General features: G+C 42.8%; 2 protein-coding genes across 4 annotated transcripts in view; both read right to left on the reverse strand.

Annotated features, from left to right (window-relative positions):
• Positions 1–33,465: 33,465 nt before the first annotated feature.
• Positions 33,466–114,692, reverse strand: tbk1 (TANK-binding kinase 1). Its single transcript, XM_063058412.1, has 21 exons — positions 114,581–114,692; positions 111,760–111,881; positions 86,423–86,563; positions 82,936–83,065; positions 80,748–80,929; positions 77,233–77,393; positions 74,597–74,707; positions 74,086–74,265; positions 69,482–69,678; positions 66,586–66,644; positions 66,387–66,478; positions 60,943–61,044; positions 58,418–58,496; positions 53,521–53,642; positions 52,902–52,978; positions 51,645–51,684; positions 49,029–49,130; positions 46,922–47,018; positions 45,677–45,786; positions 38,489–38,560; positions 33,466–35,642 (listed from the first exon to the last, which is right to left on the reverse strand). The coding sequence occupies exons 2-21, from the start codon at positions 111,844–111,846 to the stop codon at positions 35,591–35,593; spliced, it is 2,193 nt and encodes a 730-aa protein (XP_062914482.1). The 5' UTR covers positions 111,847–111,881; positions 114,581–114,692; the 3' UTR covers positions 33,466–35,590.
• Positions 114,693–135,074: 20,382 nt separating this feature from the next.
• Positions 135,075–144,179, reverse strand: part of xpot (exportin, tRNA (nuclear export receptor for tRNAs)) — an 87,658-nt gene continuing 78,553 nt past the window's right edge. For all 3 annotated transcript variants that reach the window (XM_063058414.1, XM_063058415.1, XM_063058413.1), the window contains exons 22-25: positions 142,879–142,926; positions 141,941–142,012; positions 139,178–139,234; positions 135,075–135,630 (exon numbers count right to left, since the gene is read on the reverse strand). In XM_063058414.1, coding sequence (XP_062914484.1) covers positions 135,604–135,630; positions 139,178–139,234; positions 141,941–142,012; positions 142,879–142,926 — 204 coding nt within the window. In that variant the 3' untranslated portion in view covers positions 135,075–135,603. The remainder of the gene's footprint in view (positions 135,631–139,177; positions 139,235–141,940; positions 142,013–142,878; positions 142,927–144,179) is intronic.

A 144,179-nucleotide genomic window follows, 5' to 3' on the forward strand; every position in this document is an offset into this window, starting at 1 on the left:
GGCATTGATCGTGTGGATAACCAGAGGCTTTTTCCCAGGGCTGAAATGGCTAACATGAGGGGCATAGTTTTAAGGTGCTTGGAAATTGGTACCGAGGGGACGTCAGGGGTAAGTTTTTCACACGGGGAGTGGTGGGTGCGTGGAATACACTGCCAGTGGTGGTGGTGGAAGTGGATACAATAGGGTCTTTTAAGAGTCTCTTAGATGGGTACATGGAGCTTAGGAAAATAGAGGGCTGTGTGCTAGGGAAATTCTTGGCAGTTTCTAGAGTAGGTTACATGGTTGACACAACATTGTGGGCCAAAGGGCCTGTAATGTGCCGTAGATTTCTATGTTCTATGAATAAGAAAGGGTACGGTATAAATTGGAGAAATTCTGCAGATGCTAGAAATCCAGAGCAATACACACAAAACACTGGAGGAACTCAGCAGGTCAGGCAGCATCTGTGGAAATGAAGAACCAGTTGATATTTCAGGCCAAGACCCTTCTGCAGGACTGGAAAGGAAGGGGTGAGATGCCAGAATAAAAAAGGTGGGGGAGGGGAAGGAGGCTATTTGGAAGGTGATAGGTGAAGTCAGCTGGGTGGGGAAGGTAAAGGGCTGGAGAAGAAGGAATCTGATAGGAGAGGAGAGTGGACCATAGGAGAAATGGAAGGAGGAGAGGCACCGGGGGAGGTGATAGGCGAGTGAGAAGAGGTAAGAAGCTAGAGTGGGGAATAGAAGAAGAGTGGGAGAGGGAATTTTTTTTTACCAATATGAGAAATTGATATTCATGCCATCAGGTTGGAGGCTGCCCAGACGAAATATATGGTTTTGTTCCTCCAATCTGAGTGTGGCTTCATCTTGGCACAGAAGGAGGCCATGGACTGACATGTCAGAACGGGAACGGGAATTGGAATCAAAATGTTTGGCCACTGGGAAGTTCCACTTTTGGCAGATGGAGCGGAGGTACCCAACGAAGTGGCCCCTCAGTTTACGACAGGTGTCACCAACGTAGAGGAGGCCACATTGGGAGCACCGGACACAATAGGTAACCCCAGTAGATTTGCGGGTGAAGTGTCACCTCAGCTGGAAGGACTGTTTGGGGCGTGCTGAGCTCATCAACCTTACCTCCAGCTTCCATCCTCATCCGAAATTCATTTGGTCCAGTTCTGACACCTCCATCCCCTTTCTTAATCTCTCTGTTTCCTGGAGACAAACTGTTGATTGACACCTTTCATAAACCTACCGATTCCCACGGCTATCTTGACTATACCTCTCCCCACCCTGTCTCCCGTAAAAATGCTATTCCCTTTTCTCAGTTCCTTTGTCTCCACTTCATCTGATCCCAGGATAAGGCTTTCCTTTCCAGGAGATCAGAGATGTCCTCCTTCAAAGAATGGGGTTTCCTTTCCTCCTCCATTGATGCTGCCCTCACCCGCATCTTCTCCAATTCCCGAACATCCACACTCACTTCATCTTCCCGCCACCTTAACAGAGATGAGTTCTTCATCTCCTCACCTACCACCCCATGAGCCTCTGCATCCAACACGTCATTCTCTACAACTTCCACCATCTCCGAAGGGATCCTACCACCAAACGCATCTTTAGCTCTCCCCTCTCTCCGCTTTCTGCAGGGATCGCTCCTTCCGTGACTCATCCCACCCCACCAACCCCAGTCCCGGCACTTATCCCTGCAAGCAGCCAAAGTTCTACACCTGCCATCCACCCCCTCCCTCACCTCCATTCGAGGCCCCAAACTCTCCTAGGGGGTAGATTACATGAGAGGAACTGAGAGTAATGTAGACTCCACACAGAAAGCTAAGGACACAGGAACTACATTTCTTCCTGCTTTACCACAGTATGTAATTATTTTTCTATCTTTTAATGTATCTAAGTTTCAGTTTGTTCCGTTACCAAGTCTTGTTTCTTTTTTAAAGATGAGATCTATTTTTTACCGTGCCATGGTCTGTTCTTTATTAAATTACGGTATTGCTTTGCACTGTTGTAACTATATGTTATAGTTATGTGGTTTTTGTCAGTTTTTCAGTCTTGGTCTGTCTTGTGTTTCTGTGATATCACACCGAAGGAATGTTGTATCATTTCTTAATGCATGCATTACTAAATGACAATAAAAGAGGACTGTGTGTCCTCATAATCTAATCTAATCTAATCTATTTGTGACATGTACATCAAAACAGTGAAATACATTGTTTGTGTCAACGAGCAACAGTCTGAGGATGTGCTGGGGGCAGCCCACAAGTGTCACTTTGCTACTGGCACCAACGTAGCATGCCCACAATTTACTAATCCAAACCCGTACGTCTTTGGAATGTGGGAGAAAACCAGAGCACCTGGAGCAAATCCATGTGGCCACAGAGAAAACATGCAGACTATTTATTGACAGTGATAAGAATTGAACCCCGATCAATGATCGCAGGCAGGGTAAGGGGATTACATTAACCACTATGCTACTGTATTTTCAATATTGTGCTTCATTTTGAGACCGTAAATTTTTTCATTGTTGGTTCAGTTCATCGAGATTTTGTCATTTTGTATTAATTCAACACAGAGCAGTCCAGCACAGGAACACAAGAGATTCTGCAGATGCTGGAAATCCACAGCAAGACACACAAAGTACTGGAGAAACTCAGCAGGTCAGGCAACATCTATGGAAGGGAATAAACAGTTGACATTACAAACCGAGAGACTTTTCATCAGGTCTGTCCAGATGAAGAGTCTCGGCCTGAAATGTTGACTATCCACTTCCCTCCACAGTTCTATTTTAACATCAGTCCACAGGACTTGTTTCCAAAATGCATCAGGCTTGTTTAGATGTTCCTTTGAACCTTTTGAATAGAACTTTTTGGCCGCAATGAGCAAAGTTATGTTTGGAGAAAAAAGGGTGCAGAATTTCATGAAAAGAACCCCTCTCCAACTGTTAAGCACGGGGGTGGATCGATCATGCTTTGGGCTTGTGTTGTAGCCAGTGGCATGGGGAACACTGACTGGTAGAGGGAAGAATGAATTCAATTAAATACCTGCAAATTCTGGAATTGACTCTGTTACTAAGTACTGACCATGCAGGGTGCCCAAACTTTTGCTTCAGACCCTTTTCCTTTTTTGTTATTTTGGAAGTGTAAAAGATGGAAATAAAAAAGTTTTCTTGCTTAAAATATTAAAGAAATGTCATCTTTAACTTTATGCTTTTTGGAAATCAGTTCATCTTTTACTCGTTTAGCTATTCACAGTAACAGAAATTTTGACCAGGGTGCCCAAACTTCTGCATGCCACTGTATATAGCTAGGGTGTCAAAGACTTTTGCACAGTACTGTATTTGTTAATGTGGAGCACAGAGCGGATTTGTAAATCTAGCAGGAGTAAAGGATGTTGGGAATGGTGAGGCTGGAGCACCATGGGAAGGTGTGGCACAGTGTCAGAGAAGGAGGGCCAGGGGCAGGGGTGGGGAATGGTGCAAGTGCAGACACACCCAGCCCTGAGATTCCAGGCAAGGTCATTTGATTCCAAATAATTGGTTTACTAATCATTACAGGATATCTCTGGTGCTTCCCACTCCCTCCCCTCTCCCTTCCCCTTTTCCCCACCAAGATTTCCCTCTCCCTGCCCCCTTCTCACTCTCAGTCCACAAAAGAAACCCACATCAAAATCAGGGTTATTATCATTCACATATGACATTAAATTTGGTTTTTTTGTGGCAGCAGTACAGTGTAACACATAAAATTACTACAGTACTATGCAAAAGTATTAGGCACACACATATATATAGCTAGGTTGCCTAAACCCTAAGACTTCTGCGCAGTGCTGTATATCTGCTAAAATTGGCAAATGATTTCTGGGTGGCCAGTTTCTGACACGGAGCATAAGCATTGTGGTAACATTATAACACACCAAAAGGCTGGAGGAACTCAGCAGGTCAGGCAGCATCTATGGAGAGGAAGAAAGAGCTGATGTTTCAGCCTGAGACCCTTCATCAGTAATAGCAGTGCGATCACTCTCGTCAAATAAGATGTCTATTAGTGGGTCCTCAGGTGACTGCAGGGGCCAATCTGGGATCCACATACTCTGGTGCAGTGTGGGGCAAGCGTAGGTAGTGACTGTGGTTAGTTGTTGGGTCTTTTGGTTGTTCAGTCTCTCCTTTCACAGCTGCCGCTTGTTCTCTGTGACATAGTGGAGGTCGTTCCCCTGTAACGCAGCTCCCTCTCGAACAGGGTACCTCCAGGTGTATCTTGTGCAATGTCTTCCCAGTTTGTAGATGTAATGTTCAATTTCTTCAGGCTGATTTTGATGTTATCTTTGAAGTGTTTGCTTTGTCCACCAGGCACTCGTTGACCTTTCTTCAACTGGGAGAAAAGGATCTGTTTGGGGAGACCCGGGTTGGGCACCCAGTTGACATGACCTATCTCCATCGGAGTTGATGTCACTTTATCGTGGTGGAGATGCTGGTCATGTTGGCCTCCTCCAGTGTGTTGGTGTTAGTGTGTCTGTCTGCCCAAGATCTTCCATAATAATCTTTGGTGGTATTGTTCCAGGGCTTTCAAGTGCCTGCTGTAGGTGGTCCATGATTCAGCTCCATACAGTAATGTAGGAAGGACGACAGTTACCACTAACCCTACTAATCCTTTGTTTATGACTGCTGTAACATAGTTGACTTGTATTCTGGTAAGATTAAGGAACTATAATGTCAGGGTAAAAACACTACAGTGTGATTGTACTGTACTATATTCGATCCACCCAGTGAACATGGTCCCAGTTTGTGAGGATTTGCCCTGAAGCTGTTATAGTAAACACTCCGCTAAACCACAAACATGAAACTGAATTCTAATTGACCAAGAGTGCCCCAGACAACGGGAAGCATCATTAAAAAATATAGCAAAATAACGGTGCCAGTGACACAGGAATGCTTCACTGCCTCACCTTCGCTGATGCACTTTGAGTCCTCGCAATAGCTTCACCCGTTAGCACTTCCCACACAAAAACGCTCACCACACAGTTAGTGACCCTTTGAATGGTTAGTGGGTCAACAGCCATTCAACCCCATCAAAAACCACGCCAATAACCTACTGAAAATCTGAACTCAACCAGGCTTTATAAGGCATTGGTCAGACTGCACTTGGAATATCGTGAGCAGTTTTGGGCCTGTAATCTAAGAGAAGGTGTGATGGCACGGGAGAGGGTCCAGGGGCAGGGCGGGGGGGGGGGGGTGCTCACGAGAATGATTCCAGCAATGAAAGAGTTAATGTATGAGAAGCATCTGATGGCTCTGTGTCTGTATTCACTTGGGGTTTAAAAGAATAAGTAGGGGAAACCTATTGAATATCTAAAGGCCTAGATAGCACGGACACAGCTGGAGGGGTTGGGAACCGAACTGAAGAGACTGGGGAAGAGGTGGTTGGCTCACAAACAGAGAAAGCTTGGAGACAGTGTGAGAGGGAGGATAGGCAGGTGATAGAGAAGGGACGCACTCAGTCCAATGGTTTGAGATGTGTCTATTTTAACGCAAGGAGTGTTGTGAACAAAGCGGACGAGCTTAGAGCGTGGATCAGTACCTGAAGATATGATGTGGTGGCCATTACAGAGACTTGGATGGTTCAAGTGCCGGGCTTTAGATGTTTCAGAAAGGACAGGGAGGGAGGTAAAAGAGGTGGGGGCGTGGCACTGTTGACCAGAGATAGTGTCACGGCTGCAGAAAAGGAGGAAGTCATGGAGGGATTGTCTATGGAGTCTCTGTGGTTGGAGGTTAGGAAGAGGAAGAGGTCAATAACTCCACTGGGTGCTTTTTTCATAGATCACCCAATAGTAACAGGGACATCGAGGAGCAGATAGGGAGAGAGATTCTGAAAAAATGTAATAATAACAGGGTTGTCATGGTGGGAGATTTTAATTTCCCAAATATCGATTGGCATGTCCCTAGAGCAAGGGGTTTAGATGGGGTGGAGTTTGTTAGGAAGGTTTCTTGACACAATATGTATATTGAATTGAACTGAATGATCTTTATTGTTGTTATACATAGGTACAATGAACCTCTGTTTGGCCTCCTCTCAGGCAATTAAATAAAGCGGTAGATAAAAACAAGACAGTAATAGAAAAACAGTATTAAATAGATAAGTAGCAGAAAATAAGTTGCAGCAGCACCAGAAAGAGGAGAGGCTGTACTTGATCTGGTATTGGGAAATGAACCTAGTCAGGTGTCAGGTCTCTCAGTCAGAGAGCATTTTGCAGCTAGTGATCACAATTCTATCTCCTTTACCATAGCATTGGAGAGGGATAGGAACAGACAAGTTAGGAAAGCATCTAATTGGAGTAAGGGGAGATATGAGGCTATCAAGAAGGGAACTTAGAAGCATAAATTGGGAACAGATGTTCTCAGGGAAATGTATGGAAGAAATGTGGCAAATGTTCAGGGGATATTTGCGTGGAGTTCTGCATAGGTACATTCCAATGAGACATGGAAAGGATGGTAGGGCACAGGAACCATGGTGTACAAAAGTTGTAAATCTAGTCAAGAAGAAAAGAAGAGCTTATGAAAGGTTCAAAAAACTAGGTAATGATAGAGATCTAGAAGATTAGAAGGCAAACAGGAAGGAGCTTAAGAATGAAATTAGGAGAGCCAGAAGGGGCCATGAGAAGGCCTTGACGGACGGGATTAAGGAAAACCCCAAGGCATTCTACAAGTATGTGAAGAGCAAGAGGAGAAGACGTGAGAGAATAGGAACAATCAAATGTGACAGTGAAAAAGTGTGTATGGAACAGGAGGAGATAGCAGAGGTCCTTAATGAATACTTTGCTTCAGTATTCACTACAGAAAAGGATCTTGGTGATTGTAGGGATGACCTACAGCGGACTGAAAAGCTTGAGCATGTAAATATTATGGAAGAGGATGTGCTGGAGCTTTTGGAAAGCATCAAGTTGGATAAGTCACCAGGACCAGACAAGATGTACCCCAGTCTACCGTGGGAGGCCAGGGAGGAGATTGCTGAGCCTCTGGCGATGATCTTTGCATCATCAATGGGGATGGGAGAGGTTCCAGAGGATTGGAGGGTTGCAGGTGTTATTCCTTATTCAAGGAAGGGAGTAGATATAGCCCAGGAAATTACAGATCAGTGAATCATACTTCAGTGGTTGGTAAGTTGATGGAGAAGATCCTGAGAGGCAGGATTTATGAACAGTTGGGGAGGCATATTATGATTAGGAACAGTCATCATGGCTTTGTCAAAGGTAGGTCGTGCCTTACAAGCCTGATTGAAATTTTTGAGGACATGACTAAACTCATTGATGAAGGTAGAGCAGTAGATGTTGTGTATATGGATTTTCACAGGGCATTTGATAAGGTACCCCATGCAAGGCTTATTGAGAAAGTAAGGCAGCATGGGATCCAAGGAAACATTGCTTTGTGGATCCAGAGCTGGCTTGCCTACAGAAGGCAAAGAGTGGTTGTAGATGGGTCATATTCTGCATGGAGGCCGGTGACCAGTGGTGTACATCCGGGATCTGTTTTGGGACCCCTACTCTTTGCGATTTTTATAAATGACCTGGATGAGGAAGTGGAGGGATAGGTTAGTAAATTTGCTGATAACACAAAGGTTCGGGGTGTTGTGGATAGTGTGGAGGGCTGTCAGAGGTTACAGTGGGACATTGATAGGATGCAAAACTGGGCTGAGAAGTGGCAGATGGAGTTCAACCCAGATAAGTGTGAGGTGGTTCATTTTGGTAGGTCAAATATGATGGTAGAATATAGTATTAATGGTAAGACTCTTGGCAGTGTGGAGGATCAGGGGGATCTTGGGGTCTGAGTCCATAGGACACTCAAAGCTGCTGTACAGGTTGACTCTGTGGTTAAGAAGGCATATGGTGCATTGGCCTTCATCAATCGTGGGATTGAGTTTAGGAGCTGAGAGGTAATGTTGCAGCTATATAGGACCCTGGTCAGACCACACTTGGAGTACTGTGCTCAGATCTGCTGGCCTCACTACAGGAAGGATGTGGAAGCCATAGAAAGGGTGCAGAGGAGATTTACAAGAATGTTGCCTGGATTGGGAGCATGCCTTATGAGAATAGGTTGAGTGAACTTGGCCTTTTCTCCTTGGAGCGACGGAGGATGAAAGGTGACCTGATAGAGGAGTATAAGATGATGAGAGGCATTGATCGTGTGGATAGTCAGAGGTTTTTTCCCAGGGCTGAAATGGCTAGCACGAGAGGGTACAGTTTTAAGGTGCTCGGAAGTAGGTACAGAGGAGATGTCAGGGGTAAGTTTTTTACGCAGAGAATGGTGAGTGCATGGAATGGGCTGCTGGCGACGGTGGTGGAGGCAGATACGGTAGGGTCTTTTAAGAGAGTCCTGGATAGGTACACAGAGCTTAGAAAAATAGAGGGCTATAGGTAACCCTAGGTAATTTCTAAGGTAAGGACATGTTCAGTGCAGCTTTGTGGGCCAAAGGGCCTGTATTGTGCTGTAGGTTTCCTATGTTTCTAACTTCCAGGAAATACTAGGAGGAAACCTTCATGAAGGGCCAGGGCTTTGACAGTTGGTTAAACTGCACCCCAAACCTAATAGGGTTTGGGGTGAGGGAGAAGGAGGGAGGGAGGCTGGAGCAACGGCCAGAGGAGGGGTGGGGGGAGAGAGAAGTGGATTGGAGGGAGGCTGGAGCAACGGTCGGAGGAGGAGGGACAAAGAAGCGGATTGCCTTCTACACAAGAGAAACCTTTCCCTCACCACTTCTCTCTCTAACAAGCACACCCACTTCCTCTGCCTCTACTGCATTCCACCCACTTATTAGGGGGATCATTGGGACGTGCAAGGAAACCAGGAAGAATCTTGCACAATTAAAAATATTTATCTTAAAGATTATCTTCATTTGTCACATCTACATCGAGACATACTGTGAAATGCGTCGTTTGCGTCAACGGCCAACACAGTCCGAGGATTGTGTTGGGGCGGCCCACGAGTGGCAGCAGCATAGTATGCCTACAACGCATTAACCCTAACCCAAAGGTCTTTGAAATGTGGGAGGAAACCAGAGCACCTGGAGGAAACCCACATAGTCACAGGGAGAAGGTACAATCTCTTTACAGAGTGCGCGGGATTGGAACACCAATCGCTGATTACTGGCACTGTCAAGCATTACACTAACTGCTTCACAGATGTACCTCCCTTATGCAGGGTTATAGGGGGAATGTGGAGACACCAGAGCTCATGATCAAACAAGGATGCAGCAACTTTATCAACTGCATCAATGTTTTGCCCCCTTAACTTGCTACTGATAGATCAAAGTTCAAAGTAAATGTATTATCAAAGTACGTACAATATACTTTACCATATACTACCCTGAGATTCATTTTCTTGCAGGCATTTGTAGTAAAACAAAGAAATACAATAGAATCAATGAAAAACTACACACACAAAGACTAACAATGTGAAAAGAAGACAAACCGTGCAAATTTAAAACAAATTATCATAATAAAAATAGTTAGACAGTTAGATAATACTGAGAACAAGAGTTGTCGAGTCCGTGAAAGTGAGTCTATAGGTTGTGGAATCAGTTCGGAGTTGTGGTGAGTGAAATGATCCACAATGGTTCAGAAACCTGATGGTTGAAGGGTAGTAACTGTCTCCAAACCTGGTGGGATGGGACCCAAGGGTCATGTACGTCCTCTTTGACTGCAGCAGTGGGAAGGGAGCATGGTGTGGTTGGTGGTTTTTATGGTAGTTGGTTTGAAACCACAACTTTTTAAGTAGCAAGCACAATAGCCACTGAAAATTACTCCACATTATAGAGAGCAGAAGTGAACATTCTCTACGACACAATGCACACTGCTGTGAAATTTAACCATATTGCCCCAGAGTCAATTCCACTTTAAAACGTCATTCGTGTCTTCAGCTTGCTGAGTTTGTTCCAATGATACTTCAGGCAAAAAAGAAAACTGAGTTCAAAATACTTGCATCAGTAGATGTATGTACACAACAGTAACACAAACGGAACAAGTAGGTTCATTTTGGACATGGACCTTTATACAATTTAAAAATTTAACAGGACAAACAACAGGGGAAGACACAAAAGGAGTTCCCATTTGTGATGTGCGATGTCGATGACTAAATCAAAACTAGGTTTACTATCACTGTCATATGTCATGAAATTTGTTGTTTTGTGGCAGGAGGACAGTGCAAAACATAAAACAGACTATGAATTACAATAATGTATAGATATATAGATACACACAGTTTTAAAACAAACCTGAGATGATTACCTACCTGTTGAAGCACAAGAAGTTTTTCTTCAGAAAGGGAGAGAGACATTCAAGTTTTTTTAAAAAGGCAGAAAACGAATGAAATTAACAAGCAACATGTATGGCCATGGGTTCATAAACAGTGCATACTGGGTGATAATAAAAATAATAAATAAATAAGCAGAAATGGCTAGCTACATTAGAAACATAGATGTGTTTGATTCCATAGCAGATAACTGGATGATGCATACTGAATTAAAAGAGCAGTATTTTGAAGCAAATGAAGTAGCTAATGAAAAGTGCCAGTGTTACTGAGTATCATCATCATCATAATGTGCATTGTCAAGGGTGATCATGGTCTTCCATCTGTTTTTAATCTGCCTTTCCATCTTTTGTTTTTATTCTTTTCTCTACCATGACTATGATTGCTCTTGGCTATTTTTTCTGTAGAAGTGGTTTGCAATTGCCTTCTTCTGGGCGGTGTCTTTACAAGACAGGTGACCACAGCCATTATCAATATCTTCAGAGATTGTCTGCCTGGTGTCAATGATCACATAACCAGGACTTATAATATGCACCAACTGCTTATATAACTATCCACCACCTGCTCCCATGGCTCCACATACCCTGATCGGGGGGCTAAGCAGGTGCTACACCTTGACCAAGGGTGATCTGCAGGCTAGCAGAGGGAAGGAGCATCTCATACCTCCATTGGTAAAGACGTATCTCCACCCCGTCACTAAGTGTAATAGGTGGAAAATCATATAGTTTGCTTAGAAGTTCGACTGCACCAAGCAAACTAGCTGAAATGAGCTTTGCTGATATCATGAACATAATGCAGGAACATTTAGAACCGAAACAATTATTGATTGCAGAACACTAGGTTTCATAAGTGGAATCAAAAGGAAAGGGAGTCCATTTCAGCTTACATGGCTAAACTGAGGAAATTGTCAGTTCAGTGAGGGGCTTAATAATGTACTGGGAGATTGTTCAGTTTGTGGAATCTTACAAGAAAGCATTTGAAAATACCTCCTAACTGAAACACAACTCGCATATAAATTGAAATTTCTGCATCAATGGAAACAGCAGTCAGGGTCACAATTCAGCTGCATCCAGGGAAGAAACTGAACATGAACAAATTCACAACATCTAAACTGAAACCAGCCTGGCCGAACAAACTGTGATACCATTGTGTCAGAGGCTCATGTATACCAGACCAATGCAGGATTAAAGGCAAAATCTGCAGAAAATACAACAAAGTAGGACAAAGAGCATGTCAGCAGACAAAAATAAATGGACTGCACAGGGAAGAGAAAAAAGACAAAAAGTTACATTGCAGTTTCAAAAAGAGCACTAATCTGCATGCTGTTGATGAAAAATCTGATAATGATGAGTTTAGCCTTGAGATCTACAATGTGAAAACTAACAGGAGAAAAGCAATAATGCTTACAGCAGGAGTGAATGGCAAATTAATTAAAATGGAATTGGACACTGGCTTGGCTGTTTCAGTCATTCTAAAAATTGAGTTTGAATGGCGTCTCAAGATACTGAACTGATGCCTGCAGATACCCAACTAAGGACTTATACTGGAGAAAAGATAACTCCTATGGGAATGACACTCATAACAGTGAAATACAATGATCGACAAGCCACATTGGATTGTATGTGGTAAAACTGGAGGGCCAGTGTTGTGGAGTTGTGAGTGGCTGAGACAACTACAACTTGATTGGAGATCCATCCACCACTTGCATGCCATATCCCCTTCAACAGAGTCGACTGAGAGTGAATTAAGAAAGGTACTAGATGATGCCACAGCATTGTTCAGGAATGGTATTGGAAAACTCCAACATATCAAGGGTAAAATAGAATTAAAGAAAATGCCACACCTAAGTTTTACAAAGCCCATCCAGTTCCTTATAAAGTAGCCAGTGAGTTGGATCACATGGAGACTGAAGGAATTCTTTCCAAGGTTGAATGAAGCCCATGGACAATGCCAGTGGTCTCACTAGCCGAGAGGAATGGGTCTGTCAGGGACTGTGGTCATTTTAATGTCACCATCAACCTAGTACTGAAAGTAGATTACTGTAATATCATCTGCCCAGGATAGATATCTTTGCAAACCTTTCTAGAGGGGAACAGTTCTGTAAAGTGGACTCAGCTGAGAACTACATACAGATGGAGATAGAAGAAGAGTCCAAAGTGTTTCCCACTACAAACACTCAGAAAGAACTTTATCACTTTAAAAAGCTTATTTTCGGAATAGCATCTGTACCTGCACTCTTGGCAGAAAGCTAAGGACCAGGTACTGCAACACAGTCCAGACACTCAGTGTTACCTGGATGGCATCATAGTTGCTGGTGAAGATGACAAGGAACATCTCCAACATTTCAAGACAGTGTTAGAAAGATTATTAGATTACAGGCTCAGAGCGTGATACAAGTGTGAACTCTTTAAACCAAGCATCACTTACTGTGTTCGCAACAAAACTAAACAACAGTAAACCAAGTCCTTTTCCCATCCTCCCACCCACCCATCCACACCTCCAGCTCCAGGATAGGCTGCCTGTGGGCGTCCAGTCCTTGGCCCTTGACCTAGGCTAAAGAAATTCCTCCTCATCTCTATTCTAAATGGACATCTCTCTATTCTGAGGCTGTGCCCTCTGATCCTGGAGTCCCCCACAGTAGGAAACATTCTCTCCACGTCTACTCTATCTAGGCCTTTCAATATTCAGTAGGTTTCATTGAGTTCTTCTGAACTCCAGTGAGTACAGGCCGAGAGCCAACAAATACAACTCATAAATTAACCCTTTCATTGCCGAGACCATTCTCATAAACCTCCTTTGGACCCTCTCCAATGCCAGCATATCCTTTTTTAGATAAATGACCCAAAACTGCTCACACTACTCCAGATGCGCAGACAGAGCTCAAAGCTCTCAGTGGTGCTCTCGTGCAGTCCTGAGGGGTGCATTACTGTTGGGGATACTGGCAATGGATCAGTTATCCAACTTGTGGTTCTGTCCACCAGGAGCATGTAAAGATCCCACAGAGCTATTTTAAAGTAGGGGTCTTCCTTGGTGTTCTGACTTATACTTCAAAGTTCAAAGTAAATTTATTTTCTAAGTACATACTGTATACCAAATGTCCCCATACAGTTTTCTTGAAGATAATCACAATAGATACAAAGAAACACAATGGTTCAATGTAAACCTACACATAAAGACTGACAAACAACTAGTGTGCAAAAGAAGACAAACTGAGCAAATACAAAAAAAAGTAATAAATAATATTGAGAACATGAGTTCCAGAGTCCTTGAAAATGGGTCCATTGTTTATTCGTTAAGCCCATCATCCCTAGTGGGACACAGGCCGTCGACAGCAGCTCGCCAGAGTCGTCTGTCCCGGTCCACTCTTCCTTGTCCCCAGGGAAAGCCCATCTTTGAAGATCCTTGCTCTCCCAGGAACCAGGTCTTCGGAGCTTCTGTGAGTGTGTTTGTAGCTCTGCATTTTTGTAGGATGGGGTGTCTGGTCCCATGCTGAACCCTCCTCCTTTTGCAGCTGAGTTTGGGGTCATCCACAGTGGAGTTAGAGTCCATAGGTTGTGGAATCAGTTTAGAGTTGAGGTGAGTGAGGTTAGCCTGATAGTTGAAGGGTAATAACTGTTCCTGAACCTGGTGGTGTGGGACCTAAGCCTCCTGTACCTGTTTCCTGATGGTAGCAGTGAGAAGAGGGCATGTCCTGGGTGGTGGGGTCTCTGACAATGGATGTTGCTCTCACTTCCTGTAGATGTGCTCAATGGTGGAGAGGGCTTATCCCGTGGTGGACTGGACCATATCCACTTCTTTCCTGTAGGATTTTCCATACCAGGCTGTGATGCAGCCAGTCAATATACTCTCCACTGCACATCTGTAGAAGTTTGACAAAGTTTCAGAAGTCATGCCAAATCTTTGCAAACTCCTGAGGAGTGGAGGCACTGAAGTGATAACACCAAGGAATTTAAAGTGGCTGGTTCTCGCCACCTCTGAGCCCCCAGTGACTGGCTCATGAACCTCCGATTTCCTCCTCCTGAAGTCAATAATCAGCTCCTTGGTCGTGCCGACATTGAGTAAGAAGAGGTTGTTGTTGTGACACCACTCGGCCAGATTTTCACTCTCCCTCCTATATGCTGATCCGTCACCACCTTTGATTTGGCCCATGACACTGGTGTCATCAGCAAACTTGAATATTGCTTTGGAGTTGTGCTTTGCCTCACGGTCATGAGTGTGAAATAAGGGGCTAAGCACACAGCCTTGTGGTACACCTGTGCTGATGGAGATTGTGGAGGAGATGTTGTCAATCTGAACTGACTGGGGTCTGCAAGTGAGGAAATTATTTGTCTACAAACACTGTACTTTTTCTGTAACCGTAACACTAGATTCTGCATTTTGTTCTTTTTTCTTTTGTACTTCCTCAGTTTGAAATGATCTATTAGGATGGCATGTAAACAAAAGTTTTTCACTGTATCCTGGTCTATGTGACAATAATAAATCAATCACCAGTAATCATACGCTCTGTGCCTGCACAATATTGTACTTCATGTAGACACATATTGTGCACAAGTACAAATGGAATGCACTACGCCACCCAGTAAATAACACCATAGACTTCATAGTCTTCTCTCCTGAACAGAAAAAAATGCATCAATTCATGAGTCACAGCCAAAGGTCACCACCAGTGACAAGATGAAACATTTCCTCTATTATTTAACTGAAGGCATGCTTCTCCTTATTAGCCAAAGCACTGAGTTACCAAAACTTTTGACAAACTTTTATAAATGCACAGTGGAGAGTGTCCCTACTGGTTGCATCACAGTCAGGTACGGAAACACCAATGCCCTTAAATGGAAAATCCTACAAGAAGTAGTGGATGTGGCCCAGTCCGTCACAGGCAAAGTCCTCCCCACCATTGAGCACATCTACAGGGAGCGCTGCCAGAAGAAAACAGGATCCATCGTAGAGGACCCCTCCGTCCAGGCCACGCTCTCCTCTCGCTGCTATCATCAGGTATGAGGTACAGAAGCCTAAACCACCAGGTTCAGGAACAGTTACTACCATACAATCATCAGGTTCCTGAACCAGTGTGGATAACATTCACTCACCACAACTTCAAACTGATTCTACAACCTACAGACTCACTCTCTACAACTCAGGTTCTCAGTATTATTTGTATAATTCCAGTTCATCTTCTTTTGCACAACAGCTGTATATCAGTCCTTGTTTATGTACAGCTTCTTGTAAATTCTGCTGTGTTCCTTTATTTTTCTGTGAATGCGTGCAAGAAGATGAATCTCAAGGTAACATACAGTAACAAATACGTACTTTGATAATAAATTTTATTCTGACCTTGAGTGCAAGAGTCAGGAAGTTATACTGCAGCTTTATAGAACTCTGGTCAGGCCACATCTGGAGTATTGCATCCAATTCCAGTTGCCCTGTTATTGGAAGGATGTGGAGGGTTTGGAGAGGTGCAAAGACTTACTAGGACCAACGCATACGATATGTTGGAGGAACTCAGCGGTCAGGCCAAGAAAAGCAGCTAGCATAATCAAGGACCCCTCCCACGTTGGTCATTCTCTTTTCCTCCCTCTACTCCCATTGGGCAGAAGTTTGGAAACATGACCAGCAGTTTCATGGACAGCTGTGATCCCATTGTTATAAGACTCTAGAACGTACGATGAAGGTGAACTCTGGAGCTCCCAGTCGACCTCACCATGGCCCACGCGGCTGACTGCACTGTCTCAGCAAATGGAACAATATATTCTGCACTCTGTTTTTCTGGTACCTCCTTGGCGTACTTATGCGTGGAACGATCTGGATGGCAAGCAAACAAAAGCTTTTCTCCGTATCTCAGTACATGTTCCCCCTGCTCAGGAAAGCAGCCAACATAATCAAGACTCCTTTCCACCTCACTCATTCTCTCTTCTCACTCAAGCCACTGGGCAGAAGATGCCAAAGTTTAAAAATATGACCACAAGGTTCAAGGATAGCTTCTATCCTGTTCTAATTTGGCCATTCTCTCTTCTTACTCATGCCACTGGGCAGAAGATACAAAAGCTTGAAAGCACATCCAACCAGGCTCAGGGACAGCTCCTATCCTGTTGTAATTAGACTCCTGAATAAGACCTTAAGACCAGAAGTCAAAGGAGCAGCATTAAGCCATTTGGTCCATCGAATCTGCTCTGCCATTGACCGTGGCTGGTTGATACTTCCTCTCAACCCCATTCTCCTGCTTTCCCTCCGTAACATTTGACGCCCTGACTAATCAAGACCTCTTGCTCAAAAAAGATGAATTGTTGATCTCTCAATCTACCTTGTCATGGATGGTGCACTTTAATGTTTAAAAGTTCAAAGTATATTTATTATCAAAGTGCCTATACGTCACATATACAACCCTGGGATTTATTTTCTTGCAGGGATACTCAATAAATCCAATGAAAGATCAATAAATACTCAATAAATCCAATAATAGAATCAATGAAAGATCGCACCCAACAGGCCAAGTCAACCAGTGTGCAAATACAAAAAGAAAGAAAAAAAGTGATGATGATAATAAATGAGCAATATATGTCAAGAACACGAGATGAAGAGTCCTTGAAAGTGAGTCCATAGTTTGTGGGAACACTTCAGTATGGGGCAAGTGAAGGTGAGTAAAATTATCCCTTCTGGTTCAGGAGCCTGATTGTTAATAACTGTTGCTGAACCTGGTGGTGTGAATCCTGAGGCCCCTTGACACTGGATGCTGCTTTCCTGCAACAGTGTTTCATGTAGCTGTGCTCAGTGCTGGGTGGGCTTTACCCGTGACGAACTGGACCATATCTAATGTTCCTTCTTTTGCTACTAGCGCACGAGGGAACTTAAACTGTGCGGAAAAGGCTGTCACCTTCTACTTCATTGGCATGTTGAGTATATTTCACAACTGTACATAATCACATTTCCTTTTCCAGTTTCTGATGCAGACGGTGTTGACAATGTTGAAACAGAAACATAGAAAATAGGTGCAGGAGTAGGCCATTCGGCCCTTCGAGCCTGCACCGCCATTTATTATGATCATGGCTGATCATCCAACTCAGAACCCCACCCCAGCCTTCCCTCCATACCCCCTGACCCCCGTAGCCACAAGGGCCATATCTAACTCCCTCTTAAACATAGCCAATGAACTGGCCTCAACAGTTTCCTGTGGCAGAGAATTCCACAGATTCACCACTCTCTGTGTGAAGAAGTTTTTCCTAATCTCGGTCCTAAAAGGCTTCCCCTCTATCCTCAAACTGTGACCCCTTGTTCTGGACTTCCCCAACATCGGGAACAATCTTCCTGCATCTAGCCTGTCCAATCCCTTTAGGATCTTATACGTTTCAATCAGATCCCCCCTCAATCTTCTAAATTCCAACGAGTACAAGCCCAGTTCATCCAATCTTTCTTCATATGAAAGTTCTGCCATCCCAGGAATCAATCTGGTGAACCTTCTTTGTACTCCCTCTATGGCAAGGATGTCTTTCCTCAGATTAGGGGACCAAAACTGCACACAATACTCCAGGTGTGGTCTCACCTGCATGCCCACTTTCAATGACTGGTGTATAACGACACCCAGGTCTCGTTGCACCTCCCCTTTTCCTAATCGGCCACCATTCAGATAATAATCTGTTTTCCTATTTTTGCCACCAAAGTGGATAACTTCACATTTATCCACATTAAATTGCATCTGCCATGAATTTGCCCACTCACCCAACCTATCCAAGTCACCCTGCATCCTCTTAGCATCCTCCTCACAGCTAACACTGCCACCCAGCTTCGTGTCATCCGCAAACTTGGAGATGCTGCATTTAATTCCCTCATCCAAGTCATTAATATATATTGTAAACAACTGGGGTCCCAGCACTGAGCCTTGCGGTACCCCACTAGTCACCGCCTGCCATTCTGAAAAGGTCCCGTTTATTCCCACTCTTTGCTTCCTGTCTGCTAACCAATTCTCCACCCACACCAATACCTTACCCCCAATACCGTGTGCTTTAAGTTTGCACACTAATCTCCTGTGTGGGACCTTGTTGAGTTTGTGATGATTTGTTGCAGATTTTAAAACTGGTTTATTTATACTGTTTTTATTGAAGAACTTGCTGATTCACTGTCAAATGCCAAACAGTGTGAAGCACAAAAGAACTGCTACTTCATTTAAAGTGGAATGGCTTAACGAAACAGTAGAAACCGCTACACCGAGAGCTCATGAGGTCAGGAATGTGAAGCTGTGAGGAATATTTAAGTACAATACAGAAACCGCTGTTATCTTCGTATATTGTCGCGATGCAAAAGTTGCTGGAGAACTTGCAAGTGGGAAGAAGGATGCTGTTCATCGACTATAGCTCAGCATTTAATACCACCATTCCCACAATCCTGATCGAGAAGTTGCAGAACCTGGGCCTCTGTAACTCCCTCTGCAATTGGATTCTTGATTTATAACTGGAAGACCACAGTCTGTGCGGATTGGTGATAACATATCCTCCTCGCTGACGATCAACACTGGTGCACCTCAGGGGTGTGTGCTTAGCCCACTGCTCTACTCTCTGTATACACATGACAGTGTGGCTAGGCATAGCTCAAATACCATCTATAAATTTGCTGACGATACAACCACTGTTGGTAGAATCTCAGGTGGTGACAAGAGGGGGTACAGGAGTGAGATATGCCAACTAGTGGAGTGGTGCTGCAGCAACAACCTGGCACTCAACGTCAGTAAGATGAAAGAGCTGATTGTGGACTTCAGGAAGGATAAGACAAAGGAACACATACCAATCCTCATAGAAGGATCAGAAGTGGAAAGAGTGAGCAATTTCCAGTTCCTGGGTGTCAAGATCTCTGAGAACCTAACCAGGTCCCAGCATATCGATGTTATAAAGAAGGCAAGACAGAGGCTATACTTTATTAGGAGTTTGAAGAGATTTGGCATGTCAACAAATACATTCAAAAACTTCTATAGTTGTACTGTGGAGAGCATTCTGACAGGCTGCATCGCTGTCTGGTATGGGGGGGCTACTGCACAGGACCGAAAGAAGCTGCAGAAGGTTGTAAATCTAGTCAGTTCCATCTTGGATACTAGCCTACAAAGTACCCAGGACACCTTTAGAGAGCGGTATCTCAGAAAGGCAGCGTCCATTATTAAGGACCTCCAGCACCCAGGGCATGCCCTTTTCTCACTGTTACCATCAGGTAGGAGGTACAGAAGCCTGAAGGCACACACTCAGCGATTCAGGAACAGCTTCTTCCCCTCTGCCATCTGATTCCTAAATGGACATTGAAGCTTTGGACACTACCTCACTTTTTTTAATATACAGTATTTTTGTTTTTTGCACATTTAAAAAAATCTATTCAATATATGTAATTGATTTACTTGTTTATTTATTATTAGTATGTTTTATTTTATTCATCTATTTTTTCTTTCTGCAAGATTATGTATTGCATTGAACTGCTGCTGCTAAGTTAACAAATTTCACATCACATTCTGATGATAATAAACCTGATTCTGATTCTGATTCTGAGTGATATTTGGAAACTTGACTTTTTAAAGCGCCATTTAGCAAGCAAATCACATATGAATGGTGTGCAAAAGCTCCAGCAAGAATATCCTTCATTACCTGCTACAGGCCTGCTATGTATGTTTTTTGAGAGTGCAGACGAACAAGAGTGAAAATTATCAAACCCAGAGGTGATCAAAGTTCTTATTGTCAGTGTTTTGCCAACTGTTAAAATGAATATCTCTATATATAAAATTCAGTGCGCACATGTTGTTGTCACCGAGCAAATAAATTGCACAGCACAAGATTTTTGCACACACTGGTCATTACAAATTAGAGGGTACACTGACCGTATCCACTACTTTTTGTAGGATTTTCCATTCAACAGCATTGGTTTTTGCAAACCATGCGGTGATGCAGCCAGTCAAAATACTCTCCATCACACATCTACAGCGGTTTGACAAAGTTTCAGATGTCATGCGGAATCTTTGCAAACTCCTAAGGAAGTACAGTGCTGAAATGACAACACCGAGGAATTTAACTTGCTGACCCTCTCCACCTCTGATCCCCTGATGAGGACTGGCTCATGGACATCTGGTTTCATCCACCCGAAGTCAGTAATCAGCTCCTTGGTTCTGCTAACATTGAGTAAAAAGCTGTTGTTGCTGTGACACCACGCAGGAAGATATTCAGTCTGCCTCCTATATGCTGATCTGTCACCACCTTTGATTCAGCCTACGATAGTGGTGTCATCAGCAAACTTGAATACTGCATTGGAGTTGTGCTTAGTCGCGCAATCTTAAGTGTAAAGTGAGTGGAACAGGGGGTTAAGCACCCAGCCTTGTGGTGCACCTGTGCTAACGCAGATTGCGGAGGAGGTGTTGCCAATCTGAACTGACTGGGGTCTGCAAGTGAGGAAGTTATAGAACATAGAACAGTACAGCACAGTACAGGCCCTTCGGCCCACAATGTTGTGCCGACCCTTAAATTATTTGTCTGCATATACTGCACTTTCCCTTTAACTGTAACACTAGATTCTGCGTTTTGTTCTTTTTTTCTTTTGTACTTCCTCAGTGAAGCTAAGTTTGAAGTGACCTGTCAGGATGGCATGTAAACAGAAGTTTTTCACTGTATCTTGGTCCACGTGACAATAATAAACCAAACACTAGTAACCGTACGCTCTGTGCCTGCACAATATTGTACTTCATGTAGACACACTTCGTGCAGAATCAGAATCCAGTTTAATATCACTGGCATTGGGTGTGAAAGGTGTTAACCCTCTGTCAGCAGTACAAGGCAATACATGATAAATATAGAAAAAAACTGAATTGCAGTAAGTATATAGATGTATATTAAATAGTTAAATTAAAATAAGTACTGCAAAAACAGAAATTTAAAAGTAGTGCTGAGGTAGTGTTCATGGGTTTAATGTTTAGAAATTGATTGCAGAGGGGAAGAAGCTGTTTCTGAATTGCAGAGTGTGTGCCTCCAGGCTTCTGTACCTCCTTCCTGATGGTAGCAATGAGAAGAGGTAATGTCCTGAGTGGTGAGGGCCCTTAATGATGGACGCGCCTTCCAGAGGCACCACTCCTTGAAGATGTCTTGGATACAATGTACACTCATACCCATGATGGAGCTGACTGATTTTGTCCAGCACCACAAAAGGAATGCATGATGTCGCTGAGTGATTAACACCATAGATTTCATAATTTCCTCTCCTGAATGGAAAACATGCATCAATTCACGAGTCACAGCCTAAGGTCACCAGTCACTGTTATATACCAGCATCTACCACCAGGGACTCGGACAAGATGCGACATTTCTTCCCTGTTGTTCACTGAAGGCGTGCTTGCCTTCATTTGTCGAGGCACTGAACTACCAAAAACTTTGACAAACTTTTATAAATTCACTGTGGAGAGTATTCTAACTGGTTGTACCACAGCCTGGTATGGAAACACCAATGCCCAGGAACAGACAAGACAACAGTATGTAGTCCAGTCTATCACAGGCAAAGCCCTCCACAATGCAGCCACAACAAAGCAGCATCCATCATCCAGGCCATGCTCTCTTCTCGCTGCTGTCGTCAGGTACGAGCTTTCAGAAGCCTGAACCACCAGGTTCAGGAACAATTACTACCCTACAATCACCAGGTTCCTGACATTTACTCACCACAACTTCGAACTGATTCTACAGCCTACAGACTCACTCTTTACAACTCAAGTTCTCAGTATTATTTGTATATTTCCAGTTTGTCTTCTTTTGCACAATAGCTGTATATCAGTCTTTGTTTATATACAGCTCTTTTGTAAATTCCATTGTATTTCTTTATTTTTCTGTGAATGCCTGCAAGAAGATGAATCTCAAGGTAACATATACATACTGTGATAATAAATTTTATTCTGGCTTTGAGTGCAAGAGTCAAGAACTACTCTGTACCTTAACAGACCTCTGGTCCAGCATCTATGGAGGGTAATGAATATCAGCATTTTGGGCCGAGACGCAATGAAGGGTCCTGACGGAGGGTCTCGGGCTGAAACATGGACTGTTCATTTCTGTCCATGGATGGTACCCAACCTGTTGAACTCCACATTTTGTGTGTGTTGAACAGGGTGAGGGTCAGTTTTGCAAATGTGGCTAAACATCACCCCTATAACGGACAGCACTCCAAAATGACCCAAATTTGAGGAAGTGGCCATCAGGTAGTTGGCAGTGATATCAGGAACAGATTCTTTTATATATCAAAATAATCTTTATTCATAATAAAGTTATTTACAAGAAACCAGTCCATACCTTTTCATTGTTTACACTCAAAGTTAGAGCTTTTACTTTTCTACACATCCACGACTCTGCTGCCACCCTTGTTCAGTGCTACACTACTACCATAATTGAGGGGCTCCCCCCCCACCCAGATCCTCCCTCTCCAGTAGCAGAAGAACCCCACACTGAAGCTTGGTGCGGCCAACACAAGGGCCCAGAGGGGAAGGTCTGAGCCCTTGTGGTGGCCCACCAGGCTTTTGTGCTTCCCTCAGCACATAATTCAACCGGCTGGAATGAGCCAGTGGGCAGTGTTCCTCCCGGACACCTTGGCGTGCTGGGCTGACCAAGGGAATCTCTCACCAAGCTGATGATCTGCCAGCAGCATCGGATGTTTGTCTCCATGAGCGTCCCTGGGAACAGCCTGGAGATCAGAGCGTATGGGATGAAATGTGACAGAGGCCCTTTCATCTTTCTCCACACCCTCTCCTCAAGACAACAGTCCACAAAGAGATGAGCTACTCTCTCTTCCCCGCTACAGTTGTCCCACAGTGGGAGTGATGCTATGGGCACGCAGGAGGGGCCCCTCACGTCGTCAGCCAGACAAGGTCTTGGTCCCTGTTGGTGAGGCCTGGCAATGAGGTGGTCTGGATTGTCTACCCCGGGAACCACCCACTGTCTCAGTTGAGCCCTTCTCCTGCAGTGTCTGCAGGTCATTCCAAGCCGTTCACTGCCCGATGGACTTGTGGTCAAAGCTGTTGGTCTGGGACGTTGCGCAGCAATGGGGCCAGACCCACCCTTCGCCACGCCGGGGACAGAGAGCAGCTTGGCACGTGGTAGATGCTGTTGCAATCACTGTGCCCAGGAGCTCGCGGGTAAAGCAATACAAACAAGTAAGTGCAAAGACCAGGAGTGGAGGAGCACCTCATTGTTCATATGGGGCTCTTTTGACATCTTCTAAAGGCAATCCTCAGAAAGGCAGCATCCATCATGAAGGGCCCCATCACCGAGGACATGCCTTTCTCATTGCTGTCACCAAGGAGGAGGTACAGGAGCCTGAAGACACACACTCAACATCTTGGGAACAGCTACTTCCCCACCACAATCAGACTTCTGAACAGACAATAAACCCACAAATACCACCTCTCTATCTTTTTCTTTTACTGGTCTCTTTTTGCACACTGGTTTAATTTAATTTTTTGAAGTATATTTCTTATTGTAATTTATAGTTTTAAAAAAAATTATTATACGTTGCAAGGTACTGTTAAAACAAAACACGTTTCATGACATAAGGGCAGTAATATTAAACCTGATTCTGGAAGATGTAATAATCCAGGGAGAAATGTCACCATGTCACTTACATTCCAGAAATTCCAGTTGTCATAACGCAAACCTACCATCAACTTGTTGGAGATGATGGTATACTCAGCCATTCACCTGCGGGTGGAAACTCCCAACACGGGTAGTTTGACATTTATTGAAGAGAATACAATGCTCAACATCGGCCATTTCTCCAGAAGGATAGCATTGACGCCACTATTGATAGAAGAGTCTCTGTGACTTTAAAAGCAGAGATTGTTGTCGCAAAGGACTAATTGTAATGGATTATACAGAAAAATATCTTGAGTGAATATCACTCTCAAAAGGCCAGTTAACGGCTGTGTCACGAAAGGGTTGCTTGTTTGGTCATTTCCTTTACTATTGTCTTCAAAAGGTGGCATCCATCATTAAGGGCACTTGGCACCTGGGACGTTCTTCCTTCTCATCACTATCATCGGGGGGAGGTACAGGAGCCTGAAGACACAATGTTTTAGAAACAGCTTCTTCCCTTCTGCCATCAGACTTCTGAATGGACAATGAACCCATGAACACTACCTTGTTATTTTTGCACTAGTTAATTTAATTTTTATACATAAGGTTGGGGTGGGAATAAGCTGCCACTACCTATTAGATTTTCCCAGTGGCATACGTCTCAAATAGCCGCTGACACCCAAGTCCAGCTCCTGGCCTTCATGTGTGCCTTAGTTACTAAACCCAGCGGAAACGTTTCTACTGACAGGAGAAGGGGCAAAGGAGGGTTACTGCCCTAAAGCCAGTCAGTTACAATATATTTCTTACTGTAATTTATTACATATTGTACCGTACTGCTGCTGCAGAACAATACAGTTCACAAGGTCTGTCGATGGTATTAAACCTGATTTTGTCACATGTGCCAAGGTACAGTGAAAAGTCTGTCTTGCGACTGTTCATACAGATCAGACATGGAGACCCAGTGCATGGAGACAGAGCAATAACAAAGCAGAACGAAGTGTAACAGCCACTGAAAGAGTTCCTTGCAGGTAAATGATAAAGTGCAAGATCATAATGAAGTAGATTGTGAGGGCAAGAGTCATAGCAGCAAAATCAGGCCATTCAGCCCATCAAGTCTGCTCTGCCACTCCACCCAGGCTGATTTATCATCCTGTCTTCTCCCCGTAACTTTTGACACCTCGATTAATCAAGAACTTGTGGAAGTAAGTGGGGGGAGTTGGGACTGATGAGAGGTGACAGTGACTGGATGGGCCAAATGGCCTCATTCTGTGTTGTAAGATTAGAGAGGGCGTGAATGCTGAACACCAGTCACTGCAACCCCCATCTGCGCAGAACCACACCAGACAGCAGCAGCAAATACGCCACTTATTGTCCCTCTGTACCTGTCCCAAAACAGAGCAGAGAGTTAAGAGATGACCACAGGTGAAATGGTTTGCGCTGTGGCAAAATATTTTGCTCCAGGGCACTGCTGGGACCGTCCACGTTCTTCAGGAAGGCAGAGGGAGGAGATTCCACCAACGATCTTTAAAGGAAGTTGGTTGGGAAAGAACCTAATGCAACTCCAGACTAGAACGTGCAGGTGATAAACCGATAAACACAGCAGACATTGCAGATGATGGAAATCCAGAGCAGCGCACACAATGTGGTGAGTGACACGATACGATAGCGGTCAGTGTAATGCTTTACAGTGACTGTGATCAGGGCTCAATTCCCGCCAGGTTTCCCCGTGGTAGTGATGCTCCCACATTCCAAAGACGTTAGTGGGTTGTGGGCGTGCTATGTTGGTGCCAGAAGCTGGGGGACACCTGCACATCCTCAGACTGTGTTGGCTGTTGACACAAAATGATGCATTTCACTGGATGTGTCAACGTTTCAATGTACATGTGACAAACAAAATTACCTTAAATGTTGGCGGAAATCAGCAGATCAGGCAACATCTATGGAGGAGACTTCTGGGGCTGGAAAGGTAGGGGGCAGAAACAGCTGCCATCTTATTCTCCTTCCCCTCGTCCCACCTTCTTTTCTGGCTTCTGCCCCCTTCCTTTCCAGTCCAAGATGAAGGGCCTCAACCCGGAACAAATACTGTTTATTCCTCTCCATAGATGCTGCCTGACCTGCTGAATTCCTCTGGCACTTTTTGTGTGTTGTCATGAAAGAACAAACATGGCCTGCATAGGTGTGATGGGCTGAATGGCCTCCTCCCCGAGTGCAAGCTCCTGTGATTGGATGAACTGCACAGACATCTGAGGAGGCCAAGTCATTGGGCATGTTTAAAGCAGAGGTCGATAGGTTCTTGATTGATAAATGCGTCAAAGGTTACAGACAAAAGGCAGGAGAATGGGGTTGAGAGAGTAAATAGATCAGCCGTGGTGGAACGACAGAGCAGACTTCTCCTATGTCTTATGGTTTTATGGTCTAAGGTTCCCAGTGTCATAGAGTAATAGAGTTATACAACATGGAAACAAGCCCTTCGGCCTAACTTCTCCATGGTAACCAAGATGGCCGGTCCCATTTGTCTGCGATAGAGTCACAGCACAGAAGCAGTGGGCATTATCTGAAATGTACTAATTACACCATTACTAATGGACAATTGTGGAATCACAGATGGACCACAGGGAGGATTAACGATCGACTGCCAGCAACTACAAAGTAAGTACTCCTGAACCGTGGTGGTGTGGGATTAGACGGATATTGTCTCAAACCATAAGACACACTGGTACCACTTATGATCAGTAATCTTCTGTACATTGAAAGGCCTAGACACAGTGGACATGGAGAGGATGTTCCCAACAGTGGGAGACTCTAGGACCAGAGGGATCAGTCTCAAAATCGAAGGATATCATAGAAACATAGAAACATAGAAAATAGGTGCAGGAGTAGGCCATTCGGCCCTTCGAGCCTGCACCGCCATTTATTATGATCATGGCTGATCATCCAACTCAGAACCCAGCCTTCCCTCCATACCCCCTGACCCCTGTAGCCACAAGGGCCATATCTAACTTCCTTTTAAACATAGCTAATGAACTGGCCTCAACAGTTTGCTGTGGCAGAGAATTCCACAGATTCACCACTCTCTGTGTGAAGAAGTTTTTCCTTAACCTCGGTCCTAAAAGGCTTCCCCTCTATCCTCAAACTGTGACCCCTCGTTCTAGACCTCCCCAACATCGGGAACAATCTTCACTCCCTCTATGGCAAAGATTTCTTTCCTCAGATTAGGGGACCAAAACTGCACACAATACTCCAGGTGTGGTCTCACCAAGGCCTTGTACAACTGCAGTAGTACCTCCCTGCTCCTGTACTCGAATCCTCTCGGCATCCTCTTAGCATCCTCCTCACTGCTAACACTGCCACCCAGCTTCGTGTCATCCGCAAACTTGGAGATGCTGCATTTAATTCCCTCATCCAAGTCATTAATATATATTGTAAACAACTGGGGTCCCAGCACTGAGCCTTGCAGTACCCCACTAGTCACCGCCTGCCATTCTGAAAAGGTCCCGTTTATTCCCACTCTTTGCTTCCTGTCTGCTAACCAATTCTCCACCCACACCAATACCTTACCCCCAATACCGTGTGCTTTAAGTTTGCACACTAATCTCCTATGTGGGACCTTGTCAAAAGCCTTTTGAAAATCCAAATATACCACATCCACTGGTTCTCCCCTATCCACTCTACTAGTTACATCCTCAAAAAATTCTATGAGATATCCTTCAGAACAGATAGGAGGAGGATTTTTTTTTAGCCAGAGGGTGGTGAATCTGTGGAATTCATTGCCACGAACAGCTGTGGGGGACAAGTCACTGGGTATATTTCAAACAAAGGTTGTCAGGCTCTTGATTAGTCAAGGCAGGAGAATGGAGTTGAGAAGGATAACAAATCAGCCATGATGGAATGGCAGTGCAGACTAGACAGGCCAAATAGCCTAATTCTGCTCCTATGATCTTAGAAGATCCTGAGGATGTTGCTCAGACCTGAACTTAGCTCATCAGGTTTCTGAATGGTCCATGAACCCATGACCTCTATCCGAATATTCCTTTTCACACTTTTTTTTTGTAACTTGAAGTATTTTTTTATGTCTTGGACTGTATTGCTGCCGTAAAACAACAAATTTCACGACGTATGTCAGTGGTAATAAATCTGATTCTTATTCATGACCCACAAATGGGACAAGGATATCTGACTGACTTCCCACTAATGATTTACTGTATTGCTATAACAACATATTCAAACCCGGCCAAGGACGAGAGCTTTAGATACACGGGACACTCCCAGTCCCGCTCTGTGTTGACTTGGAAATCTATCACCGGCCCTTCCTCAGTGCAAAACATATCCAAGAGCTCCATCCCCAGTAACACTGTGTGGTGCTCATCCGCACCAAAAGGACGTCAGTGATTCAAGAAGACAGCTCACCACCGGCGTTCGAGTGGCAAAGCTGGTAGAGCCACTGATAGATCCGGTAGATCCAGATTTTAAAATCCGTACCAGAAACCCAGGTTTAAAATCCATACCAGAAACCTAGGTTTAAAATCTGTACCAGAGACCCAGGTTTAAAATCCGTACCAGAGACCCAGGTTTAAAATCCGTACCAGAGACCCAGGTTTAAAATCCGTACCAGAAACCCAGGTTTAAAAACCGTACCGGAGACCCAGGTTTAAAATCCGTACCAGAGACCCAGGTTTAAAATCCGTACCAGAAACCCAGGTTTAAAAACCGTACCGGAGACCCAGGTTTAAAAATCTGTAGCAGAGACCCGGGTTTAAAATCCGTACCGGAGACCCAGGTTTAAAATCCGTACCGGAGACCCAGGTTTAAAAATCTGTAGCAGAGACCCGGGTTTAAAAATCTGTTCCAGACACCCAGATTTAAAAAAAATAAAAAGAGAAACAGAATTTTAAAATTTAAAAAAATAGACTGGGGTTCAATCATGATTTTTGAGAGCACTCTGCATGGAATTCGCACATCTGCACAAGTACATGCGGGCACAGGTGGAATGAAAAACTTTTCTGAAGACGGCGTCACATAACACTCACAAGAGAAACATTAACAGCAAAAATTATCCAAGAAAAGACACAAGGAAGAGGCCCGATTTCCTGCTGTAGCTCTCTCTGAAATAATAACTCACCCTCCTGCGGGCAGTAAGGGATAGGCAATTGATGACAAACCCTCCCATACTTACGATTCCTTTCCGTTTTGGGGTGGAAATTTGCCTCACCACAATTTATAAATCTTCTTAAGGAATACAGGAGATCTGGCTGATTCTAACCGGGCTGTTGCTGGGGGTGGTGATGTCGCTACAGAGACTGCGGGGCAGGCATGTAAAGACATGGAACTGACCTGTGCATTGGAGGGATAGATGCCAGATGAAGAGACAGCAGAGGTCACACCAGGCGTTTGCAGCCCGCGACAGCTCGAAGTGGTGTCTTTCCCCTCGCTTCCCTTCGTCCTCGGTGAAGATTGTCCTCACGTCTGGAGGTCGGTGCCTCCTGCGCCCCTTGCCCAGAGCACCGACATCGTCCGCCGCCTTCCAGGGTCTCGCCTCCCTCTGCTCTCCCCCGACGTTGGCGAGAGGCAGTGGAGCCGCGGAAGGCGCACCTTCCTTGGACACCTTCCCCCCTTTCATGTCCCCTCCTGCCGGCCCGTGCTTCGCCCCCCTGAAGCCTCTTCCTACTTCGGAGGACAGGGCAGAGATGGGCGGTGGATCGGTGAGGCAGTCCGGGATCAGATTTCAGAGCACCTCGCTGAGTGATACAACCCCAGCCAGGAACACACCTGACTCACACACCGCCCGCACACGCTTTAAGGAAGTCTCTCTGCGCGGGATTTATTTGCATTCTTTTCCCAAAATATTTTGTTCTGCAAGCGCCTGACGATAGGATCTTTGAACGGCACGCTGAGGTTGTGGGTTCAAGCCTCGCTCCGCCGTTTGGTTCCCCTCTCCCTGTCGTCAACTCCCTCTCCCTCAAATCCTCCTACCATCCACCTGCATGAGGGGCAACCTCACAAGAAGAAAATGCTGCAAACACTCAGCAGGTCAGGCAGCATCTGTGGAGAGAGAAACAGTTAAAGCTTCTGGATAAATAGCCGTTTGACACAACCTCTGTCTGAAACACTTCATAGATGCTGCCTGACACACTTAAGTGTTCCCAATGCTTTCTGCTTTTATCTCAGGTTTTCAGAATCTGCAATTGAGTTTCATTAACCTTCCTGTGACGCTCTGTGCTGCATCTCAGTGGAATGAGTCTCTGGCTGAATGTACTCCTGTGCCCACCCAGTACATTATGTAGTGGATGGGAGACATTGACCAAGATGGCATGCAACTTAGACAGCAAATCTAAGAATCTAAGAATAGATCTGCTAACACTGGAGAGGCTCTAGAAGAGGTTTACGAGAATTATCCCAGGAATGGAAGGGTTAATATGTGAGGAGTGTTTGATGGCTCTGGGCCTCTACTCATTGGAGATTCCAAGAAAGGGAAGAATCTTCTTGAAACCTATCGAGTATTGAAAGGCCTAGATAGTGAACATGGTGAGGATGTTTCCTATAGTGGGAGGGTCTTTGAACAGAGGGCACAGCCTCAGGAGAGATAAGGAGGCATTTCTTTAGCCAGAGGGTGCCGAATCTATAGAATTCATCGCTACAGACAGATGTGAAGGCCAAGTCATTGGGTATGTTTAAAGAAGAGGCTGATAATTTTTTGACTAGTCAAGAGAGAAGGCAGGAGAATGATCTTGAGAGGGAGAATAAATCAGCCGTGATCGAATAGCAGAGCAGATCCAAAGGACTGAAAGGCCTAATTCTGCTCCTATGTCTTAAGATCTTATGGAAATCTTGGGCAAAACATACAAAATGCTGGAGGAACTTAGTGGGTCAGGCAGCATCTACGGAGGGTAATGGACAAACTCCAATGGGAGATACACTGGCAGGGTAGAGGCCAAGAGATGGTTCCATTGGGCCAGTCCTGATGAACAGTCTTGGCCCAAATGTTCCTTCATGATGGAGTCTTGAAGAAGGTACACCTGTGGTTATACTTCATTAGGAGTTCGAGATTTAGCATGTCACCAAAATTTCTACAGATGTACGGTGGAGAGTATTCTGACTGGTTACATCATTGCCTGGTATAGAGGCTCCAATGCACAGAATCGCAAGAGGCTGCAGAGGGTTGTCTTCTCAGACACCCCACCATCGAGAACATGAAGGTTCAAGAAGGTGGCATGCATCATTAAGGACCCTCGCCATCCAGGACATGCCCTCTACTCATTACTGACAGTCTGTAAACCCATGAGCTTCACCTCACTGAGTTTGCTCTATTTATTTTTTATATTTCTTTTTGTATCTTCGCAGCTTTTTAATGTATTGTACTGCTGCCACAAAACAACAAATTTCATGACACCATATCAGTGATAATAGACCTGATTCCTTCCAGTTCGTAACCATACACACCATCAAGGCTGTTTTTCAAATGGTGGGGCCTTAAGGAGTTGGAATCCAAGGTCAAGGTACATATTCGTCACCACATGCAACCTTGAGATTTGTTTTCTGGTGGGCATTCTCAATAAGTCCAATAACTATAATAGAATCAATGAAAGACTGCACCCAACAGGGCAGACAACCAGAGTGCAAGACCGTAACTAGTGCAAATATAAAGAAAAAAAATAAATAAACAAGCAATAAATATTGAGAACGTAAGATGAAGTGTGTCCATAGGTTGCGCCAACAGTTCAGTGAATGTGAATGAATTGTCCCCACTGGTTCAAGAGCCTGATGATTGAGAGGTAATAACTGTTGCCAAACGTGGTGATGTAAGTCCTGAAGCTCCTGTACCTTCTACCTGATGGCAGCAGCGAGAAGAGAGCATGACCCGGGTGGCGGGGGTCCCTGATGATGGATGCTGCTTTCCTGCGACAGCGTTCCGTGTAGATGTGCTCAATGGTGGGGAGGGCTTTACCTGTGATTGACTGGATAGTATCCACTACTTTTTGTAGGATTTTCCACTCAAAGGCATTGGTGTCTCCATACCAGGTCCTGATGCAACCAGTCAATATATTCTCCACCACACATCTATAGAAGTGTGTCAGTTTTAGGTGTTATGCCGAATCTTCGCAAACTTTTAAGGAAGAGAGGCACTGCTATGCTTTCTTTGCAATTGCACTTATGTGCCAGGCCCAGGACAGACCCTCTGAAATGAATTCACTGAGAAATTTAAAGTTACCTCACCACCAAGCCAAGTGCTCTTCTCATTATCACCGGGGAGGAACAGGAGCCTGAAGATGCACATTCAACAGCTTAGGGGCAGCTTCTTCCTCTCCACCGTCAAATTTCTGAACGGTCTATGAACCTCTTGCTAATCCTCTTCAGCAATGTTTGTTTATTTTTGCAACTTATAGTAACTTTATACCTGCACTGTACTGCTGCCACACAACAGAATTCGTGACATACATCAGTGATAATAAACCCGATTCTAATTCATCAGCATTTTGTCTTAGAGCCACAGTGGTGTGTCTTCTGTTTAGGAGCCTTCCTTTTTATGTAAAAGACCCCTGACATAACAAGGAACAGGGGATTTACCGCTGCTCTCGATGATGCAGGGAGCTGTAACCGTGGTGGAACTGGCTTGAAGCCTCTCATGATCCTGTGCATTGGAGCCTCCAAACCAGGCTGTGTTGACACCATACAACGATGACAAAAGTGATCAGAAATGGGATTAGCCCCTTGAACAAAGGGGATGCAATGCCTCAAGGATACCCGAGACCTGCTTCCATAACAGGATGGAGTATCGTCCAAAAGTAATTCAAGTAACCCTGAATGTGTCAGAGAATGTTACAGACCCACAAACTGATTCTTTAATTACATAACAACCAGTTAAAAATCTATTGAAAAGTTCCCAGTTTGGGTCTTTAATGTGAAATAGCTCGTTGACATATATTAGCAGAGTTTTGTTTCATTCATTCGTGGTGTCTGGGAGTACACAGTGGCCACTTTATTAGGAACAGGAGAGGAATGCAGTGTGGTCTTCTACTGCTGTAGCACATCCACTTCAAGGTTTGACGTCACCACTACTGTAACGTGTGGTTATTTGAGTTACTGTCCCCTTCATATCAGCTTGAACCAGTCTCCTCTGACCTCTCTCATTAACAAGGAGTTTTCAACCTTAGAACTGCCACTCACTGGACATCTTTTGTTTATCGCACCATTCTCTGTAAACTCCGGAGACTGTTGTGTGTAAAAATCCCAGGAGATTAGCAGTTTCTGAGATACTCAAACCACCCCATCTGGCACCAACAATCATTCCACAGTCAAAGTCACTTAGATCATATTTCTTCCCCATTCTGATGTTTGGTCTGAACAATTGAACCTCTTGACCATGTCTGCATGCTTTTATGTATTGAGTTATAGCCACATGATTGGCTGACTGGATATTTGCATTAATGAGCAGGTGCACAGGTGTACCTGGTAAAGTAGCTACTGGGTGTATATTGCCTTTGGCCACGAATTTACTCTGTTATACCAGGATTCTTAGTCCTTATGCAGGGTCTCAACCCACAACATGGACTATCACTTTGCCGCCAGGCTGACTTCCTCCAACAGTTTGCTTTGCAGCTGGAGAACTGTAAATCTACCAAAAGAATTGCACACAGAAGTACATGCTCACGTGATATTTTTAATACTTATACACGATTTCTCATCATACATTGTATACAACAAATAGACATTACAGATTGCAAAATACACTCTTTGCATTATCTTGTTGCAAAATGTAACTACCATCACTATGTGGTTCTTTTGTAAGTCAGAAGGAGACATTTCAAGATCAAAATCCAGACAGTATTAGAAGACGTACCAGTTTGGCACAGCTTTATTTCAAAACCAACACAATCCCAGAAACAAAACTACTGAATGTGTTCTTGGTCATTAGGATTTAAATATAATTGCTTAATTTCACGGAAAAGGGAAAAGTGCTTTTCTACTTTCACTTATAAGTATGACTTGATTTTAAGGAAGAGACAAGACAGCTTTTGGAATTGAGGAATTCATTCTCATTTCTATAAATCTGCTAATAGCATCAGGTTTTCCTATTTCAAAATAAACTCTGCTTTTTTCACCCAGACAGCCGAATCTGCTCAATAGTAGATAGAAACATAACATTACGCATACATGTATTTACAATATATACACAGGCACATATACAGGAAAGAGGACTGTATTTACACTGTTTACAAAGATACAGTCAGCCTTCAAATTCCAGTCATTTAATGTCATTTAGATATTGTGTTTAATGTAACTTTTTGTCAGCTGCAGCAAATAACTTATCTAAAGTGAATATTTGCAAAGAGAGTCCCAAGGAAGTTCAGAAAGCATCCTATATAAATGATCCTGAAAATCCAACGTGGTCACTTCCAGTGGCACCAAGCGAATACTTGGAAAGAGGCAGAGTCAGGTGCGTGCCCTGGTCACTGCTCTCTACCTCCTGCCACCTTCCCCTCATTTTCCACCATTTCCATCTACCATTCCAAGTCCTGGGATCCAGTCAGGCAACACCCATAGTTTAATCTCCTCATCCTTGTTTTCATCTCCCTCTGAGGTCATCTTACTCATTCTGCCTCACGTCAAATCAGTCTCTGTGTTCCTACAATTCTGCCCTCTCAGACGCTTCATCAACACAAGAGATTCTGCAAAAGGTGGAAATCCAGAGCAACGTACATAAAATGCTAGAGGAACTCAGCAGCCAGGCAGCGCCAGTGGAGGGGAATAAGCAGTCGATGTTTCAGGCCAAAGCTCCTTCAGAGTCCTACCCTATCCAATGTCCCGATGAAGGGTCTTGGCCCGAAACGTCAACTGTACTTCTTTTTTCCATAGACGCTGCCTGACCTACCGAGTTCCTCCAGCATTTTGTGAGTTACCCTGAAGTATTAGCTTAAAATGACCAAGTCCTAAGCTCAGAAATTCCTTCTCTAAACCTCTCAACCATGATACTTCATTATGCTTCATGAAACTTATCTCTAACATGTAGAGGCAGTATCTCCTCAGCTGGGTCAGGGTTAAATTTTATTTAACAGCACACCCCAGGGTGATTCCCATTCTCAAGTACGAGATGTTACTCTTTGGCTTCAGTACTTCACAGACTGGGCAACTCAGCTTCTGCAGACTCTGAATAAACGTAAGCAGGTGTCACAAACTGGGGGAAACAAGACATCGTACTGAACAAGAGTGCCTCTGAAGTGACAATAAGATAGTACATCCCGCACAACATCAGGGGGGCAAGTAGTCACAGTGGAAACTTTCACCTCTGTCCAAATGACAGGGTATAGGGAATAATGAGAATTAAAATGTCACAAATAAAAACAAAAAGAAAAAAAAGTCAGAGCACAAGAGATTCTGCAGATGATGGAACTCCAGACCAAGACGCACAAAGTGTTGAACTCAGCAAGTGAAGCAGTATCTGTGGAAAGGAGTAAACAGTCAATGTTACCAGGACAAAATTTGGAGATTCTAATGCAGGGTTTCCAACTGAAATGTTGACAAATCCTTTCCCTCCCAAAGATGCTGCTCAACTCTATGAGTTGTTCCAGATTTCAGCATCTCTGGTCTCTTGTGTCTCTTTCTGAGATTCACATTTTTGCCTCCATGCGGAGTATTTGATCTTGTGTTCATTTGTGGAATTTAATTTCTCATTAGACAGCCTTACAGAGTGGAATTGAGGACAGCAGGGAGTGCTTTTGAACACTGCATCAACTGGTGGACCCAGTTGGATTATACACAGTCAGGCGATTCACCTAGAGTCGATCGGGACTCTGAATTCCCCCGTCCACGGTCAGTGCTCCAAACCTGTTAAAGACCAAACATGAGAACAGCTTCAACCACTTGAGTTAAGAACAAATTTTCAGGATCATAGAAAGTACGATGGAACCTAAAGCTTTAATACTTTGGTCATACCATTAGCTTTTTTAAAACATGTTTTCACAATTATGAGAAGTTTCATTTGCTGAAAGAGTTCATTTTCAGAAAATAAAATTTAGATCAGCTGTTCTGAATATCCAATTTGACAGCTGTGGGAGCAATTATACACTTTCTTCAATCTAACTACTTTGTCATATTGTGGGATGTAGTTAACACCCTACCTCGATGATGCCCTGGTACTTATTCAGATTTATTTATCAGTTGTAACCTACAGTGAAATATCTCATTTGCATTAACAGCCAACACAACCCAAGGATGTGCTGGGGGCAGCCCGCACGTGGGCCACACACTCTGGCACCAAAATAACATGCCCACTATGCTCAGCAGAAACAACACAAATGACAACAAATCAAACTCCACACCTCCCCCCCACCCACCCACTCACACAGCGAGCCACTTCAATCCTAGGAAAGGCTGTTTCCTGCTTCCAGCAGACATTACGACTAGGACTTTCCCAGTAGACTCAAACTCGTAGACCTAGACGTCCCGCCATTGGGCCTAGACTTCTGGACTTCCAGTTAAATTTTGTGTTTTGATCTTCGGTATTGACCCAGGATTCACCGGCCACGACAAGTGAAAAACCTGGATGAGGATCCCAAACTCTCAAAGACCAGGAAACCCAAACATTAGGCCTCAAATTCCAGTCTTGCATACCTAGGGGTTTACAAGCCCTCGTGCCTCCTGTCCTGTGATCTGCGTATTCAGGTCACAGCGTTTAACTGTTCCCTGGATTGTCTGTACTTTGCTCACTGTGATTTACCTGTTATTTCCAACCTCCTAAAACAAATAACTCTTCCCTAACCCCAAGAAACCCAGGATTTACTTCCTTGTATTGCAGAGGGTACAGTCCACGTATAACCCAATCAAAAGTGTACGCAAATCCTACTGTCCAGTTACAGGGGCTGGGGAGCAAAGCACAAGTGTCACATTTCTAACCAGAACCTGGTAGAGATATACATTTATCTTTCAACCCTGGGTCAGTGAATAATCCACTACCTTCTCAAATATGGAAGAGTTGCTGTTGGCAATTATTGTAAATTGGTAATTAGAGATGTGGCTGGGTGAATTGTGTATATTCTGCTCACCCCTATTACAAGGAGGATGGGTTGGCTTTACTAGAGTGCAGAAGAGGTTCAGCAGGATGTTACCTGGATTAGAGAGCATCAGCTATAAGGAGGTTGGACCATCTGGACTAGTTTTCTCTGGGGCATCAGAGGCTGGTGAGAGACCTGGTAGAAGTTTATAAAGACTAGAAGACCGGATGTGCAGGGTTTGGAGGACTATGCACGTGGATGGGTAGGTGGGAGGAATGGAGCCTGTTTTGTTCCTTGCTGTGCTGTGTTCTGCTGAAACGTGTGGGATTTCAATATCGACACCGGAATGTGTGGCAACACTTGCGGGCTGCCCCCAGCACATCCAATGGTGTGATGGTTGTTAACACAAACAACACATTTCACTGTATGCTTTGATGTACATGTGATAAATTAATTTTCTATCTTGAATCTTGAATAAAATGATGAGAGGCATTCCCCAAGGGGGAAATATCAAACCCTAGAGGGCATTCCTTCATGGTGAGAGGGGGAACGTTTAAAGGAGATTTGCAAGGCAATTTTATAAAAAAATAGTAGTAGTTGCCTGGAACACATTCCCAGAAGTGTTGGAAACAGATAAGAGAGCAATGTTTAAGAAGCACATGAACAGGCAGGGATATAGACCTTATGCAGTCAGATGGGCTTAGTTTGGATTGGCATTATGCTCAGTGCAGACACTGTAGGCTGAAGGGCCGAGTATAATGTTCTTCTACGGGGTGATTCCCTCAGATGGGCAATGCCTGTGTGTGACGCTGTTTAACGTGGGGCAGCTGATGCACGGGCAGCCATAAAACGGGCCTTGGCAAATTGGGGTCAAGGTGCAGTGGCCTGGAATGAAAGGTGATTGGGGACCCTTTACTGCTGTTGTGATACGTCATCATCTTGCTCCAGATATTGTCTAGATTCTCTTTGTCTGGAACTCTCCCCCCTTGACTTTCCTGCCCATGGGTGACCCCACCGGGAGCTAATCCCGGAATCTCGGAAACTCACAGGCCTCTCCACCACAATGAGGCGACAATCCTCGGAGAAGACCTGTGCTGTACTGTCCCGTCCTGTGTTATAAGGCGTCTCAGTGAATCACAGTGAAGGAGGGAAGTGGAAGCAGATTTAATGGCAGATTTTAAAAAGGAATTGGATCAGTACTTAAGGAAGGCAAAGACTGGGACGCAAGCTCAGGAAGTAGGAGAGATGGCACTCCATTTGCAGAGAGTCAGCACAAACCCAAAGGGCCAAGTGGCCTCTAGTTAGGCAGCATGGTAGTATGGCAGTTTGCGTACTGCTATTACAGTGCCAGCGATCTGCGATTTGGGTTCAATTCCCACTGCTGCCTGTAAGGAGTTTATGCGTTCTCCCTGTGACTGCGTGGGTTTCTTCCGATTCCCTCCCCACCAACCACGGCTACACTTGTGGGCTGCCCCAGCACATCACGAGTGTGTTAGTCATTGACACGAGTGTGTTAGTCACTGTATGTTTCAATGTACAAATGACAATTAAAGCTATATCTTTACTGGTAGTATTCCAAACAGTACAGAGCACATGCATCTCAATTCCTCAATCTGTGTGTTCAATTCCAATTATTCCCGAATCCACACGTCTACTCTTTGAGGAATTTGGACCAGTTACCTCTCCAGGATGTGATTGTTCTCTGCAAGCTCCCTAACAACGCCTTCCATCTCCTCTTTCAACTTCTTCATCCTAGTGGAAAAACATACATGCTTAAAAGAGGAAGACCATGCTATAGAAAAACAAAACACTCAAAACATACCACAAAAACTACTGGAAATATTCATAAGCATGAAAGATTATGCAGATGCTGGAAATCAAAAGCAGCACACACAAAATGCTGGAGGAACTCAGCAGGTCAGGCAGCATCTATGGAAAGGAATAAACAGTCGACATTTTGGGCTGAGACCCTACATCAAGACACATCCTGAAGGAGGGTCTCTGCCTGAAACTTCAACTCTTCATTCCTTTCCATAGATGCTGTCTGACCTGCTGAGTTCCTCCAGCATTTTGCGTGTGCTACTCTAGAAGTTTTCAGTAGGGTAGCAGCATCTGTGGAGAGAGTGTGTGTGTGTGTTGCAATGCTTTAGGATGAACAGGATCGTTTATATCAATTCTATTTAAGATTTACTGTGATCAGAACAAATTCTATTTAATGTCACTATATTAAAACTCAACAGAAGTAATGCCAACCTGGTCTTCTGCCTAGTCCCATCTACTTGCACCTAGACCATATCCCTTCATACCTTTCTCATCCATACACCTATCATACCACTCTTTAAATGTTACAACTGAGCCTACATCTGTCACCACTCCTCGTTCCACATTCACACTACATTCTGAAGAAGTTCCCCTTCAGATTCCCCTTAAATTCTTCACATAAAACCCATGACTTCTTTTGCAACACACACAAAATGCTGGAGGAACTCAGCAAGTCAGGCAGCATCTATTGAAATGAATAAAGGCTTTTGCTGAGTTCCTCCAGCATTTTGTGTGTGTTACTGTGGATATCCAGCATCTGTTGACTTCCTCGTGTCTATGACCTCTAGTTCTGGTCTCTCACAACCTGAGGGTAAAATGCCCACACGCATTCACCATCTCTATACCCTTCATAAATTTGCATACCTTTGTAAAAGATCTCCCCTCATTCTCCTGCTCTTCAAGGAATAAAATCCTAACCTATTCAATCTTCCCCTATAACTCAGATCCTCCAGTCCAGGCAACATCCTTATAAATTTATTTTTCTCTGCACTCTTTCAAGCTTATTAATATCTTTCCTTTAGGTAGGTAACCAGAACTACACATACTTTAAAACAGACCTCACCAATGTCTTATAACTTCAACATAACCTCCTGACTCCTGTACTCAATACAGTGGATTCCTGTTAATTGGGACATCTCTTAAAGAACTAACCGAGAAAATAACTGGAATTCACTTCGTTTATTTGGTACACTATGTCTCTTAATTTGGACAGGAGACTGTTGCCAAACAGTTTCTAACTGGTGTCAGTCATGTGCACTTGTGTAGCCATTAGACACTACACCCTGCTCAGAGAAAGCAGCTTTTAAATCGTATCTGTTGTGTGTGCTTGCGTCGTGTTATCCATTTGAGCCGATGGACACTGATTTTTTATCATTTTAATTTTAATTTTGACTTTAAAAATTTCAGACCCTTGCCACGATGCCTCAAAAAGATTTGACATTAGCTGAAAAAAATTACCCAACCAGACCAAATTAAAAGCCATCTGCCTAACATCAATCAATCGTCGTCAGCTGGCAGAGACAACTGGAGTACCAAAATCTACAATTATACACTTGATACAACAACAAGATAAATTGCGAGAAGAATGGGCATTGCACGAGGGGAAGCAGGGAACACCCCAAAAACATAAACATGAAGATAAGGATCCAGATGTTGAAGAGTCCCTCAGACAAGGGGTTTCCATTGTAACTGGACCAGATGTGCATCTCAGTGGACCAATATCAAAAAGCAAGTCAGAGGAGCTAGCGAAGAAGCAGGGTCATGAAGATTTTAGAACAACAGGTGGTTGTCTTGATGGGAATGTAGGCACCACATTAAATTCAAGGAAACTCACAGTGAGAAAGGTACTGCTGGTGCTGTAAGTGCAAAAACATGGAAATCTACAAAACTCCTGACTTGCTTCAAAGATTTTGTGCAGGTGATATCTACAAAGCCAACTAAACAGGCTTTTATTATTGTGCCATATCAAATGGTTCCTTTGGCTACAAACACACAATACAATCAGGATGAAAGAAAGCAATGGATTGCGTAATGGATCAATTATCTGCTCTAGGAGTCTGCGCTGATTTTGTTCATTAGTTAGTTGTTTGTCGCATTCGACAATGACAGGAGACCTGTGGGAGAGGTCTTAAAGGGGAGCAGTTCCACTCTCTTGACCTCGGAAGTCTGGGTTCTGTGATACGAGTACCCATCACAAAACTGTGGTCTTCCTTGGCTGCAGTGGCTGACCTTGACTATTTCTGTAAACACCAGGAAATCTGCAGATGCTGGAAATTCAAGCAACACACACAAAATGCTGGTAGAACGCAGCAGGCCAGGCAGCATCTCTAGGAAGAGGTGCAGTTGACATTTCAGGCCGAGACCCTTCTTCAGGACTAACTGAAAGTAAGAGATTTGAAAGTGGGAGGGGGAGGGGGAGATCCAAAATGATAGGAGAAGACAGGAGGGGGAGGGATGGAGCCAAGAGCTGGATAGATGATTGGCAAAAGGGAAACAAAGCTGCAGACACGGGAGAAAGAAAGGGGAGCACCAGAGGAAGATGGAGAGCAGGCAAGGAGTGACTGTGAGAGGGAAAGAGAGAGAGAGAAAAAAGGGGGGGGGGAATAATAAATGAATAAATAAATAAAATAGGGGATGGGGTAAGAAGCGGGGGGGGGAATTAGCAGAAGTTTGAGAAGTCAATGTTCATGCCACCAGGTTGGAGGCTACCCAGACGGAATATAAGGTGTTGTTCCTCCAACCTGAGTGTGGCTTCATCTTTACAGTAGAGGAGGCCGTAGATAGACATGTCAGAATGGGAATGGGATGTGGAATTAAAACGTGTGGCCACTGGGAGATCCTGCTTTCTCTGGCGGACAGAGCATAGGTGTTCAGCGAAACGGTCTCCCAGTCTGCTTCAGGTCTCACTAATATACAGAAGGCCGCCCTGGACGCAGTACATCACACCAGCCAACTCACAGGTGAAGTGTCGCCTCACCCAGAAGGACTGTCTGGGGCCCTGAATGGTAGTGAGGGAGGAAGTGTAAGGGCAGATGTAGCACTTATTCCGCCTGCAAGGATAAGTGCCAGGAGGGAGATCGGTGGCGGGGGGGAGGAACGAATGGACAAGGGAGTTGCGTAGAGAGCGATCCCTGCGGAAAGCAGAAAGTGGGAGGGAAGGGAAAGATGTGCTTATGGTGGGATCCCGTTGGAGATGGCAGAAATTACGGAGAATTCTATGTTGGACCCGGAGGCTGGTGGGGTGGTAGGTGAGTAGGTAGGTAACTCCTTCCAAACGCTCTGCTCTCCACTCCCTCCGCACCAATCCTAAACTCCCTCCGCACCAATCCTAAACTCCCTCCGCACCAATCCTAGCCTTACGATAAAACCCGCCGATAAGGGGGGTGCTGTTGTAGTCTAGCGTACTGACCTCTACCTTGCCGAGGCACAGCAAACACTCGCTGATACCTCCTCTTATTTACCCCTCGATCGTGACCCCACTAAGGAGCACCAGGCCATTGTCTCCCACACCATCACCGACCTTATCCGCTCAGGGGATCTCCCATCCACTGCTACCAACCTTATAGTTCCCACACCTCGCACTTTCCTGTTTCTACCTCCTACCCAAGATCCACAAACCTGCCTGTCCAGGTAGACCCATTGTCTCAGCTGGCTCCTGCCCCACCGAACTCATTTCTGCATACCTTGACACTGTTTTATCCCCCCTTGTCCAATCCCTTCCCACCTATGTTTGTGACACTTCTCACGCTCTGAAATTTTTCGCTGATTTTAAGTTCCCTGGCCCCCACCGCTTTATTTTCACCATTGATGTCCAGTCCCTATATACTTCCATCCCCCATCAGGAAGGTCTCAAAGCTCTCCGCTTCTTTTTGGATTCCAGACCCAATCAGTTCCCCTCTACCACCGCTCTCCTCCATCTAGTGGAATTAGTCCTTACTCTTAATAATTTCTCCTTTGGCTCCTCCCACTTCCTCCAAACCAAAGGTGTAGCTATGGGCACCCGCATGGGTCCGAGCTATGCCTGCCTTTTTGTTGGCTTTGTGGAACAGTCCATGTTCCAAGCCTATTCTGGTATCTGTCCCCCACTTTTCCTTCACTACATCGACAACTGCCTTGGTGCTGCTTCCTGCATGCATGCTGAGCTCGTTGACTTCATTAACTTTGCCTCCAGCTTTCACCCTGCCCTCAAATTTACCTTGTCCATTTCCGACACCTCCCTCCACTTTCTTGATCCTCTGTCTCTATCTCTGGAAACAGCTTATCTACTGATGTCTACTTTAAGCCTACTGACTCTCACAGCTACCTGGACTATTCCTCTTCCCACCCCGTCACTTGCAAAAATGCCATCCCCTTCTCGCAACCTCCGTCTCCGCTGCATCTGCTGTCAGGATGAGGCTTTTCATTCCAGGACGAAGGAGATGTCTTCCTTTTTTAAAGAAAGGGGCTTCCCTTCCTCCACCATCAACTCTGCCCTCAAACGCATCTCTCCCATTTCATGTACATCTGCTCTCACCCCATCCTCCCGCCACCCCACTAGGAATAGGGTTCCCCTTGTCCTCACCTACCACCCCACCAGCCTCCGGGTCCAACATATAATTCTCCGTAACTTCCGCCATCTCCAACGGGATCCCACCACCAAGCACATCTTTCTCTCCCCCCCGCCTCTGCATTCCGCAGGGATTGCTCCCTACGCAACTCCCTTGTCCATTCGTCCCCCCCAATCCCTCCCCACTGATCTCCCTCCTGGCACTTACCCTTGTAAGCGGAATAAGTGCTACACATGCCCTTACACTTCCTCCCTTACCACCATTCAGGGCCCCAGACAGTCCTTCCAGGTGAGGTAAAACTTCACCTGTGAGTCGGCTGGGGTGATATACTGCGTCCGGTGCTCCCGATGTGGCCCTTCTCCCTTTCTTACCCCATACGAAATGTCGACTGTGCTTCTTCCTATGGATGCTGTCTGGCCTGCCGCGTTCCACCAGCATTTTGTGTGTGTTGCTTGAACTTCCAGCATCTGCAGATTTCCTCGTGTTTGTCCTATTTTATTTATTTATTCATTTATTATTCCCCCCCCCCTTTTTTTCTCTCTCTCTTTCCCTCTCACAGTCACTCCTTGCCTGCTCTCCATCTTCCTCTGGTGCTCCCCTACCCCTTTCTTTCTCCCGTGTCTCCAGCTTTGTTTCCCTTTTGCCAATCAACTTCCCAGATCTTGGCTCCATCCCTCCCCCTCCTGTCTTCTCCTATCATTTTGGATCTCCCCCTCCCCCTCCCACTTTCAAATCTCTTACTAGCTCTTCCTTCAGTTAGTCCTGACGAAGGGTCTCGGCCCGAAACGTCGACTGTACCTCTTCCTAGAGATGCTGCCTGGCCTGCTGCGTTCACCAGCATTTTGTGTGTTGACTATTTCTGTGCCTTGTCATACTCTCTGCTCTCCATGAAACATTGCAAAACTACATTCCAGGATGTGGTTCATTTACAGTCAGTTAAAACAACACCGCAGTGTACTCAGGATAAATTCCTCTGTCAGTTTTATCGTACTGCAGCACTATTGCTTGTGTTCTAATTTTTTTTCTGTATTTCATTTAAATACATCATTACTCAGCTAAACTGTAGTTTGTCTTTTTTTAATATACTCTGAACTATTTCCATGAAACTTCTGCTAATTGAGACACCCACTTAATTGGGCCACAGTGTACTGGTCCCGATGTGTCCCAATTAACCAGAATCCACTGTACTCTGATTTATGAAGGTCAATGCACCAAGAACTCATTTTGCAACACTCTCTACCTGTAATACCACTTTCAAGGAATTATGGGCCTGTATTCCCAGATCGGTTTGTTCTACCACACTCCTCAGAGAGCTACCATTTACTGCGCAAGTCCTGTTTTCGTTTGTCCTCCCAAAGGGCAACATCTCACACTTATCGGCATTAAATTCCACCTGCCATTTTCCAAGCTGATCAGAATCACACTGTAAGCTTTGGTAGCCTTCCTTGCTGTCTATAATGCCCCCAGATTTATAGAGTTATGAAGTGATAGAAGGCAACAGCACAGCAACAGGCCCTTTGGCCCATCTAGTCCATGCTGAACCTTTCAAACTGCTTAGTGTCACCGACCTGCACCTGGACCATACCCCTGCCTACCCTTCCCATCCATGTACCTATACTAACTTTTTCTAAATGTTGAAATCAAAATCACAACCACCTGTTCCAATAGCAGCTTATTCCACACTTTCACTATTCTCTGAACTTTCCCCTCATGTTCTCCTTAAACTTTTCAGCTTTCACCCTTAATCCATTACCTCTAGTTCTAGTCTCACCCAACCTCAGTGGAAAAACCCTGCTTGCATTTATCCCTCATAATTTTGTATAAAATCTCCCCATAACCTTCTATATTCTAGGGAAAAAAGTTTTAATGTATTCAATCTTTCCTTACAACTCAGGTCATCCAGTCCCAGCAACATTCTTGTAAACTCTTCAACCTTATTTACATCTTTCCTGTATTACATTTTCCATTTTCTACCGCTTCCACTCAATACAATCCTTTTGCAGGCCATTGCTTTTGGTAATTTGATGGAAAGTTTAAAAACGGTCAACAGGATGGGCTATGCTGTTACCCTTCAAACAACTAACACAACGTGACTGGCTGTGCTACCAGATGTCACAGTACTCTGCATGCCCAGTTCCCCATCTCACAGATCCAACACTGTCCTTCCCCTTCTCCTCTGTTCTGATCTAATTCCATCCCCAGACAGACAAACCCCGCAATTAAACTCTCGCCACATTCCCTCACCACCATTTGCATCAGAGTTTCTCTGTCTCCACCCCATCACAGACGTAACCTTTGTTCGTGTTACTGCCTTCTTTGTAATATAGAACAAGATATTTTCAAGCTTTGACCTGTTCCAATTGACCTGAAACACTGACTATCCATAGCTGCCTCCTGACGCAGTGAATATTTCCAAAATGCCAAGAATTAATTCCATTTGCACCATCTGCAGTTTTTGCTTTAACACATTCCACTTTGTATCACCATGAGGAGTACTTACCCGATGGTCATTTCCATCAGCGTGTTCTGGCTGGGGTTAAAGTGCGATACTGGTGCTTTCCAGTCACCGGACATCACCATGACGGACTTCTGAGGCAGCAGCTCCTGCAGCTGGAGAGAGGAGGGGCATTACATTGGCAGAGGCGGAACAGGGAGGGAGAACGAGTGCGGGGGAGACAGGGGAGAACGAGGAGACGTGGGGCAGACAGAATAAAAAAGAACCCCAGTAATAGTTGAACACAATTACTTTTATATAACTCATTCTTATCCAGCCACAGAACTGTGGATAACATGAATTAGGACCGGGTACTGAACTGTGATGGTTACAATTTTTGGACCAAAATCCCCAGGGGTCGAGAGAGTGTCAATAAGGTCATCAGGAGTTAAGGAATGATGATACAAGTCAGCAGGGATGGAAAGCAGCCAGGGTTATCCATTCTGATCGATGGTCAGGCACAGTCCTGGTGGTTTCATTGTAAACTCTGTCTACTGCCTTCACCCTGACACTCCAGTACCTTCCCTCCAGTTCACCAATTAAAATGCCAACAGACCCTTCGTTTTCATGACTCGGCAAACTTCTTTTTGTCCATTGGCAGTAATTATTAGCAGTTTATTTATTTTATTTAGAGGTACAGGGCAGAACGGGCCCTTCCAGCCCAACGAGCCACACTGCCCAGCAACCCACCGATTTAACCCTAGCCTAATCACAGGACAACTTACAATCACCAATTCACCTCATCGCCAGTACGTCTTTGGACTGGGGGAGAGAGGCGGAGCACCCAAAGGAAACCCAAGCACTCAAGGGAAGATACATGTTTTCTTACAGATGACACTAGAATCGAACTCTGAACTCCAACGCTCTGAGCTGTAATGGCTTCACACAAGCAGCTAAGCCACCATGTTGGACAGAACTGTTCAAGGAACCTGAGGGACAACTTTTTCACACAGAGGATGCTGTGTGTAACGAACGAGCTGCCAGAGGGATTGTAGAAGGGGGTACAATTACAGTCCACAATTGCGTAAGTACATGGATTGCAAAGGCTTAGAGGGTTAAAGGTCAAATGTAAGCAAATGGGACGAGATGGTCTCTGCTGCTTCTGTTGTTTTAATCAGTGGCATTATTCTTGGCAGACATCTCCATATCTGCTGCAGAGATAATGGAGCTAATGTTTCAAGTAAGCAGCAACCACAAACAAATTTTCAAAGTAAGTTGTTGGCCACCTTTCCCAAGACAAAGCCAAGGTACCTTTTTGATGTGCTCTTGATAGGTGAGTACTTCCTGCTCGATGTTTACAAACTGGTTAGTGACGTTCAGCATCTGCTTTCTCAGAAAATGCATCTTCCTGAGAAGGAAACAGAACCTTTTATACTCAATTCACGTTACCTGGGCATAGAACTACAACAACAATGCCGCTGGGTTAGATTCTGCAAGTGCTGGAAATCTGCAGCAAAATGCTGGAGGAACTCAGCAGATCTGGCAGCATCTATGGAGGGGAATAAACAGTCGACATTTTGGGCTGAGACCCTTCATCAGGACTGGAAATGAAAGGGTGAAAAAGCCAGATTGAGAAGTGGGAGGACTGGGAGGAGTACAAGCTGGCAGGTGACAGGTGAGACCAGGTGAGGGCGAAGATAGACTGGGGGGTGGGATATGAAAAGCTGGAAGGTGATAGGTGAGACCAGGTGAGGGCGAAGATAGACTGAGGGGCGGGATATGAAAAGCTGGAAGGTGATAGGTGAGACCAGGTGAGGGCGAAGATAGACTGGGGGGGGGGCCAATATAAAAAGCTGGGAGGTGTTAAATGAGACCAGGTGAGGGCGAAGATAGACTGGGGAGGGGGGGGGGCGATATGAAAAGCTGGGAGGTGTTAGATGAGACCAGGTGAGGGCGAAGATAGACTGAGGGGCGGGATATGAAAAGCTGGAAGGTGATAGGTGAGACCAGGTGAGGGCGAAGATAGACTGGGGGGGGGGCAATATGAAAAGCTGGAAGGTGATAGGTGAGACAAGGTGAGTTCGAAGATAGAAAGGGGGGGGGTGGGAGGATATGAAAAGCTGACAGGTGACAGATGAGACCAGGTGAGGGTGAAGATAGACTGGGGGGGGGGGGCGATATGAAAAGCTGGGAGGTGTTAGATGAGACAAGGTGAGGGTGAAGATAGACTGGGGGGCGGGATATGAAAAGCTGGGAGGTAATAAGTAGAAGAGGTAAAGTGCTGAAGAAGGAAGAATCAAATAGGGTAGGGCAGTGGACCATAGAAGACCGGAAGGAGGAGGGGACTGAGGAAATGATGGACAGCTGAGAAGATAAGGGCAAGAGTGGATCCAGAATGGGGAATAGAAAAATGGGGGGGGGGGGGGTAGAGAAGAGCAATTAACAAGAGTTAAAGAAATCGATGTGGATACCATCGGCTTGGAGGTTACCCGGCTGGAATATGAGATGTTGCTCCTCTATCCTGAGTGCAACCTCATGGCAGTAGAGGAGGCCATGTTGGAATGGGAATGTGAATGGGAAGTCAAATTGAAATGGGTGACGATCAGGAAGCCAGGCGTGCAGCATTCTGTCAGTTTAACAGTGGGTCAGTATAGATGAAGTGCACGGATGAACTGCTCTACTGTGATCGTGGTTCAGCATTAAAAACTTTGTGTCCAGACATCTAAGGTTAAACAATACAACCTCTGCACTGTTCCTCGACTTAGGGCTGGGCGAGATAAGAGAGGAACAACCAGCACTCTTTTACTTTTCTCTTGCAGGTCCTAATTTAACATGATTTTCGCCTCTGTCAAGGGAGGTGCACAACAGGGAGGTCAGGGTTACAGGAGGTAGAAAGAAGAACATAATTATGATCTTCAACCATCAGAACAAGGATAGGTACAATGAACCAGTTGCAGCTGTTATATACATGACCCTGTTGCTTGACTTACTATCAAGTAGAAATGACTAATATCAGAGGGCATAATTTTAAGGTGATTGGAGGAAAGTATAGGGGGATACCAGAGGTAGGTTGTTTTTACACAGGTTGTTAGTGCGTGGACCCCTGCCAGGGGTGGTGGTAAGGGCAGATACATTAGGGGCATTGGAGAAACTCTTAAATAGACAGATGGATGATAGAAAATGGAGGGCAATGTGGGAGGGAAGGGTTAGATTGATCTTAAGAGTACGAAGGACAGCACAACATCGTGGGCTAAAGGGCCTGTACTGTGTTGTTTTATGTGCTGTCAGGGGTCAGAGTAAACTACTGGGCCTGAGGATGAAACTTCATCAATAAGCTCAGAATTACAAATCTAATCAATTTAAAAGTGAGTAAAAAGTCCAACTGCATTATAAACTATAAAATAAAAAAGCTGCTCACTTCATCCAGTCGTCCGCTTTGTCAAGAAAAGTTTGGTATTTTGCAAAACATTCATCCTTGAACAAGGACATGGCTTTAACAACGTGACGCCACATTTTCTGCCTGAAAGGAAAAACCACCACATTTACAAAGTTCAAAGTAAATTTATTATCAAAGTACGTAAATGTCACCATATACTACCTTGAGATTCATTGGCTTCCAAGCATTTACAGGAAAAAAATAGAATCTGCAAAAAAAAATGCATAAACAAAACTGGCAAATTCCAATGTGCAAATAATAAAAAAAAACAGAGAAAATTAGTTGTAAAGAGTCCTTGAGAGTGAGTCTGTATGTCACAGAATCAATTTAAAGTTATGGTGATTGAAGTTATCCACGCTGGTTCAGGAGCCTGATGGTCGAAAGGTAATAACCGTTCCTGAATCTGGTGTGCGGGACCTCCTTCCTGATGGTAGTGGCCAGAGAAGGGCCCAGCCTGGGTGGTGGGGGTCTTTGATGATGGATGCTGCTTTCTTGTTTCAGGAGTCCTTATAAATGTACTTAATGGCAGGGTGGGCTTTGTCTGTGATGGACTCCGCTGTATCCACCACCACTTAATGTAGTCTTTTCTGTTCCTGAGTGTTGATGTTTCCATACCAGGCTTGTGATGCATCCAGTAAGGATACTCTCCACTGTGCCTCTATAGAAGTTTGTCAAAGTTTTTAGCGACATGCCAAATCCATGCACACTTCTCAGGAAGTAGAGGCACTGCTGCATCTTCTTTGTGATGACACTTGTTTGCTGGTCCCAGGACAGATCCTCTGATACTATAACGCCAAGGAATTTAAAGTTTCTGACCCTCTCCATCTCTGAACTCCTAATAAGGAGTGGCTCATGGACCTCCAGCTTCTTCCTCCTGTAGTCAATAATCAGCTCTTTGGTTTTTGCTGAGTGAGAGGTTGTTGTGGCACCACTCAACCAGATTTTTAATCTCCTTCTTGCATTTCAGTCACAAGGTAATTTTAAGGAACAGGTATTGTTTAGGACACAGGTGGCGTTGTGTTGTACACACTGAAATATGGTTCTCAGATCCTGGAAGGACAGATGGCTGTGTGTGCACGTAAAGAGGGACAGTGGGGTAGATTGCATGATTTCAGTCACAGCAGGATACTTTGCTGTAGCTGGTGTTTCTGGAACCAGGCAGCCAGAGCAGATTCTATTACTACAATACCAGCTGCAGGGTATTTCTATCTCCCTCTGTAATGCTGATTTTTATTTACTGAGACATAGCGTGGAGCAGGCCCTTCTGGTCCTTCGAACAGCACTGCGCAGCAATCCCCTAATATAACTCCAGCTGAATCACGGGACAATTTACACTGACTAATTAACCTACTAACCGATATGTCTCTGGACCAGAGCACACGGAGGAAACTCACACAATCACAGTAAGAACGTACAAACTCCTTAGGCAACAGCAGGAAGTGAACCTGTGTCGCTGGTATTGTAAAGCATTGGGCTAACCACTATGCTACCGTCCCATCCCCCTTTGCATTCCCTCAATTGACAATAAGTACATTGACGAAGTTAGAGGGCAAAAAGATTAGCATTTTTTTCATTTTACACCATAGAATCCTAATGCCCTACAGCACAGAAACAGACCCTGCAACCCATCTAGTACATGGTGTCTTTACAACAATCTTTCACAGAGGCATTATCAGATAAAAATGTCTTACATGAGGTACAAAGGCAGATTGGATCTAAGAGTCGGGTCTAAGGCAGGCATCTGGAGGAAGGAATCACAGTGAGAGGAACTTCACAGCACCGGTTGGGGCTGCTGAAGGTAATGGCAGAGCAACTAAATTCAAGGATGAAAGAGGTAAGAAATGGAAGCTGTCCAATTTCAGAGGGTTATAGGTTGAAAGAGATCGGCAATCCCCCACCCAGATACCCAAGGAGTTGTGGTGGGCGAGGGAAAGAGGGGTGCGGATACAGTAGTTGAAAGAATCAGAGAATTAGATCATTGCTGACCTGAGGACCAACAGGCAAAGAGACAACAGGACACAGTACAGCAGAGGGCCACCTTTGCGAAATGTTCACCAATTGATGAAGGATGTAAAAAAGCTTCCCTTTGTTGTTCTGAACGCTGAAGGTGGAACTTTAAACTGCCCTTCCCCCTCTGCTCTCAGATTTCTGAATGGTCCTTGAACACTTCCTCTTTTGCAGCACTTCTTACTCATTCAAACTCAGTAATTTTTATAATCTGTACTGCACTGTCCTGCTGCCACAAACACAACAAATTTCACAACATATGTCACTGATAATAAACCTGGTTCTGAAAAAGTGATGGGAACTGAGAAGTTAAATATACTTGAATCTGAAATACTGACACAATGAAGATTGACAGAAGTTATTTATAAGCAAAGGAATGATTTTATCCTGCCTGCTTCTGTGGTTCAATGCAAATTATCAAGGGGTATCCTCTTGCAAAAGTCACAATTCTTGGAACAATCTTGAAAGACAGAAATTTATCATGACAGGAAACTGTCATTTTTATGAAACCTCAGTATGTAAAAATATCAACCCTTAAACATCTACAACATTAGCAACAGGAAACAAACTTGGCACGTACTGAACACTTACTTATCAAATTTGTGAATCTGTTCCTCATTGTAAGGCAGTTCTGAAAGAGAAACAACACTCTGAGTATAATTCTTGTTTCGTAGAATCATAGAGCGAGAGATTGGCCCATCAAGTCCATGCTAACTATAATGCCCACCCACTAGTTCTACATTACTGCATTTGGCCCAGATCCTACGCATGCTTCTTAAATAATACTTGAAGACAGGAAGTTCGGCAGATTCTGGAAACCCACAGCAACACACACCAAATGCTGGAGGAACTTAGCAGGTCTGGCAGCATCTACGGAAATGAATAACTAGTTGACGTTCCAGGCCGAGATCCTTCACCAGGACTGCAAAGGTAGAGGGAAGACTCTTGATAAATAATATTTGTTGGATTGAGGTGTGGAATTATTACATCACCTTGTGGTTCAGCATTCCTGTGGTTGTCTGTATTTTTATATAATCACCTACATACACATGATTGTTCAGTGAATCTTCCAGTAATTATGGTTCAGTTGCCCCTCTATTTTTCTGGAAACTTCTTGGTTTCAGTGATGGTTGTCATATTACTTGAATCTGGCTATCTGATTGGTTAACTGTTACCAATGGAATTTTCCGTTATCAGTAGACTGGTAATGTGAAGGCTACACAACATTTAGTCTCTCTTTTCCTTTGTTTTCTCTCTCACTGTGATTCTTTTTTTGTTTTTGTAACACCTCAAAGTGATTGGAAGCAACAGTCTTATGACTCATTCCTGACTTCTGAACAATGCTTGGACTGTAATAGCATCAAGATGCAACACACTACTGAGTCTGCTTCAATCACTTTCTCCGACAGCTCGTTCCATATTCTCACCACTCTGCATGGAAAAGTTACCCCTCTGGTCCCTTTTGCCCCACTCACCCTAAATTTATGCTCCCTGGAATTGGACCACCCCAAACCCTGGGAAAAAGAAAGTTACCAACCACTTTAACTATGCCTCTAAATCTAATAAATTTTATTAGATTTTATTATCCTCATTCTCTGGAGAATACCAAGGTATATGTAATAAACAAGACAGATTCTGCAGATGCTGGAAATCCAGAGTAACACACACAAAATACAGAAGGGACTCAGCAGGTCAGGCAGCATCTATGGAGGGGAATGAACAGTCAACGTTTCGGGCTGAGACCCTTCTTCAGGTGTATGTAAAACTAAATGCAATGAATAATTCTTAAGTAACAAATGGACCACTCTTCCACCACCCTGCCACTGAGTATTTCATAATGCTACTTACTGTGCATTGCTTTATCCTTTTTGAACTGAATATAGATTTCAGTTATCAAGTCCAGCAGAACCTGAAGTTTCTCAATGCTGGGAAGTAAAAAGAAAAAATCGGACATTAATGTGGTGATTTAACACAAGAGATTCTGCAAAGACTGTTAATCCACAGCGACACGCGCAAAATTCTGGGGGACCTCAGCAGGTCAGGCAGCATCTATGGAGGGGAATGAACAGTTGGCGTTTCGGGCCGAGACCCTTCCTCAGGGCTGGACAAGAAGGGGGAAGAAGCCAGAATAAGAAGATGGGGGGAGGGGAAGCTGGCAGGTGATAAGTGAGAACAGGTGAGAGGGAAGGTGGGTGGGTGGGGTGAGAAGCTGAGAGATGGCAGGTGGAAAAGGTAAAGGGGGGAAGAAGGAATCTTCTCACTTCATCCCCCATCCACCCACATTCCCGTTCACCTGGTCTCACCTGTCACCTGCTGTCCCCTCCCTCCACCTTCTTATTAATTCTTCTCTCTCCCTTTCCAATATTGTAGAGTCCCAGTCGGAAATGTCAACTGTTCATTTCTCCCTATAGATGCTGCCTGATCTGCTGAGTAACTTTATTAAATGTATTTGGAGAGTAAAGCTTACTTTTTGTCCTCCGGGTGTGTCCCTGTTTGATACGTCCAGTGATCTGACAGCTGACTACCAGGCAACAATGCACCTTCAATGTCCTTCAGACTGTGGTTAATGGAATCCAGGGAACCTGCCAACTGCACAACAGTGTTTAATGGTCCAAGAGTAATGGAAAGAGACCAATACAGGGGAAATCAAATTGAAGAAATGGGTAGCCATAAGAGATCCTGTCTTTTGTGGTGGACAGAGCAAAGCTGTTCGCCAGTCTGTGTCAGATCTCACCAATACAGAGGAGGCTGTATGAACCGAACCATATCTCTTTTTTGCCAATTCAAAGAGCTCAAGCGATTGTGGAGAGTGAAGGGAAGAAGTCACAATTATTAACTGCAGCCTCTTTTAACCTTCCCCTGAAAGACTGTAACTGATGCCTACTTTTCATATTAACTCAATATGCCTGAAGTTAATTTGTCCAAGCAATACTCTACATATTGGAACCATAAACAAAACTCTACACCAGTCACTCTCATAAATATGCAAACTTCAAAGTATGAAGCAGTTTTCTAAAGTGTTGCCGCCTGGTAAACATTAAACGCAGGGTTAATATTAAACTTTCACACCTTCATTAAAGCAGCAGCAGGCATGAAGCAGTATCACAGGCACATTGACTATATCCATCATGAAGGACACGCACCACCCAAAGTCTTGCTCTCTTCTAATCGAGGACCAACTTTATTCAGCATATACATTGACGTGTACAGTGGACACCAGTTAATTGGGCCATTGGTTAATCAGCTGTTTATTTGGGACAACTCTTAAAGAACAAAATCTGATCAAGAAAATGTCTGGGATTCCCTTTGTTTATTTGAGACATTGTGATGCTTAATTGGGACAGGAGACTGTTGCTGAACAGCTTCTAACTAGCTTCAGCCGTGTACATTTGTGTGGCCGTTAGACACTACACCGTGCTTAGAACGAGCAGTTCTAAGTAACATCAGTGCATCTGATTGTGTTATGTTATCTGTTTGGGCCAATGGACACAGACTCAAAAAGCAGTGATTTTTGATAATTTTATTTTTTTATTTTGACTTTAAAAACACTTAGACCTTTACCAAGTGTCCACAAAAAGATTTGACACTGACCAAAAAAAAAATTACCCTATCGCACTAGATTAAAAGCCATCTGCCTAACATTGAGTGGTGTTACAGTGGAAATGAAGATTTTGAGGATGCAATGGTCGAAATCATTGTATCAAATCACCAAGGCAGGAAATATAAAGATGAGGAAAGTGATGAAGATGACACATCCGAACTTGAACTAGTGACGACACAGGATGCCAGGAAATGTATGGTTGGATTACGACATTACTTCATGCAAGAAGGCAATGAAGGCAGTCTTTATCTACAGTAGGAACCTGCACTGATTTTGTTCATTTACAGTCAATCATGTATGCCAACATCAGTGAACTTGAGACCAGGTGTCCGGAGGCTTTGCTCATTACAGCCAGGGACCTTAACCAGGCCAACCCCAGAAAGGCGCTGCCAAAGTTATACCAACATGTCTCCTGCCCCACTAGAGGCCCGAATATACTTGACCACTGCTACACAGCAGTCAAGGATGCCTACCGTTCTGTCCCACGACCTCACTTCGGAAAATCGGACCATCAGGCTGTACTCCTCCTCCCAGCTTACAAACAGAAACTGAAGCGGGAGGTCACGGTTTCAAAAGTAGTGTCGCGTTGGACGGAGGAAACGGATGAGGTCCTCCGTGACTGCTTTGAATCGGTGACTGGTTAGTATTTAAGGACTCGGCAGCTAACCTCGATGAGTATGCCTCAGCTGTCACGGACTTTATTTGGAAATGCACAGAGGACTGTGTGCCTTGCAAGACGATCCAGTTATTCCCTAACTGGAAACCTTGGATGAATTATGAGGTCAAGTCCCTTTTAAAGGCTAGAGCTGCGGCTTTTAGGTCCAGGGATACCAGTCGCTACACAGAATCCAGGCGTGAACTCCGGAAAGCCATTAAGGGCGCCAAGAGGCAATATCAAGCCAAGTTGGAAGCCCAGGCTAACCAGAGGGATGCCAGTAGACTATGGCAGGGTCTAAATGAGATCACTGGGCGCAAAGAAAAGGCTGGGAATATCAATAACTGTGGCACTTCTCTTCCTGACAAACTTAATGTATTCTACGCAAGATTCGAACAGAAGAGGAGCGTCCTGATCACTCCGGATGAACCGGACATGGTGGCATCGAGACTCGTCGTCACCGAGGAGGACGTTAGAAGGGCCTTCCTGAAGATAAATCCAAGGAAGGCGACGGGCCCAGATGGCATCCCGGGACGGGTTCTCCGGGCCTCTGCAAGCGAGCTAGCTGGAGTGTTTGCTGACATCTTCAACTGCTCCTTGCTTCAGTCTAAGATCCCCTCATGTTTTAAGAAGGCAACGATAATCCCAGTGCCAAACAGCAAGGTGGCATGCCTAAATGACTATCGACCTGTGGCTCTGACATCAATTGCTATGAAGTGCTTCGAGAGATTGGTTATGGCACACATCAACCACAGCCTACTGGTCAACCTCGACGCTTTGCAATTCGCCTACCGGAGCAACAGGTCAACGGCAGATGCCATTTCTCTGGCCCTACATTCCTCCTTAGAACACCTGGAGAATAAAGACGCATAAGTAAGGTTCCTTTCCATTGACTACAGCTCTGCCTTTAATACCATCATTCCAAATAAACTGATTTCTAAGCTCCGGAACCTGGGCGTAAGCACTCACATCTGCAGCTGGATCTTCAACTTCCTCACAGACAGGACCAAGGCTGTAAAAATAGGGGACAAGCTCTCCTCTACAATCACTCTGAGCACCGGTGCCCCACAAGACTGTGTACTCAGCCCCCTGCTGTACTCACTGTACACCCATGATTGTGTAGCCAAGTTTCCATCAAACTCAATATATAAGTTTGCTGATGACACAACAATTGTAGGCAGTATCTCGGGTAATGATGAGTTTGAATACAGAGAAGAAATTAAGAACCTGGTGGCATGGTGTGAAGACAATAACCTATCCCTCAACGTCAGCAAGACGAAGGAATTGGTTGTTGATTTCAGAAGGAGTAGCGGACCGCACAACCCAATTTACATCGGTGGTGCGCAAGTGGAACAGGTCAAAAGCTTTAAGTTCCTCGGGGTCAATATCACAAATGACCTGACTTGGTCCAACCAAGCAGAGTTCACTGCCAAGAAGGCCCAACAGCGCCTTTACTTCCTGAGAAAACTAAAGAAATTTGGCCTGTCCCCTAAAACCCTCACTAATTTTTATAGATGCACCGCAGAAAGCATTCTTCTGGGGTGCATCACAACCTGGTATGGAAGTTGTCCTGTCCAAGACCGAAAGAAGCTGCAGAAGATTGTGAACACAGCGCAGCACATCACACAAACCAATCTTCCGTCCGTGGACTCACTTTACACAGCACGCTGTCAGAGCAGTGCTGCCAGGATAATCAAGGACACCACCCACCCAGCCAACACACTTTTCATCCCTCTTCCCTCCGGGAGAAGGCTCAGGAGCTTGATGACTCGTACGGCCAGATTTGGGAACAGCTTCTTTCCAACTGTGATAAGACTGCTGAACGGATCCTGACCTGGATCTGGGCCGTACCCTCCAAATATCCGGACCTGCCTCTCTGTTTTTTTGCACTAACTTACTTTCCATTTTTCTATTTTCTGTTAATGATTTATAATTTAAATGTTTAATATTTATTAATTTTTAATATTTAATATTTGTAATCCAGGGAGTGGGAAGCACAAAATCAAATATCGCTGTGATGATTGTACATTCTAGTACTAATTGTTTGGCAACAACAAAGCAGAAAGTATAAAGTATCAAAAGAACACAGCAGCATACACTGGATGAATTCCTCCATCAATAACTATTAGGAACTAATGCACAATTTTATAGTACTGTAAAGGTATTGGTAGTGTTCTCATTTGTTCTGCATTTCATTTAAATACATAATTTGTTATTCAGTTAAACAGTACTTGTCTTTTTTTTATACCTTTTTAAATATTTCCATGAAACTTCGGCTAACTAGGGCAGCCGCTTAATTGGGCCAAAATGTACTGGTCCCAACGTGTCCCAATTAACCAGAATCTATTGTGTGTGGAATTTGCTGCTGTGTTGGCATGACGTACAACAAAAAAAATTCAACGATTTTAGAGAATAAAGATTTATATTAAAATTAAAGTTAGAGGTTAAAGTATGGTCATTACTACCAATAGGAGGAGGTATAGGAGCCTGAAGACACACACTCAAAAGCTTTGGAAACAGCTCCTTCTCCGTCTGAATGGTCCATGAATCCATGAACACAACCTCACTATTCTTTTACACTAAGTATTTACTTACTTATTGTAACTTTTAGTTTTTTTAATGTCTTACACTGTACTGCTGCCACAAAACAATAAATTTCACAACATACGTCAGCGATAATGAACCTGATTCTGAATCTTTCAAACCGCTAACACCCTCTACTGAAGAACACTGTAACAGTATCTTCATTACACAGACTGCTTGGTTCAAGACGTTAGCACTGCAATGCCAATTAAATGAAGGCTTTGCCGAAAATCACCACATCCCAATTAAAGAATAGATGGCTTTAAAAATAGCCTAGAGGCTTATACTGAAACAAAATTCTCAACAAATATCTTTGGAAGCCAATGGAACATTTATTTGGATTGTTCTGGCCTTTACTAGTTATAGAGTCACAGAGTACTCCTCCACAGAAACAGACCCTTTGGCCCATCTAGTCCATGCCGAACTGTTATTCTGCCAAGTCCCATCGATCTGCACCTGGACCAGAGTAACTCCATATCCCTCCCATCCATCCTACAAGCAGAATCATGAACGCTGATTACTTACACGGAGAAGCTTGTTGTGAATTTCGGGAATTTCATTCAGTTCTGATGGCAGTATGGTTGTCTGCAGCAAACTGTTGTACCTATCAAATAGAGGCAATGCAATATATTTTTGTCATTATACATCCCAACTATCCCGTTTGGAAAAAAATTAGACAATTCCAATAAAACATATTCTATTGCCTACTTAAGGGGAATTATTAAATGTCTGAATTACAAAGCTTGGAACTCTTATAAAGTTTTCTGTTTGTTCTTGCAATTACAGGATATAATTAATTACACAGTGGCTACTGGACAAAAATCCAGAGATACCAGTCCAAATCTCAACACACAGCTAGAAATTAAATTTTATTAATTAGATCTGAAGGAAATAAAAACATTGGTAAGGTGACCAAGAAGCCAACAGTTTGTGGTTAAAAACCCATCTGGTACACCATCCTTTGCACAAGGAAATGAGTTAGTCAGGTCTACTTGCAAATTCAGACCCTCAGAAATGTGTTCCCCCGAAACAGCCAGAAAAGATGCATGGTTCAGGGACGGACAGCAATCCTGACAACATTCTATGTATACAATAGCAGTTTTTTTTCAATATTTTACAATCTATCTTAAAATAACAGAATCTTGTTTTTCATGAAATTAAATAACTGAAAAATACGGTCCATTTCCCAGGAATGAGACCCTCCTGTATCATGATATCATCTGTAACCTGCATGGATCATACTTGTATGGAAAGCAAGAGGTGGAATCCAATTTATTTTCTGTTTAATCTCAAGAAACAAACGGCAAATAAAACCCACAAATGACTACTTGCACAGTGATGTAGTGGTTAACTTTAAAACTTCACACCACCACCATACGCAATCAGGGTTCAATTCCCACCGCTGTCCGTAAGGAGTCTGTACGTTCTCCCGACGACCACTAGGGTTTCCTCTGGGTGCTCCAGCTTCATCCCACATTCCAAAGACACACAAGTTAGTCAGGGTTAGTAAACTGTGGGCAAGTGAAGTTGGCACAGAAGCATAGTCACACTTGCTGGATGCGCCCAGTTCATCCTCGGACTGTGTTGATTGCTAACGCAAACAACACATTTCACTGTACGTTTCAAAGTACATGTGACAAATAAAATGTGAAAGTGGGGACACCTCCCTCTCCCTTGCCAGGGAGAGAGAGAACTTTTGGTTTGTCGAATTTCGGATGAAATGCGAAGCTTTTGGAGTAACTTTGGTCTGTGTCTTTGCTGTTGCTTAGCACACGCTTGGGCTCGGTGATGGTATGGATGCGCGTTTTCTTTTTGCTGGTGGGGGGGGAATCATTGCTCGCTGCTGCATACGCATGGGAGGGGGGAGCTGGGAGGAGGACTTTGGGGTTCTAACATTTAACTGTCGTTCACTCTTTGGGGCACTTCTCTGTTTTCGTGGATGTTTTGTGAAGAGAAAGCATTTCAGGATGTATATTGTATATCTTTCTCTGACATTAAACTTGACCTTTGAACCTTTGAAACTAACCTTTACTCTTAACAAAATTTAGTTTGTTTGCAAAAGTTGCCTATAGCAGCAGTTGGAGTTTAAAGGAAATAATATAGTAAGTAATTTTAATACTTAGTCAACATTCTAATTTCTCCTGCAACCACAGGTTGTGTGTTTTCAACCCCCACCGTGCCTTCTGCAACTCCTTGATATCCCGTCCATAACTCCTACTCATTTCTGATGAAACATCATGCACTGACATTTTCATTGCTTTTCCTCTGCATACAGTCACTGCATCGTTCAAGTATTTTCTTTTTTGAGATTTCTCTCATCTACTCCATGTTAGACTCATTAAAGACAAATGAATCATTCAACAAAATTTTTAAAAAACATACATACTTCAGCCACTTTATTCAATACCTCTTGTACCTAATATGTTGGTCACTGAGTGTATGTTTGTGGCCCATCCACTTCAAGGTTCAACATGTTGTACATTCAGAGAAGCTCTTCTGTATACCACTGTTGTAACATGTGGTTATTTGAGTTATTGTCGCTTGAACCGTTCCCCTCTGACCTCTTTCATTAACAAAGCATTTTTGCCCACAGAGCAGCCGCTCACTGGATTTTTTTTTGTTTTTGCACCATTCTCGGTAAACTCTAAGACTTACTGTATGTGTGAAAACCACAGGAGATCAGCAGTTTCTAAAATACTCAAACCACCACATCTAGTACCAACAATCATTCCACAATCAAAGTCACAGATCATATTCTTCCCCATTCTGTTGTTTGTTCTGGACAATTTAACCTCTTGACCATGTCTGTAAGCTTTTATACATTGAGTTGCTGCTACATGATTGGCTGATTAGATATTTGCATTATTGAGAAGGTGTACTGGTGTACCTAATAAAGTGGCCACTGAGTATATCTTGTGAAGACAGGAAGCAATGAGGAACACCCATTCTCATCTCCGATGCCTCCCTTTACAAGTCTCTTCTGCTAGCTTAGAGCAAAATCTTTGTCAAATCAATAAACATTTAGCTGTGACAGCAAGACCAACACTTACACATTCCTGGCTCTTTCCACAGTGGTGATGCAGTAATTTAGCTTCAGAATCACTTCAGTCTTCTTGTGTAAAGTCTCACGAAAATTGTCCATGATGATCCGACTAGGAGAGAGAAGGAGAAACTACAAATTACATTTCAAGTCCATTGGGAGAATACTGTACGTTTTGGCATGAAGTGCACAGGTACTTGATATGGGTAGGACAGGAGAGTGGGAGGAAACCGGAGCACCTGGAGAAAACCCACATATTCCATTGGGAGGAATTTCAAACTCCTTACAGAGGATGCCAGGATTGACCTCTGAACTTTGATGCCCCGAGCTGTAATAGCGTCACTCTAACCGCTACACCACTGTTCTTGCAGGCATTCACAGTAGAACAAAGAAATACACTGAGTGGATCTGCAGAGCTGGGTCAAATCTTTAAGTTTCTTGTGTGTTGCTTCAAGTTTGTTTGATACGTTTGCAATTTTCATCAGTACGTTAACATGTCAGGAAATTTGGGAGATAGAACTGAAGCTTTAACGACACCGCGGAGGCACAAGAGACTGTTGGAACCAGGAGAAACAAACACCTACTGGAAGTCGAGCAGAATCTGTGTGAGGAAAGGAATTATCGACACTTTGGGAAGAAACCCTGCACGTTTTCAACCCCAAACATCAAAATTTCTTTTCCTTCCCCACAGATGCTGTCCACCTGCTGAGTTCCCCCAGCAGACTGTCGATCTAATGACAAATTCAGGTTCCTCAACACTAAATGCTAGCCTCACAGGTAAAACAATATTTAGCAGCATTTTCCTTGTCCGTGCGGAATTGATGGCACAGAACATGGAGGTAATTTGACAGACTGAGGTGGTCACCAGACTCAACGTTACTCAGCTTCCAGTCAAGGTGGGGTTGAGCTGCAGTCTCCGTTGAGGTCACGAGTCAGATTTAGTTGTTCTATAGATCCGTGAGGATGATTTTGAGGACACAGAGGGGAATTAGGGGTCAGGTCAGCATTTAGGGACAGGGATGTGGGGAATCTAGGATTCTGCTCTGTGCTTAACGGCCAGCAACAGCATGGGCAAAAGACACCTGTGAATGGATGTCAGGCTGGCAAGCACTGTGGACAAGAGCTGGTGCCCCCACCCCTCAGCAAGCTCCCCCTCCCCCCCATGGGATCGCAGGCCTATGCGATCAGGAAGCCCAACAGCCAATGACCCTCTAGGTAAGTGAATTGACAAGAATGGAGCTCGAGGCCTAGAGTTCGCAGTTGCGTCATCGGCGAGTCCTGGGGTCGATACCAAAAATCAAAGCCCGAAGATTGATCAGAAGTCCGGTGGTTGAGGCCCAATGGCTGAAGCCCTGAGCAGGAGAGTTCATTATGGAAGTCAGAGGACCGACATCTGCAATTCCGCAAGTCCAATGGAGGCTGGAGGCAGCCTGTCCTGGGGTTAGAGGACTGCATGTGTGTGAGTGAGTGGGTGGGTGGGAGGGAGGAAATGGGGGGTGTTTTGTTGCTGTTCTGACAAACATTGTGGGCAAGTTAAATAGGCGCAGGAACAAGCGGCAACACTTGCAGGCTACACCTAACACATCCTTAGGTGTGTTGGTAGTTTTTGCAAACTCTACCTTTCTCTGTGTTTCAATGTACTTATGATGAATAGATTAATCTAAATCTGAAATGTCTTTACCCTCCTGTGCAGGTATTTTCCATTCAATCTTAACAACCAGGACTGAATATATTAACTGCAAATTGATAGGTAAATTCACTACCGTCAATTGCCCCTAGGGTGTAAGTGAAGGGCAGATCTAGGGGGTAGTTAATATAGGTCAGGAGAGTGTTTGTAAAAAAACAGGGTGGAGGATGGTCATCTGCACCATTTTCCCTTATCCCTGACTCTGCTACCCTCTCTTTTCTGTCCTTCTGCCCATCACCTTCACCTGCCTCCTCTGGTTCCCCAACTCGTTCACTTCATTCCATGGTCTACTGTCTTCTCCCATCTGATTCGTTTTCCTTCCCCACCTATCATCTCCCAGCTTACATTATTCCCCATTGTTCACCCTATCCCCCAGCGTCCTGCCTCTCCACCCTCACCCATCACCTGCCAGCTGGTACTCCTCCACCTGCTGTTTTATTCTGACTTCTGCCGCCTTCCTTTCCAGTGCTGATGAATGTTCGTTGCCTAACCCTTCTACTGTTCCATTGATGCTGCCTGACCTTTATTGAGGGGTCAGTAGTGGAAACGTTGAGCAGCTTCAAGTTCCGGGGTGCCAACATCTCATAGGATCCATCCTGGGACCAAAACTCTGATGGAATCATGAAGAAGGTACACCAGTGACTATACTTCATCAGGAGTTTGAGGAGATCTGGTATGTCGGCAAAGAGTCTAGCAAACTTCTACAGATGGTGGAGAATATTCAAACTGCCTGGTGTGGATGCTCCCATGCACAGGCTCGACAGAGGCTGTACAGGGCTGCAGACCCAGCCAGTTCCATCTCCAGCACTAGCCTCCCTACTATCCAGGACATCTACAAAAGGCGGTTCCTCAAGAACCTGGCATCCACCTTGAAGGACTCACCATCTAAGACCTGCCTTCTCTATTACCATCACAGAGGTGGTACAGAAGTCTGAAGATGCACACTCAATGTTTTAGGAACAGCTTTTTCCCCTCCGCCAACAGATTTCTTAATGGTGATAAATATTACTTCATTATTCCTCTTTTGCACTATTTATTGTTTCTTATTGTAACTTAGTGATTTTTTTGTCTCGCATTGTACTGCTACCACAAAACAACAAATTACATGACATGTCAGTGATTATAAACCTAATTCTGATCTACAAAAAAACTCCATCACTGCATTCCAGCAGCTCTCAAGCAGTTGATGGATATTACACTAGAACACTAAGGGAATGTCTGCTCCAAAACCCATCGTTACCCCCTCACTCTCTCAGGTGGATGGGACAGACACAACCACATTACTTTGAAGATAAGCAGGGCAATTACCTAAATGTCCTGGTTATTAACAATCCCTCAACAGATATCAGTAACCCAGATTGTTTGGTTATTGACATATTGTTATTTTTAGCAACTTGTTCTGTGCAAATTAAGAGTGACATTTCCCAATTACAATCATGGTTACACCTCAATAATATTTCATCAGCTGCAAAGTGCCTCGGGACACTCCAAAAGGAACATCTAAAGAGCTATTCAATTGTAGCCCTTTTTGATGTATCATGATATCAAATACCTTCAGAGTTTATTGTGTCCAAGCAACCTCTAGCCTTGAAAGGCAAAAATAAACAGTCAGAATTAAATTAGAAAGCTAATGCTCAAAAAATAAATCTTATCCCAGGGAATGCTCTCTTCTCACTGCTGCCACCAGGAAGGTACAGGGACCTCAGGACTTGCACAACCAGGTTCAGGAACAGTTATTACCCTTCAGCTATCAGGCTCTTGAACCAGGGGGGATAACTTCACTTGCCCTTTTATTGAAATGTCCTCAAGACCAATGGACTCACTTTCAAGAACTCTTCATCTCATGTTCTCGATATTTATTGCTTATTTATTTATTATTATTCCTTTCTTTTTATATGTGCAGAGTTTGTTGTCTTTTGCATACTGGTTGAATGCCTAAGTTGGTGTCATCGTTCACTAATTCTGTTACAGTTATTATTCTATTCTGGATTTATGTCCATAAGGAAATTAATCTCAGGGTTGTACATGGTGACATTTATGTACTTTGATAGTACATTTACTTTGAACTTCATGCTCCTCACTTAAACTTAATTATATTTTAGCAATTTTACATTTGGGTGTGGAATTTTATGCTTTTTTGCTGGTGGGGGGGGTGTCGTTGCTTTGCTGCTGCTTATGCATGGCAGGGGGAGCTTTGGGGTTCTAACATTTAACTGTCATTCATTCTTTGGGGCACGCCTCTATTTTCGTGGATGTCTGTGAAGAAAAAGAATTTCAGGATGTATGAGGGGTGATTGATAAGTTCGTGGCCTAAGGTAGAAGGCGTCAATTTTAGAAAACCTAGCACATTTATTTTTCAACATAGTCCCCTCCTACATGAACACACTTAGTCCAGCGGTCATGGAGCATACAGATCCCTTCTTTGTAGAAATGGTCCACAGCATGGGTGAGTGATAAGTTCGTGGCTTAAGGTAGAAGGAAATGAGTTATTAACTTCAAACTTTCTGCATTATCACTCAAAGAGTTGAACTGCACGTGCATGTAACGAGAGCATCTTAGACCCCCAAGTGGTCCACAGCAGGGGTGATTGATAAGTTTGTGGCCTAAGGTAGAAGGAGATGAGTTATACAGCTCTAGTTACATGCACGTGCAGTTCAACTCTTTGAGTGAAAACACAGAAAGTTTGAAGTTAGTAACTCATCTCCTTCTCCCCTAGGCCACGAACCTATCAATCACCCCTGCTGTAGACCACTTCTGGAGGTCCAAGACGCCGACCTCTACAAAGAAGAGGTCCACAACCGCTGTTAACTGTGTAAATGTAGGAAAAATAAATGTGCTAGGTTTTCTAAAATTGACTCCTTCTACCTTAGGCCACAAACTTATCAATCACCCTTCGCATATTGTATACATTTCTCTGACATTAAATGTATCTAATAAAACCTATTGAATGTGGGGTGGCAACTTGGATTAATACAGCACAATTTACACAGTTTAGAAATCATACGGGGCTTCACAGAAACATCCCTTGACAAAATCTAACCCCAATTAAAAGGTCAGTTTACTGCTTCCTTGGTCAAAGGCAGCTGCTTTACATAGCATAAGGAAACCAAAAAGCAGGAGACAGCAAAGCATAAATACAAGATATTCTGCAGATGTGGAAATCCAGAGTAACGCATTTAAAATGCTGGAAGAACACAATCAGTCAGACAGCATCTATAGAGAGTAATAAGGAGTCGGTGTTTCAGGCTGAGACCAATCATACAGCCTGGTCCTAAAATGCTGGAGGTTGGCTATTAATATAAATATTGGAGTTGTCTATGTGAGGCAATATACAATGCACTGTTAAAAATAACTTTTCAGAGTGTCAACATGTATTTAAGATAATAGTGCTTCCGAGAGTGTCACATGTTTATTATCTTGCCTGCAGAAGAAAACCGACAAAAGCAAATTTTCGGCATATTTTTGTAACCGAGAATCAGAGTAGCCACGAGAACCACGGTTATTGTGACGCCATTACAGCTCGAGACATCAGAGTTTGAAGTTCAATTCTAACGTGGTCTTGTACAGAGTTTGCACATCCCTCTCCAAGAACACATGGGTTTCCTCCGGGTGCTCCGATTTCCCTTCACGGTCCAAAGAAGGACCAGTTAGTAGGTTAGTTGGCCATTGTGATTAGGCTCGGGTTGCTGGGTGGTGCAGCTCGTTGGACTGGAAGGGCCAGTTCCACACTGTATCTTGAAGTGAATAAAACTGAATTATTTACTCACATTAACCATCGGACACCCTTCCGCACCAGTTCCTGATAGTGCAGCAGCGAGGCGGCTAGCTTTCGTATTTGGCATACAACACCTTTAACGTTCTAGGACAGAAGATCCAATATCCAGTTTGACATTTTCTCAAGGATTCTGTGCTAGTGTTGACACTTGCAGGAAATCAGTACTAGAGTAAAATGAAGACAAAGCTAACCTTTGTACAGGAGGCATCGAGGTCCAAATCATAACGAGGATGCAAGCTTGGAAGGCAGGCTGCAATAGAAAAGATGACTTCATATTGATGCAATCATGAATACCAATGCAGATCTGACCTTGCTTTGGATAAAAGTAGGTTTTCTGTAACATTCATCCATAATGTAAATGCATAATGTATACTGCAAAGACAAACATGGTCTTTTCACATTACGACCAACAGGGGGGAAATACAGAGCCTAAAGATGCACACTCAACATTTTAAGAACAGCTTCTTCCACTCCGGCATATAATTTCTGAATGATCCATAAACACGTGAACACTACCTTGTAATTCCTCTTTTACGCTATTTATTTTATTTCTTATTGTAATTTATAATAATTATTTTTGTGTCTTGCTCTGTACTGCTGCCACAAAACATTTCACAACATCTGACTGATAATAAACCCGATTCTGAATCAATTATAATGTGATTGGTACATTGGCGAACGCTATTTCCATAATATGGGCTGCTGAATGGCAATAGAAAAAACCTGTTCAAATTTGTTTTAAATGTAATTTCAGCCTGACTTTCTGTGATAAGAGGTTTCTTAGAAATGTAATTATCGTGCTATAGCAAAACTACCTGTGCCAGAAATAAATGTGCACCTAGCAGAAGTGAACAAAAGGGTCAGAGGCCCGATGTCTGCAAGTCCAGGCAAGGGAATGGTGGTTGGAGGCCAAGAGGCAGCCTGTGCTGGGGTTGGAGGGTTTTCTGTGTGAGTGGGTGGGCAGGAGGATTGGAGGAAAGCAGCTTGTTTTACTGTCACAAACACAAGAAAATCTGCAGACACTGGAAATCCAAGCAACACACACAAAATGCTGGAGGAACTCAGCAGGCCAGGTAGCATCTATGGAAAAGAGTAAACTGTTGACGTTTCAGGCTGAGATCCTTCATCAGGACTGGAAAGAGAGAGAAGTCAGAGTAGGAAGGTGGAGGGAGGGGAGGAATGAGTTTCACTGTTATTGTTAATGTTTTGTTGCTGTTGTTCTGTTGTTGTTGCTGATTGTCTTATTCTGCTGAACACCATGGGTATACCATGTTGGCACTGGCACACGTGGCAAACTTGTGAGCCTCACCCAGGATGTCCTGATATTGTGTTAGCTGCTAACGCACACAACATATTTCACTGTTTTGATGTACCTGTGAGTCTGGAAAAGTCCCACAGCTGTGCACAGAGGGACGAAAGAACAAGAACGGGTGTGATCTGGTGTGCTGAAGACGGATTTCCCCTACATTCCCCTGAAGATCATAAATGGAGACAGGATTTGGATTCAGCTTTCCCTGCTATGCTGACAGGCAGAATGGTTGGCAGCCTGGTGTTTGCGAGTCTGAGAGTCCCGGGCCAAGGACTGGAGGTTAGAGGCCCAGAGGTGGTCTGTCCTGGATTGGAGACCCGTGAGGGGCTTATTTTGTCGTTGTCTTTATGGGCATGCTTTGCTGGTACCAGAACGAGTGGCTGCACAGGTAGGCCGCCCCCAGCACAGGCTTAGGTTTATTTTTTATTGATTTAATTTGTTTTTATTTAGAGGTACAGCATTTGGGATGTGGAAGGAAACCGGAGCACCCAGAGGAGACCACGTGGTCGTGGGGAGAATGTACAAACTTGGTACAGAAAGTGGCGGGAACTGAACCCAGGTTGGTGATGCAGTAATAGTGCTATTCTAACTGCCACGCTACCGTGCTACCTGTAAATTGTGTCGGTTGTTATCAGAAACAACACGCTCGCTTCGATGTACATGTGGTAAGTAAATGAATCTGAAACCATCCATTTCAGTGGTCAATCCAGGCTTTGAAACCTCCCTGAGCAACAATTTAGTTCAAGGCTCTTTCCAAATTACAGGCTTATATTAAAATTAAACGCGTGGCTTGTGTGCCCAGGTTTCTCTGACAGCCATTGCCATTGAGATGGACAAGAGCAGGAAGTACGTGAGGACACCCTGTTCTGTCTGGAAATCTCATCACTCATTACTGGGTCCACACTCTGCAACTCCCTGTTCAACTGCGCTATGAGATTACCTGAATCCAAAAGATTGCAATGGAAGTTCACTGCCACCCGCTCAAGGGAAATAAGGGCCAGATAAGAAATGCTGGTTTCGTAGGCAATGCACAGATCCTGAAGAAGACACAAGAGACTGCCGATGACAGAATCTAGAGCAACAAACAATCTGCTGGAGGAACCTAGTGAAGTATAGGGGATTTTGACCAGAAATGTCAACAATTATGAGGGGTATTGATAGGGTAAATGCAAGCAGGCTTTCATCCCCGCCCCCCCCCCCACCCCCCTACTGAGGTTGGGTGAGCCTAGAACTTAAGGTCATGGATTAAGGGTGAAAGGTGAAATATTTAAGAGAACCCTGAGGGAGAACTCCTTCACTCAGAGGGTGATGAGAGTGTGGAATGAGCGGCTAGTGGAAGTGGTGGATGCGGGATCGAATTCAACATGTAAGAGGAATTGGATAGGTACATGGATGGGAAGGCTATGGTCCAGGTGCAGGCCGATGGGACTAGGCAGAAAAATGGTTCAGCACATGGAAGATGGGGCAAATAGCCTGGTTTGGTGCATTAGTTTTCTGAGACTCTAATTCTTTTCCTCACAGAATCTGCAGAATGCCTCCAGTGAATCACTTTTTGTACAAATCCTGAATAAAGATCCTCTTGACAGAGTTATTGATCTGAAAAGTTAATCATATCCTTTATAGCTGCAGCCTGATTTACTGAATGTCTTGCATTTTCTACATCCAGAATCTTGTTATTTTATGTATAAAATCACTAATTGTTTTCCAATCCCATTATTAAAAAGACAAGCTACTCGAAATGTACTTCTGATCACAGTACTTTACAACATTCCACATACGTTCCTCGAAGATCAGCCCAATTACATTCACAGTTTCTCTGCTGGTAAGAAACAGAGGATTATCCTCAGACGTTCTGGGGAAATGTTGGGCTTGTACATTAGGATCAAGCTCGAGAGATCGGCCCTCAAACATCAGCTCCTGAAGATCGGGTGCGACGTCCGTCTGCTTATAGACCAAGTCAGAAAACACATGGGCCCTGTAAAGGAAGAGAGAACATTATTTAACTGCATGGTGGAAGTCAGAAATTTATATGCAGCAGTTGTATTGTAAAATTGTAGCAATAAGCAGCATAAAATCTACTTTATAAAATCACTAAGGATTTTACAACTCACATCCTCAGTATTACTCATTGACACAATTTGCCTTCTTTGCTTGTCAGTTTTTGTTCATAGTTTTTATAGATTCTGTTGTACTTCTTTATTTTCCTGTAAATATTTGCAAGAAAATGAATCTCTTGGTAGTATAAAGTAACATATACGTACTTTGCTAATAAATTTACTTGGGACTTTGATTCACTAAGCTGTTTGAATGAAGAACATGCGATATCAGACTAAGGTAAACTGTTCGTCAGGCCTACACCACCATTCAATACAATCATGACTGACCCTGTTTCCGACTTCATCTCCATTTACCTGACCAATAACTGTCAAGTTTAATTCCCCATCAGTCCAATCTCGAGTCACTACATATATTAAAAAAATAAACCCATTAAGCCATCTCTGGATACATTTAATAACTCAGCATCCACAGCTCTTTTGGGTAGAGAACAGCAAAGGAATAAAACCCTCATTGGTCTTTAGAAAAGTCTATATCTACACACACGTACACCCCTAGAAGATAAATCCAAATACATTCCCAGCTTCTCTGCTCCCAAGTATCTTCTGACTCATCTCAGATAAATCTTCACCTGGCAGACCATTCATTTTGAGATGATGGCCCTTTCCATTGGTGGAAACACTCTCACAACATGAAACTCACAGAGCGCCCTTAGAATCTTGCACACTTCAATGAAATGCCATCTTCTAAATGCCAGAAAGTTTAGCCCACCCTGCTCATAATTCACAGAATAGCTAGTGAATACTTTCCTCATTCAGTACGACATGATGTGTATGCATACGCACAATATAGCCCATGTATTAGACATACTTGCCACATGCCCACAGGATCTCACAATTTTTCATTACAATTACCACATACCCAGCCATGGCCTCCTCTACTGCCATGATGAGGTCACGCTCAGGTTGCAAGAGAAACAACTCATTCTTTTCTATATGAAATCTCCCTTAGCTGACAAATTGCCCCTGCACCTAGCGTCACTTTATGTACACACTATCAGTCTATGTAGATAAGCTAATCTTATGTACAGTGGCATGCAAAAGTTTGGGCACCCTGGTCAAAATTTCTGTTACTGTGAATAGCTCAGCGAGTAAAGGATGAACTGACACATTTCTTTCATACTTTAAGCAAGAAAACTTTTTATTTCCATCTTTTACAGTTTCAAAATAACAAAAAAGGAAAAGGGCCCGAAGCAAAAGTTTGGGCACCCTGCATGGTCAGTACTTAGTAACACCCCCTTTGGCAAGTATCATAGCTTGTAAACGCTTTTTGCAGCCAGCTAAGAGTCTTTCAATTCTTGTTTGGGGGATTTTCGCCCATTCTTCCTTGCAAAAGGCTTCTAGTTCTGTGAGATTCTTGGGCTGTCTTGCATGCACTGCTCTTTTGAGGTCTTTGTGGCCAAAAAGTTCTATTCAAAAGGTTCAAAGGAACATCTAAGCCTGATGCATTTTGGAAACAAGTCCTGTGGACTGATGAAGTTAAAATAGAACATTTTGGCCGCAATGAGCAAAGGTATGTTTGGAGAAAAAAGGGTGCAGAATTTCATGAAATGAACCCCTCTCCAACTGTTAAGCACGGGAGTGGATCGATCATGCTTTGGGCTTGAGTTGCAGCCAGTGGCACAGGGAACATTTACTGGTAGAGGAAAGAATGAATTCAATTAAATACCTGCAAATTCTGGAAGCAAACATCACACTGTCTGTAAAAAAGCCGAAGATGAAAAGAGGATGGCTTCTACAACAGGATAATGAACCTAAACACACCTCAAAATCCACTACCTCAAGAGGTGCAAGCTGAAGGTTTTGCCATGGCCCTCACAGTCCCCTGATCTAAACATCATCGAAAATCTGTGGATAGACCTCAAAAGAGCAGTGCATGCAAGACGGCCCAAGAATCTCGCAGAACTAGAAGTTTTTGCAAGGAAGAATAGGCGAAAATCCCCCAAACAAGAATTGAAAGACTCTCAGCTGGCTACAAAAAGTGTTTACAAGCTGTGATACTTGCCAAAGGGGGTGTTACTAAGTACTGACCATGCAGGGTGCCCAAACTTTTGCTTCAGGCCCTTTTCCTTTTTTGTTATTTTGAAACTGTAAAAGATGGAAATAAAAAAGTTTTCTTGCTTAAAATATTTAAGAAATGTGTCATCTTTAACTTTATGCCTTTTGGAAATCAGTTCATCTTTTACTCACTTAGCTATTCACAGTAACAGAAATTTTGACCAGGGGTGCCCAAACTTTTGCATGCCACTGGCCTCTTCCAATTACTTGTACATTGTGTTTGATAGGATTGCTTTTATAATTACATTTATTGAGCTTTTTTGTTTTTTATTGTGTGTGTTTTTTTAAATGCCGTATCAGATCCAGAGTAACAATCATTTTGTTCTTCTTTACACTGGCATACTGAAGACTGACAATAAGCAACCTTGAAACTTGATCTTGCTGTTGAAATTGCAATTCTTCCCCCTAATGGTCGTGACATGGCTTTGCATTTCTTTTAAGTTTTATATCCACTCAGACTGTGATGTGGGGAAACTTCACAAATCATCGGTGAACACTCAGCAAGTATTGCCAATAAACTACAGTATAGTATCAATAATTTTGTCTAAATCATTAATATGGGGATGGAATCAAAAGTAATATCCTGCCCAATCATTCTCCTGCTCACTGTCTCCAGTCAAGATTCAAAATTGGGGCTTATTGTCATTCTTTAATATACACATGTAAAGGAGAATGAAATAATTGTTACTCTGGATCTAATGCAGCACAAAAAAAAAACACAATAAACATAAAGAACACAATAAAAAACAAAATCAATACAAATACATAAGATTAGCTTACATACATAGAATGATTGCATGTACGTAAGTGACATTAGGTACAGGAGAATACAGTAACTGACGGGAAATGATAAAGTGTGGACAAGTGTGAGGCTGTGGTGGACAAAACACTTGATTTTAACAAACTAGCACGTTAGCTCTCTCACACACAAACATATTACAATGATGAGAACTTAACTATCATTTAAGATATGTAATTAAAATGAAGACAGAATCATATATAATATCCTGCCCAATCTTTCCCTTGTTCACTGTCTCCACTTGAACATAATACTTGATTTTTTAACTAACAGCGAATAAACTAACACATTAAGGTCTTTCACTCACACACACGCAAACACAAACATGCGACAACAAAGATTAGAGTTTAACAAGGAAGTTAGTACTTCTCTCAAAATTAAATCAAACCATAAGGGGGCTCAGCAGTACCTATGGAGGCCGTGTAATCAGTAGCATTTCATATTGTGAACCTTATTAAAGTGGTAAGAGTCACATCCTAAACATCAACACAAGAGATTCTGCAAATGACAGCCATCTTGACACATATACACACACACACGTAGACAAAAACAAAGCTGGAGGAACTCAGCAGATCAGACAGCATCCCTGGAGGGGAATTAACAGTCAATGTTTCTGGCCAAGACCCTTCATCAGAGCTAGACAGGAATGGGGCAGAAGTCAAAATAAGATGGAAGGAGTACAACATAGCAGATGATGGGTGAAACCAGGTGGGTAGGTGGGGGACGGGAGCTGAAGTAAGGAGCTGGGAGGTGATAGGTGGAAGAGGTAAAGGGCCGACGATCTAATATGAAAGGACAGCGGGTCATGGAAGAAAGTGAAGAAGGAAGTGTAGATGAAGAGAAGACAAGGGGTAACTAGAATGAGGAAAATAAAGAGAAAAGGAAGGAGGCAGAGAGTTTACCAAAAGTTTGAGAAATTAATGCTCATGCTATCAGGTTGGAGGCTACCCAGACGGAATATGAGATGTTGCTCCTCCAACTTGAGTGTGGCCTCATCGTGGCAGTAGAGGAGGCCATGGACTGACTTGTCAGAATGGGAAAGGGAAGTCGAATTAAAATGGCAGGTCACCGGGAGATACTGCCATATGTAGCTAACAGAACAAGGTGCTCAACAATGCAGCCCCCATCCATTGATTTAGAAGGACAATTTAGAAAGATAACTTCATTAATGGGAACATAAATAAGTAACTGGTTATTAACTGGAATACAACAGAAGGAAAAGTTGCCTGTTCTGATATCAACATCTATTAACTAATCAGACAATTAGTCACTGACTAATTTACTGACAAACAAGAAGAGGCAAAAATATTTTTGTTTCCAGACAAATGCACAAAGAGTTGTGAACAGAATTCTCACGTGAAAGCTTGCAGACCTGAGATAATTGTGAGGTTTCTCATTTCAAAGTACGTACGTGTTGTAGCCTTGGATGTAAATCTTGTGCAACGTGACTTGCTGCAGAGAGAAGACGTGGATCACGATTCGGTGCAGAACGTCATTGGTTTCCGCGAAGAACTGATCAAATCCCCAGCACTTCTCCTGGTCAGCCTCGAGGATATTCGCCAGGATTGGCGTCAGCAAAGACTGCAGGCCTCTGGCAGAGAAAGAGCAGCAACATTATCCAAATTGAACATAGAACAGTATAGCACAATACAGGCCCTTCAGCCCACAATGTTGTGCTCACCTTTGAACCTACTTTATGGGCATGCGGGCATTCTTTCAGCACCAACATAGCATACCCTCACCTTACTAACCCTAATTTGTACGTCCTTGGAATGTGGGAGGAAACCGGAACACTCAGTCACTGAGAGAAAATACAAACTCCTTACCGACAGCGGTGGGAATTGAACCCTAATTGTGATCGCTGGCACTGTAAAAGCATTAGGCTAGCCACCATACCAAATCAGCGTCAAGAGCAGACTTACCTAGAAAGGTTGCAAGATACTGGTAATTCGCGGTGCCAAGTTATTGGTCCGTTCTCTGATTTCTGAACTCCAGATACCGTTCCAGAGGGTTTCTCGGTAATTATTCTGTACCTAAAATTGAACAGTACAATTACTTCCTCAGATAGGAGAATATGTCACAAAGTCAGGTGCCGTTAACTGTGCAGTGGCCAAGAGCCAAAGGATTTACACCATGCCTTTAACACAGGGAAGATCAAGTGGAGATGGAGCTGGGAGCAGGAATGAGAAGAATTAGAGGAACAGACAAGGTGTGATAAAAAGGCAACATCCAAAGACTATCTTTCAAAGTATGTTTATTATCAAAATATGTATATGTCACCATATACTACCTTGAGGTTCATTTTCTTGCAGGCATTCACAGATTAAAACAGTGTTACAATAGAATTAATGAAAAACTATACACAAAGACTGACAACAACCAATGTGCAAAAGAGGACAAACTGCAAATAATTACATAATACTGAGAACATGAGTTGTTGAGTCGTTGAAAGTGAGCCCATCAGTTCAGAGTTGAGGTGAGGTGAGTGAAAGCTGCAGTACGGCAAGGGTTAAGGTAATGTCCAGGCAAGTGTAGTTTACAGGGTTAAGGTAATGTCCAGGCAAGTGTAGTTTACAGGGTTAAGGTAATGTCCAGGCAAGTGTAGTTTACAGGGTTAAGGTAATGTCCAGGCAAGTGTAGTTTACAGGGTTAAGGTAATGTCCAGGAAAGTGTAGTTTACAAATAGTGTGCAGTCAGCCCAGGCAAGTGAGGACTTTGAAAAGCATATGAAGAGGCCTTTTGCACAGCAGGAAGCCCGAAACAACTGGCATACCAAGACAAGATAAGGATACATACAAAGGATTCCAAGGAGACACCATTACCAATTCTGAAGTATTATTGTCATTTAACATGTAGATTTGATTGGCTATTAATACCTATACTACCGTTGTGTGACTGGTGACTGACCATGCAAATAAGGAAGTTGAACATATACAAGATTACCAATTGAACAATATCTGGATCCAACTAGGCAATTCTGTATAAAAATCGCATTTCTTTGTTCAAACTTCACAATAGTTTGGTGAAGGAGCCGGAATGTTCTTCTGTGCAGAAGTAAATAAGGTGTGATTGAGTGTGAGTTTTCAGAGTCCATTTAATCGGTGACGACATAGCAACAGAATGGCATGTTGTGGAACAGAGAAAATAATGATTTGCCAGTGGAATTGAGATTGGAAGTAATTTCAGGGACATGGAAAGAGGAAGTAGGAGCTACTGAAGAACTTTTACACAAGGGAGGGGAGGGGTACTTAAACTCAAAGAAACGGAGAACCAAATGGATATCAGAAGCACTTGGCCTACACAGCCATCTGCAGCAAAGAATTCCACAGTCTGTCTGTCTAAAGAAATTCCTCCTCATCTCTGTTCTAAAGGGATGTCCCTCTATTCTCAGACTGTGCCTTCTGGTCCTGGACTCTTGCACTACAGGAAACATCCTCTCTACGTTCTCTCTATCTAGGCCTTTCAATATTCGATAGGTTTGAATGAGATCCTCCCTCGTTCTTCTAAACTCCACTGAGTACAAACCCAAAGCCACCAAGCACTCCTCATATGTTAACCTTTTCATTCCTGGAATAATTCTCTGAAGTTCCTTTCGATCCTCTCCAATGCCAGCATGTCTCTTCTGATACAAGGACCCCAAAACTGCTCATAATACTTTAAGTGTGATTTGACCAAAGCTTTAGCATTACATCCTTGGGGAGGAAGGGAAGAGAGGATGGAGTAAAAGGATGGGATGTCCAAGGCAGAGACATAATCAGGAATTAAAGCAGTTTGGAATAAGGATATGAGCAACACAATTGGGGAGATGTTGCAGTATCCAGCACAGCAAGCAGCAAAGGGAACATCAGATGAATCGAGTCTGCACACAAGTAGAGGTGGAACTAAGCAGCCTCGGCAATTGAATTGTAACATCAAGCCTCACTGCAAATTGTTTGGTTCCAGTGAACAGCCCAAGGGTGGGGTTGCAAAGCAATTTATTTTTCCTCAGATAATCAGAGTAACTTTGATGTTCATTGATGACTCAAACATTCTTTGTACCCAAAATTACTCAAAGCAAAATTGGTCACATGGCTCCACACACAACGAAGAGATATTCATGTCTAATGTTCAATAAATCTCTCTTTCTCTAAGTTTAGAAATATACTGAAATTTTTTAAATGTTAACTGCTGAAAAGAAACAACCTCAGATTACTGACTTCCACATTATTTTACCTTTGTACTCATTTCCAGTGTTACTACTTTAACGACCGCCAACTGTGATAATGATCAAGATGATCTCGACAGACAGGCACTTCATCAGCTTTCTCAAAGTGACTTCATATCAGAGGCAAAACTGATCCAGATTAGAATTTCTTATAGATTCTGACCCAAATCTCTTCTGAAAGCCTCGTTTGTACTAGTCTGCAGCACCACCCACTCAGTGCGTAACTCAGCTCCTCCGCACGTAACCGTGATGAGAGAAAGAGAATGCTCTGGATCTTGCGATAAACACTGATCGTTTGGCTCAATATCAATCTGTGCCACCTTTGGCAAAGCTCAGAGGGACAGTGGAACTTACATCACTTCCTTATTCCTGCGGGGTCCTTCAAACGGTCTGAAAGGGAGGCTGCCAGTGGCTGCATGGTAAAACGTGACTCCAATGCTCCACAGGTCCACTGTTGCTCCATACGTCTTCTGATGAGGCTTTCTCAGTACAGCTCGCTCATACATATCTGGGTGCTAATCAGATTTTATTGATCTGGTCAGATGTGTGGTGAACATAGAATTGTACAGCACAAACCCCTGCAGTACAAGCAGTCGCAGCAGCCCAGCTAGTCCCATATCCCTCTTAGCCTCACTTTTCCATGTACCTATCCAAGCACTTTCTGTAACGATACCGTTGTGCCTGCCTCTGCAGCTTTCTCAGGCAGCTTCTTCCACGTACTCACCACTCTCTGCATAAAAGGTTGTCCCTCAAGTCCCTTTTAAATCTTTCCCTCCTCACCTTAAACCTGTGCCCTCTTAGCTTTGGACTCCCCTACCCTGGGGAAAATACTTTCACCGTCCACCTTAGCTAGACCCCTCATTAGTAGAAAGTCACCCCTTACTCTCCTACGTTCCTGGGAATAAAGCCCCAGCCTGGCCAGTCTAGTCCTATAACCCCTCTTGCCCTGGCAATATCCTCAGAAATATCTTCTGCACTCTTTCCAGTTTAACCACATCTTTCCTATAACAGGGCGACCAAAATTGTACACAGTACTCTAAGCGCAGACTCACCAATGACTTGTACAACTGCAACATAATGTCCCTTACTCAGTGCCCTGACTCTGACTGATGAGGGCCAGTATGCTAAACACCTTTCACACCATCCTCTATGCTCGTGATGCCACTTTCAATGAACTCTGCATTAGTACTCCTGGGTCCCTCTGTTCCATTACACTCCCTCGTGCCCTATCTTTCGTAATACAAACCCCACACTGGTTTGACTTTCCAAAGTACATCACCTCACTCTTACCTGTATTGAAACCCATTTGCCACCCCTTGGTCCATTTCCCCAACTGATCAAACCTACAACCACCTTCTTCATTATCAGCAACATCCCCTCAATTGTGTATCATCCACTAACTCACTGAACGAGCCTTGTGCACTTGCATCCAAATCATTTCTGTAAGTACCAAATAACAAGGGTCCCAGCACTGACGCCAGTGAAACAACAAATTTCACAACATTTAGTATACCTGACTGATCTGACCAGAAATGCACTCAATACTCCAGCTGTGGCCTGACCTGTGTTTTGAAAACCTTGCTACTCTAATAACCTGTGCCTGATTAATGAAGACATTACATCCATATGCCCTCTTCACACCCCTATCTACTGGTCCTGACACCTTCAGGGATCATTGGATTTGGACATGAAGGTCACCCTGCTCCTCAATACTCCCTCAAATCCTACCTTTGTATGTTGGTCCTCCCAAAATGCATCATTTTACACTTATCAGGATTAAAGCCCACTTGTTATTGCTCTGTCCACATTAGCAATTCTTTGACTACCCTCCTCACAATCAACATCAAGTTTCATGTCATCTGTGAACTTACTCACTGCACACAGCCTCACCAACCCTTCTCTCTTTTTCCATTCCCTATTCTGGATCCCCTCTCACCTGTCCATCACCTCCCTCTGGTACCCCTCCTCCTTCCCTTTCTCCCATGGTCCACTCTCCTCTCCAATCAGATTCCTTCTTCTTCAGCCCTTTACCTTTTCCACTTATCAAACTCTCAGCTTCTCCCTGTCCCCGCCCACCCACCTTGCCCCTCACCTGGTTTCACCTGCCATCTGCCAACTTGAATTTCCCCTCCCCCCCCACACCTTTTTATTCTGGCATTCCCCCCCGCCCCTCCTTTCCAGTCCTGAAGAAGGGTCTCGGCCAAAACATCGACTGTTTAGTCCTCTCAACAGATGCTGCGTGACCTGATGAGTTCCTCCGGCGGTTTCTGTTTGTTACCACCTCACTGATGCAAAATAAATGGTTGGAGACGATGAACCAAATCGTCAAATTTACCTGCCGACATCCGAAAATATTTGAAGTGCATTTCCTCATCCATGTCTCTCAGTGGCCGGACAAGCACAGAAAGTTCACCCTCCTTCAGTTTCAGTCGCCATTGTTTGAAGTTTGAGTTTCTTCGTGTTGAGATTCAACATGAAGAAACTCAACACAGTGGCATAGAAACCCCAGCGCCAACTAGCGTTTTGGCGGTGAATTGCAGACACACCAACGCACAAGTATAAATGCTCGCAACGGCATAGCCCACTTGCATAGGCTACAGCGTAAGCTAGTACGCACAAGTATAAATCAGCCTTAAGCGTTACATGTGATCCATAAGACACAGCACATTGAAGCCATTCTGCCCATTGATCTTCTCTGCTATTCTATCATGGCTGATTTATTACTCCATTTCAAGAAACATGTTATTGGCTGTAAGGTGCCGGTGTGGAGCCTTTCTTTAAAATGTGTGGTGAAGGGTGGAAAAGGGAGAGACACCCTAGATGAACTGGTGAGAAGCAGAAAGGATTACAGGAAGTTGTTTACCCAAAATTGGACAACTCCGTGCTTATACCATTGGGATATGAGATGGTGTTCCTGATAAGAAACCTAATTCTGATGCCTGACCTTTAGAAATATTAAACATTTGATTTGCATGAATATTATAAAGGAAAAGATTAGCTTTATTTGTCACACACATGTTGAAACATAGAGTCAAATGCGTTGTTTGAACCTATGGCTAACCCAACCTGAAGATATGCTGGGGACAGCCCGCAAGTGTTACCATGCTTCCAGTGACGACCTAACATGTAGGAAACCAGAGAACTCGAGGAAACCCACGCAGTCACAGGAAGAACATTCTCCTTACAGACAGCGGCAGGAATTGAACCCCATAGTAGTGTAATGCCCTGTCATGCTGTAGGCATTTCATATAGCAGTTCTGTAAGAGCGGTCTGTTCTGCTTTCAGCCTGATTGGGTTATTGTTGAAGATAAGGGATGATGAAGAACGGGGGGGGGGGGTGCTTTTTTGGTGAGGGACACTAAGGTTGGGCTTGGGGTTTTTGTTCGGCGGGAGATGAAGAGAGAAGACACTGGAGAGAACAGGTCGTAGGATTCAACCCGGTGCGGGACCAAGATTCAATGAAGCCAGGTACCGAGATCGATTGAGGATCAGTAAATATTGATAAAACGTTGAGCTCCAACTTGCGCACATTTGACTTCAATTAAAATGGACTCTTTTCCTTTTATTTTTCTTTACTAACCCTTTAGTTATGTTAAGATTCATAAATATAATTCATTTAATCGTATGCAGTGTACTGTCTGTTATTTCGCGGCACTAATTTGTAACAGGGTAGTGAATTACACAGCATCCACACAAACCGGGGTTTGGGGTGGGATCAAGCAGTCTCAATCTCATGGGTTTGGCAGAACTGGAGTGTCTTCCCTGGATTTACACAGCCAAGGAAACTATGGGGTTTCAGTAGCATTACGCTAACCTCTACACCACACTGTTGCCCAAATATTTTTAAATGAAAAGTGATGGATTCTTACCAAATACTCCTCCGTTCCATAGAGCGAGACAAACTGCTCATCGTCCTCCAGCACTCGGGCAGCACCAAAGTCAGTGAGCTTGTACACGGACTGCCCGTCCTCCCCAATCACACGCATGATGTTCCCAGGCTTGATGTCCCTGTGCACTATTCCATTCTCTCGCAAATGGTTCATACCGGCCACTGTCGGGTGAGCATCGAGACCCCAGGTTAGAAGCAGTAAGAACGAAGCCGGCAGTCAACACAGTACATCAGTTTAAAGAGGCTCATCTAGGACAGAGATCCTGCAAATGCTGAAAATCTTGTAAGTTTTTATATTCCACACACCCCATCATATAAAAGTAAGCACACATATACCTTCCTCACTACACTGTCTGCCTGTGCTGCTACTTTCAGGGAACGATGGACTTGAAACCAATATGGCAGTTAATCTGATCAACCATTTGGTTAGCCACCCCTTCCCACTCTATCTATTACCTCAGTTACTGCACTGCACCATAAACACCATAATGTTTGTTACAATGTTGTTTGTTAAATATATATTGTTTTATAAACACATACTGTTACTTATATATTTTATTTCACATCTGTGTTTAAGTTCCAAGATAACTTTTTATATAATTATTTATTCTTATAACTGTGAATGCTGCTGCTATTTGTTCCTAGTCGCGCCAACACACTGCAGCAAATTTCTAAAACGTGCAGATGTATACAGTGAATAAAATTGATCCTTGAATCCCAAGGTCCATCTTCATTCCTCACTGTGTACCTCATATCCCTACTTGTCTTCCCAAAAATTAAGGATATAATCAGTTAAGAAAGTGGGGGGGGGGAGGATATAATTAGTTAAGGGGGGGTGAAGGATATAATCAGTTAAGAGAGGGGGTTAACGAGGAAAGCAAGATGGGTAAGGAGGGAATGAAAAGCGAAGGGTAAATAAAAAAAATTGCAGTGATGTGTAGAGAGCAAGTGGTAAAAGGCAGGATAGGGTCTATCAGGGACAGAGCCTCTGGACACACTTCATCCCAAACTCGATTCAGAGGAAAACGGAATTTAAACTCAGAATCTTCTGGTTCGAAACCAGGACACCTTACCAAACGAGCCCCAGTTAATAACACACACAAAATGCTGAAGGAACTCAACAGGTCAGGGAGCACCTGTGGAGGGGATTACAGAGTCAATTTTTCGGGCAGAGACCCTTCATCATTCCTGGCCCGAAACACTGACTGTTTACTCCCCTCCCTAAGAGATTCAGCTTATCTTCTACAAGTTTTTAAAAACAGAACCGATCTCTCTCCACAGTTTCTCCTCAGACAGTGAAAGGAGAACTTCTCTCCTCAAATCCTAACCTCCAGCAAGGTTATACGAACCCAGGGTAAATTATAATCCTGAATAAATTAAACAATTTCACACATTTTAGGAATAAAGCTTTGTGAAACTCTGACAAGTTTCTGGGAAGCAGAAATTTTTTAATCAATCAAAGAAATGATAACAAACCATAAGAGACACAGACTGAGTGCACAGGCACTTTGTCCCAGGGCAGAAATAGCTAATACAAGGAGAAATCATTTTAAGGTAATTGGAGGAAAGTATAGGGGAGATGTCAGAGGAAGATTTTTTTTAAAAAGCAGCGGTGAGTGTGTGGAATACACTGCCACACGCTGCCAGCAGTGGTGGTTGAGGCAGATACATTAGGGACATTTAAGAAACTCTTAGATAGGCACATGGCTGATAGAAAAATGGAGGGCTGTGTGGGGGGGGGGAGGTTAGATTGATCTTGGTGTAGATGGTCAGGATGACATTGTGGGCTGAAGGCCTGCACTGTGCTGCAATTATTTTAAAGTCTGACATTCAGAAAAAAAATTGATACATATAAAATGCACGAGGTATATATTTTGCATAGACAGTTAAAGTCTACAGCGAGACAAATACACAACAGTTCAGCTGGTTCAGTAATCATACGTCGTCAGTTCAGAAAAGAGAGGGATTTAACAGTGGACTTGTAATGAAATACCAAGACAAATGAAAAGTAAACATTGCCATTTGTCAGGGATGAGACAAAGAGGGCCAATATAACCTTCCAAATCTTATTTTGCAAAAATAATTTTTATGTTCTTTCCAGATGCAAGAATCAGTTTAGTAATTTAAGCTTTCATTTAAGATAGATAGTCAAAGCTTCGAGAACGTACCCACATCTCGCAATACAATCAAGAACTCCGATTCTGGCAGACCAAATGCATTCCCCGTCTCTTCCAGAACAGTGTACAGGCTTCCACAAGAGCAAAACTCCATAACAAGCACCTTGTTCCTAGTGGCATTCTGCACAAGGAAGTACAAGAACATTTCACAGCCAATATGTTAGCCCATTTAGTCCTATAACAAAATCCTTCCACACTTGTACGGTCAACAGAATCTCAGAGCTCGTTGGAAAATAGCCACTGGTAGTTAAACATCTGGATCAAAACCCCAAGGGGCCACAATACAATTATCCCAGGAATGAAAGGGTTAACATGATGAGCATTTGATGGCTCTGGGCATGTACTCATTGGAGTTTAGAAGAATGAAGGGGGGTATTTCACTGAAACCTATTGAATGTTTAAAGTCCTCGATAAAGTGATGTTCCTACGGTAGGGGAGTCTAAGACCACAGGACACAGCCTCGGAGGGACCTCCATCTAGTAAGGAGATGAGGAGGAATTTCTTTAGCCAGAGAGTGGTGAATCTGATGCCACAGGTAGCTGTGGAGGCCAAGCCATTGGGTATATTTAAAGAAGAGGTTGATAGGTTATTGATTAGTCAGGATGTCAAAGATTATGGAGAGAAGGCAGAAAGATTGGGACCGAGAGGGAGATGGATCGGCTGTGATGAAACAGCAGAGCAGACTCAATGGCCCAGATTGCCTAATTCTGCTCCTATATCTTATGATCTTACAATACCTCTCAGCAATCAATATCAGATTGTGACGTGGATTCAGGAATGAAGTCTTACATACAAGAGAGAAGCTCTTGTATACAAGCTGCTAAGCCCACGTGTCACACAGTTCAAAGTGCAGAGCAGAAACAAGGCAGCAGTAACAGTATCAACTCACGGGAGGGTCACTAAAATAAAACTGACAATCAATCATAATAATGGAAATATTTGAGTAGATGGAGGTGGGTTTAAGGAACATAAGAATGCAAAACAGAGAGAAAGAGACAAAACAACACATACAACACTGGAGGAACTCAAAAGGTCAGGCAGCAGTCATGGAAGTTAATAAACATATTTCAGGCTGAGACCCTTCAGCGGGATGCAAAGGAAGGGGGAAAATGTCGGAATACGAAGCTGTGGGTGGGGGAGGAGTACAAGCTAGCTCGAAGGTGATAGGTGAAGCCAGATCGGTGGGGGAGGGGGGAAATTGAAGTAAGAAGCTACTGTGTACATACATCTACTGATGCTTCTGGACACATCTTCAGGTGGAAAAGGAAAAGGGCTGAGGAAGAAGGAATCTGATAGGAGAAGAGAGTGGACCATGGGAGAAAGGGAAAGAGGACGAACACCAGGGGGAGGTGATAGGCAGGTGAGGAGATGAGGCAAGAAGGGGAGGGGAGAGAAGGGGAAGGTGGAAGGAGGAGAGTGGCAGAAGGAGAAAGGCAGAGAGAGAGGGAAGAGGGAGAGGGAAGGGGAGAGGGGAGAGGGAAGGGGAGAGGGGAGAGGGAAGGGGAGAGAGGAGGGGAAGGGGGAGAGAGGAGGGGAAGGGGGAGAGAGGAGGGGAAGGGGGAGAGAGGAGGGGAAGGGGAGAGAGGAGGGGAAGGGGGAGAGAGGAGAGGAAGGGGAAGGCAGAGGGGAGGGATATTAAGGACAGAATTCCAGAGCTTGGAGGATTGGAAGTTGAAGGTGCATCCACTGGTGAAGTAAACTCAGAATGATAAAAATGCCACAGTGAGAGGAGTACTCAATGGGAGAGACACAGGAGCAGAGGCACCATGATAGCATAGTGGCTAGCGCGATGCTATTATAGCCCAGGGCGTTCCAGAGTTCAGAGTTCAGAGTTCAACTCCAGCACCACTCTGTAAGGAGTCTCTGTACGTCCTCCCCTTGGTATGCGTGGGTTTTCTCCGGGGGCTCTGGTTTCCCCCCACAGGCCAAAGACATACCGGGTGGGTTAACCGGTCATTGTAAATTGTCCCATGATTAGGTTAGGGCTAATCGGATTTGTCGGGTGTTGCTGAGGCAGCATGGCTCGAAGGGCCGGAAGGGCCTCTCTGTGCTGTGTCACTAAATAAATAAATGAATTAGGCCATTCAGCCCATCGAGTCTGCTCCGCCATTCCATCATGGTTGGTTTATTATCTCTCTGTACCCTATTTTCTCCTGCCTTCTCCCTGTAACCTTTGACGCCCTTACTAATCAAGTGAACTAATGAGAAGGGTACACAATGGAGGAGTGGCAGCTTAGCTGTCTTAACATGGGGAGGCCATTTGGCCCAGTGGGTATATGCTAGCTTTGAAAGAGCAATCCGATCGGTCCCATTCCCTGCAATTTTCTCTCTCGCACAACATGCCCATCAACCCACTCTGATTATTTTTAGAATCAGAATCAGGTTTATTATCAGTGGCGTACATTATGAAATTTGTTCTTTAGTGTATTACATAAAATATTCTATAAATTATAAGAAAAAAACCTGTAAATAAAAATGATGCAGTGCAAAAAGAGAGCAAACTAGTGAGGTAGTGTTCATGGTTTCGTTGTCTGTTCAGAAATCTGGTGGTGGAGGGGAAGAGGCTGTTCCCAAAACACTGTGTGCGCGTCTTCAGGCTCCCGTACCTCCTCCCTGATGGTAGCAGTGAGAAGAGGGCATGTCCTGGATGGTGATGGATACCACCTTTCTCTTTTGCCTCTTGTTGTAACTAAGGGCAAGACAGAGTGGCCAGTGAACATGGCAGCACGTGGCTGAGATGGGGGAGGAAACCCTGTGGAAAGCATGCAGATTCCCGGTCCCCAGGTGCCGACAGCTGAGGTGATGCACTGGGCTAAGGGCCGAAGGAGCTCAGAGGGACTGGGTGAGGCAGGAAGGGATCACAACAGGCACAATAATTTTAACAATGAGGTGATGAGGTGATGCTTTAGCAGGATCCAGTGTAGTACAGCACAAACAGGATTCTGGCAAAACTTCGCGGACATAACAGTTCTTCTGACCACTACTGTGGAGTTTATTCTACTTAGTGACACAGTTCGGAGATGGCCCGTCAAGCCACACTGTCCCAGCAACCCCCAACAAACCCAATTAACCCTAACCTAACCACGATGACCAAACAATCTACCCGATACGTCTTTGGACAGTGAGACAGTGGAAGAGTGGAAGGAAACCACAGCAAACAGGGACAAACCCACTCCTTCCTTCCACAGGGAGGACGTACAGAGACTCCTCATGCTAGAATTGAACTCCGAACTCTGAAACACCCCCCACTGTAATAGCGTTGCGCTAGCCGCTACGCGATCGTGATGCCCACAGAAAACCAAAGTTTAAGCAATGAATAATGTAGATGTGGTAAATCCACAACAAAACTCGAGTGTCAACTGTACATAATTCATTTCTGTATACATTTAATAATGCTTTAAAATATTACAGGTGGGAATTTTAAAGTCAGAGCAGCGTTAAAGTTGATCCTTTGATCAATACTACATGATCGCCATACCTCCTCTTCTACAGCAAAGAGTTGTACAATGTTCTCGTGGTTCAGCTTCCGAAGGATTTCAAACTCCCGCATCTGAACTTCAATTGGCCGCAGGTAGCTAATGTTGTTAAACACTTTGACGGCATACAGGTCACCAGTTTTCTGTGGAAAGTTACCCGATACTGAATGTTACAAGGTGTCAGAGCAAGACGTACACCCTGCAAAGTCCTGTGACTTACACGAGCCTGTGTGACCGTTGTCGAACATCAGGAAAATGCAGTCACAGTAACGTTACTGACAACTTTGTAAGTCTTTCTTTCTTTATTAATCTTTTTATTGATTTTAAAAAAGCATAAATACAATCAAGAGGAGAATTAGTTCAAATATATAAATCAGTAACAATATAAACCAAGATTAAGATAGACATTGTCAAAATCATAGGTATCGTTAAACTAGCATAACATGTGTAATTTTTTTAAAAAATGAAAATAACAACTCTCCTCTTACCAGTTTATGAAGAGAAAGGAAAAAAATATTGGGTTTTAAATGAAAAGAAAAAAAACCCACTACATTATAAATAAACAAAACAAAAAAAAGGGGACTGGGCAGTCCATTTTGAGGATACAACCAAAAAAGAAAGACTTTCTGATCAAATCTAAAACTTCGAAAAAAAAATTGGAAGTATAATAAATCAAATTAAATGAAAATACTGAATAAAAGGTCGCCATATTTGCTCAAATTTAAAGGATCTATCATATGTCCGACTTCTTATTTTCTCTAAACTTAAGCAGGACGTAATGGAGGAGAGCCAATAAAAGACCATAGGTGGATTAGGATCCTTCCCCTTCAATAAAATGGCTCTCCTAGCCAGTAAGGTCAATAAGTCTATCATACGTTGAGCGGAAAGAGGAGTATTTCCTGCTTCCGATGGGATAATCCCAAAAATTGCCATAAGCAAATTAGGTTGTAGATCCAGATCCAAGACTTTTGATAGTGTTTTAAAAACATCTCTCCAAAAATTATCTAGCTTTATACAAGACCAATACATATGAGTTAAAATGGCCACCTCAATGTCACATCTGTCACAAATAGGATTGATATTGGAAAAAATACGCACCAGTTTATGCTTTGACATTTGGGCCCGATGCACTACCTTGAACTGTATCAAGGAATGAGGTGCACAAATAGATGAGTTATTAACCGAATGAAAAATTTTACTCCTTTGATTATCTGAAAATGACTCCTTAAGTTCCAATTCCCAAGCACGTTTAATTTTATCGTTAGATATCATTCGTAAACTCAATAACCGTTTATAGATTATAGCTATCAACCCTTTTTGAAATGATTTAAACTGAAAAAGAACATCTATCATATTAGGTGGAAAAGCAGAAGGGTAATTTGGTAACAAACCACGTAAAAAATTCCTAATTTGTAAATATCTAAAAAGGTGTAGATAAATCATATTTACCTGTTAACTGAGAAAAAGACATTAAACATTCCCCTAAAAACAAATCTGAAAAAGTTGTTATTCCCTTGGTTTTCCAAATTAAAAAGGCCTTATCCAAAATTGATGGTTTAAAAAAAATTGAGATAGATATTACTAGAGAGAATAAAATTATTTAACTCAAAAAATCTACGAAACTGAAACCAAATTCTTAATGTATGTTTAATAATGGGATTAAATTCTTGTCTGCTAATCTTAGAAAAGATCCTAAAGGGATTGGACAGGCTAGATGCAGGAAGATTGTTCCCGATGTTGGGGAAGTCCAGAACGAGGGGTCACAGTTTGAGGATAGAGGGGAAGCCTTTTAGGACCGAGATTAGGAAAAACTTCTTCACACAGAGAGTGGTGAATCTGTGGAATTCTCTGCCACAGGAAACAGTTGAGGCCAGTTCATTGGCTATGTTTAAGAGGGAGTTAGATATGGCCCTTGTAGCTACAGGGGTCAGGGGGTATGGAAGGAAGGCTGGGGCGGGGTTCTGAGTTGGATGATCAGCCATGATCATAATAAATGGCGGTGCAGGCTCAAAGGGCCGAATGGCCTACTCCTGCACCTATTTTCTATGTTTCTATGTAAAACAAAAAGGGAAGAGAAACTCCCAGTAAGGAGGCCAAAGAGAATCCTTTCACCGAGTTTTCCTCTAAATCCAACCACGAAGGACATTCATGTGTATCTGAATAGTGAATCCAAAAAGTAATACAGTATATCGAATATTAATTGCCCAATAGTACATTCCAAAGTTTGGCAAAGCCATACCACCATCCTTTTTTAATTTCTGCAATACGGGTTTACTCAATCTAGGATTTTTATTGTTCCAAATATAAGATAAAATTATAGAATCTATTCTGTCGAAGAACTTTTTAGGAACAAAAGAAGGAACTGCCTGAAATATATATAAAAATTTCGGCAAAACTATCATTTTAATAGCATTAATTCGACCTATTAATGATAATGTCATAGGCGACCATTTAGAAAGCAATTGTTTGGTGTAGCCAATTCATGACAAAAATATGTATAGAGATCCTTAGAATTTTTAGTAATTTTAATACCAAGACAGGTAAAGTAATTTTTAGCAGTAGTAAAAGGTACTTGATGATTTGGATCCGAGTAATTATTAATAGGAAATAACTCACTTTTATGTAAATTTAATTTATACCCAGAGAAACTACTGAATTCAGAAAATATTGATAACATAGAAGGAATAGATTTCCTAGGATCTGAAATATAAACTAACAGGTCATCTGCATATTACGAAACCTTGTGTATTTTGTCCCCTCTCTTAATACCCTGATCAGTATTAGAACCTCTAAAAGCAACAGCAAGGGGTTCTAAGGCCAAGGTAAATAATAGGGGAAGGGCTAAGAGGATATCCCTGTCGAATACTCTTATATAATCTAAAATAGGGAGATAACCGCAGCCATAGGAGAGTGATAGATCAAGTTAAACCAGGAAATAAATCCTGGGCCAAGATTAAATCTTTCCAAAACTTTGAATAAGACCACTCCACCCTATCAAAAGCTTTCTCCGCATCAAGAGAAATAACACATTCAGATTCTTTAGATGGAGAAGTGTGAATAATATTTAATAATCTTCAAATGTTAAAATGTGAATATCTAATTTTAATAAATCCAGTTTGGTCATTGGAAATAACAGTAGGTAAAATACTCTCAAGTCTATTAGCCAAAATCTTACAGAGAATTTAAGAATCCACATTCAATAAAGAAATTGGTCTATAAGAAGCACATTCAGATAAATCTTTATCTTTTTTTGGAATTAAAAATATTGAAGCTTCATAGAAAGTTTTCAGAAGAGTCCCAGAGGATATAAAATCAGAGAAAATTTGAGATAAATGAGGTATATCAGTAACAGTCTTATAAGATTCCACTGTATATCCATTAGCTGATTGGAGAGAGGATGTAGCCCTTGCTATTTCCCCTTGTTTAATAGGCGTATCTAATGTATTCATGTCTTGAATAGAAATTTTAGGCATATTCAATTTTTGCAAAAAACTATTCATAAAAGTAATATTGTCTGAAAATTCAGATTTATAAAGATTAGCGTAGAAATCCATAAATATGTTATTAATTTCATAAGGATCTACCGTTGCAGTTCTATCAGGTCTTCGTATTTTCAGAATCTGTCTTCTAGCCATACTTGCTTTTAACTGACTAGCTAATAATTTGCCTGATTTGTCTCCATGTATATAAAATTGGCTTTTGGATTTAAAAAGTTGCTGTTCAATGGGAAAAGTCAAAAGCATATCATGCAGTGCTTGGAGTTCCACCCTTTCCTTAAAGAGATCTTCATTAGGCATTACTGAATAGAGTTTATCTATTTCTTTAATCCTATTACTAGTATGTTACCTGGGTTTCATCCCCTAAGTCATAGAGAAAGGTTGAACAAGTTGGGTCTTTATTCTTTGGAGCGTAGAAGGTTGAGGGGGAACTCGATAGAGGTATTTAAAATTATGAGGGGGCCAGATAGAGTTGACATGAATAGGCTTTTTCCATTGAAAGTAGGGGAGATTCAAACAACAGGACATGAGTTGAGAGTTAAAGGGCAAAAGTTTAGGTGTAACATGAGGGGAACTTCTTTACTCAGAGAGTGGTAGCTGTGTGGAACGAGCTTCCAGCAGAAGTGGTTGAAGCAGGTTCGATGTTGTCATTTAAAGTTAAATTGGATAGGTATATGGGCAGGAAAGGAATGGAGGGTTATGGGCTGAGTGCAGGTCGGTGGGACTAGGTGATGGTAAGAGTTCAGCACGGACTAGAAGGGCCGAGATGGCCTGTTTCCGCGCTGTAATTGTTATATGGTTATTAGTGATCAGCAAAAGTTCTGCCTTGGTTTTCCTTCTTGAACCTACTGAATATGAAATTATCTGTCCCCTAAGAAAAGATTTCATTATATCCCAAATAACCAAATTTGACATTCCCTCAGTTGTATTCAATTCAAAAAATAGAGAAATTTGTTCTTTAATAAAATTTACAAAAGTTGAATCTTGCAACAATGAAATATTAAATCTCCACTGAGGTATGTGAATATTATCAGAGAGTTCCAAGGTTAGTTTCATAGGTGCATGATCTGACAACGCAATCACATCATAGGTACACTCAACAACAGAGGGCACCAATCGCGTATCCAAGAAAAAATAACCAATTCTTGAATATTTATGGTATACATGTGAAAGAAAAAGAAAAATCTTTTTCTTTAGGAAATTTAAATCTCCAAATATCGACCAGACTGCATTCTAATAAAAAAGAATTAATACAAGTCGCAGCTTTATTAGGAAATGACAGATTGATGGACGATCTGTCAATCGGGTTGAGCCCACAGTTAAAGTCACTGCCCATAATCAACTTATATTCATTTAAATTCGGCAATACAGAAAACAGCTACTTAAAAAATTCAGGGCTATCTATATTAGGTGCATATACACATACCAAAGCCACCTTTTGACCACACAACGAACCAGTAACAATTAAATATCTTCCAATTAAATCAGTAACAGTATTAAAATGAACAAAAGGGATTTTAGAATTAATAAAAATAGATAGTCCTCTTATTTTATTTACTGATAAAGAATGAAATAAGGGTCCCTTCCAAAATTTAATTCAGCGATTTTCATCGTCTACAGATGTGTGTCTCCCCGCGCAAAAATAATAACTGCATGAAGTGTTTTTAATTTCTTAAAAATCTTTCCGCACTTAATAGGTTGGTTCATACCATTTAAATTCCAAGATATTATATTGATTTTATTAAGATCCATATTTAAAATTTAATTTAAAAATTTTATAAAGTAATCTAACGTGTAGGCGCAGCCTAAATCGGAAGAAAGGGCAAAGCTTGACTCGATCAGAAAGAAAAGCAAGATGATTGACAAAGAAAAACCCCCTCAGGACTACCCAGTCAAACAAAAACTAATCTTATGGACCCACCCACCTCCCCCAAAAGCCCAAAAATCGTCCAATAGGCAAACGACATGCTAATCTATTAACAACACACATAAAGGTTGCTGGTGAACGCAGCAGGCCAAGCAGCATCTGTAGGAAGAGGTGCAGCCGACGTTTCAGGCCGAGACCCTTCGTCAGGACTAACTGAAGGAAGAGTGAGTAAGGGATTTGAAAATTGGAGGGGGAGGGGGAGATCCAAAATGATAGGAGAAGACAGGAGGGGGAGGGATGGAGCCAAGAGCTGGACAGGTGATAGGCAAAAGGGGATACGAGAGGATCATGGGACAGGAGGTCCGGGAAGAAAGACAAGGGGGGGGGACCCAGAGGATGGGCAAGAGGTATATTCAGAGGGACAGAGGGAGAAAAAGGAGAGTGAGAGAAAGAATGTGTGCATAAAAATGAGTAACAGATGGGGTACGAGGGGGAGGTGGGGCCTTAGCGGAAGTTAGAGAAGTCAATGTTCATGCCATTAGGTTGGAGGCTACCCAGACGGAATATAAGGTGTTGTTCCTCCAACCTGAGTGTGGCTTCATCTTTACAGTAGAGGAGGCCGTGGATAGACATATCAGAATGGGAATGGGATGTGTAATTAAAATGTGTGGCCACTGGGGGATCCTGCTTTCTCTGGCAGACAGAGCGTAGATGTTCAGCAAAGCGGTCTCCCAGTCTGCGTCGTGTCTCGCCAATATATAAAAGGCCACATCGGGAGCACCGGACGCAGTATATCACCCTAGCCGACTCACAGGTGAAGTGTTGCCTCACCTGGAAGGACTGTTTGGGGCCCTGAATGGTGGTAAGGGAGGAAGTGTAAGGGCATGTGTAGCACTTGTTCCGCTTACACAGATAAGTGCCAGGAGGGAGATTAGTGGGGAGGGATGGGGGGGACGAATGGACAAGGGAGTTGTGTAGGGAGCGATCCCTGCGGAATGCAGAGAGAGGCGGGGAGGGAACGATGTGCTTGGTGGTGGGATCCTGTTGGAGGTGGCGGAAGTTACGGAGAATAATATGTTGGACCCGGAGGCTGGTGGGGTGGTAGGTGAGGACCAGGGGAACCCTATTCCTAGTGGGGTGGCGGGAGGATGGAGTGAGAGCAGATGTACGTGAAATGGGGGAGATGTGTTTAAGAGCAGAGTTGATAGTGGAGGAAGGGAAGCCCCTTTCTTTAAAAAAGGAAGACATCTCCCTCGTCCTAGAATGAAAAGCCTCATCCTGAGAGCAGATGCGGCGGAGATGGAGAAATTGCAAGACGGGGATGACATTTTTGCAAGAGACAGGGTGAGAAGAGGAATAGTCCAGATAGCTGTGAGAGTCAGTAGGCTTATAGTAGACATCAGTGGATAAGCTGTCTCCAGAGACAGAGACAGAAAGATCTAGAAAGGGGAGGGAGGTGTCGGAAATGGACCAGGTAAACTTGAGGGCAGGGTGAAAGTTGGAGGCAAAGTTAATAAAGTCAACGAGTTCTGCATGCATGCAGGAAGCAGTGCCAATGCAGTCGTCGATGTAGCTAAGGAAAAGTGGGGGACAGATACCAGAATAGGCACAGAACATAGATTGTTCCACAAACCCAACAAAAAGGCAGGCATAGCTAGGACCCATACGGGTGCCCATAGCTACACCTTTAGTTTGGAGGAAGTGGGAGGAGCCAAAGGAGAAATTATTAAGAGTAAGGACTAATTCCGCTAGACGGAGCAGAGTGGTGGTAGAGGGGAACTGATTAGGTCTGGAATCCAAAAAGAAGCATAAAGCTTTGAGACCTTCCTGATGGGGGATGGAAGTATATAAGGACTGGACATCCATGGTGAAAATAAAGCGGTGGGGGCCAGGGAACTTAAAATCATCGAAAAGTTTAAGAGCGTGAGAAGTGTCACGAACATAGGTCGGAAGGGATTGAACAAGGGGTGATAAAACAGTGTCGAGGTATGCAGAAATGAGTTCGGTGGGGCAGGAGCAAGCTGAGACAATAGGTCGGCCAGGACAGGCAGGTTTGTGGATCTTGGGTAGGAGGTAGAAACGGGAAGTGCGGGGTGTGGGAACTATAAGGTTGGTAGCAGTGGATGGGAGATCCCCTGAGCGGATAAAGTCGGTGATGGTGTGGGAGACAATGGCCTGGTGCTGAACAAATATGCTCTGTCCGCCAGAGAAAGCAGGATCTCCCAGTGGCCACACATTTTAATTCCACATCCCATTCCCATTCTGACATGTCTATCCATGGCCTCCTCTACAGTAAAGATGAAGCCACACTCAGGTTGGAAGAACAACACCTTATATTCCATCTGGGTAGCCTCCAACCTGATGGCATGAACATCGACTTCTCTAACTTCCGCTAAGGCCCCACCTCCCCCTCGTACCCCATCTGTTACTCATTTTTATGCACACATTCTTTCTCTCATGCTCCTTTTTCTCCCTCTGTCCCTCTGAATATACCTCTTGCCCATCCTCTGGGTCCCCCCCCCCTTGTCTTTCTTCCCGGACCTCCTGTCCCATGATCCTCTCGTATCCTCTTTTGCCTATCACCTGTCCAGCTTTTGGCTCTATCCCTCCCCCTCCTGTCTTCTCCTATCATTTTGGATCTCCCCCTCCAACTTTCAAATCCCTTACTCACTCTTCCTTCAGTTAGTCCTGACAAAGGGTCTCGGCCTGAAACGTCGACTGCACCTCTTCCTACAGATGCTGCTTGGCCTGCTGCGTTCACCAGCAACTTTGATGTGTGTTGCTTGAATTTCCAGCATCTGCAGAATTCCTGTTGTTATGCTAATCTATTGATCCTTAACCCGTCTCCAGTTGGCAGCTCCATTTACAAAGTAAAAAGTTACCACCACCAAAAAGACATAACAAAGAATACATAAATTAAACAAATTCCAAATATTTTCATATTATGTCTGACAGTAGTTAAGACCGAATTAACGATGGTCATCTTAAATCCATTTAATACACGCAGCCATATACTCAAAAAAAGATAAATCCCATCAACTAATATATACTACAATTATTAAAGACTTACAAATCAAAGAAAAAATAACTAAATATATATATGTGAAATTCAGAACTACATTAACTGTTAAAGCAAACAACAGATCTAAGTAAGTTAACCAAGTCTGTATCTGAACATCCGTAAAATGAGGAGCGGACTTTCATCAATGGTGTTGCAAACCACTCCCAGCTGAGGATCAACCTTTCAAATTGCTTATGAAGTGGACTTAAACTCTTTTATAAATTTCCAACCATCTTCTGGAGAGTCAATCCATTTTGGATGAGCATTGGCATCCGTTAGTCTTGTAAGACCATGGATCTGCGCCTGGAAAGTCTTCACTCTCCAGGGTGCAGGCCTGGGCAAGGTTGTATGGAAGACCAGCAGTTGCCCATGCTGCAAGTCTCCCCTCTCCATGACACCGATGTTATCCAAGGGAAGGGCATTAGGACCCATACAGCTTGGCACCAGTGTTGTTGTAGAGCATTGTGTGATTAAGTGCCTTGCTCAAAGACACAACACGCTGCCTTGGCTGGGGCTCGAACTCACGACCAATAGATCGCTAGTCGAATGCCTTAACCACTTGGGTGGAGTAATCATCAGACGTGCTGGGTAATGCAGTGACAAGTGACAGCTCATTTAAAAAAATTCCGCCATCACTTCCCGAAATTTAATTCCTTCGGCATAAATCTCTGAGGCAAAATCTTCCACTATACGAATCTTAACTTCACTATAGATTAGCTTATCCCTTTTCCTTGCATTCCGAAGAATAGCTTCTTTGGTTGTAAAATAATGTAAACAGAGAATTACAGGACATGGTTTAATTTCGGCTGATGGTTTAAAACGCTGAATTCGGTAGGCTCTGTCCAATATCGAACAGGCTTCGAGAATGTCACTAAAAAGTGAATATAAAATGTTCGAAAAAAACTTTAGTAGCTCACCGGTTTCTGTATTTTCAGGCAAACCCAGTATACGTAGATTCATCCTGTGATTTCTGCTTTCCAAATAATCATTTTCTTCTTAATTCTTGATAATTCCAAAGTATTCTCATTAATCTTCTTTTCCATAAAAGACATCTTCAAATCCTGTTCCTTAATAGATTGATCCATTAATTTAAATTCCCTTTCAATTCTGTGAGTACTCTGCTTAAGCGCCTGATATCGACCTTCCAAATTCTTCAAAGACTTCTGAATAACAATGATGGTTTTTCCAAACAATTCATTGGCTTTTGTCAATTTATCTATTTTGGTATCTGGCATACTGATCTTCGCATTAATATCTTCTATTAAAGAAAGCATTCTTTCTGAAATAGAAACTTCCTCTGATTTCTCTGTTTGTTGCGGCTCAGATACAGTTTTGCCACTCCGTAATTCAGTTCCAGCCATCGTAATTAAGTCATAAAATCCTTCAGCAAATATAATAAATCTTCAAACTTGAACCGGATCTAGCAGTGGAAAGTAAGTTGTGAAAGACGGAGCTGAGACAAAAAAACGTCTTACTCCATACGCTACCAAGTGGAGACTCACTTCGGAAGTCAATCTGCTGGGAATTTTCCTCCCCCATGTGGTGATAAGAGAGGAAACATCCTTGGACTGAACTCAGGGAGAACTCCACACTCCTCTGAGTAGTACCACAGCAGCAGAATTAGGCCATTCAGCCCATTGAATCTGTCTGCCACTCCATTTCAACTGATTTATTATCCTTCTCAACTCCATTCTCCTCTCTTCTCCCCGTAACATTTGATGCCCTGTCAACCTGTCAATCTCTGCTTTTAATATACCCAATGACTTGGCCTCCACAACAGGCTGTGCCCTCTGGTCCTAGACTCCCCATCAGATCTTTAAACACTAGGAAAACCTCTGGAACAAGCAGACTCACAACTCAGTTAAGTTTTATTGAGTCATACCGTGAACACTACCTCGCTATCCCTCTTTCGCACTATTTGTTTTTATTCTGATGTACAGTCATTTGATATGCCTGCACCCTACTGTTCCACAAATTTCATGACTTATGTCAGTGACAATAAATCTGATTGTGATTCTTTTTTTCCAGGGAACAGGAACCAACAAACTATAGGGCTCAAGGTGAATGGGGAAAGATTTCAAAGGGCCCTGAAGGAACAACTTGTTCACCTATACAGAACAGGATGCTCTGGATATGGAATGAGCACCAGAGAAAGTGACTGAGTCAGAGCTGAGAACGTTTAAAAAGGTACATAGACAGGTGGGTAAAGTTCAAAGGAAATCTGGACCCCTTATCCAAGAGAGGAGATGTGGGCATCAGAGAGGGTCCAGAGGTTCATCAGAACGATTCCAGGAATGAAAGGGTCAATGTATGAGGATTCTGGGCCTGTACTTACTGGAGTTTAGAAGAACGAGGGGGGGGTCTCATGGAAACCCGTCCAATATTGAAAGCCTAGACAGAGTGGATGTGGAGAGGATGCTTCCAATAGAAGGGGAGTTCAGAACCAGAGGGCACAGCGTTACAACAGAGATGATGGATTTCTTTAGCCAGAGAGTGGCGAATCTGTGGAATTCATTGCCACAGGTGGCTATGAAGGCCCAGTCACTGGGTATACTTAAAGTGAGGTCCTCAGGCTCCTGTTCAGTCAGGGCATCAAAGGTTACAGAGAGAAGGCAGGAGAACTGGGTTGAGGGGAAAAATAAATCTGCCATGACGGAATGACAGAGCAGACTCGATGGGCCAAATGACCCAATTCTGCTCCTATGTCTTATGGTCTAAATTTATTATCAAAGTATGTATACCATTTACAACCCTGAGGCCACGTCCACACTAGACCGGATAATTTTGAAAACGCTGGTTTCGCGTAAAAACGATAGGCGTCCACATCAGACGTTTTTGAAAATACCTCCGTCCACATTAAAACGGGCATTTGGGCGAATCTCCTCCTACTGGGCATGTGCAGGACACATCTACAGAAAACAAGCGAAGAGGAAACGGTATACTTGGTGCGTGTTTGTCAGTTACAGACTAGAAAAACTTAAAAAGGAAATTGCCAAATGACAGACAGCTGTTGGCTCTCACGCAGGAGGACTTAAAACTAAAAAAAACAAATACTGGAGCGTACGGAGCAACTGACAGGGAGTTTACGGACAGTATGACCCGACTGACGACGAACCTTGAAAAACTGACTAACTCTGTTGCAAAGGGATTTGCAATGATGAGGAATATGATGCCCACCCCCCCAGTACGTTTCACTGCCACAATACCAGCCTCACAGCCACTACAATAGCTACACATATGGACACACAGACCCCCAGGTGGCCCCACCGACATCTTCCCCACTCCCACAGAGGGGTCACTCTGGAAACATTTCCTACAGCCATAGTCTCTTCACCGATGAAAGGGACGACAGGTACAACTAAATGCAATAAGGCTTGTTACGGGGCAAAAATGAAATTTGCTTTTACCTCATTTGTTTGCCCTTACTTTTGCCATGTCTTTCCATATTATTTTGCTGTATTTAACATGTGCAATAAAACGAGTTACTGGGTAAAAGTGATTTTATTTTTACCTAAGTAAAAGTGAAACTTACAATTGTCCTTTTCTGGCCTTAACATTTTCACGTCTATGCCAAACATAAGCTACTACTTAAAAATGACATTTTAGAAGTAGTGACAATGGCATCTATTGAATGTTTGCACAAGCAATACATTAATAAAGCACCTTGTTAAATGTATAAAACATGTCTGCATCAGTGTTATCTTGTATCTCCATACAATGTTGCATTAGGCCGTTACACAACTATCATCAGATATTATTGTTGTGGTGTCGGAGGTTGCGTTCAAGAAAACAATGAAATGCTGCGTTGCCACCACCATCTGTTCCAGAATGTCATGACAGCGTTTTTAAAAAGCTCCAGTTACCCCATACACACTGCACCGCCCAATCGGCGTTGTAATGTGTACAGGATAACCGGAGGTTTTAAAAAACCTGTCGTCCCTGTCATCGGTGAACAGACTATGGCTGTAGGAAATGTTTCCAGGGTGACCCCTCTGTGGGAGTGGGGAAGATGCTGGTGGGGCCACCCAGGGGTCTGTGTGTCCATATGTGTAGCTATTGTAGTGGCTGTGAAGCTGGTATTGTGGCAGTGAAAAGTACCGGGGGGGGGGGCATCATATTCCTCATCATTGCAAATCCCTCTGTAACAGAGTTAGTTGGTTTTTCAATGTTTGTCGTCAGCTGGGTCATACTGTCTGTGAACTCCCTGTCGGTTGCCACCATACGCTCCAATATTTGTTTTTTTAGTTTTAAGTCCTCCTGCGCGAGAGCCAACAGCTGTACATCATTTGGCAATTTCCTTTTTAAGTTTTTCTAGTCTGTAACTGGACAAACGCGCACCAAGTATACCGTTTCCTCTTCGCTTGTTTTCTGTAGATGTGTCCTGCGCATGCCCAGTAGGAGATTCGCCCAAATTCCCGTTTTAATGTGGACGGAGATATTTTCAAAAACGCCTGGTGTGGACGCCTGGTGTGGACGTTTTTATGCTGAACTGGAGTGTTCAAAATTATCCGGTCTAGTGTAGATTTAGCCTGAGATTCGCCTTCTTGTAGGCAGTCACAGGAAAAGAAAGGAACACAATAGATCCATGAAAAACCACGCATTAACAAAGGCCAGCAAGCATCCATTGTGCACAAAAAGGGCAAACTGACTTCTGGGGTCGAGTATGGAGTGAGACGGTGCGTGTGAGTGTGGCTCCTGATTTTTATTGAAAATCTACCTGTTTATCTTTGCCATATGCTCGAGATAACTGAATATTTACCATTGTGAACAACGCGGGACATAGCTGGACATTGAAATGGCAAGTAGAATGTACCTTCGAAGTAAAACTGGGGAAAAAGATAGCGAAGCCTCGAGCAAGAAGGCGGATGTTACAGTAATGGCGTCGTTGCATGCTGCTGGACCTGGACCCGGACCTGCACCACCCGATGACTTGGAGAGGCTTCCTTTAGTACTTATTACTGACATGACACAAGCGGTGCATTCTGCCTTAAAAAGAGAACTTGAAGATGCTTTATCACCAGTGACTGCTACCATGGAACAAATTATGTCTGCTTACGAGTCACACGACGAACGCATTCGTGGGATTGAAGACGGCCTGAATGATTACAGTGACCGACTGGTGAGCGCCAAAGCCGCCATTGCAGTGTTGCAGAGCGAAAACGCAGTTCTGAAGGGAAAGCTAGATGACCTCGAAAATCGGTCGCGGAGATCCAATTTGAGAATGGTCGGCATTCCTGAAAATTTGGAAGGTTCAGATCCTGTTAAATTTATGACCGAGTTTTTTGACGGAGTGCTGGGGACAGATTTTTTCCCAAGGCCTCTCGTACTTTCGCGTGCTCACCGAGTCGGACGTAAACCATCCTGTGTCTCTGGAGCCAAGCAAACGAGACCAAGGACGTTCCTGGTTTGCTTTCACTCCTTTCAAGATAAGCAACGCATCATCAATAGACGGAAGCAGGAGCTGTATTTCCACGGACACCGCAGGTTTTTTTATGAAAATTTTAGTGTGGAGCTGGATAAAAAACCAGCAGCTTTCAAGGAGGTGAAATCCCTGCTTTATGGGAAAGGGGTCAGGTTTGGCCTCTTGTATCCTGCCCAGCTCTGGGTCATGCATGAAGGTAAAAAGCATTATTTCAATACATCAGAGGCGGCCAAAGAGTTTTACTATTCGCGCTGGGGAGAAGAAGAACGAGAAGAGCAATGATATTTTTTTAGGTTATTCATGTAGCATGGAAGGGACCTCATGCCGAGGCAAACTGTTAATTTTCACAATCCACTTCTTTGTTCATTTTTTCCAGTTTAATTTGAGGAACGCGATCGGGTCGAACTGCTATGCTGCCAAAATTGATTAACAAAAACTTTCAACCAGCAAAATGTAAATATTTGGGATTTGTATCTCAGGCGTTTAAGTTGCTCAGTGTTTTTTTTGTTTTTAATGCTTAGCTTGATCTGTCATCTTTAGCCTGTATGTTATATTAAAGGTAGTATAAGTGATAGGATAAATGTTAAGGAGGGGAGCCACCCTAGATTAGATTGAAAGTTGGGTTGTATGGGGAACACCTTGGAAGTTTTTTGTTGGGTACTGCCTGCGATCATCCTCAATTGGGGAGGTAGATCTAGGTTTCGGGGGTTAATTGGGTTTTTTTGTTGTTTGTGTAAAGGGGTGGGGGGAGTGTTTTGGGAGATTACCATGGCAGTTTATTCTTTTGTGTGTTACGGATTGATCAGACTTTCTTTTCATTGTGCGTTATTGTGTGCAACTTATACCCTTGCACTGTTTTGGATTGTAGGCCCTGTGTGTCTTTTGATATGGTTAACGTGAGTGCTGCTGACGGAGGCCACCCTGTGAGCTTTATTTCTTGGTATGTAAAGGGGCTCAATGGTCCAGTTAAAAGAGCTAAAGTTTTCTCTCATCTGAAACAATTAAAAGCAGATATACTATTTCTACAAGACACATTTAAGAGTGGAAGACCATAATAGACTTCGTAAAGCATGGATTAGTCAGGTTTTTCATTCCAGATTTAATAGTAGGTCCAGGGGGGTGGCAATATTAATCACCAAAAGAATGCAGTTCACACCATCTGATGTAATCAGTGACCCTAATGGCCACTTTATTATAGTCTCTGGCTCTCTCTTTCAGATACCTTTTATTTTGGTAAATGTTTATGCTCCTAATCGGGACGATGTCCAATTTGCAAATAAGGTTTTGTCATTAATACCTAACCTAAATACACATAAGCTAATCTTTTCCGGAGATTTGAACTGTGCTATTGACCCACTGCTTGATAGGTCTTGCCCTAGGGGAACATTTTCAGGTATGGCAAAGGCCTTCTCGAGGTTTATGCAACGAAATAGTTATATGGATCCTTGGAGATTTTTGAATCCATCAGTTAGGCAATTCTCTTTCTTCTCTCATGTTCACCACTCCTATTCCAGGCTAGACTATTTCTTTATAGATAACTCCTTGAGACCAATGATTAGACAAATTGAATACACTGCTATAGTTATATCTGATCACTCGCCCGTGAAAATGGACCTATGTTTTCCTTTAAACGTTAGAGAACGGCCTCTGTGGAGACTTAACCCCCTTTTGCTTTCTAATGAGAAATTCTGTAGTTATATATCGGCTAACATTGACACATTCTTCGAGACTAACAAAACTGAGTCGGTATCGTACGCTTTACTTTGGGAAACTTTAAAAGCTTACTTGAGGGGTCAAATAATATCTTATACTTCACATGCCAATAAAGAGCGTAGGAAGGAAATGCAAGTGTTATTGCAATCTATTTTGGACCTGGATAGAAAATACTCTGAGGCACCCACTGCGGAATTATATAAAAGCCGGGTTGATTTACAAGCGAAGTTTAATCTTCTATCTACAAACCTATCAGAACAATTAATTCTTAAGACACGTGGCCTCTATTATGAATATGGTGACAAGGCGAGCCGGCTTATGGCTCATCAGTTGAAACGTCAAGCTGTATCACAACTTATTCCCCAGATAAGAGACACGCACCAGAACTTGACAAGCAATCCAAAAGAGATTAATAACATCTTTGCAACTTTTTATTCCTCTCCGTATGCCTCAGAGTTCCCCTCAGATAAAACAAATATGGAACGTTTTTCAGATAATTTGAAAATACCAACTCTTGAACCAAAGGAGGTGAAGAACCTAGATCGGGCTCTTGGGCAGAAAGAGATTAATAATGCCATTATGGCTATGCAGAGTGGTAAGTGCCCAGGTCCTGATGGTTATCCAATAGAATTTTATAAGAAATTTAAGGATAAGCTCATACCGGTCCTTCTAGAAGTGTTTCAGGAACCTTTGGAGAATGGCTCCTTACCCCCTTCTCTTTCACAGGCAGCTATTTCACTACTTCTTCAAAAGGACAAGGACCCGACTCAATGTGGATCATATCGCCCCATCTCACTTTTGAATGTAGATGTGAAAATTTTGGCTAAAGTGCTTGCATGTCGTTTAGAATGTCCCCTTCCCAAGATAATTTCAGATGATCAAACAGGTTTTATTAAAAATCGCTATTCTTTTTTTAATATCTGTCGACTGGCTGATGTGGTTTATTCACCCAGTGATTCTCCAAGTCCAAAGGTTGTTATCTCCTTGGACGCGGAGAAGGCGTTTGATAGAGTGGAATGGGTATACCTGTTAGTGTTTTGGAGAAATTTGGATTTGGCAGAATATTTATAGCTTGGGTTACGCTATTATACCACTCGTCTTTAGCATGTATACAGACAAATTATTTTCGATCTGACTATTTCCCATTAACACGTGGCACTCGCCAAGGCTGCCCACTGTCCCCTCTTCTTTTTGCAATTGCAATTGAGCCTCTTTCTATTGCACTTAAGTCAACTACATTATTTCAAGGTGTTAGAAGAGGGGACATGGAACACCGTATTTCCCTATATGCTGATGACCTCTTACTTTATGTTAGCGACCCTGTAGGTAGTAGTCCTGCTATTGTGTCATTATTAGGTCAATTTGGAGCCTTCTCTGGCTATAAACTGAACTTTCAAAAAAGCAAACAACAGGAATTCTGCAGATGCTGGAAATTCAAGCAACACACATCAAAGTTGCTGGTGAACGCAGCAGGCCAGGCAGCATCTCTAGGAAGAGGTGCAGTCGACGTTTCAGGCCGAGACCCTTCGTCAGGACTAACTAATGTTAGAGATGCTGCCTGGCCTGCTGCGTTCACCAGCAACTTTGATGTGTGTTGTTTCAAAAAAGCAAATGCTTTCCCATTAATAACTTGGCCCTACAGATCCGACAGGAATCTTTGCCTTTTCCTTTATGTCAAGATGGTTTTGTATACCTAGGAATACATATTACTCGCTCTTTTACATCTCTGTTCGAAGCTAACTACAGGCCTCAGGTTAGCCAAATGAAGGCTGATTTCGAGAGATGGCGCAGTTTACCCCTTACTCTAGCTGGAAGAATTCAGTCAGTGAAAATGACTATACTTCCTAGATTTCTCTATTTGTTTCAGTGTTTGCCAGTTTTCTTATCGAAGTTATTTTTTAAATCAGTCAACCAAGTTATAACCTCCTTTATTTGGGAACATAAGGTCCCAAGGGTTAATAAGCACACTCTCCAAAGAGGTCGTGACGTAGATGGAATGGGTCTTCCCAGCTTTATTCATTATTACTGGGCATCGAACATTCAAAAAGTATTATTTTGGCTTCACCGGCCAGATATAATCTGGTGCCTGCTTGAGTCACGGTCTTGCCACTCCTCGTCTCTCCCAGCTTTGGTGTATTCTTCCTTACCATTGAAATCCTCTCAATTCACATCTAACCCGGTCGTGCTCTCTACCCTCAAAATTTTTAATCAATTTCACTGCCACTATAAGTTCATATCAGCTTCAGTTTTGGGCCCCATTCATAAAAACCATTTATTTCCTCCCTCCATATTCGATTCAGCTTTCAGACAATGGGGTTTGAACTGTCTTATGCGCATTAAGGATTTGTATACTGATAACATATTTGATAGATTTCTTTTTTTTAAAATTTTATTTGTATTTGGATAAGGAATTCACAATTATCATGTACTTTTTTCACACATATAACCTTTTCCATTTTTTTTATATGTATAAAACTACAATTATTTATACATTCTTAAGTACACATTGAGATGATATAAAAGGAAAATAAATATTTAAATAGATAATTATGTACTGTGGTAAATCTAACCTATTAGGCTAAGTAATGAAATTAGTTGTTAAGAAAAATGGTAATAATAGTTTCCATACAACCCCTCTGGACCATTTCCACTGGTCCAAAATGTTGCATACAAGCCTATATACCAACCATTGTAGGTGTTTATATCCCAATTTGTTCGTGCTTGTTCCTGCCCGCAGACATAATTATCCAATCCCTATGTACTTATTTACTTAATTTTTTCATTTTTTTTATCCCTTTCCCAAATCTTTCCCTTTAGTTGTGTTAATTCTCTTTTTTCCAAAAAACAACAAACATTTAGACTAGGGGTGCTTACGTTAGCAATATTACTGTGTTGATGAGAAGAGCAATATAAATCATTAGGAGAGTCATCTAAAGTCTGCTCGCATTGGGGTTATATATTCAATCCATTTATTCCAGATTTGATAAAATGTTTCTTTTTGAGTTCTCAGGGAGTAAGTCAACTTTTCCATTTTAAATATTTCCAAGATAATTTCGTACCAATCTTCTAATGTAGGTGGTATTGGATTTAGTCATTTTCTAGTGACTGATTTCTTACTTGCCGCTAAGAGGGCCTGCAGCAACTTTATATCTTCCTTCTGTTCAAGGAACAATACATGCCCCAAATAGAGCGTCTCAAAGTTCAGAGGTATCTGGGACCTAAGTACCTTAACTAATGTTCTATGAATACCTTCCCAAAATAGACTTAATTTAAGGCAATCCCAGAAAATATGAAAATGATTTGCCTCCTTGGAGCCGCACCTTCTCCAACACATCACATTTGTATCTTTATATTTTTCCTGATATGGGGTCTTGAAGTATCTTATAATGTTTTTCCAACAATGTTCTCTCCAAGTCAAAGAATTAGTCGAGGACCATTGAAAGCTGCAGATTTTCCCCCAAGCCTCCTCTGAAAGTACCAACCCCACTTCTTTCTCCCACTTCTCTTTAATATACAGTGTATTTACATTTTTAGCATGGGAGAGTGCATTATATAGGCGAGAAACTGATTTACTAGGTATTGAACTGCAAGCCGAATTCAGAATCTTGAAAAATTCTAATTCTACTGTTGATAGGTCTGTATATCTACAACTCTGGTTAACATAGTTTCGTATTTGAAGGTACCTAAAAAAGTCATTATGTTCTAGGCCATGTTTGTTCTGCAGGATTTGGAAACTTTGTAATACTCTTTTATCTATAAATGAGAGGTAGGTTGTAAGACCTTTCTTTATCCATAGCTCAAATCTTTTATCTCCTCTGCTGGGAAGGAATTCGGTATCATATGCACACCACTTAAAGAGTTTTAACATGTTATTAATTCCACATGAATTAACCACCTTCTGCCATACTTTTAATGTAAGATTTATCCAAGCATTATTAAATTTTTCCAACTGGGCCATCAATCCTTTGTCAGCTATTGAGGCCTGAAGAGGAAAACCGTCAACTAATCCAAATTCTATTTTCTTCCATTTAGCCTTATATTCCCTATTACACCAATATAACAGAGGGGTTATCTGTGAGGCATAAAAATAATTTCTCAGGCAAGGAAGAACCATACCTCCTCCTTCCTTCCCTAACTGTAAGGTGTTATATCGAATTCTAGGTTTCCTTCCTTGCCAAATGAAGCGGGAAATCCATTTGTCCCATTCCCTGAATTGATTATCATCCACCTCCACTGGTAAAGTACGGAAAAGATATAATAACCGAGGAAGAATATTCATTTTTATAGTGTTTATCCTTGAATTTAATCTTAAAAAGGGGATAAGATTCCATCTATGCATATCTGCTTTTATCTCTGAGATTAATGGTCCATAATTTACCTGTGACAGTGTTGAAAGATCCTTCGGCAGGGTTATTTCTAAATATTTTAATGATTTAGCTTCCCACTTAAGATCGTATGTATCCTGCAATTTTTTGGATGGTGTATAATTTAGGGACATAACCTGCGTTTTCTTTACATTTATTTTATAACCTGATATTTTCCCAAAGTCATCCAACAGTGTAAACAATCCTATAAATGATTTTTCTGGTTCACTCAGATAGACCAATACATCATCTGCGAATAACGCCACTTTCTGTTCAATCCCTGCCACCTTGATACCTTTTACGATTTCGCTCTGTCTTATTAGTTGGGCAAGTGGTTCAATATATAGCGCAAAAAGGAGAGGAGAAATTGGGCATCCCTGTCTAGTGCCTCTCTCTAAAATGAAGGAGTCAGAGAGGTCCCCATTTATCTTAATTCGGGCTGTTGGGCTGTCATACAGAGTCGGAATTACTTTAATAAACCTTTCTTGAAAGCCGAATCTTCCTAATAGGAATGCCCAACTAACCAAATCAAAAGCTTTCTCAGCGTCCAATCCTACTACCATTGTCTCTGTCTCGTTCTTATTAACCTGTTCTAATATGTGCAGAGTTCTCCTTATGTTGTCCTGTGTTTGTCTTTGTTGAATAAATCCAGTCTGGTCTAAATGGATTAGGCCAGGTAAAAGCTTTTCCAATCTGCGCATTAATATAGATGTAAATAGTTTGTAATCTAAATTAAGAACACTAATTGGCCGATAATTGCCACATTCTAGTTTATCTTTACCCTCTTTAGGAATAACTGAAATAATCGCTTCTCTCCAGGAAGGTGGAGTTTCTCCTCTCTGCAAGATCCAATTAAAGGTGTTAAGTAGTAATGGGGCTAACTGTGCCTTCAGGGACTTGTACCACTCTGAGGTAAACCCATCAGAACCCGGGGACTTTCCAGCCTTTAACCTAGAGATGGCCATGTTCGGTTCTTTGACAGTTATTGGTTCTAATAAACTTTCATTATGTAAATCTGTAAGTTTAGGTAGATCTAAAAAATTCAATACACTGTCTATATAGGGCTCATTGGGGGCCCGGGGTTGGGAGTACAGCTCTCGATAATATGTTACAAAACTCTCTTGAATTTTCCCTATTGTACTCTCCACAAGCTTTGTCTTTGGATTCTTTATTTTATGAATTGTATTGTCTGCTTGTTGTTTTCGTAATTTATATGCTAATAATCTAGCTGATTTACCTCCTACTTCATAATTCTTTTGTCTCAGGTAAAGAAAATTTCTTTGAGTTTCCAACGTATAAATATCATCAATTTCACTTTGCAATTTCCTAATTTCCTGTTTTCGATTTGAATTACTTTTGTTGCTATCTACAACTTGAAGTTGTTTTAATTTTCCTTGAAGGTCTGCTAATTTTTGTGCATTGATTTTTTTCATGTGAGTAGTAATGGAAATAATTTTCCCTCTCAGTACAGCTTTCAATGTATCCCATAAAATCACTGGTGATGTTTCTCCCGTGTCATTAAGGTCTAGATATTCTTTGATTTCTCCCCTTAATCTCTCCATTACTTTCGGGTTATTGAGTATATGTGAGTTTAGCCTCCATAGTGTTTTCCTCATTTTCCTTTCCAGGATCAGAGACATAGAGACTGGGCTATGATCTGACAGATCAATTGTTGCAATATTACAGTTTCTTATCCTGAGTCTATCTGTATTAAAGATAAAGAAATAGTCTATCCTTGAATAGGCTGAATGAGGGAAAGAGTAATATGTATAATCTTTACTAGTAGGGTGTAATTCCCTCCAGACATCTATAATTCCCAACTCCTCCATCAATGAATCCACTTTCCGAGTCAGAGGTTTATTCTGAGTAACTATTCTTGAAGAATCTAATATAGGATTTAATCTAATATTAAAATCCCCTCCACAAATTACTACCCCTCGAGAACTGACCATTAGGTCAAAAATGTGTCTATAAAATGACCATTCACTACCTGGAGGAGCATAAACATTCAGCAATGTTATTTCTGTACCTTCTATTCTTCCTGTGATTTTTACAAACCGTCCTTCTTTGTCTCTAGTCTCTGAAATATGTTCATAATTAAGAGTACTTGATATTAAAGTAGCTACCCCTCTTTTGTGACTCAATTTATATGATGAATAAAATGCATGCTTAAAGCCCATTCTTTTTAATTTTCCATGTTCAGATTGGCTCATATGTGTTTCCTGGAGGAAAGCTATTTGTGCCCTCTCTTTTTTCAATTTAGACATAATCTTATTTCTTTTAATTGGATTCAAAACCCCATTAACATTATAGGAAATTATTTTTACCAATTCAGTTTGCATTTTTCTCTAATAGAAAAAAAGCACTCTCCTTTTCTAACCAAACAGTAAGCAATCCCTTCTCAACAGTAAACCAAGACATATAACCACACCCTAGACATTTCTGAACGTATAACATTTGAAAATTTTCCCCGACTTCCCACAGTGAGGCCTGAGCACCGACCCGCCTCAGTTCAGAGCGATAACCTCTATCTTCACCCTGTGTTAGAGGGCCCTCAGCAGTTTGAATAATCATAGAGAATTTTCTCCTATTTATGTCTCGACCATATTGCTATCATTCAAGTTATTCCGCCTAGTTTATTTTCAGTTACCAGTTTTCATTTTACTTTTAAGTCCGATTTACTCTTTTCAGTCATTTCTCTTAATTAATCTGTATTCTCTGTACATTCGCGTCTGAATATTTGCAGCTTTTCCTTGTAGTTTGACACTCTGGTTCGAGTGGAGCGTCCTCGCCCCACTAACTGCCACGACTTCTGCCGAATCCTCTCCAGTAGCGACTCCGGTTGGGTGATAACTTTAATAGGTAGTCCCCGGTCCGCCAGGTCCAACGTTGCCTCCTCCACCGTAGCGTAAGTTTTTGTCCCTTCGTCGTAAAAGACTCTCAGCCGAGCTGGATACAGGGTCTGGAATCTGATGTTGTTTTCCTTCAGGACTCTCCATGTTTCCGTATATTCCTTCCGTCTGGCAAGAATCCCCAGTGCGTAGTCGTGGTCTAAACTGATTTTGCAGTTGTTCCACATGAAACCTTTCTTTTGCCATGCTCTTTTAAGCACCTCTTCCTTCGTTCTGTAACTGAGAAATCTGATCAGAATCGATCTGGGCTGGGCGCCTGCCGGAGGCTGTGGTGCCAACGCGCGGTGAGCCCTTTCTATCTGTAGGTCTTTTGCGGCCGGTATATCAAGGTTCTCTCTAAGCAGCTTCTCCACGAAGGGAATCATCAATCCGGGTTTACCTTCGGTTCCTTCGGGAACTCCGTAGATCCTCACATTTTCCCTTCTTGAGCGGCCTTCTTGATCTATTAGTTTCCACTGGAGCTGGTCTTGTAGCTTCAGCATTTCTGCTATCACTTCCTCGGCATTTTGTAGCTTCTCTTCAATTCCAACAATCCTCGCTTCGGCTTCATCTATCCGCGAGTTAGTTTTTACTATTTCTCCTTTAATATCTTCCAGCTGTTTGCTGTTATCTTGTCGGAACTCACGAATCTCTCCGAGAATCAAAGACAGAGTCACCGATTCCCCCTCATTATCTCCGTCCTGGCTTGCCGTGGGGGAGCTAGGCCCGTCGCCTTGCTGCATCTCTTCATGTTTATCAGCCTTCGAAGCGGACTTTTTATTCTTGTTCTTAGACATCATCCTTGCCCCTTTTATTAATATAGTTATGCAATATTAAGTATTTGTCTAAATTCGATTTTGGGACAGTTTACCTTCTTTTTTGTCGAGAGACCTTTTCCTTACGCCGCCATTCCCTTGATGATCTTTATTTGATAGTTTTCATAACCTGCACGGTAAGTATGGCCTTCTGCATAATCATTTTTTAAAATACCCACAGATTCACTACTTTGTCAAGGAAAAATTTCCGTCTTTTCCTGTTCTACCACCTGCGAGGTGGGAGGACGACCTCGGTATGGATCTGGCGGAGGAATATTGGGCAAAAGTACTGAACAGGGTTAATTTCTCATCATCATGTGCTAGACTGGGGCTCATACAATTCAAAGTTTTACACAGGGTACGTTTAAGTAAAGCCAGACTTGCAGACATATACCCTGGGACAGACGCTGGCTGTGACAGGTGTTCCTTCTCTCCGGCTGGTTTAGTACATGCATTTTGGACATGCCCTCGGCTTGATGACTATTGGGCACTGGTTTTTAAAATTATCAGTGAGGTTTTGGGGGTGACACTGAGACCTTGCCCACTTATAGCTGTATTTGGTGTGGCAGATGATGATTTGGATTTAAATGCAAGCCAGTCGGATATCATTGGATTTACATCGCTATTGGCCCGTAGGAGAATTTTGCTGGTTTGGAAATCTGCCACTCCCCCAACTGCTGCTGCTTGGTTAGAAGATGTAATGTTTTTTCTGAAATTAGAAAAGATTAAATTCACTTTGAGGGGGTCTGTGAAAAAGTTCTATTCGAAATGGGGACCTTTCTTATCATATTTTGGGAGTCTTAAGGAATTACCTACTAGTTGGGGGCATTTGATTGTACTTGGGAAGTTGCCTCCCATTTAACACGCTTATAATTTACCTCACAGGGTGGTTGATGAATTGTAAATATGAGTGTATTTTGGATCATCTGACATGTTGCAGATGTGTGTGAACCGTCATCTTGCAGTAGTATGGGGGTATGGTTGTGAAATGTCCGTACTTGTATTTGTGAATTGTTGTGTTGTAAATATATTAGCTGCCATGATATGTTCGGGGAGGGCGGGTGGGGGGAGGTTTGTTTTGGGGGTGCGATACTAAAGCAAAATGAAGGAAAATGTAACCCATTATATATTCTGTACTGTGTCATTCCTTCAATAAAAATAAATTAAAAAAAAACAAAGAGGGCAAACTGCAGAGGACACGAGCCGCAGATTCCCCGAAGGTGAGTCCAGGAGCTCCAGAGTCAGTGCAGTGCCGAGGGCGAGCGGAGCCGTCGATGTGGGACCAGGTGCAGAACCTGGCGGCACGGAGCCCAACACTTCTGCACCTTCTGCCTGATGGCGGTAGCGAGGAGAGAGGGAGACAGGCAGACTGTACGGGGGTCCTGGCTGTCAGGAGGAGCGGGGCTGAAGAATATGGACCCAACGTGGACCAGTTGAGTCAAAGGGCCTTGTTTCTGTGCTGTATGAGTACAACTGGGATCTAATTCACCACATACTTTGAGAAGATACGAAATAAACTGACTGGTAACACCCAACATTTCAAAACAAAATTTAATTGTTTCATTGAAGTAAAAATGTCATTCTAAATCTAGCACCAACCAAGTAGCAGTACCAGTTTAACTCTCCAGAGCAGTGAATAATAAACAGGAGGTGTAGGAGGGAGAAATAGGACTAGAGACTCAGGTCAATGACACTATGCCAGAGCTCACCTTGTGGCGGCCACGGTACACGTTAGCTGTGGCTCCTTGGCCGAGGATATCGGAGATGAGCCACAAGTAATTCTTTGTGCTCTGCATGTCTGAAGCGTTTGAAATCCCTTCTCTTCAGAAAGCTGCAGAGACAAGATTCGATACCCAGTTTCAGGACAATTCAGTGGCAGCTGCTGCAAGCATATTCATATTCAACACCACTTCCCAAAAGCTGAATCTGCAAGGGCTTCTGCAGAGCTGCTCTTTAAATTGCTAAACTTGAGGATACAGTCTGTTTCCCCTGAAATATTTCCCCTTGAATCAAAAATAGTTGAAGTAACTGACATGATCGTTCTACATTTTTACTGAAATTTTACAATGCTTCACACACAAGTGCTGGGGAAACTCAGCAGGTCAAGCAACATCTATGGGAACTAATAAATAGTCGATGTTTCAGTCCGAGACTCTTCTTGATCCATTCCATAGACACTGCCTGGGCTGCTGAGTTCCTCCAGCACTTTGTGTGTTGCTCAGATTTCCAGCATTTGCAGAATCTCTCGTGTTTATGATTTTCAGTGCCTCACAGTAACTTCCTCCACAAGTTATGGGTTCACTTTCTACAGAAAAGAAATTCTGCAGATGCTGGAAAGCTTGAACAACACACACAAAATACTGGAGAAACTCAGCAGGTCAGGCAGCAGCTATGGAGGAAAATAAACAGTCGACATTTTGGACTTGAGACCCTTCATCAGAACTGGAAAGGAAGGGGGAAGAAGCCAGAATAGTAAAGTACTTCTTCCACCTTTCACCTCCCAGCTACTTATTTCATTCCCCCCACCATCCCCTCACCCCTCCCCCAGTTTCTTATTCTGATTTCTACCCCCTTCTTTCCAGTCCCGATGAAGGGTCTCAGCCTGTAACATTGACTGTTTATTCATTTCCATCAACGCTGCCTGACTTGCTGAGTTCCTCCAGCATTCTGTGTCCAGTATCTGCACAATCATTTGTGTTTACATACTGGCAAAGACTTGAGTAAACAAACCATCTTAAGCAGAGTTGAATTAGCACAGAATTTCCAAAGAAAATATCTGTAGCTGATTACTGTCCAGAAATGCTCAGAAGTGGAATAGCAATGATTACCACGACACATTAATTTCCATCAGTAAATCAGACCAGACAACATTAGGCCCCAGAGGATCTGTCAATATCTGAGCCAGGCAGAACATTCTAATGTCAGCTGGGCTCCAAGAGTAGTGGCAGAGCCCTGGGGGCAGAAAGGACCCACAAATCCTGGGATGGTGGGTAGGGGAGAAGAGGAAGACGATTCTGAAACCCCGGGAAGGTGGTTGAAGAAAGAAGAGGGTCCAAACCCCGGGAAGGCCTAGGTGGGGAAAGAGTGTCTGGAACATTGGAGATTAGGAGCAGCAGGAGAAAGAGTTTGGGGGTGTAAAAGGAAGGACCCAGAAATTCATGAGAGGGGAGAAGAGGGAAGGACGGATGGGGTGGAGGGGGCGAGGGAGGGAGGGACGGACGGGGTGGGGGGGGAGGGAGGGACATACGGACGGGGTGGGGGGGAAGGACGGACGGACGGGGTGGGGGGGCGAGGGAGGGACGGACGGGGTGGAGGGGCGAGGGAGGGACGGACGGGGTGGAGGGGGCGAGGGAGGGACGGACGGGGTGGAGGGGGCGAGGGAGGGACGGACGGGGTGGAGGGGGCGAGGGAGGGACGGACGGGGTGGAGGGGGCGAGGGAGGGACGGACGGGGTGGAGGGGGCGAGGGAGGGACGGACGGGGTGGAGGGGGCGAGGGAGGGACGGACGGGGTGGAGGGGGCGAGGGAGGGACGGACGGGGTGGAGGGGGCGAGGGAGGGACGGACGGGGTGGAGGGGGCGAGGGAGGGACGGACGGGGTGGAGGGGGCGAGGGAGGGACGGACGGGGTGGAGGGGGCGAGGGAGGGACGGACGGGGTGGAGGGGGCGAGGGAGGGACGGACGGGGTGGAGGGGGCGAGGGAGGGACGGACGGGGTGGAGGGGGCGAGGGAGGGACGGGGTGGAGGGGGCGAGGGAGGGACGGGGTGGAGGGGGCGAGGGAGGGAGGGACGGACGGACGGGGTGGAGGGGGCGAGGGAGGGAGGGACGGACGGACGGGGTGGAGGGGGCGAGGGAAGGAGGGACGGACGGACGGGGTGGAGGGGGCGAGGGAGGGACGGACGGGGTGGAGGGGGCGAGGGAGGGACGGACGGGGTGGAGGGGGCGAGGGAGGGACGGACGGGGTGGAGGGGGCGAGGGAGGGACGGACGGACGGGGTGGAGGGGGCGAGGGAAGGAGGGAGGGACGGACGGGGTGGAGGGGGCGAGGGAGGGACGGACGGGGTGGAGGGGGCGAGGGAGGGACGGACGGGGTGGAGGGGGCGAGGGAGGGACGGGGTGGAGGGGGCGAGGGAGGGACGGGGTGGAGGGGGCGAGGGAGGGAGGGACGGACGGACGGGGTGGAGGGGGCGAGGGAGGGAGGGACGGACGGACGGACGGGGTGGAGGGGGCGAGGGAAGGAGGGACGGACGGACGGGGTGGAGGGGGCGAGGGAGGGAGGGACGGGGTGGGGGTGGGGCGAGGTATGGGTGGACGGGGAGGTGAGGGGTGTTGCGGAACTCTATGAGGTTGTTCGGAGGAGTGGGTTGTGGAGAGGATACAGATTGAGTTCGTCTCCATGATATAGAATGCAAATCGTCAGGGGAGAGTCGGTGGCCGAGGCCGGAGCCTGAAAACCGTGGGCTGGGACCCTGGGTTGGATTAGGGCAGAGGGGACCGGGATCCAAGATCTGGGATCGATGTCACCATTTTACCTCCTGACTCCGCTCCGAACTGCTTGCTTCCAATTTCAGCCTCTCCTCCCCGCTTCCGGGTGCAGCAGCCTCCAGAGTCCGGCAGCGGCAGGAGCGACGCGGGAAGTTCCGGAACCCGCGCAGACACGAGGTGGTCGGAAGCTTCCGGCAGGTTTTTTTTCCACAGAGATTGGCTGCGACTAGAACTACAGGTCATAGATTAAGTGTGAACGATAAAATATTTAAGAGCATAAGAAATAGGAGTAGGAGTAGGCCATCCGACCTGTCGAATCTGCCCCGCCATTCGATAAGATCATGGCTGATCTGGCCATGGAATCATCTCCACGTACCCGCCTTTTCCCCATAACCCTCAATTCCCCTACTATGCAAAAATCTATCCAATCTTGTTTTAAATATATTTACTGAGGTAGCCTCCACTGCTTCATCGGGTAGAGAATTCCACAGATTCACCACTCTCTGGAAAAAGCAGTTCCTCCTCATCTCCAAACTAAATCTACTCCCCTGAATCTTGAGACAATGTCCCCTGGTTCTAGTCTCATCTACCAGTGGAAACAACTTTCCGGCCTCTATCTTATCTATCCCTTTCATAATTTTAAATGTTTCTATAAGATCTCTTCTCATTCTTCTGAATTCCAGTGAGTACAGTCCCAGGCGACTCAATCTCTCCTCATAGTCTAACCCCCTCATCTCTGGAATCAACCTGGTGAACCTCCTCTGCACCACCTCCAAAGCCAGTGTATCCTTCCTCAAGTAAGGAGACCAGAACTGCTCACAGTACTCCAGGTGCGGCCTCACCAGTACACTATACAGTTGCAGTATAACCTCCCTGCTCTTAAATTCAATCCCTCTAGCAACGAAGGACAACATTCCATTTACCTTCCTGATAGCCTGCTGCCCTTGCAAACCAACCTTCAGTGATTCATGCACAAGTCCCTCTGCACAGCAGCATGCTGCAATATCTTACCATTTAAATAATAACTTGCTCTTCCATTTTTCCTTCCTTAAGGGGAACCTGAGGAGGACTTTCTTCACTCAGAGGGAGGTGCGAGTGTGGAACGAGCTGTCAGTAAAATTGGTGGGTGTGGGGTTCAATTACAACGTTTAAGATAAGTTGGAATAAGTACATGGATGGGAGAGACATGAGAGGCTATGATCCATGGTGTGGGTCAATGTGACTAGGCGGAGTGACAATTTGGTAAGGACTCAATGGGGCAAAGGGCCTGTTTCTGTGCTCTAGTGCACTATGACTCTAATACGAGACCATTTGGGCCATTCTACAGTCCAGATAAAGGATCCAACTGTCCATTTCCCACCACAATCCAGCACATTGTGCATTGCTTCCAGAATCCATCATCCTGTAGTTTCTTGTGTCTCTCTACAGTTGCACCATCAGTAAGCAAAATTACGACAAGAAACAACAGTGAAATTGTGCTCATGAAATTCCCACAGACAAGAATTCGGCAATGATCTAAGTAATTTGCTTTTAGAAATAGAATCAGATATCACTTCAGGCCCAGGGCTACAAAACAAATAGTTGTTGTGTATTTAATATTTCAGTAATGTTCCAGATTTATTGTTTGATTAAGCATTCTTCATTGTTTACATAATTCATCATGGGTTATATGTAAATGTACGTGAATGGCATACGTCATTACACCACCGTGTCATATACTCACTCCTCGCTAAAGTAAAACAACGTACCTATCTAATCGCAGGCTCCCATATATTTCTTTCTATTAGTTTTGGTGGTACAAAAGATAACAGTGGCAACGAGTAAGTTTTAAAACAAACCTGAGATGACTACCTACCTGTCAAAGTACAGCAAGGTGTTTGATTTTTTAAAAGCACAGCACATTTTCTTTGCTAGAGGAGAAAACATTCCGGTAAAAAAAGGCAGAAAATGAACAAAATTCATGGGATCATTAACAATGAGTACCAGGTATTAATAATCATAAATAATAAAAAGGCTGGCTGGCTACATTGGAAAGATAGGCGCGTTCAATTGCACAAGAGATAACTGGATGATGGAGACTGAATGAATTGAGCCATATTTTGAAGCAATTGAAATAGCCAATGCAAAGTGAGTGCCAGTTTTGCTGAGTGTAATAGGTGGAAAGGGATACAGTTTGCTTACAAGTTTAACTGCACCAACCAAACCAGCCAAAATTAGCTTTGCTAATATCATGAAAATAATGCAGGAACTTTTAGAACCAAAACCATTGTTGATTGAAGAACACTTTTGGGTTCATAAGCAGCATCAAAAGGGAGTCCATTTCAGCTTACATGGCTGAATTAAAGAAATTGTCTGAGCATTATCAGTTCAGTGATCAGCGTACTGATGTACTGAGAGATTGTTCAGTTTGTGGAATCTTACAAGAAAGCATTCAAAACAACTCCCAACTGAGGTACAACTCACATTTAAAAGAGCAGTTGAAATTGCTGTATCAATGGAAATGGCATCCCGAGACACAACTGAGTTGTAATCAGGAATGAAAGTGAGTGTGAACAAAATTGCTATGTCTAAACAGAAACCTACCTGGACAAACAAAAACTGTGTTACCATTGTGGCAGGGGCTCACATATATCAGACCAATGAAGGTTTAAAGGTGAAACTTGCAGAAAATGCAAAAAAGTAGGATACATACAAAAAATATGTCAGCAGACAAAAATAAATGGACTGCACGTGGGAGAGAGAAAGATAAAATGTGCAAGTGGAGAACTAATCTGCATGCTATTGATGAAAATGATGAGAGTTACACAGGACTGAGTAGCCTTGAAATCTACAATGTGAAAACTAACAACAGACAAGCAATATGGCTTACACTAGAAATGTATAGCAAATTAATTAAAATAGAATTGGACACTGGCTCAGCTGTTTCAGTCATTCCACAAAATGAGTTTGAATGGCATTTCAGAGACACTAAACTGAAGCCTGCAGATATGGTTCCGGAGGACTGGAAGGTCACAAATGTAGTTCCACTGTTTAAGAAAGGAGGGAGGCAACAAAAAGAAAATTACAGACCTATTAGTCTGACATCAGTAGTTGGAAAGTTATTGGAGTCGATCCCCAAGGACAAGGTTATGAAATACCTCAGGATGCATGACAAGATAGGCCCAAGCCAGCATGGTTTCATGAAGGGAAGATCCTGCCTCACCAACCCATCGGGATTTTTTGAGGTAATATCAAATAGGATTGACAAGGGAGAGGCTGTGGATGTTGTGTATTTGGATTTTCAAAAGGTCTTCAATAAGGTGCCGCATAAGAGGCTGCTTAATAAGATGAGAGCCCATGGAATTACAGGAAAGATATTGGAATGGGTGGAGCATTGGCTGATAGGCAGAAAGCAAAGGGTGGGAATAAAGGGATCCTATTCTGATTGGTTGCTGGTTACTAGTGGTGTTCCGCAGGGGTCGGTGTTGGGGCCGCTTCTTTTTACAATGTACATCAATGATTTAGATTATGGATTAAATGGTTTTGTGGCCAAGTTTGCGGATGACACCAAGATAGGTGGAGGAGCAGGAAGTGTTGAAGAAACGGAAAGGTTGCAGAGAGACTTGGTCAGTTTAGGAGAGTGGGCAAAGAAATGGCAGATGAGATACAATGTTGAGAAATGTACGGTTGTACATTTTAGAAGAAGAAATAATCAGGCAGATTATTATTTAGATGGGGAGAAAATTCAAAAATTGGAAGTGCAAGGGGACTTGGTAGTCCTTGTGCAGGATACCCTAAAGGTTAACCACCAGGTTGGATCGGCAGTAAGGAAAGCGAATGCTATGTTGGCATTTATTTCAAGAGGAATAGTGTATAAGAGTAAGGAGGTGTTGATAAGGCTCTATGGGGCATTGGTGAGACCTCATTTGGAATACTGTGTGCAGTTTTGGGCCCCCTATCTTAGAAGGGATGTTCTGATGTTGGAGAGAGTTCAGAGAAGATTTACGAGGATGATTCCTGGAATGCAGGGGCTAACATATGAGGAGCGTTTGTCAGCTCTTGGACTGTATTCATTAGAGTATAGAAGAATGAGAGGGGATCTCATAGAAACATTTCGGTTGAAAGGGTTGGACAGAGTAGATGTGGAAAGGCTGTTTCCCTTGGTGGATGAGTCCAGGACAAGAGGCCACAGTCTTAGAATTAGAGGGTACCCATTTAAAACAGAGATGAGGAGAAATTTTTTTAGCCAGATGGTCGTGGATTTAAGGAATTCGTTGCCACATACAGGCTGTGGAGGCCCGATCATTGAGGGTGTTTAAGGAGGAGACTGATTGGTATCTAATTAGTCAGGGTATCAAGGGATATGGGGAAAAAGCTGGAATTTGGAACTAGCTGGGAGGATAGTTTAGCTCATGGTGGAGTGGCGGAGCAGACTCAATGGGCCGAATGGCCTACTTCTGCTCCTTTGTTTTGTGATCTTGTGAGATAGCCAACTGAGAACTTACACTGGATAAAAGATAACTCCTGTGGGAATGACATTTGTAACAGTGAGATACAACCACCAGCAAGCCACATTGAGCTTGTATGTGGTAAAAACAGGAGGGCTGGCATTGTGAGGGTGCATTTGGCCGAGACAACTCCAACTTGATGGAAGATCCACATGCCACATCCCCTGTAATGGAGTCAACTGAAAGCAAATTCAGAAAGTTACTGGATGATGTCACAGCAGTGTACAGGGGTGACATTGGAAAACTGAAACATATCAAAGGTAAAATAGTGTTAAATGAAAATGCTACACCCAAGTTTTGCAAAGCCCTTCCAGTTCCTTATACCATCTGTGATAAAGTAACCAGTGAGCTCAATCACATGGAGGCTGAGAGAATTCCTTCCAAGGTTGAGTGGAGCCCATGGGCAATGCCAGTGGTCCCAGTGGCTAAGATGAATTGGTCTGTCAGGATCTGAGGTGATTTTAAGGTTACCATCAACCCAGTACTGAAAGAAGATCAATACCCTCTGCCCAGGATAGAGGATATCTTTGCAAACCTTTCTGGAGGGAATCACTTCAGCAAAGTGAACTTAGCTGAGGCCTACCTACAAATGGAGATGGAAGAAGTGTCCAAAGTGTTTCTCAGCAGTAACACTCACAAAAGGCTTTATCACAATAATCAGCTTATTTCTGGAGTAGCACCTGCACCTGCACTCTGGCAGAAAGCTATGGACCAGGTGATGCAAAGCTGCCCAGACAGTCTCTGTTACCTGGAAGACATCATTGTTACCGCTGAGGTAGTAGTAACATTGAGAACATCACTTGGAAACAGTCCTTGAAAGTGATCCTATGGGCTACTTCTGAGCACTGGTGTTTCCATACCAGGCCATGATGCACCCAGTCAGGGATACTCTCCCCTGTGCATCTATAGAGGTTTGTCACAGCTTTAGATGACATGCTGGATCCATGCAAACTTCCACATAAGTAGAAGTGCTGCCCCCACTTTGTCACAATGGTTCTCTCAAGTGATGCTATGTCTTAGTTTGGAGAAAATTAGAAGTCGCACCTTTGAAACTTTATTTGATTTTGAGAAAAGATGGGGCTCATTTGCTCATTATTATCATTTGAGCTAATTGATTGATTATTTCCACAATCTAATTGTAAATTTTATGGTATATTTTCTTTTCTTGCTGGCGGTTTGATGTTTATTTTTAGAAGCTTTTTGTATGACGCATGGCTCCGGGGTTGTACACCTACTGGGGTTTTTTTTTTCTCACTTTTTCTGCTAAGTAGGTTTTTTTTGTTATCACAAATATTTTTTCAATCTTTAAGATAATGTCTTTTTTGAGACATTGTAAGTGTTGTTACTTCAGTGCACTCGTGTTACTTCTTTTGTATAATATAACAATAAACAGATTTGAAAAGAAAGAAAGAAGTGCTGCCGTGTCTGGGATGGGGCATTTCAGTATAAAGCATCTTCACTCTGCCTGCATCAAGGAACAGGATCTCCCGGAGGCTACCCATTTCAATTTGACTTCCTATTCCTACTCTGATATGTCTCCTCTACCGCCACAATGACGCCACCAATCAGGTGAAGGAGCGACACCTCATATTCCAGCTGGGTAGCCTCCATGGATGAACATAGATTTCTCAAACTTCCAACAGCTTCGCCGCCTCCCTCCTTACTCCTTTCCCTTCCCCGCAACGTCTTATTTAGGTGCTGCCCCCTTCCATTCCAGTCCTGAAGGCTCTCAGCCTGAAACATCGACTGTTTATTCCCCGCCATAGGTCCTGCGTGATTTACTGAGTTCCTCCAGCATTCCATGTGTATCGCTCAAGATTTCCAACATCTACAAAATATCTTGTACTGAGTATAAAGAGAGGCTGGGTAAGTTGGGTTTGTCTCCTGGGAATGAAGGAGGTTGCCGTAGGGAAATCTGAGAGCCACGGTAGCGTAGCGATTAGCACTATGCTATTACAGCTCGGGGGTTTTCCAGACCTTGGTGTTCAATACCAGTGCCGTTCTGTGATGAGTCTTGTCACTTCCTCTCTGTGGAATGTGTGGGCTTTCCCTGGGTGCTCCGGTTTCCTCCCACAGTCCAAAGCCATACCGGGAAGGTTAATTGGTCATTGTAAATTGTCCCGTGACTAGGTCAGGGTTAATCCGGTTTGTTGGGGTTGCTGGGGTGGTACAGCTCGAAGGGCCAGAGGGGCCTACTCCACGCTGTATCACTCAATAAACATTATGAGGGGTATAAATAGTGTGAATAGTGATAGACTTTCCCCATTAGAGTATAACAAACCAGAAGGGAAAATCAGCTTTGTCAACTGTACAGTTGCAAGAAAAATTTTGTGAACCCTTTGTAATTACCTGTTTTTTCTGCATTAACTGCTCATAAGATGTGGTCTGATCTTTATCTAAGTCACACCAATAGACAAAATCAACTTGCCTAAACTAATAGCACACAAACAACTGTACTTCTCGTCAATGCTGAATACACCATTTAAACAATCACAGTCTAGATTCAAAAAAGTATGTGAATCTCTAGGGTAATGCCTTCTTCAAAAGCTATTTGGAGTCAAGTGTTGCAATCAATGGGATGAGATTGGAGGTGTCAGTTGCCCTATAAAAAAGATATACAATGTCAGGTTACTGACAAAGCCTGCTCTTCTCAAGAAAGATATGTTTATGTGCCCCATGCCGCAATCAAAACAACTTAGAATTGTAGACATGCATGAACCTGGAAAAGGCTACAAAAGCATTTTTAAAGACCTGAGTTTTCATCAGTCCACAGTAACAGAAATTGTCTTCAAATGGAGGAAATTCAGTACTGTTGCTACTCTCCCTAGGAGAGGGTGTCCTGCAAAGATCACACCAAGAGCACAACGTGCAATGCTGAAGGAGGTGAAATAGAACCCAAGGATACCAGAAAAAGACCTGTAGGAATCTCAAGAACTTGCTGAAGTCTCTGTTAGTGTGTCCACTATAAGAATGGTGTCCAGTGAAGGACACTGCTCTTCAAAAAAATACATTGCTGCATGTCTCAAGTTTGCAAAAGACCACCTGGATGCTCCACAATGCTTCTGGGACAATGTTCTGTGAACAGATGAGACAAAAGTTGAACTTTATGGCAGAAATGCACACCAACACCAAAACATCATACCAACTGTGAAGCATGGTGGAAGGAGCATCATAGTTTGGGGCTGCTTGCAATCGTTGAGGGAACAATGAATTCAAGATTACATCAAGACACGACAGGAGAATCTCAGGGTTGTGATCCACCACCTGAAGCTTAATAGAAGTTGAATGATGCAACAAGATAATGATCCAAAACACAACGGTAAATCAACAATAGAATGGTTTAAAAAGAAGAAAATTTGTGCTTTGGAATGGCCAAGTCGGAGTCCAGACCTTAACCCAATTGAGATGCCATGGCGTGACCTTAAGAGGGCTGTTCATACAAGGTATCCCAGAAATATCAATGAATTGCAAGTTTTGTATAGAGGAATGGTCAAAATTCCTCCTCACCGTTGTGCAAGTCTGATTAGCAGCTACAGGAAACGCTTGGTGGAGGTTATTCCTGCTAAAGGATCAGATATTAAATACTATGGTTCGCATACTTTTCCCAGCCTGGACTGAATGATTAAACAATGTGTTCAAAAAGTACAATTGTTCCTGTTATTAGTTTAGGCAGACTGTGTTCATCTATTACTGTGACTCAGATCAAGATCAGACCATTTTATGAATAATTAATGTAGAAAACCAGGTAATCGCAAAGGGTTCACAAACATTTTCTTGCAACTGTACATCAAAACATTAATGCATTCAGTGAAATGCAATGTTGGTGTCAAATCAGTGAAGATTGCGCTGGGCAAGTGTCACCAATGTGGGTACGATAGAGGGGAGTAATTACCTCATCCCTCATTTCTCCTCCCCTCACCACGTAGAATATTGAAAAGACACATTGTATTGCCTTCATAGACTGATGATTGAGTGTGATAATTATGACGTACATTGCAGTTGTACCAGACTGCATTTGGAGTATTGAGTCCAGTTCTGGTCGTGCCACTACAGGAAGGATGGGATGGGAATAGCAAGAGTGCAGTGGTGATTCTCTCAGATGTTCCCTGGAATGGAGGGCTTTAGATATGAGGAGTTTGGGTTTACTTCCACTGGAACTGAGGAGTGATTAAATATAGATTTATAAATTTATGAGCACATCAACACAAATAGCTCTGTGGAAGTTTTGTATATGACCTTTGCCATGAACTGAAGCTTGTGACAGAACTTCATCGGTACCAATGACATAGCAAGGAAGAGTGAAGAGGTCCTGGACAGTGAGGATAGAGAGCTTGGTAGGAAGTTGAAAAGCAGGACCTCAAGGGTGGTAATCTCACGATTGCTACCTGTGCTAGGTGCCAGTGAGGGTAGGAATAGGATGCTCTGGAGGAGGAACAAGTAGCTGAGGAACTGGTGTAGGGGACAGGGTTTCAGATTTCAGGATCATCGGGACCTCTTCTGGGGCAGGTGGGACCTGTACAAGAAAGACGGGTTACACTTGAACCACAGGGGGACCAATATCCTTTCAGGGAGGTTTGTTAGTGCTATTGGGGAGGCTTTAAACTAGATTTGCAGGGGGATGGGAACCAGAGTGCCAGAGCTGACAGTGTGGCTGGGGTGAAAATAAATGATATTGAAAGTTTAAGCAAATCCACTGATAGAAAGGTTGTGAGTGGTGGTAAAAATCTTCTGAGGTGTATATATTTCAATGCTAGGAGTATTGCGGGGAAGGCGGATGAGTTGAGGGCGTGGATTGACACGTGGAATTATGATGTTGTAGCAATTAGTGAAACTTGGCTACAGGAGGGGCAGGACTGGCAGCTTAATATTCCAGGGTTCCGATGTTTCAGATGTGATCAAGGCAGAGGAATGAAAGGTGGGGGAGTAGCATTGCTTGTTAGGGAAAATATTACAGCAGTGCTCAGGCAGGACAGATTAGAGGGCTTGTCTACTGAGTCCTTATGGGTGGAGCTGAGAAACAGGAAAGGTATGGCCACATTAGTGGGATTGTATTACAGACCACCCAATAGTCAACGAGACTTGGAAGAGCAAATCTGCAGAGAGATAGCAGGCAACTGCAGGAAACATAAAGTTGTGGTGGTAGGGGATTTTAATTTTCCATACATTGATTGGGACTCCCATACTGTTAGGGGTCTGGATGGTTTAGAGTTTGTAAAATGTGTTCAGGAAAGTTTTCTAAATCAATAGAGGGACCAATTAGAGGGGATGCAATATTGGATCTCCTGTTAGGTAACGAATTAGGGCAAGTGACAGAAGTCTGTATAGGGGAGCACTTTGGTTCCAGTGATCATAACACCATTAGTTTCAATTTGATCATGGACAAGGATAGATCTGGTCCTAGGGTTGAGGTTCTGAACTGGAAGAAGGCCAAATTTGAAGAAATGAGAAAGGATCTAAAAAGTGTGGATTGGGACAGGTTGTTCTCTGGCAAAGATGTGATTGGTAGGTGGGAAGCCTTCAAAGGGGAAATTTTGAGAGTGCAGAGTTTGTATGTTCCTGTCAGGATTAAAGGCAAATTGAATAGGAATAAGGAACCTTGGTTCTCAAGGGATATTGCAACTCTGATAAAGAAGAAGAGGGAGTTGTATGAAATGTATAGGAAACAGGGGGTAAATCAGGTACTTGAGGAGTATAAGAAGTGCAAGAAAATACTTAAGAAAGAAATCGAGACTTCCGGTAGCGCTCATGGAGTGAAGTCGCGTTCTTGACTCGCTCCATTACCTCTGAGTTTTTTTTCTCTATGGTCAGCTATACTTTAATTAACCATTAAGGCATCAACTCTTACAATACTTTGAATTAAACTGAATTCTCCAACAACTGGATGGAACTTAGATCTGCTATGTCTAAGAACGAGAAAGACGGCAAGGATGGTAAACCTCCGGTTAAACCGAAAGCTACGGATCTCCCTCCGACTGAATCACCGGTGACTTTGAAAGCGATATCGGAGTTAATTCAGAGGGAAATTTCAACCTCTGTTAGGGAGATGATTCGTACGGAAATTGCAGGCTTTGTTAAAGACCTGATTCATACGGAAATCTCAACTAATTTCCAGAAAATTGCCGATTTAATTGATAAGATGCAAACATGTATTGCGGAACATCAGTCGGCTATATCTGATCTTCAAAAATTCGCGCAACAAAGTGAGCTTAAGATGGGGAAAGTCGAAGAAACAATTAATGTAATGAAGAAGAAACTTGACTTTCTGACTTTTAAAAACTCTGACTTGGAATCTAGAATGCGACGGCAGAATTTACGAATGATTGGCGTGAGGGAAGCCGTTGAAGCTAACAACCCCATGAAATATTTCTCCCAACTTTTAAAAGATGCATTCCCTACTGTATCTCCTGACCAACCACCGCTACTGGATCGTGTTCACAGAATCCCATCGTACTCGTCTAGGTCAGATAGACCTAGGCATGTTATCTTACGTTTTCATTACTTTCAAGACAAGGAGAGACTGTTTCGATTCGCTCGATCTAAAGGTTTCATTGATTTTTCGGATCTTAAGTTCCGATTCGTGGAAGATTTCAGTAAACCAATCTGGGACCAACGGGTCCGTTACAGATCCGTGATGTCGGAATTCTATAAGAGGGATTTAAGACCAGCGCTGCTGTACCCTGCACGTCTAAGGATTCGCATGTCAGATGGAGCCCTTTGTTTTTTTGATTCTCCATCGGATGCCCAGAGTTATCTGGATCAACTTTCATCTCCAACATCTTAATTGCTTTCTTTTTAATTTTCTCCGTCGATCGGAGGCTGTGAATTGGTTGGTTTTAACTTTTCTGTGCCCTATTTGGGCAGAAAAGTTTACTTTCGATTTCTTAATATGGCTACTAAACTTTCTTTTTAACTGCGTCATTTCTTTCTTTTCCCAGGGGATTCTGGGTGGTTACTTCCCTTTTGTCATCTTACGTATTTCCTGTGCGGCCTTAAATTTTGTAGTTTTTGTTTAAATTTTATTCTGTTTTGCTTTTTATAATCACTTTATGTTAATAATCCTATTTTTTTTGTTGCTGTGTCTATTCATGAGTTTGAGGTTTATTGTGGTTTTTTTTAAATATATATTTTCCGGCTTTTGTTCTGTTCTGTGTGTATTCTAATTGAGCTAACTTTTTTTTACTTATTTTTTTACTGTTTTACAATTAGCTGATCCTTTTCATATTTATACCTTTTTTTTAGGGAGCGTATACCGGAAGTCATGGGGGTAGTTTTAGCGCTTGCTTCTTTCTGGCGGGTCTGCTTTAGATTTTGCCTTGGGGTCTTGGGCTGGGGGGTGGCGGGAGGGGCTTCAAGTTTTAGTTTGTTTTTCTTTGGGCTATATACATTATTGAAGTACTGGTTGCGTCCTTTTCCCCGGTATCTTTTGTATGTTCTGTTTCCTCTCCGGGTTTGTGGGTCGCGCCTATTGTCAATCCTCCTTGTTGTGGGTTGACTTTAGGATTTATGGAGTCTATTATTAATTTTGTCTCCTGGAATACTAATGGTCTTAATCATCCTATTAAAAGAAAAAAAGTTTTTAAAGTGTTCCGGAGACTTAAAGCACAAATTTTATTTTTACAAGAGACCCATGTACGGAGGGGGGACAGACTACGTTTTTTCAAATTCTGGAAGGGACAACAATTTCATTCGAACTCCAATGCTAAGATTCGAGGCGTCTCTATTTTTATAGATTCCTCAGTTACTTTTATACAACAGGATATTATCTCTGATCCGAATGGTAGATTTTTATTGGTTAGTGGTTTACTATTTAATAAAAAAGTAGTTTTGGTTAATGTTTATGCTCCTAATATGGATTGTCCGGAATTTTATAAATCATTGTTTGATCAGTTTCCGAATTTGAACGAGTTTTCATTGATTTGGGGCGGAGATCTTAATACCTGTTTATCTCCAGCTTTGGACCGTTCGGCTCCTTTACGGACTTTACCTAATAAATCTGCAAATTTGATTAATTTTTTCCTTTCTGATTCTGGGTCGACGGATATTTGGCGTTTTCTGCATCCTCAGGAAAAAGATTTTTCCTTTTTTTCACATGTTCATCATTCCTATTCAAGAATTGATTATTTTTTTATTGATTCTCGTCTCATTCCTTCAGTGATTAAATGTGATTATGATTCTATAACCATTTCGGATCATGCTCCACTTAAGCTTTCTATTAAAATTATGGCCAATATACCAAACAACAGACAATGGCGTTTTAATTCGCTGTTGCTTCAGGACTCGGACTTTGTTAATTTTATGAATGAACAGATTGAGCTTTTTTTTATAATTAACCATACAGAAGATATTTCGGTTAACACTCTTTGGGACACTTTTAAAGCCTATATTCGGGGTCAGATTATTTCGTATTCCGTTGCTTTGAGGAAGAAACAGAAGCAGGAGGAGATGGTAATTGTGGACAAGATTAAAGAAATTGATAAGAAATATGTTATGGCTCCTTCTGAGGAGCTATACAAACAAAGAACTGAACTTCAAATGGAACACAGTTTACTACTCTCGTCCTCGATTGTAAACCAATTAAAGAAAACAAGAAGTGATTTTTATGTTCACAGTGATAAAATTGGCAAGCTGCTGGCTAATCAATTGAAATCTAATTATGTTAAATCTCAAATCAATCAGATTTATAACCAAAATGATCGATTGATATTGGATCATGTGGGGATTAATCAAACCTTTTGTGATTTTTATTCTTCTTTATATCAATCAGAGTCTCCTCGAGATTCTAAATATATGAATGATTTTTTAGATAAGTTAGACTTTCCTCAGATTTCACGGGATATGTCTTCTTTATTAGATACTTCCATTACAATGGATGAGATTAAGAATGTTATTTTTTCTATGAATCTGGGGAAAGCTCCTGGCCCTGATGGGTTTACCGTTGAATTTTATAAATGTTTTGCTTCTTTATTGATTCCTTGGCTCTATAAGGTTTTTGAGGCTTCTTTGAAACTTGGTAAACTTCCGGAATCTTTTAATAGAGCATCAATTTCTTTAATACTAAAGAAGGATAAAGACCCTGCTCAATGTGCATCTTATAGACCAATATCTTTATTAAATGTTGATTCTAAAGTTTTTTCTAAGTTATTAGCAAATAGACTAGAAAAAGTACTTCCTTCTATTATTTCGGAAGACCAAACGGGTTTTATTAAAGGTCGTTACTCTTTTTATAATATTCGTACATTGTTAAATATCGTTTATACTCCCTCACAAAATGTTCCTGAGTGTGTTATTTCTTTAGATGCCGAGAAAGCTTTTGATAGAGTAGAATGGCCTTATTTATTTAAGGTGCTTGAAATGTTTAATTTTAGCCTGAAATTTATATCCTGGATTAAACTGTTATATCACTCCCCTGTAGCCTCGGTTCGTACTAACTCTTTAAACTCACCTTTTTTTCCTCTCTTTCGTGGTACTCGACAAGGCTGTCCTCTTAGTCCCCTATTATTTGATATTGCATTAGAACCTCTTGCAATTGCTATTCGAGAATCTTCAAATATTACTGGGATAACTCGGGGATTAAAGTCCCATAAATTATCACTCTATGCTGATGATTTACTTTTATATATTTCTAATCCTGAGAGATCTATTCCTGCTGTTTTAGAGTTATTAGCACAATTTGGTCTTTTCTCAGGTTATAAATTAAATCTTAGTAAGAGTGAACTTTTTCCGATTAATAAACATCTTCCCTTATATTATAAATTTCCATTTAAATTGATTAATAATTACCTTTCATATCTTGGGATTAAAATTACTTGTAAACATAAAGATTTATTTAAGACTAACTTTTTACCATTAATAGACCATATTACTCAACTTTCATCTAAATGGTTTCCTTTATATTTAACTTTGATTGGTCGTATTAATGCAGTTAAGATGTTTTTTTTGCCAAAATTTTTATATGTGTTTCAGGCATTACCAATTTTCGTTCCTAAATCTTTTTTTGATACAGTCGACTCTAAAATTTCTTCATTTATTTGGCAGAATAAGAATCCGAGACTGGGTAAAATACATTTACAGAAAGCTAAGAGAGATGGAGGTTTAGCATTACCTAACTTTAGATTTTATTATTGGGCTATTAATATTCGACATATGAAATTTTGGTTACTTGACCGGGATATACTATCTATTCCTAAATGGGTAGCATTGGAATTACAATCTGTTCAGGGTTATACACTTGGTTCTATTTTAGGTTCATCTCTTCCTTTTGATTCGAAACGCCTTAAGCAGGTCTCTAACCCGATCGTTAAATATGCTTTGCGTATTTGGTTTCAATTCAGAAAATTTTTTGATTTTAATCAATTCGGGTTAGCGATTCCTATTTTAGGTAACATATTTTTTCCTCCCTCTTTTACGGATCGCGCTTTTCAAACTTGGAAGACTAAGGGTATTTTACGGTTTTTGGATTTATTTTTAGATGGTTCCCTTATGTCTTTTGAACAATTATCTAATAAATATAACCTATCAAGAATACATTTTTTTAGATATTTACAAGTTAGAAATTTCCTAAGTACTATACTTTCTTCCTTTCCAATGCTTCCTCCTATATATATTTTAGATTCGATAATTAACCTTAATCCATGTCAGAAAGGTGCATCGGCTATGATTTATAATATTATTATGAAACTCAGGAAAGCTCCATTTGATAAGATTAGGGTAGATTGGGAACAGGAATTGGGGCTTACCATTTCTGTGGATGATTGGGGACAGATTTTACAATTAGTTAATACTTCCTCTATTTGTGCTAAACATTCCCTAATTCAATTTAAAGTGGTGCATAGAGCACATATGTCCAAAGATAAGTTAGCGCGTTTTTACTCGCATATTAATCCTTTCTGTGATAGATGTTCGGGGCAGATAGCCTCTTTAACTCATATGTTTTGGTCTTGCCCTACTTTGGAAACTTTTTGGAGAGATATTTTCAATATTATTTCTAAGGTATTAAATATAGATATCTCTCCTCACCCTATTACTGCTATCTTTGGACTACCTAAAATTTCTAGTAATCTTTCCCCTTCAGCCCGTAGAATGATTGCATTTCTTACTTTAATGGCGAAAAGATGTATTTTACAACATTGGAAAGAGCTTAATGCTCCAACTACCTTTTTTTGGTTTTCTCAGACGATTTTATGTTTGAATCTGGAGAAAATTAGAAGTAACCTTTATGATTCTTCATTTAAATTTGAACAGATTTGGGGACCTTTTATTCGATATTTTCATTTAATGTAATATTTACCCTTCTTGTTTTTTTTCACTGTTTTAATGGAGGTCGGGATTGAGGACGTGTTTTTAAGTTTAACTCTGTTTGGTTTCAAGTTAGCCCATTGCTTTGCTTTGCTTTAGTTAGTTGCACGGTGGGTTTTTTTTGGGGTTTTTTTTTCTTTTTTTCCATTGATATATATAAAATCTAGTATACTATTATGTTATCTTGGTTTCTTATGCTTAAATTACATTGTTTGTAGTATTTTCTTTTTGGTATTATTATCTTTTGGAATTTTATTATACTTTAACATTGTATTAATGTTTATATGGCTTACCTTTTTTGTATACTTACTCAATAAAAAGATTTAAAAAGGAAAGAAAGAAAGAAAGAAATCAGGAGGGCAAAAAGAAGACATGAGGTTGCCTTGGCAGTCAAAGTGAAGGATAATCCAAAGAGCTTTTACAAGTATATTAAGAGCAAAAGGATTGTAAGGGATAAAATTGGTCCTCTTGAAGATCAGAGTGGTCGGCTTTGTGCGGAACCAAAGGAAATGGGGGAGACCTTAAATAGGTTTTTTGCGTCTGTATTTACTAAGGAAGCTGGCATGAAATCTATGGAATTGAGGGAATCAAGTAGTGAGACCATGGAAACTGTACAGATTGAAAAGGAGGAGGTGCTTGCTGTCTTGAGGAAAATTAAAGTGGATAAGTCCCTGGGACCTGACAGAGTGTTCCCTCGGACCTTGAAGGAGACTAGTGTTGAAATTGCGGGGGTCCTGGCAGAAATATTTAAAATGTCGCTGTCTACGGGTGAAGTGCCGGAGGATTGGAGAGTGGCTCATGTTGTTCCGTTTAAAAAAGGATCGAAAAGTAATCCGGGAAATTATAGGCCGGTGAGTTTAATCTCAGTAGTAGGTAAGTTATTGGAAGGAGTACTAAGAGACAGAATCTACAAGCATTTGGATAGACAGGGGCTTATTAGGGAGAGTCAACATGGCTTTGTGCGTGGTAGGTCATGTTTGACCAATCTGTTGGAGTTTTTCGAGGAGGTTACCAGGAAAGTGAATGGAGGGAAGGCAGTGGATATTGTCTACATGGACTTCAGTAAGGCCTTTGACAAGGTCCCGCATGGGAGGTTAGTTAGGAAAATTCAGGCGCTAGGTATACATGGAGAGGTGGTAAATTGGATTAGACATTGGCTCGATGGAAGAAGCCAGAGAGTGGTGTTAGAGAATTGCTTCTCTGAGTGGAGGCCTGTGACTAGTGGTGTGCCACAGGGATCAGTGCTGGGTCCATTGTTATTTGTCATCTATATTAATGATCTAGATGATAATGTGGTAAATTGGATCAGCAAGTTTGCTGATGATACAAAGATTGGAGGTGTAGTAGACAGTGAGGAAGGTTTTCAGAGCCTGCAGAGGGACTTGGACCAGCTGGAAAAATGGGCTGAAAAATGGCAGATGGAGTTTAATACTGACAAGTGTGAGGTATTGCACGTTGGAAGGACAAACCTACGTAGAACATACAGGGTTAATGGTAAGGCACTGAGGAGTGCAGTGAAACAGAGGGATCTGGGAATACAGATACAAAATTCCCTAAAACTGTCGTCACAGGTAGATAGAGTCGTAAAGAGAGCTTTTGGTACATTGGCCTTTATTAATCAAAGTATTGAGTATAAGAGCTGGAATGTTATGATGAGGTTGTATAAGGCATTGGTGAGGCCGAATCTGGAGTATTGTGTTCAGTTTTGGTCACCAAATTACAGGAAGGATATAAATAAGGTTGAAAGAGTGCAGAGAAGGTTTACAAGGATGTTGCTGGGACTTGAGAAACTGAGTTACAGAGAAAGGTTGAATAGGTTGACTTTATTCCCTGGAGCATAGAAGAATGAGGGGAGATTTGATAGAGGTATATAAAATTATGATGGGTATAGATACAGTGAATTCAGGCAGGCTTTTTCCACTGAGGCAAGGGGAGAAGAAAACCAGAGGATATGGGTTAAGGGTGAGGGGGGGAAAGTTTAAAGGGAACATTAGGAGGGGCTTCTTCACACAGAGAGTGGTGGGAGTATGGAATGAGCTGCCAGGTGAGGTGGTAAATGCGGGTTCTTATTTAACATTTAAGAATAAATTGGACAGATACGTGGATGGGAGGTGTATGGAGGGATATGGTCCGTGTGCAGGTCAGTGGGACTAGGTAGAAAATGGTTCGGCACAGCCAAGAAGGGCCAAAGGGCCTGTTTCTGTGCTGTAGTTTCTATGGTTCTATGGTTCTATGGTTCTAACTGAGTATGTAAAGGACGATAGAACCACCAGTTACTGTTACAGTGACCGTTACAGTGACCAATGCTTTGGCTGACCAGGCCTACCTTCTCCAGAATTTTGAAGAATGCAGTATCTCATTGACATATGAACTTGAGAGGGGAAGGATTTAAAAAGGATCTAAGGGGAAAGTTTTTGCACGCGAAGGGCAGTTAGAACAGGTCCAACCAAAGTTACGATAGGGTTCTGTTCCTGAGAACTGGTCATAACCTCAATTGTTTGTAAGTCAGAAATGAACAAGTCAGCCGGATCACTGGAATAGCTGTGAGAGGACAGCAGGCAGGTGCCGGAAGAGCAGCAGTCAGCCAGCCAGCCAGCCTCACTGAGCGTGTGCGTGTGTGTGTGTGTGTGCGTGTGCGCGTGCGCGCGCTCGGCGCTCCCAGCCCCCAGGTGTTGCACACGGGTGGTGCGGCAGGTGATGGGCCTCTCTCCCCCCGGCAGACACAGCAGCCTGCAAAGCTAATGCACATTCAAAAGTACAGGCTGAACATCAGGGAGGACCTATACAATGTTTTAGAAGATATTTGGCTAGGTAGGAACTGTTGTAAGACTTGAACAGGCCTCTTTATATTATAAAGATGAACTCTTGAATCCTGTCTAGATCAGCATTACCTGCACTTCCTATGTTATGTTCTCCTTTCACAATACCTCAGTATACTTATGACCTGTCAGGGTAGCACACACAACAAATGCCGTATCACACTACGTGACCATAATAAACTAACACTAGTTAGTTAAGGGGAGTATTTGCCTTTCTTGCAATGATGAAAAGTAGTGCACAGATCATGTTGGACTCTTTTAGTAGTTCCGATTAAACTAGGGAAATTGACAGAATCAGAATTATTATCACTGGCATATGTTGTGAAATTTGTTGTTTTGTGGCAGCAGTACAGTGCCATAATAAAATAGAAGTTACGGTAAGAAATAAAAAATTAAGTATGCAAAAACAAATAGTGAGGTACAATGGTACTAGAAAGTTTGTGAACCCTGTAGAATTTTCTCACTTCTGCATAAATATGACCAAAAATGTGATCAGATCTTCGTGCAAGTCCTAAACATAGAGAATCCAATTAAACAAATACCACAAAAAAATTTATACAAGGGGTGATTGATAAGTTCATGGCCTAAGGTAGGGGTCAATTTTAGAAAACCTAGCACATTTATTTTTCAACATAGTCCCCTCCTACATTTACACACCTAGTCCAGCGGTCGTGGAGCATATGGATCTTGAACCTCCAGGAAGTGTCCACAGCAGGGGTGATTGAAGGAGCTCTCGTTACATGCACACACAGTTCAGCTCTGAGTGATTATGCAGAAGGTTTGAAGTTAATAATGCATCAGGGGTGATTGATAAGTTCGTGGCCTAAGGTAGAAGGAGATGAGTTATTAACTTCAAACTTTCTGCATATTCACTCAGAGTTGACCTGCATAAGTCATCTCCTTCTACTTATCAATCACCCCTGCTGTGGACACTTTCTGGAGGTCCAAGATCCGTATGCTCCACGACTGCTGGACTAAGTGTGTAAATGTAGGAGGGGACTACGTTGAAAAATAAATGTGCTAGGTTTTCTAAAATTGACTCCTTCTACCTTAGGCCACGAACTGATCAATCACCCCTCGTAGTTGTCTTTGGAGTGTGGGAGGAAAGCCATGCAGTTATGAGAGAACAGACAAGGTCCTTACAGACAGCGATGGGAATTTAAGGCTGATCTTACAGCCGTGGCTGTAGAGTGTTACGCTAGCCTCTACACTACCATGCTCCACCATGAGCACTAATGTGGCAGAACAAGACACTGGAGCTGGGAGGTGGAATTAGGGTGGATAGCTGTCTTTGCCAGCGAAAACAGTGGAGCAAATGACTTCCTCTCATTGTTTCCTTCATATGTGACCATTTAAATCTGGACAACAGGCAGATGATTCATCCTTTCCTGCAGTTGATGGACTAAAGCACGGGTAGTTGACACTAGTCATGGGTTTGCAGGAAATGTCAAAATGAAAGACCAGTTTGAAGAAATCAGGCATTGTTTGAAGGATGAGAAATGTTTTGATCAAGGTAAACAAGAGGCAGAGAGAGAGTGGATGGCCAGAGCAGAAATGGCTAATACAAAGGGGCATAATCTAAACACAAGGGATTCTGCAGATGCTGGAAATCCAGAGCAACACACACAAAATGCTGGAGGAATTCAGGTCAGGCAGGATCTATGGAAATGAATAACTGGGCCAGGACCCTTCAACAGGCATTTTAAGGTGTTTGGAGATGCCAGCAGTGGATTTAAAAAAAAATATAAAACACAGTGAGTGCATAGAATATGCTGCTGGGGTAATGGTAGAGGCAAATACATTAGCTGTGTTTAAGAGACTCTTAGATAGGCACACAGATGATAGAAAGATGAAAAGGAAAATGTTTAAATGGTTATTAAGGTAGAACAGCTCAGCATTGTAAAAATACTGCACAAAAATAAACAAAAACACTTGGCAAAGACATCCGACTGAAATTTATTTTAGTTCATTATATGCTAGGGACTGAAATTCATGTTTAGCTTATTAGACATCTTGAACAAATGTTTTCTCATCAAGCCATAGAAATGTACATATGATGTAATGGCCAATCACTATTAACAAGAACAATTCCATATTTTACATTGAACTCTTCTGTTCTGAATATCTTTTTTTCAAAAAGAAAATGAGACTGTAATATGGCATCCAACTTCTGCACTCATATTGCAGGACATAATTCAGTTTATTATACAGGAATGAGAGTGTTTCGGCAATAGCACTGACACTTCCTCAATAAATGTCTAATAAGACAAAATATAAGTAATTGGTTAACAAATTACTTCAATGTAATTTAAATAATGAGCTAAAATATGCAGCCTACACAAAACACAAAGCCTTTCTGGGAATTGCACAAGGCTTTTTCCAACATCAAGAATCAATTCCAGCAAACTGCATAAATTAAGTAAAATGAAGAGATTCTTAGGATGCTAAATCAAAAATCCAGATTCATTCTCAGGGCTTTGCTCGCTGAAAGAATACCTACAAGAGAAAACAGAAACAGCTGATTAATTTTCTATTTTAAGACATATTTTGAAGAGATGTTTTGAAATTACTAGCTGCATCAATTTATAATTAGGCACGATTTTGCAACCTTCTGCAAACTGAAGATCAAAAAAAATTCCACTGCCTGATAAATATTGGTGAGTTTTTTTGCCAAGCTACAGAAGTTACAATTTGAGGACTACTTGTTCTTTCCTTGTTCCAATGAGTAATATCTGTGACATCACTGCCCTACTGTCTGCAACTCATGAGGGACTCCTGTCTCTGATAAGGCAGAAATGAAAGGAAAATTGTCAGGTGTTCAAAGATTCATTTCCTTATTTTTCCAGACAGTTAATGGAAAGATAAAGAAATACAGTAGAATCTATGATAAACCATACAATGACGAAGATCAACAAACAACTAACGTGCAAAAGAAAACAAACTGCAAATAAAAATACTGAGAACATAAGTAGTATAGAGTCCTTGAAAGTGAGTCTGTAGGTCGTTGAATCTGTTGGGAGTTGAGGTGAGTGATGTTATCCACATTGGTTCAGGAGCCTGGTGGTTGTACATAGCTCAAAATCCATCTATAAATTCGCTGTTGATACCACAATTGTTGGCAAAATCTCAGATGGTGACGAGAGGCTGTACATGTGTGAGACAAACCAGTTAGTTGAGTGGTGCTGCAGCAACAATCTGGCACTCAATGTCAGTAAGATCAAAGAGCTGATTGTGGACTTCAGGTAGGGCAAGTCGAGGGAACACAAACCAATCCTTAGAGGGGTCAGAGGTGGAAAGAGTGAACAATTTCAAGCTACTGGGTGACAATATCTGAGGATCTAACCCTGGTCTTAACTTATCAATGCAGCTATAAAGAAGGCAAGACAGTGGCCTTCATCAGGAATTTCAGGAGATCTGGTTTGACACCTAAAACACGCAAAAACTTCTATAGATGTACAGTGGAGAACATTCTGTCTGGCGGCATCACCATCTGGTATCGGGGGGGGGGGGTGGAATTGAAGCAAGCTGCAGAGAATTGTAAACTTAGTCGGCTCCATCATGGGTACTAGCCTCCGTTGTATCCAAGGCATCTTCAAGGAGAGGTGTGGCTTCCATCAAGGACCCCCACCACCCAAGTCATGCCCTCTTCTCAATGTTACCATCAGGAAGTAGGTACAGGAGCCCAAAGGCACACACTCAGCAATTCAAGAACAGCTTTTTCCCCCTGTCATCTGATTTCTACATAGACATTGAACCCATGAACACTACCTCACTACTTTTTAAATTCTGTTTTTACACTTCTTTGCTTAGTTTAACTGTAATTGCACCCCCCCCCCCCGGCATAAGCCGGTGATATCAAACCTGATTCTGATCATTGTGATGGGAGATCCTTGCTCCTCTCCTTGTAGATGTACATAGTGAGGAGGGTTTTGCAGTTTTGCACTGGGCCGTATCTATCACTTTCTCTAGCCTTTTCTCCACTTACCCACTTAATGAATATCATAGCTGTGATCCAATTGATAATTGATTCACAACAAATATGGACTCCTACAAGGAAATGCGGTTTAACCGAGGGAAATCAGTTGAAGATAGTATTAAAGAAAGAATTTTAACAATGCTGGCAAACCTAATCAGGAAGGATAAACTCTTCTTGGGCTTCTAACCTGGTACAGGTATGGATTATAACTGACATTTCAATGACAAACTCTGCCATTTTCATCAGGATGAAGATGGCAGAGTTTGTCATCGAAACATTGGTTATAGTTGATACTGCTACCCAGCAGGAAGCCAGATGAGAGTTTATTCACCATATACACCGGGAAAGCACCAAACCCCTTTTTCACTGATCAGGAAGGCTTTAGAAATGATTACAAATGGGTCAGGAAATCGGAGTGAAAAACACAATACAAGTGCAAACCCCAGGGGACAAAACAGATTGTAAGGGTTTTAATTTATTTTTAACTTCTGCTATTATCTTTAGAAAACCTCATTTCTTTAAAAGGCAAAGACAAGAAAAATTATGTGCAAAACAAAAATGATGTAAAAATTAAACTCTGCAAGAGTCTTCAGGGAAGCAGGAAAAAAAAGAATAAGGGCAATAGAGAAGTTAAACTAAAAGCTAACAAATCCCATACTATAGATTCAATGTTTAAAAAGGCAGGCTACAGATATATTTGATGTATTAGTTTTCATCAAAGTTATCCAAATGTTAAAATGGTTCCTGCTTAACTGATACTCTACACAAGAGAATTATAGACTTTTCGATCAGTTGACCTGGTAGAAGTAAGGGGGAAAATAGACACTATCAGGGTAACTGGAAAATTAACACTGTCTAAAGCTAAGACCTCAATCATGGCTGATCTTTTTCATCCCCGTTTTCCCTGTAACTTTTAACCAATCACTACCAATCAAGAAACTATCAATCTTTGCCTTAAATACATTCAGTTATTTGGCACCCATAATCCTCTGTGGCATCAAATTCTATAGATTCACCACCATCTGGTTTAAGAAATTCCTTCTCCTCTCAGTTCTAAAAGGGACACCCTTTCATTTGGAGGCCATATAGATCCCAGAATCTCGTGTTGATGGAAAAATCCTCCATACATCCACTCTATCCAGGTCCTTCAGTATTTGGTAAGTTTCAAGGACATCTTCCCTATCCTTCTGAACTCCTTCAGTACAGGTTCAGACATATCAAACAGTCCTCATATGGTAAGCCTGGGATGAACATCCCCTGCACCGTCTCCAGGAGTCAGTACATCCCTTCCTTAATCACGGTCCCCACAATTGCCCCTACTGAGCTGGAGAGTTGGTGAGTACATAGAGAAAATAAGGGCTGCACGGTAGCATGGCAGGTTTACATGACCAGCAGTAGCAGCGGGGTTCAATGCCCGTCACTGTCTGTAAAGAGTTTGTGTTCTCCCTGCGAGTTTCCTCCGGGTGCTCCGATTTCCTCCCACATTCCAAAGACGTACGGGTTAGGGTTAGTAAGTTGTGGACATGCTCTGTTGGAGCTGGAAACATGGCGACACTTATGGCTACTTATCCTGGGACTGTTTTGGTCGTGGACAAAAACAACACATTTTGCAGCACCACACATCAAAGTTGCTGGTGAACGCAGCAGGCCAAGCAGCATCTATAGGAAGAGGCGCAGTCGACGTTTCAGGCCGAGACCCTTCGTCAGGACTAATTGAACATTTTGCAGCACGCTCGATGTATGTGCGACAAATGCTATTCTCTTTCATCTTTAGGTTACCGGGACAGAATTAAGGGGGAAATGGGAATTGAACTGTGAACCAGCATCGATTTCATGAGCAGAAACATAGGAGAATATGGGGAAAGACCAAGGCTTACAAGTGGGATAAGTAGTAAAAATACCAACAATCCCAAAGGGTAACTGGTGAAAAGCTTCAGAGAAAGATAAGCAACTGGTAGCAGTTGTACTCATGAATAAGAATCTGATGTTGTAAGATAGCTGACGAAGAATTACAGCTACCAAATTATATAATTTTTATATTTACCTCCCCCACCCCCATTGACTTACCTTTAGATAATTTTTGAAGATTTTACCATCAGGTTGTTGAAGTGCTTGACAAAACTCCTGTTAAAAAAATAAACACATTTGAATTATTTCTCTTGCCTTTCACTAACATTAGATAATTTTAAAAAAAGCTTCTGTTTGAACTTTGAAGGTAAAGAACTTATTTTACAAATAAAAGGGAGTGCAGGCAGGAAATGTCAGATTTCAACACTTCCAGGTTGTTGCAAAAGACCCCTTGCAGCCAATCTCAGGGTGAGGGAGACCCCTCTTTTGCACACCCACTGCTTGGAAATAAAGGAACAGGGAGCAACTGTGAAGGTGCAAAGTAATCCCAGATTAATCCTGTGCACCGCCATGTACCAGCAACATATTGAGAGCTGGGGTAGACAAGTGGTATGAGCCCTGATCCAGCCCTGAAATGTCCTTCCATAGATGTTGCCTGACCTGCTGAGTTCCTCCTGCACTTTATGTGTTGCTCAAGATTTCCAGCATCTGCAGAATCTATTGCGGGGGTAACTCCTCCTGAGCCGTTTTAGTGTTCCCCTGCTTTCTAATCATAGCTTCTGTAGTTTTTTCATGCTTCCCTTATAACCAGTTGCAAATTTTAAGCCTCTTCCTTGTCTCATCATTTGCCTCAAACACGTCACAGTTCATTTTATTCACTTTTTTTTGTGTGAGATTTTCCCCTTTTCCACAGCCACGGCAACATTTCCTGAGTATTAATGAAGGGTTGAACATCTAAAACAATTGTTGCCACCTGGAAGGTGCTCAATTTGCCAAGCTGCTAAATGGTGACTGCATGTTATCCGTATCAGCTGTCTGTCCCCAGATAACAAAACAGGTTCTGTTTTTACAAATATTCTTGGTCAACTTTGTCCAGAATTTGGAAAATACTAAAAACCTTTCCACGCGGTGGCAATACCGCCACTGTATTTTTTATTTACAGATATAGCAGGGAATAGCCCATTCTGCCCATCGAGCTGCACCTCCCAGCAAACCACCTATTTAACCCTAGCCTAGTCACAGGACAATTTACAATGACCAATTAACCTACTAACGAAAGGAAGCCCACAATCTTCTTACAGACGGCGTCACAATTGAACTCTGAACTTTAGCTGTATTGTAATGAATGGCATCAAAAGCACAAGCGGCAGTAGAAACAGGTACAACGGTGTTTAAAAAAGCATTCAGACAGGTACACGGATAGGATAGGTTTAGATGGATATGGGTCAAATGGAATTAGCTGAGGTAGGCAACTTGGTCAGCATAGACAAGTTGGAATGAAGGGCCTGCTTTCTGTGCTGTGTAACTATAACTCTACAACAAAAAAAAGTAGTCACTCAACTTCACTTGCCCTATCATTGAAATGTTCCCACGACCTATAGACTCACTTTTAAGGACTCTTCATCTTGTGATCTAAACATTTACTGCTTATTTATTATTATTTCTTCCTTTTTGTATTTGCACAGTTTGTGTCTTTCGCACACAGCTTGAACGCCCAGCGCGGTCTTTCATTGACTCTATTAAGGATATTATTCTATTATGGATTTATTGAGTATGCCTGCAAGCAAATAAACCTCACAGATGAGATTCGTATATGGTGATATTATGAACTGAAACAATAAATTTACTCTGAACTTCGTACTAAGAGAGAATTACATCAAAATAGTTCCGTAAGGATGAATGTATGTACAAAGTACATACATCAGACTTTTGAATTCGATATCATGGGAGCCCATGTACATGTAGGAATGTCCACAAGTCAGGCGCTTGTAACCAGGAACAACCTGTATTCCAGTTTTCAATGTGTAGCTATTCTGTGACTGGCCTTTACCTGCACACAGCATAATGCATGAGCCCCAGTTAAAGCAAACCTCAGTTACCCCACAATAGGGCTGTCAAGCATCACATCAAAATATTACACACATGGAAGTAAGGTGTGGAGTCTGGGGAGGTGGAATTTAGATCAGCTTTTCTTTTGATCCAAATTCTGTTCTTCTTTTGTCAGACAACCCAATTTTAACTCCTAAATGATAGCCTTATATTGAGAAACCAATGAGCAGTTCTGGTCTCCCTACTAGAGGGGAGCTGGAATTGACCCAAATAAGGCCAGAATAAATTCAAAAGGGAATGATTAACAATTATTACTCCGATAACTTCTGCCCCAGTGTCTTCAGAGTTCCACTTGCTTTCAACTCATGTTCTCTATATTTATTGCTTATTTATTTTAATTATTAATGTTTTCTTTTAAATTTGCAGTCTATTGCATTGTTTTTTTTCTTGTTGTGTGGAGTATTACATTGATTCTCTTGTGTTTCTTTGTATTTACTGTGAATGCCCACAAGAAAATGAATATCAGGGTAGTGTATGGTGTCCTATCATCTTTGGAATTCCTTTATTGAGCTGCTTGGTCAGCATACGTGACATATATGGACTTTGGTAATAAATTTACTTTGAACTTTGAAACAGCCAAAACACTAAACACTGCAGCACCTGATAGTCATACAGGTCCTCCCCAGCTTACAAACAGCTGATTTATGCATAGCCTGTACCTACAGTGTTTGTGAGACTAGAGGACAGATTTGTCGGCTGCTCCAGGCATCTTCTGCAGCCTGGGACCTTAGTGTGTGATTGCATTTCCATTAGTGAACTGCTCCAGTTATGGAACAGAACCGTGATGTAAACTGGGGACGACCTGTATTTGCAATAAATCAGATAAAAGAAAAGTGATGCTCCAAAGTTAAAATATTGCAAATTCTCACCAACCTGACTTATTTCGGGGGCTACCTGTAATGACTGCAAGTATTCTTGCTGAAGATACTGAATGAATTCGGGCCCCTGAAATGCAAAACGCTCAGTGAGTAACAGAGCACGAAGTGACATTCATTTTGCAACGAAATAAAAAATGGAACAAAATTATCACAAATGCTGGGAATACTCTGGAGACTAGTCAATATCTGTGGACAGAAACAGTCTATTCTCTCGGATCACTTGAGAGAACAATGAGAAGCAAAACTGCCTTTCACACATCTCCGGAGCATTCACAACATTTCCTATTTTTTTTTCTCCTTTTAGATTTTCAGTACCCACAAGATTTTGCTTTCACTTTCATGTTTAAGAATGGTTTCTACACTCAGTGGCCACTTTATTAGGTACTCCTGTACACGGCTCATTAATGCAAATATCTAAGTAGCTAACCATGTGGCAGAAACTCAATGCGTAGAAGCATGCAGACATGGTCAAGAGGTTCAGTTATTCATACCAAACATCAGAATAGGGAAGAAATGTGATCTAAGAGACTTTGACCATAGAATAGTTGTTGGTTTGAGTACAGTATCTCAGAAACTGCTGATCTCCTGAGATTTTCACGCACAAAAGTCTCTAGAGTTTGCACAGAATGGCACGAAAAACAAAAAAAAATAGAATCAATGAGCAGCAGTTCTGTGGACAGAAACACCTTGTTAATGAGAGAAGTGAGAGAATGGCCACACAGGTTCAGGCTGACAGGAAGAAGGCAGTAAGTCAAATAACCATGTGTTATAACAGTGGTGTGCAGGAGAGCATCTCTGAACACACATGTTGGACCTTGAAGTGGATGGAATCAGCAGAAAACCACACTAGATTACACTTCTGTACCTAATAAAATGGCCAGTGAGTGTATTTTAAAATATAAATTTGGAGTTAGAAGAACAAAAGATCCTTACCCTTTTGAGATGAATTGTTTTCAATGTTACAGCACATTCTGATAATGCCTACATATAAAACAAATTTAAATTATTAAGAGTTAACAAAAGCTGTTTCGATTCCTGCCACAATTGGTCCCTACACTCTAGGCTGCTTGTGGGAACATTTGTCCAATATACGTGGTGAATAATAAAAGCAAAAGATTTACATAGTCAATTAAAAATATTTTAATCGTAGGCAGACAAGTAAAACAACACATAAATTTTCATGAATCAACGGAACTGTAAATTGGGAAATACAGGAAAATGCTTACTAAACTGCCCAACATATTTAAAACGTGGTCTCTGTAACTGGTCCCTGGTAATGACATATTGCGTACAAGGCAGAAACAGACCTTTGGCTAAAACATCTCATACTAGTGTTTAATCTCACTAGTCTCCTCCTACACTGCATTAACTCCTACCCTCACCAAATACATTCCTTTCCCCATTCTGCTCATTTACCCATCACCCACCAACCAAGACTCTCCTATATCTTAAATGCATCGATGCTAATCACCTCTTGGGCTTACAGGTGATTGGTGGCAAACAGTCAGCATCCTTTCCTGACACAGGTGACACTTGTATGGCAAATGTCAACAGCAACAAGTCGCTGTTTGAGTCTTGATGACAACAACTAAGACTGAATTTAGGGTCAGGTGAGTGTCACTTACCTCACAGATATACTGCCTCACCTCACAACTTATTGCCACAGGTCTGTACTAAAGCAGGGAGGTGGTGTCAAGGGATATAATTCAAGTTGGGATGGACTCTGTTACTTCAATCAGATTGGTCAGAAAGACCTGCTCTTGGTCATGTTGGTTGTCTGATTAGTACTTGCCTTTCTAAGAGGTTATTAATCCTTTACCTCAATTTTTTTCCTTTCTAGTGGTCTACCATGAATGTTAGATATCTTCAGGTCAGACATTTCTTACAAGAATATTTAAGTAATTTTCCATATATACAAAACTCTGACCTGTTTGACGTTATTTTAAAAATGAACCTTTTAGTGAAAGGTTACATTGGGAAAATTTATAATTTACTATTACAACAGGAAAACTATCCTTTACTTAAGATTAAGCAAGACTGGGAAAGAGAGCTTAACATGACCTTGATAACAGAATTTTGAAGCTGGTTAACTCTTCTTCAATTTGTGCCAGTCATTCTCTAATTCAATTAAAAATTGTACATCGTTATTATTTGACAAAGGAGAAATTGTCTAAAATATTTCCTAATGTAAATAGTCAGTGTGATAGATGTAAAACTGAGATAGCTACATTGAC

The sequence above is a fragment of the Mobula hypostoma genome, chromosome 9 (assembly GCF_963921235.1).
Source record: "Mobula hypostoma chromosome 9, sMobHyp1.1, whole genome shotgun sequence".
Lineage (NCBI taxonomy): Eukaryota > Metazoa > Chordata > Chondrichthyes > Myliobatiformes > Myliobatidae > Mobula > Mobula hypostoma.

What these genes read in the sequence shown, in the direction of transcription:
- tbk1 (XM_063058412.1), bottom strand. Translation starts at nt 111,846, where the DNA reads ATGCAGAGCACAAAGAATTACTTGTGGCTCATCTCCGATATCCTCGGC. An exon ending in ATGGAACGGAGGAGTATTTG is followed by an intron (nt 77,394 to 80,747) that starts GTAAGAATCCAT and finishes AAATCTGATTAG; the next exon opens with CACCCAGATATGTATGAGCG. An exon ending in TGGGCTGATCTTCGAGGAAC is followed by an intron (nt 66,645 to 69,481) that starts GTATGTGGAATG and finishes TTTCTATTGCAG; the next exon opens with CCTGCCTTCCAAGCTTGCAT.